This window comes from Enoplosus armatus, chromosome 5 (assembly GCF_043641665.1).
Source record: "Enoplosus armatus isolate fEnoArm2 chromosome 5, fEnoArm2.hap1, whole genome shotgun sequence".
Lineage (NCBI taxonomy): Eukaryota > Metazoa > Chordata > Actinopteri > Centrarchiformes > Enoplosidae > Enoplosus > Enoplosus armatus.
In genome coordinates this window covers 4,870,608-4,977,442 of record NC_092184.1, presented here as the reverse complement: position 1 = coordinate 4,977,442, position 106,835 = coordinate 4,870,608, and the positions used below count along the sequence as shown (strand labels likewise).

At 41.5% G+C, this 106,835-nt stretch overlaps 6 protein-coding genes and 3 non-coding genes across 14 annotated transcripts in view; 4 read left to right on the top strand and 5 right to left on the bottom strand.

Moving 5' to 3' along the window:
• Positions 1-2,614: 2,614 nt before the first annotated feature.
• LOC139285686 (calpain-9) lies at positions 2,615-23,126 on the bottom strand. Its single transcript, XM_070906304.1, has 20 exons — positions 22,831-23,126; positions 18,525-18,594; positions 16,809-16,927; positions 16,348-16,481; positions 15,444-15,615; positions 15,203-15,274; positions 14,918-15,009; positions 13,369-13,443; positions 12,743-12,903; positions 11,200-11,357; positions 10,566-10,774; positions 10,228-10,273; positions 9,004-9,078; positions 8,607-8,667; positions 7,504-7,568; positions 6,369-6,437; positions 5,819-5,897; positions 4,807-4,923; positions 3,698-3,756; positions 2,615-3,581 (listed from the first exon to the last, which is right to left on the bottom strand). Exons 1-20 carry the CDS (start codon positions 23,077-23,079, stop codon positions 3,555-3,557), a joined length of 2,109 nt encoding a protein of 702 aa, XP_070762405.1. The 5' UTR covers positions 23,080-23,126; the 3' UTR covers positions 2,615-3,554.
• Positions 6,754-6,826, top strand: trnak-uuu (transfer RNA lysine (anticodon UUU)). Its single transcript has one exon. It is a non-coding gene; the product is annotated as a tRNA-Lys (tRNA).
• trnak-uuu (transfer RNA lysine (anticodon UUU)) lies at positions 7,099-7,171 on the bottom strand. Its single transcript has one exon. It is a non-coding gene; the product is annotated as a tRNA-Lys (tRNA).
• Positions 9,796-9,868, bottom strand: trnak-uuu (transfer RNA lysine (anticodon UUU)). The gene has a single exon. It is a non-coding gene; the product is annotated as a tRNA-Lys (tRNA).
• Positions 23,127-24,665: 1,539 nt separating the features above from the next.
• On the bottom strand, positions 24,666-29,048 carry eif3k (eukaryotic translation initiation factor 3, subunit K). 3 transcript variants are annotated; one of them, XM_070905640.1, is made up of 8 exons: positions 28,893-29,048; positions 27,804-27,902; positions 27,188-27,308; positions 26,522-26,599; positions 26,023-26,089; positions 25,792-25,869; positions 25,325-25,450; positions 24,666-24,806 (listed from the first exon to the last, which is right to left on the bottom strand). In XM_070905640.1, the coding sequence occupies exons 1-8, from the start codon at positions 28,952-28,954 to the stop codon at positions 24,775-24,777; spliced, it is 663 nt and encodes a 220-aa protein (XP_070761741.1). In that variant the 5' UTR covers positions 28,955-29,048; the 3' UTR covers positions 24,666-24,774. The 3 variants fall into 3 exon arrangements, with proteins under 3 accessions (XP_070761741.1, XP_070761742.1, XP_070761743.1); XM_070905641.1 differs by having other exon boundaries at positions 26,522-26,596; XM_070905642.1 differs by lacking the exon at positions 25,792-25,869 and having other exon boundaries at positions 26,522-26,596.
• A 4,463-nt stretch (positions 29,049-33,511) lies between these two features.
• LOC139285830 (mitogen-activated protein kinase kinase kinase kinase 5-like) lies at positions 33,512-62,756 on the top strand. The gene is made up of 32 exons (XM_070906495.1): positions 33,512-33,656; positions 45,582-45,639; positions 47,343-47,433; positions 47,593-47,657; positions 48,696-48,751; positions 48,988-49,035; positions 49,622-49,664; positions 50,214-50,286; positions 50,738-50,869; positions 51,121-51,183; positions 51,598-51,679; positions 52,439-52,555; positions 52,795-52,876; positions 53,343-53,395; positions 54,311-54,357; positions 54,451-54,495; positions 54,727-54,747; positions 54,847-54,892; positions 55,527-55,680; positions 56,246-56,346; positions 56,603-56,644; positions 57,389-57,467; positions 57,558-57,634; positions 57,936-57,996; positions 58,644-58,746; positions 58,842-58,900; positions 59,242-59,345; positions 59,912-60,089; positions 60,241-60,309; positions 61,074-61,166; positions 61,257-61,383; positions 62,085-62,756. Exons 1-32 carry the CDS (start codon positions 33,549-33,551, stop codon positions 62,179-62,181), a joined length of 2,574 nt encoding a protein of 857 aa, XP_070762596.1. The 5' UTR covers positions 33,512-33,548; the 3' UTR covers positions 62,182-62,756.
• A 1,155-nt stretch (positions 62,757-63,911) lies between these two features.
• Positions 63,912-72,364, top strand: LOC139285176 (WD repeat-containing protein 20). 3 transcript variants are annotated; one of them, XM_070905667.1, is made up of 6 exons: positions 63,912-64,044; positions 64,171-64,316; positions 69,579-69,761; positions 70,456-71,446; positions 71,492-71,865; positions 72,317-72,364. In XM_070905667.1, the coding sequence occupies exons 1-6, from the start codon at positions 63,921-63,923 to the stop codon at positions 72,362-72,364; spliced, it is 1,866 nt and encodes a 621-aa protein (XP_070761768.1). In that variant the 5' UTR covers positions 63,912-63,920. The 3 variants fall into 3 exon arrangements, with proteins under 3 accessions (XP_070761768.1, XP_070761767.1, XP_070761766.1); XM_070905666.1 differs by having other exon boundaries at positions 70,456-71,865; XM_070905665.1 differs by having other exon boundaries at positions 63,921-64,316; positions 70,456-71,865.
• Positions 72,365-81,486: 9,122 nt separating this feature from the next.
• Positions 81,487-97,975, top strand: hif1al (hypoxia inducible factor 1 subunit alpha, like). The gene is made up of 15 exons (XM_070905978.1): positions 81,487-81,558; positions 87,326-87,516; positions 88,031-88,209; positions 89,246-89,330; positions 89,680-89,795; positions 90,508-90,710; positions 90,813-90,919; positions 91,312-91,459; positions 91,719-91,990; positions 92,405-92,568; positions 92,691-92,783; positions 93,847-94,004; positions 94,671-94,773; positions 95,488-95,611; positions 96,461-97,975. Exons 1-15 carry the CDS (start codon positions 81,524-81,526, stop codon positions 96,526-96,528), a joined length of 2,046 nt encoding a protein of 681 aa, XP_070762079.1. The 5' UTR covers positions 81,487-81,523; the 3' UTR covers positions 96,529-97,975.
• Positions 97,976-100,731: 2,756 nt separating this feature from the next.
• Positions 100,732-106,835, bottom strand: part of LOC139285555 (sushi domain-containing protein 6) — an 11,959-nt gene continuing 5,855 nt past the window's right edge. For both annotated transcript variants that reach the window (XM_070906134.1, XM_070906135.1), the window contains exons 3-5: positions 105,001-105,204; positions 102,848-102,992; positions 100,732-102,394 (exon numbers count right to left, since the gene is read on the bottom strand). In XM_070906134.1, coding sequence (XP_070762235.1) covers positions 102,058-102,394; positions 102,848-102,992; positions 105,001-105,204 — 686 coding nt within the window. In that variant the 3' untranslated portion in view covers positions 100,732-102,057. The remainder of the gene's footprint in view (positions 102,395-102,847; positions 102,993-105,000; positions 105,205-106,835) is intronic.

Sequence of the window (106,835 nt, the reverse complement as noted above, 5' to 3'; positions counted from 1 at the left end):
AGTATTATTATTATTAAATAAATCAGGTTAAACTCTATAAAAACACGGAATCCTAAAGGATCATACCAGTGTGTTTTGAAGTTTTAGCTCCTTACTGTAACTGCAAATCATTGTTGTTGAGATTCCCCTGAGCAGAACATCCGACTCCGAGCAGTCAACACTGAGAAGCTTCCAGGTGGGATTTCTGTGTGACAGTGCAGCAAGGTGATGCTGAGCTATCCAGCTAATACAGGCCCATGTTTCAGCAAAGAACTGCATCAAATTAAGGAAGTAGGATAATATTATGTGTATTAAACCGTTTTGTCGCCATATTTGTTAGTGAGTTAGGTGGACAGCTCGTGGCTCTGAGGGTCGCGACCTCTCTGAGCATCACTAGATTATGTGGGGCCAGGAGCTGCTTAATCGGATGAGAAACTTAATTTATATTTAATGTCCTTGATCATCACTTTTTAAAACATTTTCCTTATATCAGTCCAGTGTCTCGGTCTCCTCCGATAATGAAACGACCTGGAAAGGGAAAATCAATCTTCAGTAGTAGATTCATGCCCAGCCTGTGACCATCAATGGGGTCATGATCCAAACCGTTTGAGAACCACTGACCCAGAGGACCGACACTCGTAAAACAGAAAAGCCTGAGCTGCGGTCTCATCCATCACATCTGCCGGGAGGAGGCGAAGGCTGGTTTGCAGGGTGACTGTCCCGCCTGCAGGAGCCACCTACAGAAGTAGGTCATGCTCAGGCTGTCCTGGTCGATTAGCGTCACCGCGACCCGCTGTATAGACTGTAGAAGGACCAGGCTTCAGCTTTGATGCTGTCATGTGATGCCATATAGTGCAGCTCTGCTACTAACAGCTCTGTGATTGGTCACAGCAGCCCTGAGTCTGGGCTCATTAGTAGGAATGAGCCACTTATGAATGTTTTTATTTTTTTCAAAGAAGGACTGAACAAAGAGAAGTTGAGCCCCAAATGTGGCTGGTGATGTTTACACAGTGGGTGTTGATGTGAACACTGAGGCACAAAAACTCAGTCACTGTGTGTGAGCAACATATTCTCACTGTTTATACATATCCTACAAACACATCGATGTAATCTTACAGAAAGTGACAACAATATGTATGTTGGTGGTTCACCCAAATTACACAAAACATATTATCTCATTTACTAAGACAGACAGACAGATAGACAGATAGATAGATAGATAGACACAGACAGACAGACAGATAGATAGATAGACACAGACAGACAGACAGAAAGATAGATAGATAGACAGACAGACAGGTAGACAGACAGACAGACAGATAGATAGACAGACAGACAGACAGACAGACAGATAGATAGATAGATAGACAGACAGACAGACAGACAGACAGATAGATAGATAGATAGATAGATAGATAGATAGATAGATAGATAGATAGACAGACAGACAGACAGGTAGATAGATAGATAGATAGATAGACGGACGGACGGACGGACGGACAGACAGACAGACAGACAGATAGACACAGACAGACAGACAGACAGATAGATAGATAGATAGATAGATAGACAGATAGATAGATAGTTTTGGTTTTATTTGCCTGGCTTTTGAAGATTTCATTTAAACTCTACTGAAGAAATAGTCCCTATGAAAACAGACTACAGTGAGTTCTGTCGATCATCTAGCAGATATTTCAGAGACAGATATCTCAATCAAAACAAAAACTAGCTGCACAGACAAATACCAGTTGAGGTAAGTGAGAAAATGCCTTTTGGAGTTTTGCGCTGACTGCCACAAGTGCTACTTGTGTGAGTTAGAGTCCTTATAGGTTTTAGAAAATCAGTAAGGTTTGAATGTTACGATGAGTTATGGTGAACGAGACAGAGACAGGAACTGTGTGTTAGGGTGTGGCTGATGTATGACTATCACATGACATCCTAAAAGTCAACCAACACAACAGTAGCACAAGATCTGAACACACACAAACACACACACACTCTGGTATGTGTGTCTCTGACTGTTCTCACTGTAATGAATGATGCTGGAAGACGGATATTTACACATACCAGACATCAGCCAAAAAAACAGAGGGTCATTTCTCAATAGATCCCTGTGGTTGGGGTCATTGCAGAGACGACCGATATAACCGGGCTAGGAGATGAATAATCAGTATGAATTTTCCATCATGGCATGGCCAGAAGGAAGAGGCCACATGATGTGGAATCTAGTGAAACAAAACAGACTGCAGGGAGATCTCTCTTTATTTTCAGCCAAATATATATATCATTTTTTTTAACTTTGAGAATCTGTATTGAGTTGTGTAAGTTTGACTTGTACCAAAGAGGCCATGACAGAACACATGATTTAAAGTAGCTCAGATTCAGATGATTGCATACTTCACATCAAATTTAATCAACTTTTAAGCAAATGAACGTGGGAGAACACCGGATTTGACCTTTACATTTCCTGTGGGGGCCGTTCTCATTCCTAAAATACTTTAATCTTAACAGAAATGAAATGAATACATACTGTATCACATTGTTACATTCTTTATATAACAACGCCAAATGAAGAAGCACCTCCACCTGAGAATATTGGTGCAGCTAGCCTTGAAACAAACTGGACTCCACAGTCTTTCTGACTCTTTCTATACTCTTTATTCACGCAGCAGTACGAAGCCCGACATTACGGCAAACACAAGAAATGAGGTGAAAACCACTTTTTTATTATCACGTACAAGGCGTCCATCCTGTAGGATAAATGGATCATTTAGTGATCAGATTATCACTTTATTGGAATACCAGCATGTTGCCAAGAATTATTTTGCAATAAAGAAGAAATGCACAATGGAGGAAAATAAAATGATTAGTCGACTAAATGATACATCAACTACAATATATGTGTGTGTGTGTATGCATATTATAATGTATTTAAAATAAACATTTAAAATGCCTAAATAACAAAAATCAAACAAAGAAATTAAGTGGTATACAATGCACAGTTAGATGTATTTCCTTTTATGTATGCATTTACTAAGTTTATTGTATTTCACTTGATTTGTTTTTATTTCCGCATTTCAAATCTTCTTCTTTGTGTATTTTAGTGTTGAACATAGTTAAAGGTAGTATTTTCATATCAGATAGGAGGCAGGGGGCCAATATCCATCATTTGGGCGGAGAAATGACAGTTGAGAGGACGATAAGGGCGAAGCAACATCTTAAACGTTTCATTCATTAAATCACTGAGGTGACTTTGAGGCGTCACCGACACAGTGAATCATAAACAGCAGCCCATGCTTCTTTGACCTTCCACACCGGACGTTTCCATGACTGAGGAGATCTCTTAAAGATGTTTCCATTGTTACTGTTTGACTTTATGACACCAACATACAGGAGGAAACATTAACAGCATGGGAAGTGTTGGTACAAAGCCTGTGTTCTGCTTACTTTATGTGTCTATCATTGGACTGCACTGTCCATCCACTTTCATACATCAGAAACATTAAAAGCATGCATGAAAAACAGAAGGAAAAAAGACTTAACGAAGCAAATCCATCTGAATAGACCAGGTCAGGTCAGTTGTACATGGTCATGTGGAGCCACTGGAACCAATCAGAGAACAGAAAACATTGAGTTTAAAACCTGAATATGAATATACTTAGTTCATATTTTGACAGGTTTAATAAAGAACCTGACAGATATACATCTATGTTCCCACCTGTCTGTAGCTGACCGTTACGCTTCCCATCCCCACCATGTCGTACGCTTGAAATTTGTCTGCAAAAGAGGACAAAAACAATGACAAACAATTGAACTGTGATGGCAAATAATTGTTTCTGTTTTGTGCTGCCTGTAGTACCAGGTGGGTAGAGTTTACTGTGCATTCGTTTTAGTAGAACAAACTGGCCGTGATCCCTGCAAGGCAAACATCACAGATCTGGACATGATGTAAGTCAAATCAAGCTATATAATTACATTTTCAAATTTTACCCAACTTTATGGATAAATGAATGGTAGTTTAAATGTAAAAAAGTTACTTTTAAAGACACTGCAGTCATTTGATTATTGTCTAGTTTTAGCCGCTGCATTTCTTTTATCAAGTTGTACTATTTATTTAAATCTTTTAGTTTGAAGATGGTTCCATCATTCTCATGGAGGCACATAAAAACAAACTGAAACACATCCCGCTGTTTGTTTTCACAGTTAAATATGCATCTTGAAGGTTGTGTTTTATTTGAGTGTCATGAGTTCAGCTGAGAAGGAACCGCCTCTGTGTATTTGTTCATTAGCATTTAGTTTCTAATGTCAAGAATCCAAGGGATGGAAGACTTTTCTCTCAAAGCACAAACGAGCACGCAGGCTTTTATCTGGAGTGAAAACATGTGACTCACCAATGTTAGAGATACAAGCTTTTCATTTCACAGTAGCAGACAGAGGTCAGGTGACAAATTAGGATGTAAGCACAAGTAATATGGTCTAGTAAACTATGAGAATAATCAGTTGCATCTTCTTGGACAGATAACTTTGCATTTCTAACTTCCTGCATGAAAACATCCCTCTCCTCTCTGCAGCCTCTCTTCTTATTCTTCCCCTCATACCCCTCATAACCCCCCCCCCCCACAATATTTTTTCTCACGCCTCCTCGCTCATCCTCTGCTTGTCCTCCTCTGTCCCTATTTATGTCCTCCTCTTCTTTTCCCTGTAGCGTTTTGATGTGTTCACATCACGCCATTACTGTAAATACAAACTCCCTCTTGGGGAAACTGTACATGTCGGCCTTGTAGTGGTAATTACCAGCAGGAACCCCCCCCCCCCCCCCACCCTTACGGATCATGCTCTCCAGTTTCATCAGCAGGTACAGGAAGCCGGGGTAACTGATGGTCATGTTCGGCTCTGTGTATCTCAGTCCAACCAGCTGCATTATCAAATCATCCACCATGATGCCTGGAGCAGAGACAGACCAGACAAACAAACCCAGGTCAAAATAAATCCCTTCAACAGGTGAGATGGCAGGGGGGTGACATGGACAGGACATGTTCTCCTGTGAGACACACAACAGTCACTAGACCTCCCGTATGTACAGGTATATACCAGGCTATATGAATAAACAGAGGAAGAAAGAGTTTTATGCACAGTACTGTTCCCTTTCTGATATCTGACTGACTTTGTGGTGTTTTACTAGAGTAGAAGTACAAGTAGCAGTAATGTGCCTGATTAAAATTAAGCAGCTCACTTAAAAAGTATTCCTACTTATTAGAGATTAACCAAATGATGGGAGGGATTTTTACGACTTCAAAAGGTTGAGAGGACAAAGTTCACACATTCATAAACGATTTTAGAGTAAAATACTAGTTTGCTACCCTACTTTAGTACAAACCTACTGACTTCATGCATGTGAGACAAAAGGGTTGAGCCACCACCAAACTGATTGACGGGTCTTTTAATGCAACTAAATCGGAGTTATTAATGTTCTCTGATGCTGTAAAAAAAATAGTTTACATCAGACCTATATCTTCAAATATGATGACTTGAGAAAGAAAAAATGATGATTCTTGATCTAATTCAAACACTTTAATTATACATGTGACTATGTCTATAATTGAATGTAGTCAGAGTAAATATAACAAGTTACTTCCACCTTCGTGAAAGAACTACAGGATGTTAAAAAGAAGAGGAAGAGGTAAAGGGAGGTGTTTTGGCTCCCCCTGTTGGCCAGATGAGAATCAGACTCCTAAAAAGGCTGCACTGGTGTTACACATGAACTGCGAGAAGCTGAGAAATGTTCTAAGTGTAGATGAACCTCCTATTTATTTATGTCGCTGTGTGTCCTCAGTCCTACCTGCTGCCTTCAGAGCCGGAGCAACCTCCTGATACTCGAGACTCTGAGTTTTGTTCTTGTCAAACACCAGGAAGATGTCCTGAGGAGAGATTCAACACAACGTACTGAGCCCATGACAAACCGCATACACACCGACATGATGTCTGTCTCACAGGAGCAGCTCAGTCCTGCAGAATCTTGTGGTGCATTCGTGGTCGGAGCTCTGTGAGAACTTCAAACTCAGCTGAGACAGTTCATCGTTTAAAGCTACTTGACATTTTATGGACAGATTGTTATTTCTGTATTGCAAATATTGCCCAATTGTGACAATCATCTGAGCAACATAAGATAAAATGATAAAAATGGCAAATCATTTCTTTCGGATTGTCTCTGAAATAAAATAGTTGATCATTTTACAAAGCTTAAAGACAAAGACAAGCAGTGTATTCAGGGGGAAAGATCTCCAGCCAATACGTCTATTTAGATTTTTGCATGCAGCTTCCACTTCAACCCTTGTGTTGCCAGTCATGTGTTGTTCTTGTTGATGCTACTGTTGTGTCGGTGGCCTCACCGTCCACCTCCTGATCTTGTCCCACAGACTCTGGAACTCCGGCCAGTTTAGCTGAGCGATGCCTTGAGTCTGAGGAAAACACTGAGGTTAAGGAAATTAACCAGACAAATCCAAAAGGTGTTTCTGATGTTTAGCCTTCCCACATTTTCAATTGACATCTGTCGGCGCTCTTATGCAGAACAACAGTGGTCACCAACATGTTTTTATCACGGAGGCAAGTGTAGTTCTTATTGGAGAGAAGACCAGTATGTGAACCATCCAGCGGTTATTAAATGCAGTGCAAGACTGTACATTTCAATATGGAGGGAAACTGGGACAAAGCCTAAAGATGTGTACATGAGATATTTTTAATATTTCTTTAATAGTATTATTAACAGCCTACAGGGCCTGGATAGCTCAGTCGGTAGAGCATCAGACTTTTAATCTGAGGGTCCAGGGTTCAAGTCCCTGTTCAGGCGATAGAAGTTTTAGACAGTCACTGACAACACAAGTAAACAGGAACATAATTGAATAGGTCATTCCTGAGTTTCAGCATTAGTAACAAGACAATGTATGTTGAATATGAACAGCAATTTTACTTTGCCTTCTTTCCACCATTTTGGTTATAACGGTGTTATACTTTGAGGTGGAATGGATACATGACAGATTTACTTCAGTTGAGTGATGGCAGTGACTGAACTTCAGCAGAGGTTTATTATTTAGCAGCTACTATTTGACTTAAAACTTCTCTCGCCTGAACAGGGACTTGAACCCTGGACCCTCAGATTAAAAGTCTGATGCTCTACCGACTGAGCTATCCAGGCCCTGTAGGCTGTTAATAATACTATTAAAGAAATATTAAAAATATCTCATGTACACATCTACCCAGGCTCTATGTTCAACACAACTGTGTACAAAAACAATGTAGAGTATAGTAGAGTGGACTATCACCGTCTTCAAACCTGCAAATACTTACACATCTGCAAATCTGTTTAAGAAGCTACACAACAACTTTAACGTGATCAATAAGATCACACTAACTGGTTGTTTTCGCTTTTTTGTCTGCTAATACTGAAATGTCTTTTTACATTTTTTTTTTTATCTCCAACACTGTGTGGGTGTTTGTTTCAGATATCATATCACTTTTCAAGGATACATCATTGAGGACCACCATGCTCTTGCAGTGCTCCAGAACCAAGTACGTCTCACTCCCGGCCAACACTGAGCACAACAAGTAAAATCATCAGTAAACATTTTAACATGAAACAAGTATTGTAAACATGTTATTAAAGCATGAGGGTGAGACTGTTTTTCTAATTCAGGGTCTTTGTTTGAGTACTGCTTTTTGTAGATCGCATGACAAGGCAGGGGTGGGATCAGCAACTTTGCCAGCCAATCAGTGAATATTGATAGTGTTATGTTAATGAATGTCAAATGCCTATTTCAGTGGAGGAGGGTGTGGCTCCCTTACTGGAAAAAATGCCACCAGTGTGCTTCATAAATACGCAGTAATTTATCATAAAAATACAAATACACACCAATGTTCTCTCATTCTCTTGTTTACAAGGAAGCTATGCTGTACATCCTCCTTCACTCTCAGTCCTACTTCCTCTGAAACACTGAACTATCTGTCACCATCTCCTACCAGTACCAGCTTTACAGCAGGATGTAATACTGACGTCTCAATCCTTTTGATGCCCTCCTTGTTAACAAATGTCTCAGAACATAACAGAGCAGGTTTTCCCCCTTTTATTTTGATTTCCGACAGCAACCTGCTGTAAAAGTAATAATTGTCATCTAATCCCAACCTTAAACCTCATGAACATGTGCCATGAAACATGGGGGAAGTGTGGTAAAAACATAAAAAACCAACAAAATAAATGTTTTACTTGTTTAAAGAGGCAGATTAAAAGACAGATTTAGCCTGAGCTCAGCAGATACGTCAAATCAAATCTCATTTTGGAGCAGCTGTAGATGTCTGCGATTCAACATGATTCCAGACTAATCCCGGCCAAACACATGATACTAAAATCAGAAGAGGCAGAAATGTCAAAAAGATTATTTTGTTTTTTGTATTCAGTCCTGTGATAATCCCTCGCTGCTGCTTTGTGCACAGAAACAACACGAGGGACGACTCGTGAATTGTTCCCCCAAATCACTAAAGGAATGACATTTTGGAAACAATCTTCTGTTGAAAGAAACAAGACTGAACAAGTCTATTAATCTGCCCATGAAAGCAGGCAGAGAGACTTCACTGACCTCCTCCCTGAATGGCCTCAGTCAGCAGGTTGTGGAGGTGCACTGGTTTGCAAAACCCCTTCTGATGACACAAACAGGAAACACAATACAAAAGGGTCAGTGTAACACACACTTCATCTCTACACACACAAGCACAGATCCTTACACGTTGTGGATTAAACCAGTGACTGCACGTACATTTTAGCATTTGTATTTGTAGCAGCAGAAGGGTGGAGTCACACCAGAACGGAGAAGTCCCAACAAGCTCAGAGAAAACATTTAAAAGCAATTGTTGTGGTTGTCTAATTGGCATGGGAACGCTGTTGCAAACATCCATGTGGCACCTTAAAGCCGCTTAAAGGTCAAACCTATTTACAGATGTTGGTCTGGACGCACAGCAGCTGTGTGTACATCTCACCTTGTTGCAGTGCTTCTTGAACAGATGTTTGGTGGATTTAGGTGAAGGAAGAGCAGCCTGGTGAGGAAAAGAGGGCTGCGGGAAGAAAATACAGAGCCTGAATCCAGAAACAATCACAAACAAATGACTACTGTACAACTTTTAGCCATATAATACGCTTTGCAGTTTTTTTGGAAGAGGAAGGACTGTACTGTTAGACCAGTTAGTAGAGATGAACTGTAGCAACATAGTGAGGCACACCACCATCTGACAGCGTGGTGGAAACTTACATACTTAACTACTACTTACTACATAGACTTAGGACCGTATGAGGAAACTGGGGCGGCAAAGGAAACCCATAAAGGAGCAGCGTCACCAGCCCACAGTATGTATACACTATAATATACATAATATAAAGACATTATTTTCTAGGGTTTAAATCCCTATTCGGGCCAGAGAAGTTTTAAAATGCTTTAAGCAGATAACAGGAAAATCTTACAAGAGCTAAAACTTGAGATGAATTACATACCATGATTACAGTCGCCTTATAGAACAGTAGAAGTAAACAACAAGAAAGTGTTGCAATATGGACATCAATAAAATGGCAACTCTTTATTATTTTATCTTTTAAGATGACATGACGTTTTCTTCTCCTTATATGTATAATCATGTACTACTTACTTACATGGGGAAGTCAGACACAAACACTACAGTTAAGCCACTGACTTCCGGTAATGTGAATGTAGATCACACAGTTCAGAGGTCAGTAACTGAACGTTTGCCACCTGCAATGAAACCTTTTAAAACTTCTAACGCCTGAACAGGGACTTGAACCCTGGACCCTCAGATTAAAAGTCTGATGCTCTACCGACTGAGCTATCCAGGCTCTTTCTGGCTGTAATATCACTCTCTTTATCTGCAAATACCTACACATCTACAAATCTGCAACAGCAAATCACATGGTTTTTAATATGCAAAAGAGAAGTAAAAGTGTTTTGGATTTCAGGGACCAAACTTCTGTGTCTACATGTTTTGTTACAGTTGCTGTGTGCTTCAAGAAATGTAAAACCTACCTCTCCCAGTCAGGGACTTGAATCCTGAATCCTCACATTCGATGTCTGATGCTCTACTGACTGACATGTCCAGGCATCACTGAGAGCCTCTCACATGGTCTCAGAATCAGAATCAGAAATACTTTATTGATCCCCGGGGGGAAATTATACAGTGATTTAACTTGTCTCCTACCTCTGTTGATGAAGACATGTCTTGTGCCGCTGGTTTTTGAGCTGGGCTGGAAAAAAGGCATGAAAACATGTTAGAATCGTCATATTTATAATCATTTATAAAGGCACAGTTCTATCAACATGGTGGACATTTCTATGGTTCTTTTGGGACACTGATGAGTACACTAAATAATGAACCTTGGTTGTTTTGAACTTCTGCCTCCCAAACCTGCAGCGTTAAATATAATGCAAGTCCCTTTCTCTCGTTCCTTTACAGTCAGCTCTCCTGACCTGCAACTGAACGTTGGACCTTTCTTGTTCGAGCTCCAGTGGCACCAAAACAACAAAATCTAAACTCACATGGCAGCATTCCCCTGCTCTGTCAGCAGCCGCAGGAGGAACGCTCCCTGCTGATTGGGCTCAGCGGTCGAAGGGATGATGATGTAATGACCTGGTGGAAGGGAGCCGCGAAGAACAACTTCCCTGCGCGAGGAGTAATGGGGGCTGCAGAGGACCGGGCGGAGCGTACTCAAATCCTCAGAAGTCAGGTATGTATTCTTGGGATGGGCCTGGAGAGATAGCACACACCATCACAAGTCAAAAAGTTGGGAAACCACTGGTTTAACATTGTTTGCAGGTTGTGTAATGGTAATGCAAGTTCCTGTTTTGATTTCTCTTGTTCATTAACACAGCATCTAACCTCAAACTTCATTCTTATTTATTCATGTAAAATCTTGACCAGAAAAGTGACTTGTAACTAGGAGTAAAAAGTTCAATATTCCCCAGTGAAATGTGGAGTGGAACACGTGGGAATACTGAAGCCACGGCTGCTTCTGTGATTGTTGAATCTTGTTTGTTTTAGTCTACCTCACTAGGTGAGTCATTTGATTAATCGTTATCATTTAATTAATTAATAACTGACATCACTGTGTCTCACTGTGTGTGTGTGTGTGTGTGTGTGTGTGTGTGTGTGTGTGTGTGTGTGTGTGTGTACCGGGTATATATGCAGGGCGATGGACAGGTCAATGCCCCTGCGTCTCTGGTGTTTCTGCATCAGAGCCAAAACGAAGGAGCAGATGTCCTGAGAGTTAGCTGCACCGCTGTCCACCTTCGACAGGACGAGGTAGAACTGAGGGTTCTGCCAGAACCGACCTGGAAACACACACACACACACACACAGCCACTATCAGCACTACACTGTTCTTTGTACTGCATTCCTGCGCCTTCAACCCTAAACTGAAGAGTGTACATGAAGGACAACTGGTCAACCAAACACTTCACATAACTTTAACTTTACACGCTGATTTCAAATGTATACAACATGCATATAGGTTTTAATATGTTATGAAGACCTCAGCTTCTGCAAAGACCCAACAGTTTGGTAGCAGGCTTTTTCTTTAAATCATATTTTCAGTGTGAAAGTGCTCTCGTGTAGAAGACCATCTGCTAACATCTTGCATGTGCAGATACAAACGTGTATTCACACTAACACGTACGCACTCTGAAATCAATGTCATAGTATATTTATGTTGCTAATAGAACTCACATTTTAATGTGGTGCGGGTAGGACAGGAAATGGGTTAATTCTAACTTTTAAACTTAGGAGAAAACCTCCTGGCACATCTTTTTTCATGTTTAAACTGAACTGACAACAGTTTCCAGTTTCTTTGTGGTGTCATCTGCAACCAAAGCATCAACTTCATCATCTATAATTTTCTGTTTGGATCTTGAATTATATTCAGTTCTGTAGAGTATGTGTCGTGTTGTCAAAGTGTTTCTTTGCCAGGTGATTTGCCAAAATTGCTGTAAGTGGGGTTGTGTTGCTCCTTATGGTGGTATGTTGTGACTCTGGTTAAATCAGACCACACCTACACAGACAGACAGACAGACAGACAGACAGTGTATGGTGCCACAGTCTGTACTGTGGTACAGTTATTAAAGACTGTACAAATAAATGCGTCTCTTCTTGATGTGAGTTGACAACTAAACCTACGGATCACGAACATTGTACAAACAGTTCTAGACCTCAGCCGGCATGGTGATTATGACAAGCTGTTATTGCAAACAAATGGCCAGGGGTGTGGTCTGTTTGAACACAGTTACAACAAAACACTGACCACTGTCATGTATTTGACTACAACTACAGTGGCGTCATGGTCATTCACACTGCTGTTCTCTCTATTTCGAACAGAAATACTGTTTATTATTGCTGATCCACTCCACTTTGCTGTAATTTCTTTCATTAAGCAGCTGTTAATTAAACTTCCTTCAGTGAACCTTCCTGCAGATGTTTCACAGCAAAAGTCCTACAGGGAAAGGGCTTTTAATGTGAAACAGATGTTGAGCGTGGATCAACAGGAAACAGCAGCCTCAACGCTGCAAATGGGAGCAGATCGGAAAAAAATATGGTAATATGGTGATAATAACATGCTTTTCTCTTCAGTTTGAGTAAATAACGGTGGCAGGTACAAACACACAGCATGCACAGAACAATAAACACACAGACATTTTTCATCATGTATCATCATGTGTCTCACCCCCTTTGGGAGAGCCTCCTGCTGTGACGTACGGCACCCAGTTCCCATGATGCAGTATGCAGCACCACGGCAGTACGCTGGAGCCTGATTCGCTGAGAGTGTCAGACAGGTGACAAACCTCCATCATCTCAAAGTTCTGTCGGAAGTCTGACACCGACATCCTGATGGAGAGAGAAGCTGGTAAGTCTGCCCAAACATGTGGTTTGACCTTTCCAAACACAAACACTCCATAATTCAATCAGATGTCCCACTTGTAAGACTAGTTTTCACTTTCAAAACTATTAACATATATTTTTTTAAATTATTGTCTCCACAAAAATGTAATTCTCATTTTCACAGATTAAAGTAAATGACATGTTAACAGAGTCAGTGGCGAGCAGTGTTGCAGCAGCTGTGTATATGTAGCCACACTGACATCTTTTTTCTTTCTTTGACTAATGAAAAAAAAAGCATGTGTGCGTGAGAAAAAGTAATGTCAAAGATAAGCAGACTTGTTTGCCTTGTGGTTCCTGTTTTGGTTGAGACTCACATGTCAGAGTGTTTTGTTTCATGTTTGCAGAAGGCGCCCGTTAAGAGTCAGACTCAGCAGTGACGCTCAGATGCACGACGACACTAAAGACACTCACCAGAACTCCCCGTCCTCCCGTCTGACTCTGTCCAGTCTCCTCTGCTCCTCGACGCTCACTGTGTTCCACTCTGGACTGGACAGGGGCAGAGAGACACAGTGACAGAAACAGAGACAGAAACAGAGAGAGAGACAGAGAGACACAGTGACAGAAACAGGGAGAGAGACAGAGAGACACAGAGACAGAAACAGAGAGAGAGACAGAGAGACACAGTGACAGAAACAGGGAGAGAGACAGAGAGAGAGACAGAGAGACACAGTGACAGAAACAGGGAGAGAGACAGAGAGAGAGACAGAGAGACACAGAGACAGAAACAGAGACAGAAACAGAGAGAGAGACAGAGAGACACAGTGACAGAAACAGAGACAGAAACAGAGAGAGAGACACAGTGACAGAAACAGGGAGAGAGACAGAGAGAGAGACACAGAGACAGAAACAGAGACAGAAACAGAGAGAGAGACAGAGAGACACAGAGACAGAAACAGAGACAGAAACAGAGAGAGAGACAGAGAGACACAGAGACAGAAACAGGGAGAGAGACAGAGAGAGAGACAGAGAGACACAGAGACAGAAACAGAGACAGAAACAGAGAGAGAGACAGAGAGACACAGAGACAGAAACAGGGAGAGAGACAGAGAGAGAGACAGAGAGACACAGAGACAGAAACAGAGACAGAAACAGAGAGAGAGACAGACGGAGGCAGAAACAGAGAGAGAGACAGAGACAGAGACAGAAACAGGGAGAGAGACAGAGAGACACAAAGAGAGAAACACAGAGAGAGGGGAGACTTTTATATTTATGCCCAAAATAAATGTGTAAAATATTTCTTTTTTGTTTTTTAACCTCCTAAGACCCAAGCTCTATCTTAATTTCTCTTTGCTATTTGGGCTTATTGGGACCTGATAAGTATAAAAACTAAGCATCATCTGTTGACATGATGTGGTTCCGCATATGGGGACAATTTTGAATTTCCATATAAGCAGAATTAAGTATTATGGTATAACCCAAAATGTGATGTCCACGCATGTGGATGCCAGGTCTTAGGAGGTTAAATATATGTTTTGCCCTTATGAGACAGTGACAGCTTGGAGAGAGACAGGAAATGTCGGAGAGAGAGGGGACAACATGCAGCAAAGGACCCAGACCAGAATCAAACCTGGGCTGCTGCAAGAAGGCCTCAGCCTAATGTGGTACGCGCTCTACCCGGTGAGCTGCTGGGGCGTGTTAGTTAGAGTTAGTTAATATTTTCTTGATTACATTATAAAATACTGTCTGTAAATACAGATAAATGGAGCTATGATATCACTCAGTTATTGTTGTAGAAAGCTGACAGGTGAATACCGCCATCAACATTGTTTTTGCGTTTGTTGCCACATGTATTCTTTTCCAACTCACGATAGAACCCGTTAATATTTTAAATATGACTCTAAATTTGAGAAACAGTGACAAAGACAGGCAGACAGAAACCCACACACAAAGGACAACTTCTATCTTACAGGTAGACTTCAGGTTATCTTCATTCAACAGGCTCGTGTAGGCGTGTACCAACCCTTTCAAGTCACTCCAGGGCCCCTCCCACTCGGTGTTACCCCAGGGGTTCAGGATTCGCACCAAATCCTCTGTGCCGTGTGTCGTCTTCACCTGGCAGAGGAGGAGAGAGAACAGGCCGTGATGAGTCTACCTTTCTGCTATAAGCTCTACAAACCCTCCATTTAAACTTCAGCCTCATTGATGTTAGTATTTGTAGCCTGAGCAGCTCTCTTTTATTACAGCTTCACATTTCCGTCCAAACATGTCCGAAGCATGCGGCTAAATTTTGTATAGGGACATTTACCTTCTCTACTGCAGTCAGAGAGTAGGCATGTCTGAACATGATCCCCAGCTCATTCCTTTTCTCCAAAGCACCCTGGAGGGGAAAAACACATCCACCCACAGTCAGGACAGAAGATTATTACACAAGTGACTCATCACATACAAGTAAACCTTGCCTCTGTGTTTCCCAGCAGGTCCATGGATTTAAACTAGACCTAACGAGTCCATTTCTCCACCTTTCGTGCCTCCGCTAACCCCCGTACCTGGGAGTTGGCACAGTTGATGAGTGCTCCTTTAGCTAGCAGGTGTCTGAGGAACGCTGGCAGGTTTCTGGGCAGTGAGGCGATCTTCAAAACCTCAGCCACCCCGCCCGTCATATCAACCATGGCCTCATGAGGGAAGCCCATGTCCAGAGCTCTGTAGCCACCTTTCAGCCTGGGACAGAAGGAGACGCAAACATCAGAAAGAGTCCAGGTGGTAAATAAAAAGGTCAACAGGTAAAGAGGTCTAATTTTAGGGAGACACGAATCGGTTCCAGCATTAAGGATGTAAATATGTTTGGATTTTGTCCAAATAACGTCCTTTGTCAGGTTAAAGAGGTTTTTCATGCAAAACGTCTGGGACAACACTTCATCAGGTATGTGAGTTTCCATGTCGGTTATCAGTGGTTCAGGTCATTTCTGGTTAAACAGTAGATACATTATTTCAGTGCAAACTGGAAATAAAGCAACAATAACATTTTTAAAAGCTACTAAATACAGACTTTTTGCAAATGAACATAACTTATGAAACAAAATGAAAAAGAAGACTAAATCTGTGTCCGATAGGCTGCAATGTTTATTCTGAGGGCGTGTCATAGACTCGTTACAATAAAAAGGATGATTATGAGAATAAATGCTCTGCACTCTGTCCATTAGATTTTGATGTTTCTTGTGTACTAGTTAATATTTTTGGCCTGATAACCTGGTTGAAGATGAAATGTCAAAGGGTTCACAAAAAACATTACAAGCACTCTTCTGCCCATTTATGTTTATTTCAGTCATGAAAATGATGTCTTCAAGGTGCTCATGGGAATAAGTGACCAAATGAGATAATGAACTCTGCTTCTCACACACACACACACACACACACACACACACGCACTCAGACGCACTGACATGGACTCACTTGGCGTAGGCCTTCTCCAGCAGGGAGCTCCAGAACTCATATCTGTTTGGGGAGCTGAGGTAGATCAGATTGTTGTCCTGAGTCGGCAACAAGTCGTCTATCCTCACCTCCTCCCACTGACCGTACTGCCAAAACTACAGCAAGAGAGAGAGAGGGAGGTGTAGGCCTTTTATCTTATATCCTTGACAGTTTCATATATTTTCCTAAATCTGCCGCCATGCAGAAATTGTCTAGATGACAGCTACATTTTTGTATTCAACACCAACACAAAGAAAGAAAGAGACAAGACAGATGTGAAACTTTCTTTTTGTCTTTGTCCTTGATTACTTTAAACCCTGTGTCTGTATAGGTTTAGGAATAAATCTAATAATTCCGAAGCCTATTCACTCTACAACTGCAGTTACATATCAACTTCTTGAGACTTAGAATTCAACCTTGTCAGGCCGCATTCAGGTATTTACCCTGAAGGTGAAGCAGCCGTTGTACCCCTCTTGGAAGCTCTGTCCTAGAGGCATGACCTTCTTGAGCAGGGAGCGATGCACGGAGAGAGACGCAATAGCCGAAAGTAGCCAGCAGTCGTCTAAGGACAGCAGGTTTAAGAAGTAGGTCAGGTTAGACTTAGACTTAGACTTTATTAATCCCACAGTGGGGAAATTTACAAGTCACAGCAGCAAAGACAGAAAGGTGCAGAAACACACAGCACACAAGCACTGTGTCAATAAGAATTAGAAGGTTTTTTTTTTAAAGAAAAACAATATACAAATAATAATATATACATGGAAAAAATAAAGTATGTGCAAATTGTGCAGATTTATGTGCAGTTTGCTGCTAAAGGAGCTGCTCAGGGCCCCCACAGTCTCGTGCAGGGGGTGAGAGGTGTGGTCCATGATGGATGTCAGCCTGGCAAACATCCTTATAAGGAAGGTGCATCCTTTAAAGTCTGCATTTCAACGCAGAATGTCATGAACTGTTAAAATGCCCTGTTTCCATTTTAAAGGCTCCAAATGAATCCTCTTTGGCCCTCAGTTTCCCATAATCCATTGTGCACTGGCTAGTTGATTCATGGCGCATGCAGTCAGAAAATATCACATGACCACATTGTATTAAACAGGTATTCATGTTATTATAAACCACTGGTAGATACATCACATGACAATGGGAGCAGAAACTTCCCTGTTTGTTCTCAAACACCGTGTGTTTGTTCTCTGCGATGCCATCGGACCATTGTGTTTGTGGAGAAGGAGCAGGCTCAACCTGGTCTTATGGTTCTCATAACATTTGTGGGTTGCTTCCTACAAAGTATCAGGCCCCTGACTTTGGATACAACTACTGTACAAAATAAAGTTATTCCTAATAGAACTGCTCTAAGGTGAGACCACGGCTGGACAAAGACAGCTGGATATGGTGCAGCCTGCTGCCACATTACCCCAGTGGCCAACCAAGGTACTGCAACAGAAAGATCTGCTATCCAGTTCTGATAATACATCTAATGTTGGGGCAGTTCGGTAAACCTGACAGTCTGTTATTTGTGTCGCATATCAGGGTGAATACCAGTCAGTAGCAGATGTCGCCCTTCATCAGCAGCAGGTGCATCAGGTTTTATTGCGGATCCGTCACAGATGGATTGCTTTGAAAACTCACATCCACAACTCTCTCACAGACAAATGCTGCTACTTGATTGCCTCACCCTAATATGATGCTACTTTGTAACAGTGTTAAAATACTGTATGTAATTAAGTTACTTTAGATTTAAAGTTCTGTAATGTGTTGTAAGGTTTAGTCTAACTCCTGTAAACATCACCAGTAGACAGAAACAATAAAAAGGTATATGAAATGTAATCGGAAGCCAGACTGTCTCTCCATGCAGCAGCCTGAGACTCCAGGTGAGTCCAGGTGAAAGCTCTGATGTACTGGAGGGTAAACTCACCTGAGTTTACCTGGTGATTCTATTTGCAATGTCTACAATGTTTACAATGTTTATCCACCTTTTAAGCTTACCTATCTGACAAGAAATACCAGTGTAGTTATAATTATTAGTTCAGCATTTCAGTTCAAAAAAGCTACAGTTAAAAACAGAAATAACAACTATCTTGTGGGGAAAGTGTCTCTTGTGTTTTGTGGACTCCTCATGTCTGACAATACTGTGTTGTGTAACACTACAGGAGCTGCCTACTTACTGAGTTTTCCCTGGCGGACGTCCAGTCGCGTAGCTCCATCTACTACGAACTGAGGTGACGGACAGAGTTCCTAGAAACAGTAGGGAGTTTGATGATTGATTGAACAGAAGGAGGAAACAAGAGGCAAGAGAGAGAAGAAATGAGAGATGACGACAAACAAAACAGGATTCAGCGTGTTAGCACCATGCCAAAGGGAGTGGCAGCTAATTATCAGATGTCAGCTATCAGAGCAATGTGCATACATTTTGCATAATATCTGTTCTGTGGAAGTAGAACTCAGAACAACAGCGCTGTCTTACAGGAAGACTGATGTTAGTTTCAGTGTCGCCAGGCATACAATAATTAGCATTTTTGTACAATTAATAATTCTAAAAACGTCTAAATATCTCAAGTTAGTAGAAACAACTTTCATGAAATAAGGATTTACTGCAGGGCTGTTGTATAAGACTGCATTAGCCTTAGTTTGGTGGACTTACAGTAATAAACCTGCAACTTACAGTGTATTTTATACATATCCTGCAGCAGTAAACCTTTTGACATGAACTGCTCATACATGCAGCTCAGGGCTGTAAGAACAAAGTCATTGTTTATCTCCTGGCTTAAAGTTTTATAGGCTCTTTGAATTTTTCCGGATTTCTGAAACATTTGTTTTTCTTGTCCTGTTTTATTCACTTGGGTGACAAACTAATTATAAATAAAGCTTCCTAAAACAACGTTTAGTATGAGAGAAGTAGCAAAAGTCAGAATCCTAGTTGTGAAAGTAAAGACTACATACATCTGATGCACCACAGCAGGTACTTTGATGCATGATTCCTCTGAAATGTATTGACTGACGTTAAAAAGGTGTTTACATTGTGAGATTAGATAACTGTAGGGGAGACGTGCAACCGACAAGTTGAAGTTCATTCAGTCACCTTTTGTGGGATTTTACTTTGTTGAGGCAAGAAACAGAAGCGACAAAAATAAACCAGATACTATTTCATTATCAACCCAGTGAACTATATAAGGGACATTGAGGAGGGCGCTGTGCGTATACAGTGTGTATGTATGTGTCTGTTTGTATATTGGTTTGTGAGTGACAGTGCACAGTACCAGTTTAATAGGATTGGTGCGTACGCTTGGAAGTTCACTTTATGTTAGATAAGCAGATGGAGTTGTGCCCAAATCGTGCCCCTCTAAAATGTGATTTCTCCTCTAGCACACTAGCGTGTCCTTGTTTCGACCTCAGTGTGTGTCGATAACATGTCAACACAGGAGAAGATTTTTGAAGTCTCAGGTTTTGACTTCCATACCTTGATTCTGTTTCTGTACATGCAGAAATCACTGTCAGTCGATAAAACCAAAGCCGCGCCCAGGTGTCTGGCAGGTATCACTAATCAAACACCAATCAGAATGTGAAGATTAAGATTAAAGGGAGACCTGCCAGCTGTGGATGGGACAGATCAGGAAGTTCTTCTCATATTATTTACCCAACTTGTTTGCTGATGCAGCAGTCTTCAGTTGTAGCTGATGGTATGAAGTAGCACCTGACTTTGATTAGAAATTAATAAACATAAGGAAATGTGAAAAACTGTATTAACTAGCATCAGTTTCTCCCTTAACAACCTGCTAAGATGGCTAAAATAATCTGAAAGGATAATGTTTGCTGAGACTGCACTCTCTCTGTAGCTTTAATCACCACCTGCTGGTGCTGTGGTGAGAAAATACCACAAAGGTAATGGCTGACCAGGTTTAAGAAAACAATTTAAAAGACTACATTTCTCTTTTAACCCACAGCACTGACACCTTTGGCTGACTTTTGGAGTCTTGTGACACCAAACAGATTTCCACACTATAGAGATATTTGGCTTTGGTTCAGCAGCAGCAGAAGAAGAAGCTGACTGTGTTGTATGTGAGACATTTACGCTTGGATTGCAATCTCTATTAAGAAATCAAAATCACTGAGGAGAAATTCCCCGAGGCAATCTCTTCCTATCAGTTCAATATGACAACATTTCCAAGTAATCAGGTCCGACACCGCGGAGAGTGAAATGTGTCTCAGTTGTGTGCATTTGTGCTTTATTTTTCATTATTCTATGGAAATAACTTTTGAGGTTTTGTTCTGGGTGAAGTGAAACAAGTGAGAGGTAAAAGGACATCACTCTAACAGTTTTGTCGAGACTGTGTGCCAGTGTTGAGGCATACTGTTACATTACATTATACTGTCATGTGAAGCGTTCACAGCAAATAGAAAAACATACTCATTGAACTTTATACATTATGCTACGAAGTCGGGAAAATACTGTTAAAACATGTTACTACTATTAACAGTTCAGTGATGTAAAGGTAATGCGACAATGCTAAAAAACTGCCTTCTACATTTCACCAACTAGTTGTGTAGCAATGACTTTCATTCTGCCGCCACTACAGAGACAAGCTGCTTTCACTTCATGTAGAGATGCCTTCGTTTGATATGTTACATATTTACTCAACAGTGGTCCTGTGCAAATACACCAGCAGGGTTTATCTTATCCCTCCTGCCCTGCCCTAATGTGTTAGAAGAGAAGAGAAGCTATTGTATATTAATAGACGACGGTGGGCCGACATCTATGACAAAGCGTCCCTCTTTTTCTTTCCCTCCCGTTGCCCTGCAGGCCATTGTTTGCGTTCATTATATCTCCATGGGCTCTTTCTGAAACACACCCATCTGTAATTGTTCCTTTGTCATGTTTTGAAAAATAGCTGTCCAGAGGCCAAAAAGCGATGCAGTCACTGCTGCCCAGTTGAGATACTTTGGTACAAAACAACAGGTTCACATCTGGCACACGGCTACAACTGGTAATTACACATGTTATGTCATGTCTGACTCACAACAAATGTGATGCACTGATAGTAAATCTCATTTTATGAAGCTGTTAAAGTCAGTTTTCAGTATCAACATCTTTATCTAAAACCTCTAACACACTGTATTTAAAGCATACTATCAAATGTACTGCTAGATCCCAAACAAAGGAGTAAAGTGTGTCTTTTTTTGAATCTCTGAGGGATTGACTACAGTCTTAGTGTTATATTGCTATAAAGACTTAATAATGAGCCTAATGTTTCTTGGAAGTGATCACTTGTCAGGGTGCTCTGGTGGCCTAGGTGTTTAAGGCACTGACCATGAAGTGCAGCGTCTCTCTGTTTGCCGCCGGCCGAGGACCCCACCTCTCTCTCCCCTCCATTCCTGTCAGCTTTCTACTGAGTGATCACTTGTGTGAAATTACTATAATTTACCTCAGTGTTTTTCAGTAAGTTCATACTGTAAATGTGACTGTATTACTCAGTAATGAGTGTATTAGTAATTTATGAGAATGTTTTCATGCCCTGTAGCAACTTAAACCATGATATGCTCTATTAGTTTGTTTCAGTGCCTTATGGTGCGCATATCATACTCTTCTCAGAATATTCTATAAGCAAGCTTCCACTTGACGATGAATATCACAAATAAAAATCTGGTTTATTTACAGAAATAAAGCTTTACTTTAAACTTTCACTTCTGTCATTCCCTTGAAGTCCCTATCTCACTAACATTTTTAATACTAATGTCCTAATGCATCTTCTTCTTCATCACCTACTGTTTTACCCCACTGCATTTATCTGACAGCTGTAGTTACTTAGCAGATATAGATTCGCGTGCAAAACATGTGATAAGCTTGTGAGTTATGTATTACTATAAACTAAACTGTCCAACAGCAATGATGAAAGAAGTTCTGAAATCTATTAGTAAAAGTAGCAATACCACTCTGTACAAATACTCTATATTCTACAAGTTTACAAGTAAGTCCTGCATTCAAATTTCTACTGAAGTAGAAGTACAACAGTATGATCTATTATTATCATTAGAATGTCATATATATGTTGGGTACTTCAATCTTTAATATATGTTTTATTTGTACAATTGTTTTCTACTAACAATAGCTGTCAAACAAATGTAGTGGAGTAAAAAGCATATTAAGTATAAAGTAGCATGATGTGGAAATATTCAAGTGAAGTACAAGTGGCTCATAAGTGTCTTCCCACGACTGTCCAACAGAGAATGAAGTAGTTCAGGTGAAGTCCACCTGGACCAGGTCCAACTCTCAAATGCTGCTCACACTTTAACGCATCGACACGTTTCTCAGTTGATGCATGCAAACATGTAACGTTGGGCCCAGATACACTAATGTACTAATGTACTAATGTACACTGCTGCTCGTACTTTCTTACTCTGAAAACTTGTCTTAACGTTGCAGTGTCGCTACTTTCAACCCACCGCAGCAAAGAAGACTCTCCATCTTTTCTTTACCTTTGGTCGTTTCCACTTGACCCCCGCCTGCATCTCGAGCTCTCCCAGCGGGAAGTGGTAGTCCACGAACAGCCCGTCCCGGCCCACCGTGTTCACGTCCCCGCTCTCCGGAGGCATGTCCCCGGTCAGGAGGTCCGCCAGCCAGCGGCGGGACTGAGAGCCAAGCAGCTCGTCGGAGCAGACCGAGTCCACATCATCCTCCAGCGGAGGCAGGGAGCCTTCAGACGACAGACTCAACGACTTTATCATGGCGCGTCCTGCACTGAACCTTCAGCACCGTCTGCACGGAGCCTCGGAGCCGTCTGTCTGACTGGCTGTCTGTCTGACTGGAGCAGAGGACGATTAGACTGAAGTCCCGCCCTTTGGGAAAGGCACACAGACAGATGCTCACCTGAGCGGGAGGTGTGGTTCTCAGTTAACCCCTGCAGGGTCTTCCCTGCCGGCGGGCACTTCCACAGGATTTGTATAGTTCACCGACTTCTCGTGTTATGCGAAGTTATGCCAAGAAAGAACCCAAGACAGAGTCAAGTCAAGTAATAATTTACCCAAGTAAACGTCAAAGGTTTCGTTATCGTTTCAGGTCACGACCAGGCTTTCCTTTCCCAGACATCCACCACAGGTTACCGCATCTGTCTGTGTTGAGGCCCTACCGTCATTGAAAGGATCAATAGCTAGCTAGGCTATCCCATTTCTGAGGATTAAAGGAGTTGAAGTTCGACACTGTGAGAAATGCTTTTCAACCAGCAGCCACCAGTTGCCAGGAAGCTACTGGTCGCAGCCCAAACTGAAGACAGTTATGTCCTTTATGGGCTGGTTTTTGAACGGGTTAAACAAATGAGACTGAATGTGTTGATCTGGGAACTTTGAAGGTGTTGGCAGGTTGACATTGTAACCGTTGGAGCCAGGGTAGCTATTTCCCCGTTTCCAGCCTTTATGCTAAGCTAAGCTAAGCTAAGGTCTATTGGTAGTAGCTTAATATTTAACACATTTTGACAGATATGAGAGTGCTATCATGTTTTCATTAAACTCTCCACAAAGCGAGTGTCAAGCTAAAGGGCTGGGAAGTGCCATTCATTGTTAACTGTATGTAAATAAAACTACAAGCAGTTAGTCCGTTTGATTTCTCCCAGAATGATCTGAGATACATCAGTGGGTTTATTAGCCATTACCAGTCAAACATAACGGATATTAAGCAGATATTACCTAGACAGTTTAACAGGTCGTGTGGTGTGTGATCATATCATCTGTGCAGTGTTTCAATCTAATAAAGAAGCCTGTGGTGAATTCCATCATCATGAATGTTTGAAAGTTTTTTGACACCGTCAGAGGTCTTGGTTCAGATCTATGGTCATTTCTGAGGCAATAATCAGTGGTGTTGTTGGGATTTGACCACACAGACTCTTAAATGAGGAGATTTCTTGTCAGTGTATGTGTAAAGAAACTGAAACCATCCTGACACAGTCTCCCTTCTCATTCACAGCATCGAAATGAATTTCATCAGGATTTTGTTGGAGGACTCCCAATCCTGCAGAGCATGTGAAACATGGGAAATCACCCGTCCCATCATCTTTTCAACCATCAGGCACTGGACATGCAGGAAAACACTAAACAAAAGCCACCACACGACACCTAACATGACTAAGCGGTGACTTTCAGCCTGGCTGCCAAGTTTTTATTTTGCTTAATAACAGTGTACAGACAACACCCTGATACCACGGGGGTGAACGAGGAAGACTTCTGGGAAGAACTTTTCCACTGCAAGCAGTTAACATTTTCTGACAAAACTTCCTGGAAAAGAGGCACCGGATGAGAAGCATGAAGAACCAAACGCAGACTGTAAATGATAAATTGCCTTTATTGAGAAAAGAGGGATTATGAAAACAAATGGCCTGGTTGAATCCGTCATGACTGATGGGTGTGTAAGTGTGTGTGTGTGTGTTTGCATCACTGGGAGGTTGCCATGATGCTGGATACACCTGTGAAAAGAAAAACAGGAAGAGAGAAAATAGTAAGAACATCAAGCTTTAACTTCACTTCCAGTCACTTGTCAACAGAGAAACCAATAATAACCTTAACATGTGAAATATGAGAGATTCACTCTTCTGTATGAGACTGACTGGATTAAATCCAGGGGAGTGGTATGAGCTCTTAAATCCACTTAAGCTACAAAGACGAGACATGGATTTTGGTATGTCGCTGATGCTTATGTAACTTGATATTAAGCTATCGATATATTTTTTTCAATTAATCAAATAGGCTATAAAATGACAAAGGATATAAGAAAACGCCCATCACAAGTTCTGAGAGCCCAAAGTGACATCTTTGAAAATCTAGATCCAGAGAAAACTATACTGAAATTAAGAAAACTAGGCTTCAAGTATTCCTGAAGACAAGTTCAATCACCCGTTTGACACATACTGTAGTTTTCGTCACCAAATATGATTTAATTCCTAGTGTATTTCCTCATTTGTTTATCAGTTGGAGCGGCACTCACTCTCAAAATCGATCTTCTCCACAATGTTCTTGGGCTTGACGCTCTCCTCCTGGTTGAAGATAAAGATTTGTCCTTCCTCGTTCTCCGTCCAGCCGTACTTATTCATCCAGACCTTCACCTGTGTGTCTGGACAAACAGAGGGAGACAACAGGCTTAAAGATGGACGGTTCAGTTAGGTGCATCACTGCAATAGAGTCCTTTTGTTGGTTTTATTATTAAAATAAAATAGAAATATTTATTTATGAAGCTTTATAGTTAATCAGGTCATCTTTTTCTAAAAGGGGGAATCTGTTGTCTAAGAATGGAGTTTCTATCACTGTTGAGTTATTGTGTTTTCAAGAGTGAATCACACAGTGATGGGACATGGAGGTATTTTATCGTCTAAAGAATGGTTTTGAGAAGTATTAAAGAGTTGCGTCATTGAGCTCTACAGGTCGGTTTTACTAGACTCGGGTCAAAGTTCTTACCCAGCGGGTCTCCCAGCATCTCAGCCAGTAACCGGTGCTCGATGGTCTGGTAGGTGATGCCCACTACATGGCAGATGACTGAAGAGGAAGAGGAATTAAACACACAACGGTCAAGTCTTGATTATATTTATACACAGTCTTATTCATTTAATTTTCATCTTTTCAGTTTGGGTGTGGTTGTTCCCAGTTACAGTTAATGTCCAATGTGGGGAGTCAGCGGATGACACTCACACTTGCGAACGGAGTCCTCGAAACCAGTAATGCCGTCGATGAGCTCTCTGTTCTCCTCAAGACTCGTCTGGCAGGAGGACAAGGAAGAGGACATGATTAAAAGACACCTAGTGAGCAAACACTTTCGCAAGTTTGGAAAAAAAAAGAAAAGAGAAGCAACAGAGCAACAAAAGGACAGAGATGTCGCAATAAGGAGATCAGGAATGTACTGAGCCGGTCAACAGGAAAGGCAATTAATGATGGATTAGTCATCAATATAAGTGGGGATCCACAGAATCAGAATAAGAAATACTTTATTGATCCCCGGGGGGGAAATGATACACTTGAAGTCACAACACCAAGTTTCCCCTTAAGATTCATTCAGATTTACCAGATATCTCAGAGAAACAATCAAGCCTTCTTGAGCACGCTCTTCCTGAGCATTCTTCCTTTTTGTCTATTAAATGTGTGCAGCCAGTGTGTGTGTGTGTGTGTGTGTGTGTGTGTGTGTGTGGCATACCCAGAAGCTCTGGAAGTGGCACGTCTCCAGCAGGTTCCCCAGGTAGAGGATCTGTCTGATGGGGCGCTCCTCTTGCTGCGACACTGTAGTCAAGGAAAGGCCCCCTTATCCAAAGACAGAGCCCCTTCCACCACCACCCCCACCCCCACCCCCCTAAGCCTGAATCTATTTACACACTCTCCTACACGGTGACATTGGTAACAAAGTTACACTTATATACGTTATATCACATGTACTACATATATAATTTCACCAAAAACCTGTCATGACTAAATATAGATACACTTATATACTTGACTCACTGTGGTTACACACTGAAAGCACATAATAAAGACATTTCTATTGTATGTGAACACTTTCTACATTCCTAATAATGTCTCCTAGCAAAGACGAGTCTCACTGTGAATAAATAAAGCTGCACTAAATAAATAAGTACATAAATAAAACACTGGGCATCTTTTCCTGGAGCATGACAGAAAGATCAATCTCTACCAAACACCACCCAAGTTTACCAAGAATGTTAACAGCAGTACAAAACAGTGTGACTTTAAAACCCAACCTTATTGGTGTGTTGTACAGCACACACGGCCAGTGAGACAGTAAAGCTTCCACATATTAGTGAACCAGTCAGACGATGTTAGATAGACAACAGCACCAAAAGGATACGTGAGTTTGGTCGATCATGCACTTGCAGAGAGTGAAGTCGGTGTGTGGCAGGTTGGTCAGAGCCTTCAGCAGAATCTGTGAGGTCACTTGAGTCTGGAAGTAGGCGGGGTTGAACTGGTACCTGCAGAGATAGAGATTCAATGATCAGAGCGGCTTTGTGCTGAACATCACTTGACACACCCTGTGGGGCCATTTCTGTTACTGGTCTGAGGTGGAACATTTGTATCAAAATTGTTAAATGTTCCTATAACTTCGGTTTTTCTATAATTCTAGCTTTTGTCAACAAGAATACAAACCGTACTAGAAACCTACAGAAAAAACTAACAGCAACAGAAAACAGTGGGAAAGCTTGACAATACAGCTAAACACAACCCTTTATTCTTAGTGCCACTAAAACACACTCAAACAAGGTAAAACAACCTACAAAATATTCACTCATTGACAAAAGCACAGAAAATATTTCCCCAGCATGTTGGCTCCTTTGACAGTTAACACAGAGAGACTCCAGATTATTCTCAAAGTGACGAAACAACCTTTCCTGTGTCAGCTAACATTATTCGCCTGCATCTGAATGGTGGCTGGGGTCAGGCTCCCACACACTGATGGTGTAACTTACAGCTTCAGGATAGCCAGATTGGCCTCCAGGTCGTAGGCGTTTTCTTTAGCTTGTGTCTCCACATAGCGCTCCAACGTTGCAAGGTTTTCGGGGTTGTATCTGGGAGGAGACACAAGATAATTTTCTATGAATCAAGCGTAGACAGCTTCAGTGTGTCTGTGACTGTAAAATGTATAAAAATAGTTAAGATTATATATGCGTGAATTATGTCATCTTGATCACTCTAATTAGAGGCACACAACATAACGTAAAGCTGCGTTATCATCAACATTAACACTAGATACAATAATCTGTCTGCATCTTTAAAATATGTCTGCTAGAATTGTCGATCAGTTTGTGAGACAAAGTGCTCAAAGAGACTTTTCCCTAAAGTAATAACTATATTACTATATACCCATTTTATTAAAGGCAGGGTCTCTGGAAAGGTCCCCCAGGTGAGCCTCAACATTGTGACAACAGCTGCAGGCTTGGTGTCATTAATCCTGAGCAGGCAACATCTGTCAACATCTGTGGTATTGAGCTATGTGAAGAGGAAACTGACCCTGAACTAGCTTTCATATTTGAGTTGGTCACTAAAAGAAAACAATATCATATTGTGCAAAAGAAATGTAGCAGCAGTCCCGAGTAACACGTTTTCTTTTATGTCTGTGATAACCAGAATTAGCTTGTTTGAGCTAATGTCAGCTTCAAACACCAGCTTTCAACACAACATTTAACTCTGAATTAATTAATAATCGTCTATTTAGAAGACCATGAGTTTTTAATATGGAATCAATAATATTATGGCAAAAATGCAATAAAATTCTCCTTTTGAAGTTCACTCGAGCAGACCTAGCTTAGCTGACGTTAGCTGCTCCTCCAGATTTCATTTTCTTTGCCAAATTGATTTTCTTCATCAAGTGTTCACACTGACATCAGATGGACCAAAAACAACGCCTATACTTGATGAATCGTGCAGTAAACCTCTGTGAATGGGCTTACAGCCACTGACTTAACTCAGCAAATGTTAGCTTACAACATTAGCAAACAGGCTAAGCTATCGTTAGCTTGCTCGCCAGGTTATCAATTCGTTAAGAGCATCATTCATACCTATCGATTCCTCGCAGGAGTTTACCCACGTTCGCCCTCATCTGCTCGAAAGACGACGACATTTGGTCCAAACTTTTACAGCAAACTTTAAGGTGAAAACCGAATTAAATCCACACGTGGGCCGCAGAGTGGAAAGAACTCCAGGGCGGAGGGAGAAAAGGGTCGGAACGGAAAGGACGAGGCACAGGCGGAACGGAAAGTATACGGACCCACACAATTGAGGGACCGCACAAAATAGTGCTGAGGTTCGCTAACACTAATGCTAGTTCGGTTACTCTCGTCGGTCACGTCGTAGCGGTTGACTTTAGTCTATTTTATAATCAACAGGACCATTTATTGACCATTTCTTTTACTACTTCCTTTTCGATTGCTACAGTTTTGTTATTGTATTTTGAAAGGATGTACCGGAAGTCACCGTATGTTATCATGTCTATGTTAATGCTGATTATACTATTTTAACGTGTTGCAGTTCCATAGTGAGACCACTGGGGCGGTAAACACTCATGATTCCAAATACTTTCTAAATGCCCCCAGTGGCCACAGTGAGGAACTGCAAGCCATTAAATGGTGACCTAATCATCAAAGCATGATATAGCAGACTACCACTTCCGGAAAATAATTCCGTAATAAAAGGACAAAACTGGAATCATGAATGTTTAGTGGGAATAGCATAGATATTAATACTGATTATCTGTATAAATGTTTCTTTTTGTTTTCTTAATGATAAAAAAATAATGTTCACTTCCGATTGTGTCATTTTGGTCCCTGTATTTATCAAGTGTTCACAGGAAATAATTATATTCTATCAAATCTGCATAATAAATCAAAATATATAATGTCTTAACATGATTCTGAATAACCAGATAATATCTAACTGACAGTTTGTTGTATTAAATCATTGTTTAAATCGCACTTCCACTTTTCCTGATAAATTAGATAAATTAGTTTTGAGCAACTGAGTTAAGTTCGGTTAGTTATGTTGTAAATAAACTGAAATATCTCCCTTCAGAGGAGTTATTATTAATGTCAGTGCACTTTTTGAAGGCTATTAAAGCCAACAGTCTCAAGCTGGTGGAGAAGTCATTGATTTAAGAACTGACAGCCTACACAGTGCATTAATAACACCTGGGAAGACTTTCGACTGCCTGGATCAGTGCTGGGACATCAAGCGACCATCATGATGGAGGCAATGTGTGAGACACCGCAAACCACAACAGATGATCTTGGTAAGTTTTCAAAATGATCCTCCCCCTCTGTGCACTGGCCTGTATAACCACAGAAATAAAATCTATCACCTTTTATTTTGTGCTTTGAGCGGTCTGACTTTTGCCCACAGTCAAAGTAATGTCATGACAGCAAACTTCTCTTTCCACTTACCTCCATCCAGGGGGGTCAGAGGGCAGGACCAGATACAGAGGGACCCTGCTGGAACCTGTGAGGGTCCAGTGTCTTGCTCAAGAGCACTTCAGAAGAAAGCTACTTGCTGACACAGGTGGGTGAAACAAAGCCATACACATGAAGGACGGCTGCCTGAAATCCCGACCGTGGACGCAATAAAAATAGTTAAGTGAGTGCAACTGAAACTATGATTATAAACGTAGGACAGCGTAATTCAACGTAACATGATGTAACATGACATTGAGCAACAAAGCATCCTGTGTAGAGCTGAAACAGTTAATATGATTAATCAGTTGGTTTATTGGCAACAAATTAATCGGCAACTATTTTGATAAACGATGAATCATTCAAGCCATTTTTTTTAAGCAGAAGTGACAAGAAATTCACTGGTTCCGGTTTCTCAGAGGTGAATATTTGCTGCTTTTCTTCATCCATTATAATATTCAATTAAATATCTTTGGGTTTTGGACTGTTGATTGGACAAAACAAGCTATTTGCAGACGTCAGCTCCAGCTTTGGGGAAATTTTGATTGTGGTGTTTTTCCACTATTTTCAGACATTTTCGGAATCAAAAAATGAATCAGTAAATCAAGTAAATAATTGGCAGATAAACTGACAATGAAAATAATTGATGGCATGACATAATATAACATGGGTGCTATCCCAGCATGCATTGGGGGCAGGAGCCAGTGTACATGGATATATTAAGAAAAAATGGATAAAGCATTTCAAGATGGCGCCCTGTACATTTTTTATGAAAGTTTCTCACTGGGCGAAAATGTTTTTTTTAGGCTTTTGCATTTTTGGGTCGCAGAGCATGCTCAGTACCATGTATGTTAGAAACCTCCTCATCTTCCAGCTGACATCCTGTTGGCTCCCCACACGCATAAATGATATTTATATTTATAATTTCCAATTTACAGCCACCCTCTCTGTAAAGAGGAAGAGTGTTTTGGGCGTCTCTCTCTGCAGTACAGCGCGTGGCCACAACATCCCCTCACAGGCCTGCACTGTTCCTGGAAGCTCAGTCACCATCTGTCACAGTTTGAGTTGCTCACATTCACACCTAAAGACAATCTGGAGATTCCCGTTCACCTGAGCTGCATGTCAGTGATGTGGGACACAAGCAAACTCCACACGACTGCTTCATACTTCACCCATTCAGCTGTTAAGGGAGTTTGAAGATGGTTTGTGCCCATCCTGCTCCCATGGCTGAGTGGAGGTTCAGGCAGTTATTTGTGGTTGACTGGCCTGTTGTGTGTCTGTCATATGTGGGTGTTTGTGAACCATGAGGCAGAAATGAGACTGTTGGCAGGGTTAGGGTTGGCCTTCAGACAGAGCAGAGGGAAGAGGGAGTGATGAAGGTCAAAAGGTGAAAATGAAGGTGTCATTGTGAGATTTTGTCTTTCTTTTGATTTGTTCTCTTACGTAACCCTTTAATGACAACACATTCAGCTGCTTTATTGTCCTTTGTCTCTTCATAGTGTCAAAGAGGCTGTTTTTAGATCAGTGGGTTGATGGAGTAGAGTACTATACGAGCGTTTGCCTCTGTTTTTGTGTCATAAGATGAGATGAGACTTCGAACATCCTGCAGCAGCAAGTTGCTGCAAAAGTAAAAGAAAAAAAAAACAACCAAAGAAAAAAATACAGGAAGCCATTGAGAAAATATAATCAATGAAGGGAAACTAAAATTGATGTGATATGACCAAAGTTTTTTTGCTTCAACATATTTTTAGCCATACTCACAGCATGTTCGTCTGTCAGTCTGTCGGTCGGTCCACCACTTTGCTCTAAAATATCTCAACAATTGTTTGATGGATTGCCATTAAATGTAATACGGATATACTTGGTCCTCAGGGGATGAATCCCACTTTGTCTCTAGCGTCACCGTGAGGTTCACATTTATGGTTGATGTCTTGACTATTGGATGGATTGCCATTAGATTTGGTTCATACATTCATGTTCTCCTCACGATGAATTGTAATAACTTTGGTGATCCTCTCACTTTTGTTCTATAGCGCCATCATCAGGTAAACATGGTAATGTGTCCAATACTTTGGTTTATGATGGAATAAATAAATTCCCATCAGCCTCAGCTGTACGTGTGTTTAGAGCTAATTAACATATGTTAGCATGCTAATATGCTAAACTAAGATGGTGAACAAGATTAACATTACACCTGTTTAAGGGGTTAGGGTTTTTCTTTGAACATCTGGCCAGAGACAACACAAATAATTATGAAATGTAAGATGCTAGAGATAACTAAGAATGCATTCAGGCCTTTCACATGTCTTACGCCTGTAAGCAAAAATGATTTAAATACAATAAATAAGAAATAAGAAATCAATTTCTGACCAGATCCACAGCTATTGAAGTGATTTTAACTTAACAGTGTATAATGGGTGCCCCTTATTTATCTGCGGGGAAATGCTTCTGAACAGGAAGCTGACAGGGAGTTCCAAGCACGAGTGCAGAGCTGCAACACACACCCACACACGCACACAAACACACACATTTCAGCAAGCATGAAGTTGATACTGAAACTTACACTGAAACCCCCAAACAGCACAACTGCCATTAATCAGCTACAAGTCACACATATGTAGACAACCATACGTTCCCAAAGCATGTGCTCATGTGTACGCGCACACACACACATACACACACACACACACACACACACACACACACAGATCTTTGTATTGCTGTCGTGAGGTTTTTAACCTTTAATCCTAATCTTAATTTAACCCCCCTTTTTGCTCTTTAAAAAGTGACAAACCGGCACTTTTCTCTAAGATCTTTAAATAGTTTTTAAAAAGCACAGAAACACAAGAACACACACACACACACACACACACAGATCTGTAACAGACTGACATAAAAGAAAGCGCTGTAACCTCTCTCTGCCTGTCTCACATGCACACACACCCAACAGGAAACAGAATTGGATTATGCAAATGAGCTGAAAAAAAGTGAAGAGAGGAAGGTGTGAGGGTGTGAGGGAGTGAGGGAGGGAGGGAGGGAGGGAGGGAGGGACAGAAGTAGGGAGGATCGATAGCAGAAACAGAAACAGGAAGGTGTGTGTGTGTGTCAGAGACACAAAGAGACGCAGAGTGTTGTTTCTCAGCCGCTCACTTCTTCTGACGCTTCATCAGCTTTGCTGCCTGTGGATGTAGATGCCACTGAGTGTGTGTGTGTGTGAGAGAGAGTGTGTGTGTGACATGTCTGAGGACGAATAATAAGAACATAAACACCAAAATGGATTTCCAACACCGGACAGCTCTGGATATCTCCACCAGGAACCCTCAGGATGATTTTGAGATCCTGTTGAGAGTCGGAGGAGGAACCTACGGAGAAGTTTACAAGGTCAGAGCCTTTTAGACTCAGTCTGCTGTTGTACTGCTGCTGATCTCTGATCAGTTTCACTTTATATCAGAAAGTGATTTCAGTTTGAAAGAAAGGGGCTTCTTGAAACAGTTCCAGAGAAGAGACTGTGTTTTCTTTTAAAAATCAAATACTAATTTAAATACTAAATTAATTTAAAGTAAATTCAATAGTATGACAGTGATTTCTTCTTCTGCCGACTTTACAAGTTGCTGTTATCTGCGTCCCCTCAGTGTGATAAACACTGTACCGTTAGACATTCATTCTGAACATATGGTGCTGTGCTCACTGGGAAAAAATGTAGGAAATGTGATTGATTTTAGTTTCGTTGGTTGATTTCAATCACAACTTGAGTGAGCCCTGCTGGAGGAAGTGGTTTTACAAGTGTTCGCGTCAATAGCTGATAGCTTTTTTGAGAATTTTACTCCACCTGAAACTACTTCTCTCCTCTTCAAGTGTTGATATCTTATCGTCAGTTGTTCAGATGGGATCTAGCTTGACCCTGATTGGGACTGGACCCTTTGATTCCTCCTCCCGGCCCTCTGTATGTGACTCTAGTTGTATTCTAGTTAATGTTTCCTCTTTTATGTTCATCACATTTTTGTTTGTCAAAGTCTCTCTTGAAAAATAGATCTTCAATTGTAATAGACTTTGAGCTGCTGTGTCTGGATGAGAACTGGCTTCATAACAGTCAGTGAGGTCTGAGGTTGAAACAACACATCATATATCACACAGGCATCAGTCAGTTACACTGTGGCCTGATGTTTAGTTACACAACGATATGATCACTTCTCTGATTCTTAATACAGCAAAACCTTGATCGATTGATTCAACAGAAATATTTGATTTAATACTGGTTTCATGATGTAATGAGTTCCTCATTGCTGATGAAGTGTTAAAATGTTAAAAAAGTTAATATTATATATGACCCACACACTTTCACATGACAGGACCCATTCTCATCTGTGTATAGTGCTCTGTATTGAAGGTAGACTGGGGCCTCTGTCTGTCCATAGTTAGATGATACTGCAGATTAAATGGTCAGTTCACCCGAATTACAAAGGAACATATTGTCATTACTATTAGCGTTATCTGCACCTCTAATCATTTTGGTTTTATCTGCTGAGGTTTTGAGGTATCCACCTCAGAAACTTCTGCCGCCACGCCGCCACGACGGAAGTGAATGGAATTTTGTTTTTAGTGTTCGAAGAGTACAAAAAATATTTGAAACTCCAATACAACTTAACTTTCCAGATACATTTTCTCTGTTCACAGACCTCACTGACAACAGTGTTCATTTTCGTTTTCACAGTTTGCAGCAGAAGATCAATTCAAGAACAACGTATCAAAGGGCAGACTGGTGGGCTCTCAAAGAGCTGATCCCAAATAAGCTTTTATAAACCTGTGTATCACCGGAAATCTGATGTTTCAGATTTAAATCACATTCTCGGGTAGATTTCTACAATACACTTCTTTTGTAGTTTCTTTTGTCTCGTTACTCCACACTCAGTATGTAGATTGTCTGCAAAAAAGAAAATAGCGGTGCCTCCCCTAACTGCACTGCCAAAAAAAACAACAGCTAAACCCGTATTTTACAAATGCGTCGCAGCACCCGCTGCACAGAAAAACGTGTTGAACAGAAATTCAGCTTATGTCATACCGTCAGCAAGGTGTTGATTATAACAGGGCTTCTCAGCCTTTTCTGGCCCATGACCCGTCGTCATGGGAATTTGTTTACGGTACACTTTTGGGGTCTATATTCAAGAGCATAAAGGGAGCTGCATTTGGATTATATTCCGATTGATGATATGTTTTAAACATATTTAATGTTTTGCCAGTTTATCAAACAACTCCACGTGGCTGAGAAACTGTAGAGAAGTCTCCACACACACAAATCTAATCTGGTGTATTATCAGTTAAAGTGTGGAGGGTCAGATGTAAAAAATGAATTGTATCGCTCTTCTACATTTGCCTTTATGTTAATTAAGGACAGTAAACTGAATGTGTAGGTGAACAGTATTCTCAGGATTCTCTGGTACTTTCCTCAGAGTCAGTCGCGCCTGAAACATGATGTGTGGAAAAGTGAAGTAATCATCAGTTTCCCTCCTTTCTACTGGCTGTTTTATTGAAGGTGGATGATTAGACTCTGCTTTCCTCTGCTGACCAGCAGAGATGCGTTCACACAACAGAAGTAAAGTCACAAAAAACAAAACATCTAATGTTAAGACTCACTTATGGGAATCGAAATCTGGGCATTAGTGGTGCAGGATAGAACCGACCTGCCAGCACTGTTTTCATCAAGTGACGTGTTTATTTGACGCTTTCAGTTAACCAAGAGAGCCATCGTCTCCCTGCACCTGCTGCTGAGAAGTGTGTTCGTCTCTAACTTCACTGGCAACATGTAGCGCCAACACAAGCAGTTGACTGTGACACACTGTCGAGGTCAGGGTGGATGGACGGACTCACTTCTCATCTCACACCTTTTCACCTTTCCTCAACCGTAACCAAGCGACAGAAACATGAATATCTTAACCATGCTTTAGGAGTGGATGTAGTAGGAGAAACATAAATAACATCAACACGTCATAATACATACATTTAATCATTGTATTCTGTGTTGTACTGTGTTAAACTAACCAACAGGGATTTAACGCAGCCTCTGTCCACCATATTGGAGGTCTTTACTTCTTTACTAACAGCGGCTGAGAACAGTTGTAAATCACGCTAAGACACGGCTGTTATCGGCACACGGCTTTTAGTCTCACTGGATAACAGGTGGCTCAGGTGTCTGGTTGGTATTTATCAATGATAATATGGTAATGAAAATTGATTTATTCTCTAGACAGTTATTTTGCTTCAGTGCTTGAAATCTGCTGGGATTAACCTGCAGGTATATAAATCTGCTGGGATTAACCTGCAGGTATATAAATCTGCTGGGATTTCAATAACTATCTGGTATAGATTTATAATATTTGATTAAATGTATAACATCAGAGACATACAGCAAGTAAGACTCTTCTCTGGAAGAAACCAGCAGCTGTAGGTCAATATTTTTCTCCTCCGCTGTCCGTCCGTTGATCTCACCATGTGTGGCCTCAACAATTCAACATGGACTGAGCTTGACTTAAAAAAAAATAAGCATGAAAAGTGTTATACTAGCTTTGGGCTTCAGTGGCAGTTTGCAGCACACCGCTGGACTTTTGGACAACTTTTTGGGAATATGAGGCTTTACAGAGTCATCTAATATGCTTATCTCTCCTGTGCTCAAACTGTTCTGCAATGAAATACAGTGAACGGTAAATGTAACTGATGCAAAGCAGGTTAGCTGTAGAGTGGGCACACTTCCTCTAAACAGGTCACCAGAACCGGCTGTTCTGTTTTACAGACACAGAGAGAGATTTGCATAGTTGTCCTTCCTTCACATATGGACACACACACACACACACACACACACACACAAATATGATCAAACCCACACATGCACATGTACGTGCACTCAAGTACATGCTTTTGGCTCCGCGTTGCTACACTCACACTACAGCGGAGGTCAGCCTTGCTAATGCAGCACTTTTGCACTATCAGTAGCGGTGAGAAAGTGGGCCATATATTTGTGTGGGTGTGGGTGTGTGTGTGTGTGTGATAGCCACGATAGAGATTACCTAATTTATACCAAAATGTCTGTTTATAATGGTGCAGCAGGAGGCAGTTTTTAGTCTTTGTAGTTGTAGCAGGAGGGAGGGTCAGAGGAATCAAAATAAACGTACAAAAGCAAACGCCTCCCTCAGAAGGATCAGTAGGAGGAGTGAACACCAACATCAAGACTGTCGGAGAAGGATGTGGCGACTGCACTGGATGAGTCACACTGTGTAGTACAACTGGTTGCATTCTTGTTTTCCTCTGTGTGTCGGTGGATTCTGGTGGCCATCACTGCTCATGATAACTACTCAGGTTTATTTCTGAAAAATGCAAACTGTGCCAAGTTCTGCTTTTCCCAGAAAAGAGCTACTACATTTAGAGTCCAGACCAACAAATGACAAAACGTTCACAAATGAAATATTCATGAATCACTACTGTGTCACATCAACCGGCAACACAGAGTAGCAAATTTAGAGCCGCAATGGATGTTGAAGGCTCAGACAACTCTTTCGCAAGTTTCAAAAAGGTTTGGATTAAAAAAGCAATCGAGAAAATGTACATGAGAAAAGAGAAACAGATGCCATTGGACATATCAAGTAGTTCACGGTTACATTTTTATTTGACGTGTGGAACAAGAGTCAGAGCAGGCACGGTGGCATGCACCCGAACAACATTTCTGCCTGTTGAGGCATCTCACTTCAATCTTCCTTTCTTTAACCGTCCGCCATTGTGCTGGAAATGGTAGCTGGTTTAACGTGTTGGACAACAACACACAGCAGGATGTGCAGTCACCAACAGCTACACATCAAACTAACGTTTTCTGTGTCAAATCAAGTCGAATTCAGTATAAACAGGTTCATCACATCCAGCCAAGCTATTAACAATATGAGCGCACTTACAAAGAGGAGAAGCATTTCTTCTTCCAGAATAAGCCATGTGAATATAAATGAATGCTCTAAATGATAAAATCATCAAGAACACAAATGGAAATAAAACCGTGCGACTTGTGACTGGACAGTACGTCAACACATCACTGATGACAAGTAACACCTGTGTGATCCTCTCACTGTCATGTAGCAGCCACTCCAGCAGCTCTGCGAAGCTGTAATTAGACACAGCGGCGCTTTGAGCTACTGCTGACGCTAGCATAGCAACATGCTCACACATGGTAGGTATACTGTTTACCATGATCACCATCTTCGTTTGGTGTGTTGGTATGCTAATGTACGTGCACGTTGTCAGAGTTCAGTTGAAACAGTGTTTTCAGCGCATCTTCCAGCAGCTGAACTTCCAAAAGTATTTAAAAAAAGGGGGGCTGCAGCACACTGTTTCATTTGCAACCTTAAATAGTGCAAACAGAATTATTGCTGTAGTTATTGCAATTTATTCTGAGGGGAACAGGATTGTCTGAACCAAATTGTTGAGACATTTTACTCAAAACCACAAATGTCAGCCTTGTTGTGGTGCTAGAGGAAGTCAGTAGGATTCATTCTCGGGACCATAAATGTCTAACCCTAACCCTAACCCAAAATTGAATGGAAATCCATCCTATAGTTATTGAGATATTTCAGTCTGGGTCAAAGTCCCTAAAGTGACTTCTCCAAAGATACAGTATTTCTCTAATGGCTCATCAGGAGTTCTTTGTGTTTCTCTGAATGTGTCTTAGCTGATAAACAAACTGCCTTATGTAGTTTCAGAAACAAACACGAAAGCCTCCGTTTATCGTTTAAAAATGTACTTTCTGAGGGTAAATGGACTAACTGTCATATAATTGTATTTATTGCCCTCCACATGCTCTTCAGTCCCTATTCCACCAGTTGCTTTATGTTTTTATTGGTTTGGATAATACAATGAGAGTCAAAGGGTTTGGGCAAACAGGAGCCACCTGAAAGTCACGTTGTTTTATTGTCTCACCTGTCACCGAACATATTCACATTCTCACAGAATCCATGTGTCCTTGCAACATATTCTTTAAGATAAAAAAAAAAATCCATTAAATGTCAAATGTGTAGCGGAAGATGAATCTGACTTCCCCTTATGCACTGCACTCCACTCTCACTTAATATCAACACAACACTCAGCAGATATGATTTGGTGTGCTGGTTTTTACATTAGGAGGTCACTTCCTCTGTGTTTTGATCACAGTCAAGCCATTTTCTGACATCTTGGATCTTTTTGTCAGTTGCACCCTTTTTTTTTTTTCTTACTCTTTTTAAATTTGTTTTGCTCACTAGTTGTTCCACCATCCCATCTACAGGTGTTAAATATAATATGATATATTCTATTAATGTCTGATGTTTCCTTCACAGCCGTTCACATGGTTGAAGAAATCTTCTCTGGATTAAATATGTGTAACAGTTCTTTGGAGCAGCACTCTCCTTATCAGATGTGGCTTGTGCTACTAAGCTGCAGTTGGTGTTGCTTTTCAACATGGTGCAACTCTAGTTTCAGACCTGTAGCCTCACAGAAGCTGTGGGCTGCACCTGGTGTGTGTGCAACCTCAGACGCAAAATGAAGAAGTGAGATAAATGAGCAGCGGACATACTGCAGAGTCGAGTTAACTGTGTCAAGTTTCTGCTCAAATGGTGTATGTGTGTGTGTGCACATTTGTGTTTTACAATGAAATGTGCTTGAATGTTGGATGGCCTTGATTATTATTAACTCAAAAAAAGAGGAAGAGAGATTATTTATAATGCCGAGAACATCAAACAAATTGCACATTGCAGCCACCAGCCCATAACTGACATTTGTGTGTGTGTGTGTGTGTGTGTGTGTGTGTGTGTGTTAATGTGAGAGAGTGTGCTTTAGTACTTTGTGAGATCAAATGTCTTGAAGGAATAATCCAATGTTTTGGGGATTTTGCTTATTTGCTAAATCCTCATATCATCTTTAACACATCGCAAGAATCAGAGGACTCATGTCCAGTCATGAAACGTTTCTTATGTTAGAATACTGTGATGGTCTTTTCTGAGGTGTCCCTCAGGAAGCTGCAGCTCATTCAGATCGCAGCTGCTAACAAACAAAGACGAAGAAAAGCGCATCGCACAGAGCCACAGGTCTCTGCACTGACATCCAGTGGCTCATAGAATACAAATTAAACTACTGCTGCTTGTCTAGAAATCTTTCAGTGGATAAGGACCAAAATACATCATCTACCGTATAAATATGAACCCTCTCGACTTCTCAGGTCATCGCAGTCTGCCAGCTGTTCCCAAAGTCCAAACTGAGCACAGAGAAGCAGCATTTAGTCATTATGTACTACGGAGCTGGAACAAACATCCATATATGACTTTCTCCCACTTCAACTACCTTTAAATCCACCTTAAAAACTATATGGTTCTCTTTTGAATGAACGCTTAGCACTTCATCATGATCGTCCTTTACCTCTTTGGACCTTATCATGGTTTCTATCCTTGTTTCAATGTTGTCTATTGTGTTTCCTATTTGTTTGCATTATGCAAATAATGAATGAATTGCCTTTGTGAGTGAAATGTGCTATACTTGCCTTGCCTAGCTCAGCAGGCAGATTGTCAACAGGGTTGGTCAGCGAGCTGGTCACTAATACACCCAGGACTCAGCTGAGTTTTTGATTAGCAATACAACGTTTAGCAACGTCACTATGGGGACTTTTAAATAGCTCAAAGCTAACTGCTAACTGCTCATTGAACCACAATGTGTACTTTTTTATTTCTACACGTTAAATAGTCACATTCAACTGGTCTTTGAGCTGAACTAGGCCAAACGTGCCATGGAGGTACCTCTGTATCAGACAGATGAAAGTGATCTATTCTCTCATCTCTAACTATCAGTGCGACAACAATGAAGAATTTGTAAAATATATTCCTTTATCAACAACTATCCACCACTTTCTCCCTGTGACCTTTTGCACCAACAGGTCAAATCTCAGTCGTTTGTTGTTCAAGGAAGCGGTGACCGTCTGCTTTCTGGTTTCTCCCGAGGTGGACTGTGCTGGTGTCACTGGCTTCAGCAACAAGCATCGTTACACGGTTTATTATCTTATGTGTGCTTTGTGTCGTCATAGAGGTCAATGACAGGAAAGACCCCTCCTCGCTGGTGATCAGAAGAAACTAGTAAACACTTCAAGATGGAAATGTTGCTGTGGAAGGTCCACGGCTTCCGCTGTGACGTCCAACTCGGGTTTGTGTGTGTGTGTGTTTGATTAACTGATCACTTGATGGGCGTCTTTCCTCTCATTGACCTCTGTGATGTCAAACACACAGACACATAGACAGAGTGGAGTTTTCCGTTGTCATTGTTGTTTTCATTCTCTTTCAGCCACTAAATGCTTTTGTGTGTCACTACTGTGCTCCACATGTGAGAACAGACACAGTATGACTACAGAAGATATTTAGCTGCTATGAAAGTCTTGTATGCCTCAGTCTTAACTGGAAATGCTGTGTAAGAACATCCAACATGTAACCTGCTCTCTAACAGTAAACGTGACTAAACATTTCACAGAAGACATCAGGCTGTTATTGGAGTCCTGTGTAGCTAACACCCTCTACTGATCTTCAAGCAGTGCCTGAAATGGGCCGATACTCACCGGTACTGAGTGCTGGCACTTCTGATTTTTGTCCACATGAGTACCCATACTTCTTGTTGCGTACTTCCACCTCCTGGTCAGTCTAGGTACGCAAACACTCACGCAACCCTACTCTGCCTCTGATTGGCTAGTGTTTGTTGCCTTGGTCGGTTAGGTTTAGGCATGAGGAGTGAGATGTAACTGCGTCTCTGTGTAAACACATGGCTAGCTTAACGCTGAGAAAACAGTGCAGAAAAATGTTTCCAACCGTTTTAAAATGGATTGAAAACAAAAAACAGAGGACCAGGAAGAAGCTTTAGCAGTTGACGAGGGTTCCTATAGATGTAATACAGGTCTTATATGGCATTCATCTGCTTTTATCCATTTTTGAATGTCAAAAGAAAGTATGACAACAAAGCACTGAAGGCCTGTATGTTTTCAGGCCTGAGCCAATGCATGCTTTTCCTTTTGTCCCTCTTTGTTCTGTCATGCTATGTATATACCATTACTGCAAAGGCTATATACCATAAAGGCAAATGTTGATTTATCAGAAGATAAAGGAAGAAATTTAAGTAAGTTTTCAGTTATACTCAATTCATGTGGATTTGACACACTGTACTTCAAGGTGACATTTGATGTGACTGCATCATGCGGCCTTGCGCATACATTATGGACTTGCCTTTGGTATTCCTTCTCATTTTTCAATTTAATCTGTAGGCCAACAGATACCATATTTTCAATTGGTTTTATTCTAGCATATATGCAATATTATATTTGTGTACAAACTGGAAATGTATGTCGTATATAATGAAATGCATAAAAAAATACATTTGAAGTGGGATGTATTACCAAGATATGCGTATAAATATAAATATATCCAAGACATGCGATGATCATGTCATGCAACGGCTGAAATAGGGTACTGGCACCTTTTTTGGTCCAATTCAGGCAAGTGAAGTGAGCACAAAGTGAGTAAATGAAATCACTCTGCAATGTACTAAGCCCAGAGCAAACGAGCACACAGCCTCTCAGCTGCTTTTATTTGTGTTTTGAGGCAGCTCATGCAGTATGTAGACTGTCACTCACGCAGACAGCTGCTTCAAGCTCTGACTAGCCAAGCACACGCAAAGAACCATGAAGAACACAAGTGACTGGTTAAGAACATGCAGCATCTAGCAGTTAAAAGGCCAGATGTTTTTCTCAGGTGTTGTTGGAGATGAGACCAGAGTTAGGCCAGTGAAAACTGGACTGTTCATCAGCTGATCAGAAAGTGCTGGAATGGTTAGTACCTACTTGCTAAAAGTTAAAAGTCTGGTCAAAAATGCCTTAATGCAGCTTTAAATTTGGGCAGGTAAAGCAACATTGGTCAGGTTCAAGGTTAAAGGGTCTCCCCTGTCCTGACTATTCTGGTTCATCTACACACCTCACTGTTCTCACTGAAAGTAGTTCCCATGTTCTCAGTGAGGTCAGTGTGTGAACCTGAATAAACACGGTTTCTGTAGAAACACATTGCTGTTGAGTTTTTAACTTTGATTTGTCAAAGCTGCGAGCACAACAAACCAAATTCGTTTCACCTCCAGTGTATTGAGAGCAGAGGAAGTATCAAAGATAGAAGCCTTTGTGGTGTTGGTCATGAATGATGAAAGTGCCAGCTGGCAATAAATATGTGCTTCATGAATGTAAACCAGTTGTTTATCCTCCATCACGACCACAACACCCTGACTTTCCACCCAAAGGCACACAGTAGAACACAGACCACATATAAAATATCTTCCATTATACTTTATCATTTGCTGGTGGTTTTTAATTTTCTGACAAAATGACAGCAGTGCTTTGACAGCGGAGGTGGCCTTTGCATTTGTCATTTAATAAGCATCTTAACACGTCTCCGCCCTTTTGACTGATGGTGTCACGCTTGTTTCATAAACTTTTACGTCGACTAGCTTGTTTTGTTGTAAAAGTTAAGTGATGACAGGGAAATATGGGTGTGACAGACGAGATACGTTACAGTTTGTCCATTGACAGTAGTCTTAATACTTAATACGATGTTGGGTTTTCAACTCTGCTGTCACTACGGCTGAAGGTTCTTTGCACTTTTGGACAAAACAAATATCGTTATGTCATGTTTTTGAAAATCCCTCCCTGAAGCTGTGGAGTTTCCGTTGTCACTGTACACTACCTGTCCTGCTCTCACTGACCGACTACACTTATGACTGTATTCTGTTTCAGCAGCGGCAGCATGTGAATGGGTATTTCCTTTAAGCGGAGTGGGTGAGCCTCCAGTTCTGTCATGTCTAAACTGCAGTCTGGTGAATGTGTGAAATCATCTTCTCCCTCACGCTGGAGACTTTGTATGCAATGAAAAGAGGAGTTCGTTCTTCACCCATCTACCTGCTTAACGCTGTTTGTTTGTTTAGTTTTGTTTCCATATTTGTTGCTCGGTGCTGTGGCGTTTCCTTACTGACCACCTGTCAATCACCCAGTGTGGGCGGGCACTGAGACATCTGATTCTCTGTTGATGAAATTTGAGTTTCTGTAGTTAGTGCTATTGTCTTTCTTTGTGGAGCCATTGTGCTTCTCACTGTTCAAGCTAACTCTGTATAAATATGGCTCTTCTCATGTTTATCACAAAATCACGCAATCTCTGGTTGAGAGTAATAAACATTTTTAATGTGGACATTAAATTGAAATGTTCATATTTCAAAGGTGAGTGAAGTAACGCCTGTCTCTTCATGATCCGGCCAGACACAATTAATGTGGATCACAATGTAACCTGCCTGACACTGTAATCCAGTGGATCTCTGAGATCTGAGAGACGAACCACCTCCAGGCGGTTGTGAGATCATTTAGGGCGACTGTAAGACTATTCATGGTATACAAGTTTATTATTGTCCTCATCTCTCATCGTGCTGTTGTGTCTTTTGCTCATACTGTAGCCTATAATTCAAGTCTCTATAGGCCCCCTCGATCATAATAACTAACAATAATTCTGCATCATTAAGCCAAGCACTTTTTTTGTTTCGCTGTAACCTACTGTCAATAAGGAGATTAAACTGTTAGACTCTTTCTTTGATCCATTATCTCTGTGGTCTTTTAAATCATAATATATTATTATTCAGTATATCATTTCAACAGTAGCATATTTATCTTTCTCTCGGCACGACAGCCAACAACAGAGTGGAGTTCACAATAGTGCTTCACTGTGACCTCAGTGGTTGGATGAACTCTGTGTGTGGGTTTTTTTTTACTTTATTTAATTGCATTGCAGGACAGTTTGGGTGCGATCCTGTTTTCTTCCACCTTCTGCTCAGCTACTTACATGGTCGTCTTGCTGCAACAGAAAATCAACTTGAATTCATGTAGAAAATATTTATGTGTACAGGAAGTTGGTTTCTCTTTATAAATAGTGTGGATAAGCAAAGAGAAGTGAGGCCACTCTGGTATCACACTTTTAAAGGTCACCGTGTGTGTGTGTGTGTGTGTGTGTGTGTGTGTGCGTGCATGCGTGCATGAATACATTCTGTAAATGTGTGTCCGTGTGTATTTTGGTGTCTTAAATGCCACAGAGTGGTGTGGTGGACTGTTTGTTGCACTCCACTGATCTGGAGGCACACAACAAAACACAACTCAGACACACATTTACAATGTACCGTCATCAAATGACTGACAGTGTAACAAATGATACATGAAATCAAATCAAATCTGTATATGTGTTTTTGTGTGTTCAGGCACGTAACAAGCAGAATGGAGAGCTGGCAGCCATCAAGGTCATCAAGATGGAACCAGGTGAGACTTTTATCTGGGTGTTCATCCTGTCATGGGCTTTTGTTTCCGGGAAATAACAGAACTCATCTGAATCTTTTAGTCACGTGTTATGACATTTCTGCAATGTAAGAGACATCAGAATCAGAATCAGAATCAGAAACTATTTATTGCCAAGTAACCTACATGACAAGGAATTTGTCGTGGTCTGATGGTGTTACATTTTGTTTTTTTAACATATGACATATAATCTGACAGACAACAAGCATGTAAAAATATAACGGTAAAAGATAAAAGAATAAGATGAGATAAATAACAAACAGTGCAGTGACCAAAAAACCATAAACCATAAAACGATAAGACAAAGGCAGGGCCTGAGGCTGGGGAGGGCATTGAAAAACAGGCCTTTAGATTTTGTGCCTGTGCCTCTGGACAAAGGTGATGAGCAGGTTTCGAGCCTGCAGTCCCACCAAGTCTTCAGACTTGTTTTAATGCAATACAATTACTAGCTCCCTTACTCATTATGATTCCATTATGGGAACTTTTAACAAAACATTACACTGCAGCTAAAAGGCAGAGCCAGGCACACACATACTGACACATCATCAAAGCTATAAACCACTCCACCAACAGCCAACCACTGTTTGTGTATCTGACCTCCTTATTTTATTCTGTTCATCTATTTTAAATGGGAGCTATTATGCTCATTTCAAGCTCTATATCTTTAATCTGGGACACCACTAGAGTAACTTTGCATGATTCACAGATCAAACAAGTCCTAATTCATCTTATTCTGGCCCTTCATGCCCCCCTCAGTTCAGGGCAGAACTTTATTTCAAATTCTAGTGGATGTGTTATTCAGCCAGCACTTTTGAAGAACAATAAAGTTACTTTAGGGAAAAATAACTTGATGTTAAGAGGATGAAGCATTACAGACATACAAGAGTGTGACATTTAGGCTTGGCCTCGTTCCCGCCACTATGCCATCACACTATCCACTCCACCTTTGTTTGGATACTTTAATGGAGAGTATCTCAAATAAGAAAAGGGAGATTATACATGTACAATTAAACCTTTTTTTGTACTCAGATATGCACACATCAGTTTAAAAAAGAGCTCAGCGTCTATCCTATAGAATGTGCTCCTTGTTTCAGGAATGTTTATATGCATTTGCAGGGAGACGGAGCACATCATAAAGCAGTATTTATGGTGACAGATGTAATGGTGGAGGACATCCCACAATTTATCTGTTTATTAATACCCTTCCCTTTAATATGGAGAGCCCAGGGTAAGAGGAAGGTTTCAGTTTGATGATGGATTGGGATGACATTTGAGAAGATTTACATCTTCCTGCTATTTGGAGCCACCAAAGGTCCAAAGTTGCCAAGTGCAGCTTTTAAAGTTTAATTAATGATTTCTCAATCTGAATTTATTTTACTTTGGGAGACAATTGGAATGTTTCTTGCCTTTAAGGGGTGGAAAAATTATGGAATGAAAATGGATGAAATCAGCTCCTAACTGGTCAGTAGTTATTATAAACAGAACTTACATGGCAGCTGGTGCTCTACCTGTATACATTACATTACATTCATTTAGCAGACACCTTTGTCCAAACCTCCCAAATAAACAGCTAAAAGCATTTCATCATGTTAGCTGACTACACCTGTGTTCATATGTAATGTGATGATAATAATAAATGTATCCTCTCTCTCTGTCTGGCTCCACAGAGGATGATTTTTCTATCATCCAGCAGGAAATCGTCATAGTAAAGAGCTGCAAACATCCCAACATAGTGGCATATTATGGCAGCTACATACGGTAAGCTGTGTTTCCTCTCTCTCTCTCTCTCTCTCTCTCTCTCTCTCTCTCTCTCTCTGTCTCTTACTCTCTCTCTCTCTCTCTGTCTCTCTCTCTCTCTCTCTCTCTCTCTCTCTTAGATACAGTAGTTAACTCAGAGATTTCCTCTTCTGTCTGCAGAGCCAATAAACTGTGGATCTGTATGGAGTTCTGTGGAGGAGGCTCCCTCCAGGATGTCTACCATGGTGAGTCAGTGTATGTGTGTGTGTGTGTGTGTGTGTGTGTGTGTGTGTGTGGCTAATATTTGAAGAACCTACCATGAGGAAACTGCCTTCACGAGTTCATAGCTTTTATTCATCTGATGCCAAACTTTCCATTCGTTTCGTTTTTTGATCTACAAAACAAATCCAAAACATGTAGAACACCCTCAACTGCAAAAGAAAAACAACTCGGTAAAAAGAATCAAAACCAAAACAACATGTAACTGAGAAGATATGAAATGTATCACAAAGCCAGCATCCTGGAAGGCTCAGAGCCGTGCCTTACTAGCACTCAATGAAGGGGGAATTACATATAAGTTATACAACCTGAGAAATTGACCATAATACATCTGCATTGTTGATCAAAACCAGTGAGCCAGTGATTATTTAGCATTATGCTGAGATTTAAGGCTTTCAAAAAAACCCTCTTACACCTGCCAGCTGGTCAGGAGACATCTCAGCACCGAGGACCACAAAGCCTCATTCTAAACCTATAACCAAAAGGCCTACATGGTTTCACTGTTAGTAACAGTATTTGGTGTCTTCTAATATATCCTCTGTCTTAAATGTTAGCAGTTAGCATCAAACATTTTAGTCACTGTAGAGACAGGGGACACTGCGACTCTGGTACACACAGTTTTACAAGGGATCCAAAGAGAATCAACAGTGCAGAGGACACTTACAGACTGTACAGGTGCCATCATGTTTGTTTTCAGACAGCAGTTCAGATCATTTGGTTCAACTGGACCTCTTCACCCAGGTTGTAAAAACCTGCTGTTGTCCTGTAATCCTCCTTTTTAAATGTTTTGTGCAAACAAGTCTGGAGTCTGGATTTGTGGCAGCTACACCAGTTCAAACAACATCCTGTCAAACACTCAGTACACATGACACCACCATGTTACTGTTTTAACGAACCTCGATCGCTTGATTTGCCTTTTTCCAGTCATGCACTTTACTGTATAGGCTGTGAATGCTGCTTCTCCATTGAATTAATTAGTAATTAAGTGGAATTGTGTTGCACAGTGACTGGTCCTCTGTCGGAGACACAGATCGCCTACATCTGCAGGGAGATGCTACAGGTAAAGTCACACTGATCACTTACGAATTATTAACTGAGGTTTTACTTTTACTAACCCGAAACTCTCTACTGTTGATGGTGATGTTCAAGGAACCCACCTCTTCTCTGGTTTCTCTTCATGGTTGAAGTGGGTTTAGTAGGTGAAATAAATAGTGAAGTGAAAGTTTTGATTTTGTTGACAAACTCAGCTGTCAGTTGTATGATATTCAGTGTGTGTGTGTGTGTGTGTGTGACCAGGGCCTGGACTACCTGCATGCACAGAAGAAGATCCACAGAGACATCAAGGTGAACATGTAACAGTGACGCGGCACTTTTGTTCTACATTTTTGTTTACTCGTATCTTGCATTTATTTGCACATGAGATGAAACTGTTGGAAGAACTGGGTCACTGCAGCAGCACAGAGAGATGTAAACAGGAATAACACCGTGCTGCAGATTAGGCTTCCACTTGTGTGTGTTCTTAAAATATAACAGTATTATAATCTGTATATTCTTCACTGAACCAGCTGCTAGACAGTATTTAGTTCTGCTGTCAAGTATCTTTTCATTTTCATGAAGAAAATCTGAAGAAATTCAAAGCTGTTTCATTTTATAACTTTATGATGAAATATTTTTTGATTGAAATCCAGGATTAAAGACATGATATTAATTGAAGCTTGCAGATGATTAAGAGAAGATACTAAACTCACTACAACAACAAAGGATTAAATAAAGCTCATCAAATTAACTTTTGAGCAGAGAGTTAACAGATTTCCATCGTGCGTGGGTTCAGCTAAAGGTCACTGAGTGGGTAAAGGAGAGTCTCTGTATGATGAGACGTTTCTGTGGTTGTGTCTGTGTTGATGTTTCCCTCCCCCTCTTTTGCCTCCAGGGTGCCAACATCCTCCTCAACGATCAGGGAGAGGTCAAGCTGGGTAAGTGGATGTTTGCACTGTCTGCTCTGCGCTGAACCGGTGAGGTTAAGATGAGTCACTCAGAGTGATGGCTCAATTAAAACATCTCTGCTGCCTCGTTCGTCCGTTATTTAAGGACTGAATGGGAAGAGCTGAGAATTTATTTTGGTGGTGGTCTGAATCCAACACTTAATATTCAGCTGCAAAACATCAATCCATTCATTGTCATTTTCCTTTTGATATGAGTTTCCCATGAATACACCATGTTGGCTGACATTTGAATCCAGTTATTCTTGAGAACACTGAAAGATCTCTTTGGATATTCCCTCATACACTGAAAACACAACCATTTAAAATGTTTTATAGCATTTCAGAAACTCTGAAATAAATAGTAGAAATGTGAAGTGCACATTTAATTTGTATTTAAGGCCTTGAGTTTTAAAAAAGAGTCACTCAAGTCTCAAGAAACCTGTCATCAGCAACATAAGAAAGCTATGTCCTTGTTAGTTATGGAAAGTGTATTTTTTATTGTGGTTATTATTTATATTTTTTGTTTCTTCTGACGTGTAGCTGACTTTGGGATCTCAGCTCAGATCACAGCCACTCTGGCCCGGCGGATGTCCTTTATTGGGACGCCATATTGGTAAGGTCAACCCTGAACATTTAGGCTGCAGGTGGCGGTGGGGAGAGTAAACTCATGAACTAAATAATAATACATGATGCAACATTATATATACTGTTTACTGAATGATGGCATGACTTGTCAAGCAGCAGAGTGCTATGTATGATATTCAACATATTCAGCATGATGGTAGTTAGTTTTATAGCTGAAACCAACCCGGAGGATTTAGAATAGTTTCTGTAGTCCGCAACACAAATCTTCTTTCAGCTCTTGCTGTTTTCACTGGGCAATAGTTTGATGTGAAACCAGAGAAACTGTGATTTTTTTCAACCCGACCAATGAGATTGTTTCTCTCTGGAGCAGCTCTGCCTCTGACAAAAAGTTGTAGAACAACTATAGAGCTGCTCTGCTTGGTACTGCTCAGGATCTGTGATGTTAAAATCAGTTGTTGCTGTTCCCCTCCTGTCCTCAGGATGGCACCAGAGGTGGCAGCAGTGGAGATTAAAGGTGGCTACAATGAACTGTGTGACATCTGGTCTGTGGGCATCACAGCCATAGAGCTGGCAGAGCTACAGCCGCCAATGTTTGACGTCCACCCACTGCGGTAAATACACACTGACAGACACGACCTCACATCCCTGAGTATGTGTACAGCTCTGTACACACACACACACACACACACGCACACAAACACACATATATGAGTAAAGAATCATCTACAATGAGCCAAGAAGGTAATCAATACGGACCTCGCTGTGAACAGTTTTCAGGTCTGATGAAACCCGTTAATAAAAGGCAGTAATGATGTTCATCATCATATTTTGAATTGTGGTCTCCTGTGTTTTTTTCCTGCAGTGTCCTGTTTCTCATGTCCAAGAGTGGCTACCAGCCTCCTAAACTGAAGGACAAGTCTAAATGGTAAATAAAAACCTGCAACACTATTATCCATCATATTGAATCATTTAATCATGGCAGCAAACGGTTCCCACAATATCAATCAAGCTGTTATGAACAAGTGCTACTTTCTGATGTTGCATTTATCTTTCCAGCCTGGAACAGGTGTTTTCTTAGTGCATGTTTACACACATGAAATATTTAAATCTGAAAAAGAGAGAAGAAAAAACAGCCCTGCAGGTCGGATAAAGAAACCTCCAACTGTGATGTAAACTAGTTGTATTGATGCTGAAGTAATTCCTACTGGAGTGTTAATATAAGCAGATAAAAACGATCGAAATACAATCATCCATCATATGTGTTCAGACTGTATGTATTTATCAACAACTGCATGTAGATTATTTTTGCTCTTTTCTTACTAATGTTACCTGTCTGCAGGTCCTCCATGTTTTATAACTTTGTGAAAGCCATGTTGGTGAGGAACCCGAAGAAGAGACCCAGCGCCTCCAAGATGCTCGCAGTCAGTACCGCTCACAGATACTCCAGCTCAGGGTTCATGTGCTTGACCTGTCACGAGGGACAGTTTGAGAGAGATATTACGCCTCTACAGATATTTTTACGATAGCAATTTATCAAATGGCAAAACTCCTCTCGGCTTCACAGAGCTTTATAACAAGTTTCAAGTCATTGTTTATCTGTCCGGCCCACAGCTTCACTGTTCTGGCCTTCTCTCACAGCGTTGTTTTCGGCTGCAGCAGGCAGAACGACCTCACCGTACACTACCTCCTTAACAGCAAACGGCAGATAGACACAGTTAGAGACTCGCTGGTGAACACAGTGGAGCATTTAGCAGCTAAAGAGCCAGATATTTCCCTCAGGAGATGGTGGAGGACAAAAAGACAAACTGGATGAATACTTAAATCCATCAAGTGGTCAGAAACAGGACTCCAGGTGAACGATTAGCATCTGCTGGATGTGTAAAATCAACATATGAACATATGAAGGAGATGATGCAATATGTTTTGTGTTTTTTATTGTGTTCTTAATGTGTTTCTGCTGCCTCCAAGTGGCCAATAAGTCAGTTATTTCAGGTTTAAGAAAGTTGACCACAGCTCAGTCTGACTGTCATCCAGTCTCAGTCAGGTTAGAGTCTTTCCTCAGTCTTGGCCTCCTGTGTGCTTCCGGTCTTCATCATCTACTCACTGTGTCTGTTAATCTGTACTGATTGTCTCTTCCTTTGCTTCCCGTGTCTCCCCTCCATCTGGTCCCCTCTCTGCAGCACATGTTTTTGACGCAGCAGTGCCTGAATCAGGAGCTGACCCTGGACCTGCTGGAGAAGTATCGACACCCTGAGAAGCTGAAGACCTGCCTGGTGACAGAGGACGATGAGATGGAGGTTTTAACCCGATTCCTATTAACACTTTATTTGATGAAACTTACATGTTGTCTCTCTCTTCATTATAGATCATTTAAATTGTATTATTTCAATTTTTTCTCGAAGCTTTTGGTGTAAAGCTTTGGTTTAATTTAATTGAAATTAAACTTGTAACACCTGGTGGTCAGGATGTCTCCCCTCTCCTACCTGGGATTAAAGACTCTGATAGTTTTAATCATATGTTTTCTTGTTGATCTAAGGTGGCGGTGCCTGGATCTTTAAAGAGGATCCAGTCTATCAACAAACACAACCGGGCAGAGAGGACAAGCTCTGACATAAGCTGTAAGAAAACGCACTCTCTTTCACTTTAACTATCATGAACCTTATTGGATTAAATATGTCAGATTTTTGGCATTTGCTTAAATACATGTATGTTTCATAATGTGTACAGTACATAAGGGTCAGGGTAATTTATTTATGCACATGCATACAGCATATACAGTACATAAGATGTTTACAGCAACACAAACTCCTAATAGTAAAAGAGAGAGGATGATGTTCCCCTTCACCTGTGCTCACTGGCCTTAATGAATCCTTTTCTTGGCCATTACTTCTCTTCACGGCACTTCATCTCCATTTAAACTGCCAGTATTACCGAAGATGTTTGAATATTCCAGCGGTCGCATCATTTCACTCGTCCTGCATTTATTTCATCCCTGTTTCTCTGTATTTATGGGACGATAATAACGCTGGTGAAATAACATGAAAAGTGTCCGTGTGTTAAATCTGTTTACTTGTGGTTGCTCAGTGGAACAGATCTACACTCGGAGGCCTGTGAAGAAAGAATCACCGGACGCAACGGTAAGCAACTGACACATTTAATGTCAGTAGTAGGACTTCTTAGACACACATACAAACATACACTGTATACACAGTGCATCTATTTATACTGAATTTTGCATATACACACATAGGTACATACAGTACATACATGCATGATATGTACTTTACATACTTACAAATAACTTATTTTTATGTATCTATGTACATACAGATGCACACAAAATACACATATAGTACAAACATACATGTATATATTTGTACTGTATGTTCAGTATGCATGTATGAACACAGTACATACTGAACATACTTTCATAAATACATAGTTACATGCATACAGTACATACATAGAGCACATGCACATGTACACATTGTAAAATACATACATGGATAAAAACTTGTACTGTACGTGTATATGTATTAGTATGTACATATGTATATATGGAGTATATTCATATACATACATTACATAAATACTGCACATACACATAGTACACTCAGTAAAGTATGTAGAGGACACAGCTAGCGTCCAGCTTCCCTGTTAGTATTGCAAAGTAAATATTTTTATTTTCACAATATGTCAAACGTCAACATTGCTGATTTGGGACAAACACACAGTAGTAAACCAAATATCCTCATGTGTTACGTCCTTTAAATGTCAACAAGAACTACAGGGCTCATCAGAGACTTTGCTTTCGGGGCTTCTCATTAGTTTTCAGTGGGGGATTTAATTAGGATCTTTCCAAGCATCAGCACACAGTCTATATTTACGATTTATCATAAGAGGAGCAATAATATGAATTCCACTCAACAAGTGGAGGAGTGTGGATGGGAATTTGTGTCTTTTCTAGTTTCTCCCTCTTAACTTGTTTTCACACATCTGTAAGTCTGTACTCATTGAGTACAATTATTGGTAATTTCATGTGTTCTTTACAGTTAAGGCCTTCACTGAGATCAACCGGCAGCAGCAAGAGTCCAGTGAGGTAACACAACGCTCAGTCACAGACATGGACTTCCATTAACACCCGCAATATCTGAGTCAAATATTGAACCTCTCTTTTCTCTTTCTATCTCAGGGATCAGGACACGGACTCAGACGATGACTATGATGATGTGGATATGTAAGAAATATAAGATTACATAATATACATAATATAAAGATTAATTCCAAAACATGTTATGAGTTAATACTTTACAAACACAGATGATGGTATGAAACATTTTTAATAGCATGTTTGACTTTATTGCCAGCAGTCATTTCCTCAGGTTTTTCTCTTCATATACAGTCGATCATGTGCAGGAATGTCTATGGGTTGCATTGACACTTTCTCTCTGTCTTTTGTCCACTTCAGCCCTACAATGCAAGCCACCAGGTTAGCTGAGCAAACACAAACTCACGTCTGTATTAATGTGTATTTGCATCATTAACACACCAGACTGAAGCAACTCTCTCTCTCTCTCTCTGCCAACAGCCTCATAATGCCAGCAGATGAAACTCCTCCTCCTCTTCCTCCAAAGGTGATTATTGAGTGGACAGGGAACAAATAACATGGTTTTATATGTGTGTTTGTTACAGTCACAGAGCCAAAGCCTTCTCAGAACTGTTTTTATGTCCTATTTACATAAAAGAAAACATTGATTAAAACAGTTATTACCTGTTAATATAATGATAATCACATTGTAATGGCTTTCATCACGTTCATGTACAGACTAGAATTTGAAATGTAAGGTGTTAACAATTATTGCTTAAATTTGTTATTCATATTGTTTTAGTATTGAATATTCATTAGCAATGCTACTTTACTATTAATTAGTAGCTTATTGTGTTAACTAGAAAGCATTACTCAGTTAATAATTTGCATATTTTATCACATTACTTTTCACAACTAAACCACTGTTTGATGAAAATTGTGTGAGGATAGAAGAAGTCCTGCATGACTGATTGATTGCATGTACTAATACATCTGCAGAGGAAGTCAAAACAACAGTTGCACAGTGTGGGTCACACATCACACGTCAGCTCGTGAGCCCTGGAACACATCAAACCTCTTCCTCCTTTTAAATTGTTGTTGGCAGTTTAAGCTATTTAAAATGTAAATGCAGAAGACATTCAGAAACACTGTTTCATGTCGGTGTGTTTCCGTGTGTGCAGCCCAAAGCCAGGACCAGCTCAGAGGAAAGCATGGCGGGGGAAGATGAACGGGCAAGGAAACCCTGCACCCTGTATGCCCCCACTCCTCTCCTCAGGACCTCCAGTGGAACGCATGTCCGACCTACGCCCCAACCACGATCTTCACGACACTCAGGTCAGCTGCCTCACCTTTTATATTGTAAATGTGTTAAATGCTAATATACACAATATAGCAGTGAACTTGAATGTGTCTTTGCTTTTATGCCGTATTTACAATGTTTTCGCAATAACAGCAAACCTTAAAGTATAGTTGATTATAAATATTTGTTGAGTTTGATCCTCTACCAGCACTGAGCATGAGCATCTCTGTTTTATATCCTTTCAGTTCAAACATGGCGCTCTAATAATGTTCAAACGCCTTTAGTCTGATACATGGTTTGAACCAAATGTTGTACACATGCTGTATCCTCCACATGGACTGAACTGACTAAATGTTCCAAAGGCAGTCAGGATGGCATCTTTGTGTATTTAAACCAGTATTCAACAATGCGTTTTGTTTCATGTGAAATGTTTCAGGGCTTAGTTTGTCCAGTTTCATCCACAGAACTTGCAGAAACAAAAGGCCTATAATCAGTTTAAAATCGTTTTTTAGCAGCTGCGAAAATACATGTGCCTTTTCATATGAGTGCAGTGCGAATTATATCACACAGTTTCTTATTGTGTGTGTGTGTGTGATGCAGACCCTGCGTCCTTCCCCATCCGGTTGAATAACAACTCGGCAGACCTCCTTCCGCCTGAGCTCCCCCCTAAAGGCATACGCAGACGGCAACTCCCATCAAAGGTGAAAAATGAGATTTAATTTTCCTTTTTTTGTACTTGTAACACTGTTTCTAAGAGTACCTGTACACAACCTGCTATTATAAGAAGACACAGAATGGTGAACAGAACAGAAATGGCAACAGGAATGATATGTTCAGTTTATGGTTAATATTTACAGAAGCTAATATTCAGCTGTAGATAGGAGGAGCGTGTTTCCATTTCCTTTTCGATTATCCACATCTTCTCTCCTTCACAATGCGTCCTGACCTGGTTCCCAGGACCCCGCGGAGTGTGCCAGTCCCGTCATGAAGAAACCTCCTGTGAGTTTCTGCGAAGTTCTCCTCCCTTCATATCAACTCTGCTGCTGAGTGTCTGAGATGTGTTGTGGTGTTTGATGTTCCACGTGTGTGTGCAGTGTCTAAACCCAAGAAAAACTATCAACGATTTAAATTCAGCAGGAGGTTCCATATTTATTATAATATCTTGAGTTTAACATTATGAGGTTGGATCTTGCATTTCTGAGCCCCAACAGACAAAACTATTGTGTAATTTCACTCCTTTTAAATATTAAAACCCAAATGTTTCTTATTATGATACCTCTTTCAGTGATTTTTAGTTTAAATGTTGCTTTCTTACTTTTTCTCAACTACATTTGGTGAATAATAAATGATATAAGATGAGGAATAGAAGAATAAAAATGAGAAAGTTCACATTCACAACTACTAATACAGTTGCACAAATGATCACATCCATTTACTCTGTCTATAAATATAGAAATATTGTGTATTTGTATACATGAAGTGTAGTTTGGGTGTTTGGGAGTCTGCAGTGTCTATGTTTACATGTCATTTCCTTCTCTAAATGTCACAAGCCTGTGGCCTTAAAACTGATAATAACCTCAGTTTTAAGTTATAAGTTCACCTCATTGACCTTTACCATTTAAACAGGAGGCATCATTCTGGTATGAGACTTCATGTAGTGGCTTGAAATGATGTCACTTACAGTATATAAACTACTGTAGAGAGGACAGAATGACTAATTTGAATAATCCCCTCTCTCTCCAGGTCTACTTTAAAAAGATCTTCCATGGCTGCCCTCTTAAGATAAACTGCTCCACGACCTGGGAAAACCCAGCTACCAAAGGTTGCATCACCAAGTAAAGCACACAGTAAATGCTCTGCTTTCTCTCATCTTATTAAACTGACCAGCGGGTTTTTCCTGTCTCTCCCTCAGACCAGCATCTGATCCTGGGGGCAGAGGAAGGAATCTACACCCTGAACCTCAACGCCTCAGAGGCCACGATGGAGCTGGTAGGACCTTAATCTAATTACAACAGTGCCGATCAGTGTTTTACAAACTTTTAGTTGGAAACAACAGGTGGGTTTACTGAGGCAAAAGGGGTCTGGTTTAGCTACTGGTATCGTTGTTTTGGCAACATTTTGTTCCTATGGTTACTGTGATGTAAATGCCAGAGCAAAACATTTAAGATGAATCCGACAGACTAAGAATAAATCACCCTGTTGCTTCAAAAGTGATTTAAGTGGTTTTGAAAGAGACACTGGAGCAATAAAGAGGCAGTGAATGAATGGACGTCTTCTCTTTCTCTTTCAGTTGTATCCGGGGAAGTGTACCTGGGTCTACACCATCAATAGCATCCTCATGTCTGTATCAGGTAAAATAAAAGTGTTATGAGAACTAGAACTATGCCCTGTCAGCTTCCTGAAAAAAGATAAGACACTTAGAAGTCTCACTGGGATTTTTAGTGTAAAGGACATATTGAGGAGCACAGGGACATGTTTTAATTAACAGCTCAAATGATTTCTGATTCTCTTTCTGCTGTAACTTCTAACAACCTCCATGTGTTGGCTTTTATTCAACTTTCACGATCTATCAACAGATTGTAATTTTAGCAACACAAACATTTCTAGGTGGCAGAAATATTGTACTTTGTTGAGTTAAACATCAATGGTTGGAGTCAGAATGTTTTCGCAGAAGTTAGCGAAGAGGAAACTGCTAAAAACCTGGATAGAAAATATAACTATTCTTCAATTGGTCATATTAGTCTTCCTTTGTCCATCATAATATTCAAGATGTTTGACAGTCAGCAGGCAAGTGACCTAATCTACATACAAGTGATGCTCAAACTGGGTGGGTCAGTGGTTAGCATGTTTGCATGTTCTCTGCACATTCGCATGGATGTAGTAGCAGGTCAGGTGGTTTGGAGTCTCTAAACTGGCCGTAGTTATGAATGTGAGTGTTTGATCTGTCTGTGGTTAAATAAGATGAACTTTCAAACTGCGTCGGATTCTGTTTTCACAGGCAAATCATCGCAGCTACACTCCCATTCACTGAAGGAGTTGTATGAACAGGCTCGGAAAGACCAGAGGATGGTTGCCTTGCCAACTCACAGACTGTTACCAAGGTAACACTGGACTCTCTCTGCATGTGAACATTTTGTCTCAAAGCACCACATCTCCTCGTGCCAATTAAAAACTATATTATCTATTTTGTCTTCAGGAAATGTGCAGTGACGTGTAAAATACCTGATACCAAAGGCTGCAAGACCTGCTCTGTTGGTGAGGCAAAATGCAACAAAAGAAATCATGTTTGATAGTTTATATGTCTGTGCCGAGACAGTTATTATACATATTAAATTTGGCCATTAATTCCCTGCACTGCAATAGTGTGCGTGTGTGTGTGTTCAGCTGTAGTTGGATAGTTGGTGTGGTTTCTACATTCCTACACCTCTCTGCTTCTCTTTAAATGACTTTTGGCTCTGTTTGAGACCAAATTAGCTGCATGCTAGTGGTTAGTAGAGGATTAAACTACATTAGGCAGATTCCTGTACAGTAGAGACTTTTACAGTGCTGATTGGTTCAGAGAAATAACCAGACTTGTATTGTCTGGTCTCCTGTAGCAGATAACGCGCAGCGAGGCTGTGTGTTCCTGTGCTGCGCTCTGGAGTCCAGCGTAGTGCTGCTGCAGTGGTACGAGCCCATGCACAAGTTCATGCTCATCAAGGTACGTGTATAAAACTTTGGATTATTCAGTAGTATTACTATATTTCAGTCATTTTCTCCTCCTGTAAAGTTCACACGTTTGCTGCATCTCGCATAGAAGGTCTTATATTAAAAGAGCGAGAAAAAAGGAACAGTATAACATACAGTGATGAAGGAAAATTATATATTTTATTCATTATGAAAATACAACAAAAAATGTGCAGGTTGAGATGATGCAGTGTGATGCCATGGGCTTTTCTTCTTTCACTTGTCTGTCTTTCAGTTTTTACCATTTTATTGGTAACAACACTGACTGCAGCTAATAAAATGACTGCTGCCAGGGAAATGAAGCATTTTATGGTCACTATTACATTTACGAGTTAGCTTAAGACCTTTGACCATAAAATGGTTATAGTTTTGAGAATAGACTCATTGGTGCCCTCGTTCACACATGCTGTGGCTAAAAGGTTGCAGGTTTAAGTGCCCTTGAACAAAACACTTCTCTGCTTTGTTTGCTGCCCTGTGTAAAGCTAAATATAAAAGGAGATCAAACTCTTGACTTACACCTTTCCTCTTTCATGCTTGCAGCACTTTGACTTCCCCCTGCCCAACCCTGTGCGGGTGTTTGAGATGGTGGTGGTGCCCCAGCAGGAGTACCCGCTGGTGTGTATCGGTGCCTCTCGGGGGTCCAGCCCCAACCTGCCAGTCACTGTAGAATACATCAACCTCAACTCCAACACATCCTGGTTCACCAACTCTGGCCTGGGTGGGTTGATACTGCATTATTGAGATGTTACAATAGAAAGATCTGCAAACACAACACCATCATCTGAATTCCCAGTAAACTTTCTGCATTTTACGTTTGACGTTTTTGCTGTTGTTGATGGCGGTGTTGTGGTGTCTGTGTGTTCCTACAGAGAAACCTTGCCCACATGTAGTTCAAGTAAACCAGTTGGACAGTAGCTCACTGCTCATCCTCGTAGAAAGTAAGTAATACAACAGTATACATTATACAGAGACGCAAATAACAACACAAATATCTCTACATTATTGATGAATTCCAATACACAACATTACCAAATATGGCCTCAGAGTTCAATCAACACCACTTTGTCACACTGAACATTGTCAGCTTCACAAAGAGACCCTTTGTTTCATGGACAATGTGTTGGGTTGCTTTAGATTGTAGCAGTGTTTATATTATGTGTCCACATATTGGACATAACACCCGCCCTGTTATGGCACAGTATAACATGGTATTATGGTACTGTATCTATTATGGTATTACTGGAAATTACTCCAATTTTTGCAGCAGCTTCTTGTGCATGTACAAATAATCCTAAAGGAATTGCAGTTTTGTACATTAATGGGATTTTGATAACGGAAAATACCAAAAAGTGTAATTTTGTTTGGTGTTTGTTGTGCTATCGACAATTAGGTAACAAGGTAAGAGGGTAATTTTCCTTCCACATTGTCAAGGGTTTGAGGGTTTTGTTTGATGTCAAGAAAGCATCCCTAATGGTACTACAAGAAGTCAGATAAAGGCTGTGCAGCTATGGATCCCACCACAGTCATGGGCAGAAGCAGTGTGGTTGAGAAATGATGTATGTTCAGAGGTTGTTAAGTTCAGGTGTTGATGATGGGATATATAATGGCGTGTAAACTCTACATTATGTTTTGTCCATGTTCTGGCTGCTTCCACACTGATGTAGCTGGTGGTTTTCTAACACTGAGCCTCTCTCCTCCACAGAGTCAGTACATATAGTTGGTCTGGAGGGGGAGTTGAAGAGCAACAGGCATCTGCCACATGAGACCACCTTCTCTCATGACGTTGAGTCTATAGGTGAGAACATCTAGTGACAAATCAGTGACCGTTAATATTGTAGATCGTTAGAGCTCAGCATTGACTCTGTCTGTCCATCTGTCTGTCCAGTGTATTTTGAGGACACGCTGTTAGCAGTATGGCGTCACGGCTGGCAAAGGAGAAGACAAGGTTTCACAGAGGTGCTGGAGGAAACCACCGACCCCAGGAAGATCTACAAACTGGTGCAGTCAGACAGGTAGAACACATCTTTAATGTCTGGTTGCTGAGATTTTCTGTTGATAAAAAAGTTTCTGTGGCTGGCGCCCTTTTGTTTGTTTGACATGGTGGTTTTTATTGCTACTGCCAACTAATCAGCTCAGCTTCTGTTTATTACAAACAATTGGGGAATAAAAACTGTGTGGCAGAGAGAATTCTTCCCAAGAAAGACTCGAGTCCAACAAGAGTGAGTCTTCAGCTGGCAGCTCTGAGGCTGTACTTAGGCACAGCGGTGCTTCGAGCTACATGCTAACATGCTCACAATGACAATGTTAACATGCTAATGTTAAGTATGAATAATGTTTACCGTATTCACAATCATAGTTTAGTGCGTTAGCATGCTAACAATTGCAAATTAGGACTAAACCCAGTATAGTTTTGCGGGTATTTGGTCATAAACCAAAGTATTGGACAAATTAGAATTTTGACCAGATGAAATCATACGATCACCAAAGTTTTTATAATTCAACCTGAGGGGAACATGAATGTGTGTACCAAATTTCATGGACATCCATTATATAGCTGTTGAGATATTTCAGTCTGGACCAAAGAGGTTAAAACGACCGTTTTAACACGTAGGAACTGTCTGACATGATAAAGAGTTGTAGTCTGCTTTTCAAGCTAGATGTAAGAAAAATTTGTGTTTTGTGGATGTTCACCTCCCTGACCTTCTCACTGCAGGATGGTCGTCTTGGAGACGCGTCTGATCGAGGACCAGACGGGGCTGTCCAACCTGTATGTCCTGGAAATTGCTGAGAACTACGTCATTCTGCCCTGACTCTCCTGCCCGCTGGCATAGGGCATGATGGGAAACTCCCAACTCCACTTCTATATGAATGCCTCTTCCCAGGACTTTCATCTGTCATCATTAAGTTTGAGGGGCATGGATGCGTCACAGCCACAGTGTTTTAATTTCTAATGGGAGGAGAGGAGATATGTCAGAAGGAAATGGTGGCAGGATGTTGCAGATTCATACTGACCTAAGATGATTGATGTGTTGTAGCCTTTATCCCTCAATCTGGGGGAGTCTGCTCTTATTTATGCTAATTTCATCTTGGTTTGTGAGACCCAGAACAATCCAGACGACTGAGAAAATAAATAGTGAAGGAAGGTCCTCCTCTGACACTAAAGAGGACTATCTACTTTCTTCTGCCTCAGTATTCACTGATCACAGCAGCAGTCGCCTGCAGGGTCTGAAACATATGGCTTCCCGAAGATGCCACATATAAACATAAAGGACTGGAGCATAGCAGCGCAAGCTCATGTTTTATAACCTGAGTTTGTATGTCAGTGTTGGATTGAAGATACACACTTCTTACTGCTGTTACACTGTAATAAAGTGAATTAACACAAGATGTGGTGAACTGTATTGATCTTGGAGGGGAAAGGCGGCAAATCAGTTAGTTACTGAAAGGTGAAAGTTAATTAAGTGAATCCCTGTTAGTGTGTATAGGTGGTGTGAGTAGGTGTGTGTGTGTGTGTGTGTGTGTCTTAATGTGTGCATGTGTTGCTATAAAGGAGATGATGTATAATATTTTACTCAAAGCCCTACAGCAGTGAATTATTTTCTACCTAACTGATCCATAGAGATTACTACCGGCACAGATTGTATTAGATCTGCAAAAGAATATGTCATGCAGATGTTGAGCTGCTGAATGTAAAACAAAGCATTTCATAATAAATGAACCCAGTTCAACCCTCTGAAGACAAATATAGCGGCATGATGGTGTTGGGAAACAACAACTTTGAATTTATAGCAAACACATACAGTCAATAACATTTGCATCTGTTTTCAAGCCACTGCAGATTGCGCATTCCAAATCCTTAATTTGAATTAATTTATTCATGAAAGTAATTTTCTGTTTAATATTCAACATTTCAGAATGAGCATGGCAGTGTCAGATTTCAAAAGAAGCCGTCTCTCTGGTGGCACTAATTTCTCTCCATAAAAAGGCCCCTGAGGTCTTCTGTGTTGCTTTTCAAATAAAGTGGAACTTTACGTCCGGAAGGCAAACATTGTTTTTTCACGAGGGCGGGACTAGTAGCACCCTTCATTCTACGCCACCTCGTTAGGGTGGACCTGTCGGGTGTCACTGGGAGGTTAAATGAGGGGCAAATGAAGCAAGCCGTCCAGAGCCGGATGCCCTCTCTTTACCCCCCGACACATTAGAGGCAGTGCGCAGTGCCAGGCCGGGCAAGTAGCAGCAGCCGACGCATCATCCCACGTACTTTACGCACGCTGGATGAAGGGAGGCAGAGACCCGGTCGAGGATGATGCTTACACCGGCTCAGAAGGGCATTCGCTCGGGCTTTATTTATCAGGTAGCAGCGGTATGGTCGCCGGTAGTGGTGTAAAATGCTCTGGAGCAGACCGGGTGTGCTGGTCGGCCTAGCTGAGCTCGGCTGCTGCTGCTCGCCTTCGCCTCTCTCATTTCTATTCTAGTACTTTTTTTTATTGTAGTTTTATTATTTCCAGGTCAAAATCTCAGTTTCCTGTGCGGCTTGTTTGTACTAAAAATGGCCGGAGATGGCGGCGCTCTGAAGGATATCAATGAGATTAAATCCCAGTTCCGGACCAGAGAGGGCTTCTACAAGCTGCTCACCCTCTCGGACTCGCAGCAGCGGGGCGGGCTGCCGCGGGGTCCGTCCGCCGGAGCCACGCTGGGCCCAGGGGCTGGACCCGGTCCGATACCCGGCGGAGGGGTCGGGCTGCTGCAGGGGCCCGGGGCTGCCGCTGCCGCCGCCTCCTCCTCGTCCAATGCCGCAGCCAACTCCTCTCCGGCGGGCTTCCTGCCGCCGGTCCGGGTCTCTATGGTCAAGCTGCAGCCCGAGGACCCGAGCGAGGAGTCGGAGCGCGTGTGCTTCAACATCGGCAGGGAGCTGTATTTCTACACCTACACCAACATCAAGAAGGTGAGCCTGCTCTTGCCTCCGCTCTTGGCCGGAATGACAGATTGGATAGCCAGGCTTAGCCTAGCATGCTAGCCTGCTCCGTTAGCTCGTATTTCGTCATCTTTTTTTTTTTTAAACGGAGCCTCTCCGGCGGCTAGTGCTACATGCACACTTTACATTTCTATTTGTTATGCAATGCAAAATGGAGTGGCTGATAATTTGGCTGAACGGAGAGTGAATGGTGCACCGTGCAGGCGGATGTCGGACGGAGTCAGCGGACGCTACAGGAGGGCGACAGCGTTACTACACCAGCAGGAAACAGCCAGGAAGCCTGTGACAGCACCATTCACTGCGTCCTCGCTTGGAACCGTGTGAACCGAAGCTGCTTCCTCTGTTACTGTGTTTTGAATTTTAATTTGCTCGCTTGAGGTTGCTGCAAACGTACTCATGTGGAAGAGGGGCATTGCCAGGGGAATCCGTTCCCAGCAGATGGTTTCCAAAGACAAGAAACTGTTGATTTTAAAACTGAAACCCCTTTCTAGCTCTCACACTGCATCGCTCGGGCTCTGCTGTCCGCCTTGTCCCCTCATGGAGGAGATGATGTACTGATATTAAGAGTCGGAATTCAGCGTGAAAATCAGATAACAGCACGACTGCAAAAACATATATTTATTACATGACAGAAATCTGACATTGTGTCTGCATTTGTCCTCCAGCTTCTCCTCACTGAGCTTGTTTTTAGCATTGCTAGCATTCACCAAGGACTTTCTAGACAGCTGATTTTGCTCTGCACCACTTGCCTCTTAATGAGGAATGCTAATAACCCATTTAGGAGGAACTGGAGGACAAACGTAAAAAAGCTTCTCCTCTTCTAACCTGGCACAGATCAATGTGGGAACTGACTACATTATGAATCGTCAGGGCTTCTCTTTCACTGCACACCGTCAGTCACACCTTTTTAACAGTCATCATTTCATCATCATCATCTTTTCCGGGTCATAATGGATGCAACATGTAAGTTCATTTGCCCGTAAGTTGTGTCTTCATGACGGATGCAGATATGTGTGGATGGCTCATTTGGTTTATGCAGTTCTCACTGACTCACATGGTTTCTGCAGGAAATCACGTCACAATCAAGTGACAGTAAGACGTACAACAGACTGAAGGTACATGTCACCATCAATATGCTGTACGTTCAGCATTTAGTCAATATGTGTGTGTATATAAGCAACATAACATGTAGTAAATTATACTCCACATTCTCAAAACAAATGTCAAGGAACCTCAAGAGGTCTTCCCAGCTGCCAACACAGTGAGCGATTTAACTGTGAAATCAGAGGTAAAGTTCATCCTCCGGCACATTTACATATAATCAGAGGGGACGCACAGATAAGATTCTTCCTGCCTTGATACTGACTCTGATATCGAAACTATGTGCCAGTGCCAAGTCCTGATCCCATGCCTGGCTGGCATGTAGTGATATATGAGGCATGATTATGTATCAGGGATTTCTGTGGCCGACCGGGTGACACCGAACTAAAAAATGACATTGGCAAAGAAACTGTATTTAATGTGGATTGATCTCGTCTGGTCAATACCCAATCTGCTTAAGCAGGTCAGCATTGGTGCCGATACCGATGTGCTGCATCTCTAATATCAAACAAATAAATTACTTTTTTAGTGTTGCTACTTTTCGTAAACTTCCCAGTGAACATTTATTTATTGATTTGCAGGTCAAAAGGGAAAAGATGCCTTCTGCAGTCGTGAATTTCAGCTGAATTAGTTTGAAAATATTTTTAGACATCTACGATACATATAACTGTTTCTTCACACAAAATGTCCCTGAAGAAGTCATTGATGACTCCAAACCACACATTTATTTAAAGGATTAAATCAATCTTAAAACAACACTCTTAATGCCCATATGTACATAAAAACAGTTGTAGCTTGCTGGAATCATTCCTCCTGTTCACACTGGCCCTTCAGAGACCTCTTCCTCATGTGCCTCCAGTGGAAGAGATGATAAAGAATCCACGGCATAAATGTATTCCAGGTTTATCGTAAGCTAATGAAATTGCCTCTTTTTGTTGACATAAACAGTGTTTCTGTGCTGAGCTGTGGCAGGCCACGGCTAGTAACATAACGAGGGAATTTTATACTAAAGAGAGTGTAACTTTGAAAGATACAGACTGCTGAAACATACAGTGGGGTCCAAAAGTCTGAGACCACATTGAAAATCTCAAATATTTTCAGATTCAGAAACATTTGAAAACACAAGAAGTTATGACATGTAAAATGCTTACTAAGTCGCATTATGATTGTGGGAAACATGGCCTCCAAACGAAGTGAAAGTGTCAGAAGTCAAATTGTTATTCTGAGTAAAGGGGGGGGGGCTTTCTCAGTGTCAAGTCACGGCTAGACTAAAAGGTTTCTAAGGGGGCAGTGCATTGAACTCAAGCGCTTTGCAGAAACAGGATCAGTTGTATCCAAAGCACGATCAGGCAGACCAAAAGTGACCACACCATCAGAAGATCAATACATCAAGCTTAGTTCTCTGAGAGATAAAAAAGTAACAGAATTTGCTAAATAAAGAATGCAAGACTCCAATCAGCTAAAATACTGTCAAACGCAGGCTGTCTTGTCATGGTCTCAGAGGACGAGCAGCAGTTTCTAACTGGGGGGGGGGTAAGAAATACCTGCATTTTACTGTGGATGAGTGGAAAAAGTCCTATTTACTGATGAATGCAAGTTTGAGATTTATGGCAGGAACAGAAGGCTGTATGTAAGGAGACGAACAGGAGAGAGAATGACACTGCAGTATATCAAACCAAGAGTGAAACGTGGTGGTGGGAATATTCGAGTCTGGGGGTGTTTTGCCTACTCTGAAGTTGGACACCTGCACCGAATCGACCGCACCCTGACCAAGTATCACTCCATTCTTCAGAGACAGGCTTTACCCTCTGGTTTACATCTTTGTGGACTTCAAAGCTTTGCAAGAGCTACTTTAAGACCAAAGACCAATGGACTTTCCTTCAAAGTCACCTGACCTCAACCCCATTGAACCATTTATGGGGGCACTCGAAGGCTCAGAAAGCCAAATCCTGCTGGGATAACATGGGCCATCAGGTATTAAACAGACTTGTGGAGTCCATGCTAGCTGGAGTGCATGCTGTCATTAAAGCAAAAGGGGGACATACCAAATACTAAGATTTTTTAAGATTTAACTTTTCACTCAAATTGTTAAGCTGATGTTATCATTTGTAATTCGAAACAAATGCAAAATAGAAGTATCTTGACTAGTGGTCTCAGACTTTTGGACTCCACTGTATGTGTGTGTGTGTGTGTGTGTGTGTGTGTGTGTGCTTGACAGGAAGGACTACAGTATAATTCAGAATGACTTCAGCAAACCTTCAGAGATCAGTTGTGACCTTTCGGTGTTCTGTCTGTGCGACCAATCACACGTGAAAGAGTGTTGCCAGTCTAGAGGTACTCCTGCAGCCATGTCGCCTTCTGGTCTTTTGGGGCCACTGTTGGTGAAAAGAAACCTCAGCGTCTCTGAATCTTGTTTGACAGATTTCTCCCTGTATGATTGTTTGTCTGCGCACATGGCTGCTCTAGAAAGAAACCCTTGCTTCTTCATTCCGACACCTAAAACCAGAACCTGATGTTTACCGTTGGTCTTTTGATTAGATGAAAAATGTTTTTCTATCAAGCTCTGCTGTAGCTGCCGTGGAAATCTCTCAATGTGACTTCTTGTCACAGACACTTGATGATCATTTGTCAAAATAAGAAAAAACATACACTATATTGCCAAAAGTATTGGCTCACCTGCCTTGACTCGCATATGAACTTAAGTGACATCCCATTCTTAATCCATAGGGTTTAATATGACGTCGGTCCACCCTTTGCAGCTATAACAGCTTCAACTCTTCTGGGAAGGCTTTCCACAAGGTTTAGGAGTGTGTTTATGGGAATTTTTGACCATTCTTCCAGAAGCGCATTTGTGAGGTCACACACTGATGTTGGACGAGAAGCCTGGCTCTCAGTCTCTGCTCTAATTCATCCCAAAGGTGTTCTATCGGGTTGAGGTCAGGACTCTGTGCAGGCCAGTCAAGTTCATCCACACCAAACTCTCTCATCCATGTCTTTATGGACCTTGCTTTGTGCACTGGTGCACAGTCATGTTGGAACAGGAAGGGGCCATCCCCAAACTGTTCCCACAAAGTTGGGAGCATGGAATTGTCCAGAATCTCTTGGTATGCTGAAGCATTCAGAGTTCCTTTCACTGGAACTAAGGGGCCAAGCCCAGCTCCTGAAAAACAACTCCACACCATAATCCCCCCTCCACCACACTTTACACTTGGCACAATGCAGTCAGACAAGTACCGTTCTCCTGGCAACCGCCAAACCCAGACTCGTCCATCAGATCGCCAGATGGTGAAGCGCGATTCGTCACTCCATAGAACGCGTCTCCACTGCTCTAGAGTCCAGTGGCGGCGTGCTTTACACCACTGCATCCGACGCTTTGCATTGCACTTGGTGATGTATGGCTTGGATGCAGCTGCTCGGCCATGGAAACCCATTCCATGAAGCTCTCTACGCACTGTTCTTGAGCTAATCTGAAGGCCACATGAAGTTTGGAGGTCTGTAGCGATTGACTCTGCAGAAAGTTGGCGACCTCTGCGCACTATGCGCCTCAGCATCCGCTGACCCCGCTCCGTCATTTTACGTGGCCTACCACTTCGTGGTTGAGTTGCTGTCGTTCCCAATCGCTTCCACTTCCTTATAATACCACTGACAGTTGACTGTAGAATATTTAGGAGCGAGGAGATTTCACGACTGGACTTGTTGCACAGGTGGCATCCTATCACAGTACCACGCTGGAATTCACTGAGCTCCTGAGAGCGACCCATTCTTTCACAAATGTTTGTAGAAACAGTCTGCATGCCTTGGTGCATGATTTTATACACCTGTGGCCATGGAAGTGATTGGAACACCTGATTTCAATTATTTGGATGGGTGAGTGAATACTTTTGGCAATATAGTGTATCACCAAGTTATAAATGGGCCTAGAAATGTAAGATATATTGTCAGCAGATGTTTTTAACTGTGGTAAATTGTTTTAGTGTGGATGCTTGCTTTGAAATTAACCCTGCGGGACAAATGAAACCCCTCTAAGGACCTCTGAGCGTCCCTGAAATTCAGTTTGCAACCCTTCACTCTTCTTGGCTGTTGTCTTGCTCGTGCATCATAGTTATCTCTCTCCAATCTGTCTGTCTGCAGGCTGTAGACCTCAGTAAGCCCATAGACAAGAGAATCTACAAGGGGACTCAGCCGACGTGTCATGACTTCAACCAGTACTCCGCCACGGCAGAGAGTGTAGCTCTCATCGTGGGCTTCTCAGCCGGACAGGTCCAGTATCTCGACCCCATCAAGAAGGAAACCAGTAAACTCTTCAATGAGGAGGTATTATTATATTTGTCTGTGTGTGTTGGGGAAAGTGATTTTGGAAAAATAATTTGTCATTCTTCTATAAATTCTTTCGCCCTAGTTTGGATGCTGTGACGTAGCCTAGATATTCAGACACCGCTTTCAGCGTTGTCCCTCTAACATGCCTTGTTGTTTTCACATTCTTTTATTGAACTGCCTCTTTCTGTTTAATGGGATTCTCTTTAATGGGGTTCCCAATTAAGTTTAGGAGATTGGGGTTGTATGCGCGCACTTCCGCATGCAGACTTTGTGTTTGCGTGTCTCCTGAATCTGTTCACCTCCCTGGGATTTACTCCTCTAAATCTTTTTCTTTCCTCGTCTTCCACCCCCTGGTTTTGTGGTCTCTGTTGGTTTCTACAGACCTTCTCTCTTTTCCCATGTTTCCTTTCTGCGTGTGATTCTCTCAAGAGTCACAGCAATCTTTATTTTTTTTTTTACGATGGCACATTTAGGTAATGAGGTGACTTTTACACAGTGTCCACATAAAGGCACAATAAAATCTAGAATCAAATTATCTGTAATATCTTTATTTTTACTCACCCATTCTTTCCATCTCCTCTTCTTTCCTATTTTTCTCAAAATCTCTCCCCCTCTCCTTCTCTCCTCCCTTTCCTTCTCCTTCCCTGTTCTTCCTCACCTTTCCTCCGTCCACCTCCTTCCTGTTTTCCAGAGGTTGATAGACAAATCCAAGGTGACGTGTCTAAAATGGCTTCCCAAGTCGGAGAACCTGTTTCTGGCGTCCCATGCCAGTGGCCACCTCTACCTCTACAACGTGGACCACCCATGTGGCACCACGGCCCCACAGTACTCTCTCCTGCGGCAGGGCGAAGGCTTTGCTGTGTACGCCTGCAAAACCAAGACGCCACGCAACCCGTTGTTACGATGGGCCGTCGGTGAGGGAGGCCTCAACGAGTTTGCTTTCTCCCCGGATGGCGTGCATGTGGCGTGTGTGGGCCAGGACGGCTGCCTGCGTGTCTTCCACTTCGACTCGATGGAGCTACAGGGGGTGATGAAGAGCTACTTTGGCGGACTGCTGTGTGTGTCGTGGAGCCCCGATGGGAAATATCTCGCCACAGGCGGAGAGGATGACCTGGTTACCGTCTGGTCATTTGCAGAAAGCCGTGTGGTTGCAAGAGGTCACGGCCACAAGTCCTGGGTCAATGTGGTGGCGTTCGACCCCTTCACGACTTCCCTTGAAGATGAGGAGCCTATGGAGCTTAGCGGCAGCGAGGAGGACCTCCACCAGGGGGCACCAAATAACTCCATGCACTTTGGCCGGGTCCGAACAAGCAGCACGTTGTCGCGTCTTTCTCGGCACAGCTCTAAAGGTGGCGGTTCGGCGTCGGTCACGTACCGGTTTGGCTCGGTGGGGCAGGACACTCAGTTCTGTCTGTGGGACTTGACAGATGATGTGTTATACCCACGTCTGCCGCTGTCTCGCGCCTTTACTAACACTTTTGGACCCTCGCTGTCCAACTCTGGCAGCGGCGTGGTCAACAGCACCTCAGGTGGGGGAGGAAGTGGAGGGGTTGAGGGGCACCATCACCCGCCTAACACTAACACTGGCACCTCCAACCCACCAACGCTCCCCTTACCACTTCCTCGCTCCCTGTCTCGCTCTAATTCTTTGCCCCACCCCGCCGTGGCAAATGCCTCCAAGGGCCAGGGCACCTCGGAGGGCGGCGGGGGAGGTGGAGGAGGGGGAGGGAGCAGCAGCGGAGGAAACACCACCCCGTTCAGCATCGGCCGCTTTGCCACGCTGTCACTCCAGGAGCGCAAGTCGGACAAGTCCGGTTGCAGCGGCGGGGTGGAGAAGGAGCACAAGAGGTACCACAGCCTGGGCAACATCAGCAAAAGCAACGATAAGATCAACGTGGCGCCGAGGAGCAACCGGCTGGACGCTGCCAAGGTCCTGGGCACCACGCTGTGCCCACGCATGCATGAGGTGCCGCTGCTGGAGCCACTGGTGTGCAAGAAGATTGCACATGAGAGGCTGACCGTCCTGGTGTTCATGGACGACTGCATCATCACAGCCTGCCAAGAGGGTCTCATCTGCACCTGGGCACGGCCGGGGAAGGCGGTATGTCTTCAGTAAACTCTTTCATTAGGAAAAACATCGGATTATGAATATATATGAATATTTTTACGTTGCAGAATTCTCCTTTTAAGTGAAGTCTCATATTTAGTTCCTTAAGTGAATCATTTCTCCCATGAAAGTCAGTCCTACTTGCTGTTAGTTGTTAGTAAAATATTACTGTTTTGTCAGTAAAACTATGAGTTTTGGCAGGTTCATAAGTTCAGTAATATTCTGGAAGCACGTTGTTTTCCCTCGCAGGTCAGTAATCCGCCCGTGGATGTTTCAGGCTGCACCTCTTCTAAAGCTAAAGAAATGACTCAGCAGTTGGAGATGATTTCACCTCTCTTCTTCGGAGCTTTTTATCTTCCTGCGCTCAGAAGTGTTGTGTATAGATTTTCTTGGTCCGATTGTCCCTAGTGTCTAACTTTCCTTCATGTTTTTTCTCTCTGTTCAGAACTTGACAGCACAGAACGGGAACTCTCCGAGCGGCACAGTGGTATAGCTGGAGGAGAAGCTTTGCACTCATCCCTCCCTCCGTCTCCTCCCTCGTTCTTTGTTGTCTTCTCACCCCCTCCACAGATCCTCAGAAATGTCAAAGTAGGGGCCAACAACCAGAGACAGAACCCTAACCTACCACTGCAGTATTATACCCTCAGTATAACCCTCCGTACTTGCCATGGCCCAAACCCTGTCCCCTACTGATTTTTACTCTCACGGCGGCCACTTTGTTGGGAAACACTTCCTGAATCTTTGGCACATGCAGTATGAGTCTAACATCACTTCAACAGATTTATGAAGTCTGCTGATAGACTTGCAATCTTGGAAACGGCTACAAATGCTTGAATATAGCAAAGCTAGCTAACATATCAGTTAGTTAGCCTTTAACTCTGCTTAGATTATGTTCTGGTAGCTGGCTACAGTGGAACATATACACGACATGTATGTGGACACCCCTTCGATCTGGGGCTGTTTGTCATTGTTTGGAACTGAAGGGCCTCACCCAGTGAAGTGTATTTTAGACAACAGCATGCTTCCATGAACTGAAACTTCTGCAAGCCAGGTTATCACCCAACATCAGTGTCCATCCTCATTAATGCTCTTGTGGCTGAATGGGAGCAAATCCTCGCAGCCAGGTTCCAACATGTGGTGGAAAGCCTTTCCAGAGGAGAGAAGTACGGTCTGTAACATGCTCAATATTTAAATATATTTAAATATATTTCAAACGTGGACCTTGATTCTGCCTATCTGCCGTACAAATCAACAGTAGTAGCTATTATTAGTGTTTTGTCATTCTTCTTGTGAGCAAAATTGAGATACACATTAAATGGTGTCCTCATATAACAGGCCGAGGCACCCTTCAGCTCTACCTTGTCCACTATAAACTGTCGTTTTCCAAATGAAATTTTAGGTTGTTTGTTGGCAGTCATCTGCTAGCTAAGTGTGTCTATAGTCAGTTTGACCATAGGTAGGCTAGTTTCACCAGGCAGAGTTGAATGATTTTACATTACACCTACCAAAAACCAGAAACAAGTATTTTGACCATTTAAAGGGAAGCACTTGTTGCTTTGCTTTTGTAGTAAGAAATCTAAAATGCTAAATGTCTGATGTTACTTTGTTGGTCAGCAGTAGGACTTCAGAGTCTTCAGGGAGAGTTTCCCACCTCGTGCCACTGTGGGAATAAAGTTTATTCCCAGTGCTTCTGCCCTCTACCTTCAGCACACCCCTCCGTGTTTCAGAAAGACTGAATCCAACAAACGGAGATGGTTTTTCCTCCCCATCTGCGACCCTGAAGCAGCAAGGAGTGGACAGCAGGCCAGGCTCAGTCTTCATTCGTCCTTCAGATCCTCCTTCACCCGATCCCTCCCATTTCCCCTTTGTGCAAAAGACACTGCAAAAGCCACGGCCATTGTATTTAAGTTATTTATTTTACCACAAGACTGTGTAGTAATTTATAATGTAAATACTGAAAATACTCTATAAATAAGAAAAAAAGGACAAACGTGTATGGAAATAACGACTTGACGGCAAGGAAGCGAAGAAAACAGGAAGAAGAATATTAATATATGAAGATCCTTCTATTGTACATAGCAACCGCAGTTAAAAATTGAATGTCTGCTGTTTTAGGGAACTTGAAGATGTCAATGTGTTTTTATTTCGTGTGATAGAGTGTCTCCAGTTTGTCCCTGAAAGCCAGTTGGGTTTAATCTGTCGACAGCGGCGGAAGCATTTCGGGTCCAGTGTGACTTTTCAGAGAGACCGACCCCGAGTCGAGCACAGAGAGTGATCTGCTGGCTGTACATGTCAGCTGACTGTCCGAAGGTCCGAATAATATGAATTCTGCTGAACATCGTGCTTGGACAAACATGAATAACTTGCTCACGAACAAACACACACTAACTGCACATTCCGAACGTAAAACGGCCCACACACACACACATACACACACACACACACACACACACACACACATACACAATCCCCTTATGGTGTAGCATCATATATACTGTGTCTTGGACTCCATTCCTGTTGCACCTGAATTGCCTCTTGCAAGAATTTGCACATACAATAAATCCACAGTCCATCCTGAGCTGCCATGAGTGACACAAGGGGTGTTATTGTCTTGTTTGATCCAACCTTTGTGCAGAAACAGCTCCTATAACGCCGCCATTCACTAGATATATTTCCTACAGAGGATTTAATAGGTGTACATCTTCAAAGGAAACGGCTCTATGTCGAGATTTGGATTCATTCCCTTTTGCGATTTTGATTCTGCTTATCGATTCTGGTGCTTTGTTCAGATCCCTGTCATACTGTTTGAGTCAGAAAAGAAATCTAAATACGTTGCAAGCAAAAAAGAAAAAACACCTGTATTTTTAGCAGATTTGGGCTTCCTGCCATAAATCTACCAAAAGGTTGTGGTTATTTTTGGTTATAAGGTAAAATAAACGAAATGTTCTCCCTCTTGCCATGCACAAGTTTTACATTTGTTTTTAGTGAGTTGGACGTGCAAAGATGAGCTGATTGTGAGGCATTATAAATTTGACGGGGGACATTCTTATACCATGCTGCATGAAATGCTTTACCATATCACATATTACGGACTTCCTATCCTGATGATCATTGTGTTTAATTGTAACTGTGTTCATGTCAGCTGATTTCTGTTTGGGAGGGCTTGTTATTTTGCTCTTGACACCAAAGCTGCAGAAGCAGTTCGTTAGGAGCAGTTCATGTTTTTCTTGTCTGTGCCAATTTAAGAGTTGTTAGCTAGTGGAGCTAGCAATGTGGCACTGTCTGTCTGTCTGTCTGTCTGTCTGGACGGATTGACGTGACATTCCTGGTTACCAGAGGTTGAATTCTACTGACTTTAAATCTAGCACCATCGTCAGGTGTAACTTATAATTTGTCCAATACTTTGCTTTATGACACAAAACTCGTAGCATTTCCGCAGCTGTTCAGTACTAAATAGCAAATGTTAGCACGCTAACACACTGCCACGCTGCGACTAAGGTGGTGAACAGGGTGAACATTAGCATGTTAGCGTTGTCATTGTGAGTATACTGTAAGTGCAGCCTCACAGAGCTGCAGACTGCTCCTCTTGTCTTCTGTCTGTCTGCTGATGACAGCTTGTCCAGCTGCAGTGACCTCATCCACGCTTCTCTCCATTTTCATGGAAATGTTTCTGTCACTACTTTCTGGCTGTATTCAGAATCGCCCACTACATACTACCGACAAACGCAGTATGCAGCATGAACGACACACTACACAGTGCTTTTCATAGTAGTATCCACTACTACTACTACCAGACCTTTAAAGGAGGCCTTGTAGATCTAATATGAGTGAAGATTCAGTAACTGGGTTGCTTATTTCTCGCCTGAAATGTGTTCAGAAACAGATTTAGGTGGACTGCTAAAGTGGAATGCGTAATGTTAATGGAAATCCACCGCCAGCGCTTTGCATTGTGGGACACAGTATGTGAGGTAGACTGGTGTGATGCATGCTGGAGAATTTTTCCGAGTGTTTTTGACATACTGCATATTCTGCTTCTGTTTGCATACCCTAACCCTACATTTTGGCCAAATCAGTACGTACTGCTGGTATCGTAGGCAGTTTCGAATACAGCCTTTGACTGTGGTGCAGGAAGACGATCTCCCCTTTCTAAATCCCACCTACAAAGCTCTGATTGGCTCGGTCGTTATTCCAAACAGGGAAACGGGCCTGTACTACGAAGCAGGATTTGGGTTTAGCGAGGTAACTTTACGGTTAGCCCTGGGTTTTCAGGGTTACGAGGGTGGTTCACGTCTTACCGGTGTACATCGTCATGGTAACTTATGCTGCAAACCGGAGCAGGCGCCGCTTACTGACCAATCAGTTCTCTTGGAAAACTGCATCACCAATCATAGAAGATGCCGTGGAGCTCGGGGCGCAGATCGTGAGAATCCTAATCATCAGAATCAGAAATACTTTATTGATCCCCGAGTGTTTCTTTATATGAGAAATATAGATTCAGCATTTCATTGTGCTTTTGTACACCGATATCTTCCTCCAGCAGAGACTGAAGCACTAAAGCCTTGTACTTGTTGTAGGTTAATATGAAAATAAGCCTACTCACCACTTTGAATTATGTTTTTATATTTATTTTTTATTTGCTGAAACACTGAGGTTGCAGCTGACAGAATAAGGCTAAACTTGTCAAACACGTCATAAGAATACATCTAAGCAACACATTCATTTAATAGAATACATACATGATGTGATATTATAAGCCGTATGCATTCACACAGTCTGTGATTTAGATAAGGAAAAGATATCCTGGGTATGTTGAACTCGCTTCGTAATACAGGCCTCAGATCTATTTGAATCACTGAGTGTAAATAAATATTCTGGAACCAGGCTGCAGAAATGAGTTTCATGCTGTGATCCCTGTATCTGTACTGACTTCCATGACACACTGCTGACTCCTGTCCGCCATGTTGTAGACATCATACATATGCGATGGTCGGTGCAAATGTGGTTTTCAGAGATCGATAAGCCGAATTGAAACAGCACATTTGATAACGAATAATCAGTTGTTATGAATTTGGAACTGGTTTGAGTTCAGAACCAGTTCTCGATACTCAACTCTACGCCTCGCTGGTAATCCACACACCTGCGCGCCCAACAATGTCCGTCCACTTCTAAACCATCAGCCAGAGAGAAGGGCTGGCGAGGTGTTTCTGAACAGGATCTGTCTGTTTTGTTTTTTTGTTTTCCTTTCAACAGGCCTCTTATTTTGGGCCGTAACAAACTACTGACTCCTGTATGTATGATAGCTCAATGCCAATTGAAAGCTCTCAGTGCAGCAAGCGGGCAATATTTTTATCAGCCTTTGTTGGGTTTTTTTTCTTTTTCTTCTTTGTGAGTTATAGAGTTACTTGTCTGACAATACATCCTATAAATAGCACAGAAACTTCCAGGACTGCAGGAGCCAAGGTTATGCTCTTGGAGCAGCAGACAAACCTCTGAGCCGGCGTGAGGGTATTATGGACAGTGTTGTTGACAGTGTTGTGGTGTTGTTATTGGCTACATGAATGCTTCATCAAGATGTTTGAGATGAGAGGAAAAACTAGATCTGCTCTCTTCTGATGTTAAAGGAAGAATCCAACCTGATATGAAAATGATCTAAACCGAAGATCAACCTTCTGAAAACTTTGAGATTCTCCAAGCAGGTTGTGCAGCTTAGTCCAAGTATTTTATAGTCACACGTTATGGTGCAGCTATCTGATGTTGTGCACTCTTTAACATTAAAATACATTCTGACTAAATACAGGGGTGAATGCACCCTGATTTAAGGCCTCAGGCCACATCTGCAGGTGGTTGTCTGTGTGAATGCAAATGTGTTCCTGACTGCATTAAAGTATACAGTATTAAAGTATGCAGTATTAAAGTATACAATACAGTATATTAGTATTCATACAGAATGCAAAACCTTCTCATGAGTTATCTTCTCTTTGCCTCTATCTCATTGTCATGTTTTTTCTGATGGATTAATGTGCAGCGATCATAGTCCTCTTCCTCAGCTCTTACTGTTTAGTAGTGTGCTCAGTTCAAATGAAACGTGAGTGTGGAAGCGAAATCAAATCACAAGTGAACATTATATGATATATTTGAGACGTGTGCTAATGTAGACGTCCAGACACAATCAGGATGCTGCATTTGAGTGGATTAAACCAGATCTGAACGTGGAGCTGGACTGCAGCGCAGCATTGTCTGTGAGGAAGGTCTGAGGTGAATATGCTGAATTGTGCTGCACAAGCTGTTTGAAGGAATCTGAGGGGACATTTTAGGCTTCTTTCTAAGATGTACACATTTGGATGTCTTCTGTAGTGTCAGAGGAGGTGATAAACAATGTGCCAACTAGCTGAGAAGACAAATACTTTGTTCAGTATATTTTAACATGTATTATTTACTAAATCTGCGAGTCCTGTACAAATAGTCTCGGGCACCAGAAAAAAGAAAAGAGGTGAAAAGAAAGAAAATGACAATCCTGCTCCTGAACTGAGGGTCTGAAATAGAAGCAGATGTGAAGGGATCGGTCAGTGTAATTCTCTTTCTTTGTATGTTGCACTGAATCAAACTCTTCAGAAAGAAACAGGAATCTCTGTTTTCCCACATACTGAAATTTATTTTGGTTAGAGTACATCATCACCTCGAAACTGCCACTCTGCCACTCACGTCACTATTTGACTTTTTTTTTTAATCCTTAAATATTATTGTCTTACTTAACTGATTATCTGAGAGAATCCTTCTTCATTAAATACCATCCTGCAGTCCAAGAATTCGTTTTCAAAACAAAAAAGTCTCACTTGAATGCTAACTGTTTCAAACAAATAGAAGAGTCAGTGAGTTTAAAGTGCTGTCAGTTTGTCATCCAAGGATGTACATTATGTTCTGCACCTGATTTTGTTTGAATTGTGTGCTTCACTCTGTGAAAGAAGCGCTCATTTCGCTTCATTTCAGAGCAAAGATGCATTTCTGCTGTGATGTTTCACTGTTGAGGCAGAGCCAACTGAGAGAGGCGAAGGCAAAGAAAAGATTAGATACCAGATAAATGGAGGGTGACAGTATTCATTTGGCTGTGGAAGCATTAGGACTAAGTCTATTCACGACTAATAAGCACTGCGCTGGAAGAAGCTGTGATCACACGACCAGCTGGAGCTCCCTGGAGTAAATTCAACAACTCACCTCTCACGTCTACAAATTGTCCGAGCAGAAAGTACAAAAACAAACTGACAAAGTTTAAAAGTTAAGTTAGGATGCCACAGTACCCCGAAAACTTAAAGCTCAAACCCGTTTTCCTCTCAACGCCTGCACAGAAACCAACTTTCAGCACCAAGGGAACAAATATCATTTCATTCATGTTTTCATCGAAGCAGGACGAGTAAGGACACTTTGTTTTTTCTTACAAGATTTTTTCTTATTTTTCTGCCTGTGCGTGTATGTGTAAAATATGCATTCTCTATTATCACCATACAGTTACCACATGTGCACACTTACACACACACACACACACAGCATCACACATGCTTTCACACACTTTATGCCTGTTCTGGTGGAAGTTATAACGGCAGAAAGACGTCACTGTATCCAGTTTGTATATGGAGATCTGTTATTAAAACGTTAAACCTGAAACAATCCTGTGTGTGTGTGTGTGTGTGTGTGTGTGTGAGATGGAGCACTGAGCTGCTGGTGGACTGATATGTTTGGTTTATATTAGTCTTATTGATTCATTTATGTCACAATAACATCAAACTAGTAGAATTTCAGTTAATATCCAATGTTGGTATGATGAAGGTTTACATTTTAAAAGTTCATGTTTACATCACCATTTCACTTATTTACAACTGTTCAATAATTGTTATGAGTTAATGCTTCGTAATACAGAGGAAGTCATGTATTGTAGTGATAAAATCATTTTATGAAGCGAGAGTTTTGGTCTAAATACTGTTTCAGAGGCTTCTGCAGGGAGATTTATCAGCATAGAAATGATCAATTAAAATGTTATTGAACATTGGCACGAAATCTGAAGTCTAACTAAACTTCACAAATGTATATGCTGATCTTTAAAGAGGCACATTAAAGAGCCAATATGGTGATTTTACGTTGTAGCCCTCTTCCTACTGTACTGATCCATAGGTTTCCTTTATTTTCCATTCATTCAGTATAGATGAATAGGAAATAAATGAGCAGACTCTTGAAACATGCTCGAGTTTTGTGATCAAACATCGAGTTTATCAAAGTTGTGTTCCCGTTCTGCTGTCTGCTGATAAGTTCCCCGACCAGACATGAATGTAAAACCAATGGATCCCAGGAAGAGTAGAAAAAGAACATTAAATCAAATCGATGACTGCATTTCGTCAGCAAAAATGCAAGTGCTATGTGACTTGTAGATGAGGAGCTAAAACCTTTAAACACACTTTGTTCTGGATGAGAGAGGACGAAGTCCAACAAGCTGTCACCTTACATCTTTGTTCTTCAGCATAAACATCTGCCTCCCTCTCTGGTGGTCGGTAGAGGACGCTGCAGACAAACGCAGTCCGTTTCCCTACTTCTCTGCACCTGTGGAGGAAGAAAATAACCCTCTCAGCCGAGAAAACACGAAGCTTGTCGAGCTGACACGGGGCGTGGCGTCCGAACGGCTCCGTCGGTTCGTCCGCGCTGGGAGCGTCAGCTGCGTCAAGTCAGAGGCAGTGACAGCCAGTAAGAGCGGAAACTCAAATATATATATGACAATAAAAGCTCAGTCAGGAAAAATGGATTTTGTGATCTGTTGGCCTACTTTCACCATGACTGAGGATTACTGAAGTTTCACCTAATGCAATAAACGTTACAGCCAGTTCATATGTCCATCATTAGCGACAACAAATGATAACAATAATACACTTAATGCAGAAAATGCAGCTGGGTTACAACTGAAAACCAAAAGAAAAGAGTGACAATTTAAAATGTAAAACTGTAAATGCACCCAAAAAGAGACAAAGCTAAAATAATTCGTTTTAAACACGTGCTTAAAAACCTCAATCGATGTGTCAGATCCAGAGGCAAAACGATGGCACAGGTTTGGTCCAGAACTGCAAAAAGCTGCTCTCTCAACTTTATCAGTTTGGTGACCTCGCGTGAGTCCCAGTGTAGCTTTGTACAACTCCAGCCTCAATAACTGGACACACCTGTGTGAGTGTACAGGTGTTTCAACAGCCATCAGTACCAACGCATGTACATGTGGATCATAGTAACTATAGCTGTTAAACAAATTCAGTGGCGTAAAATGTACAATAGTTCCTTCTAAATTGTATAACAACTATAAATTAACATAAAACATAAATACTAATACAAGTCTCAAAACTGTACTTAATTACAGAACTTGAGTAAATGTACTTAGTTACTTTCCACCACGGCCAAATAGCAAGTCTAAGAATACATCTATGGACATAAAGGATCTAAAACAAAATGTGTCCGAGTACAAACTGGAAGCTCAGTAAGACCTTTATTTTGAAGAGACTGAACGGAAGCAGCGTTTCCTCACAGCTGCTACCTTGACTCAGCTGCTGGTTTGTATCTCCAGTCTCGTCGAGCCAGAATAAACAATAATAAACAGCAGAGTCGCAGCTCTGAGTTCAGTTTGAACATGGAGGAGAAAGAGGAGCCCGTCGCGGTCAAACGGTAGGACTGATTTATGAGAATACACTTGTAATGACTTCTTGTTCCGAGTCGTATTGTTTGTTCACTGTAACTTTCCGACACGAATCACACAGTGAGCCATTAAATAACCCCAGAGTGCGATCGAAATGTCCCAGCTCGGAGGTATTTACTGTCTTCTCGTGTCTGATCGTTTACATTAGACATGATGTCCTATAAACAGGGGCTGGGCTTTGTTTGTGCTTCTCAATAGAGTTCATAGTGAAGTAAACATCCTTTCTGGTATCAGATGCGATATTACTACAATATCCCCCATTATTTATATATATGATTTAGCTGTGACGTGTGTATACACAGGGCACTGTGTTGTTACTGTAGCCACTCAGAGGTCCACAGCAGCCTTTGTTCAGGCCTCAGGCTGCTTCATTAGTGCCACCACAGATTGTGGTTTTCTCTTCATGGATTCACTGTGACTCATATTTCATATTTTACATGTTTTGTTTGTTTTTATTATGTCCAGCAGCCACAGACACATTGAAATAGCTGCAGGTGTGAGTTCACGTTCATGTATAGACTGGCCTCTTGTGACTTTGTGTATCAAGACTTCTTCCAAAATAGCTTATAATTAAAGAAGGAATCCTGAAGCGCTTGAAAAATGTATTACCACCTCCAGACATAAATGAGATTATTAGTTTTGTATTTGCTCTCTGAGGACTTTCTCAAAGCTAAAAGATGCAGCAGTGTGGTTTTCATAAGGATTAAGTAAGGAATGCAGTACTATTTAAGGTTAATACTTTCTAGTACCACATTAAAATACAGCACGTAATACATGTCTTCTGTGAACACCGTTATCATCCATTCATTTGGCACAGAACCATTCTTTTGACTCACAGTTACAGTGTGAAGTTTGAAAATAGGAACTGGTAACATGCAGGTGACTTTGACAGATTAACCTGTCAGCCGCCATAACCACCGGTGTTTAATACAAACACTGAAGCTGGATATAGCTGTCCAGACGGAGACATCATGAGGGAGGAAGGCCTGCACGGTGACCGGAGAGGACCCCCAGTGAGGTCATGGGGAGAGTTTGTAACGCTGCATAAAAGCACAGTGCAGTCTGATGCGTACTGTTGTTTTAGTTGATCAATTAGTTGATTCATCAATTTAGTCGTTCAATATAAAATGAATCAAGTATTTTGATCATTGATTAATCCTTAAGGTAAAATTTCAAGTACGGCTGCAACTAACGACCAATTAAACTGGTTGTTTTCACCATTAATCGTTTAGTCTACAAAATGTCAAAGAATTGTGAAAAATGTTCATCACAATTTCCCAGAGCCCAACATGGCGCCTTCAAATTGTTTCTTTTGTCCTACAAACAGTCCAGAACCTAAAGACTCTTCATTTACATTTAAGAAGCTGGAACCAGCAAGTGTTTCTTTCAGTCGACGAATCGTTGCAGCTTTATATTCAAGCATTAATGCTATAAAACTGCAGATTCTAACTTCTCAGATGTGACTATTTTCAGCTTTATTTGTCCTGTGTACTGTGATAGTAAACTGTATATCAACAAAACAAGGGATTTGAAGACGTCTTCTTGGGCTTTAGGAAACTGTGATGGACATTTTACACTATTTTGTGACGTTTCATAACGTAAACGATGAATGGATTAATTGAGAAAATAACTGGCCCGATTACTGGACAACGAAAACAATCAATAGCTGCAGTCCCACTTTCTTAAATAAAGTCTAAATAAAGTTGAAATCTGAAGTCAAAAGCTCAAAAAAAAACTGTTTAAAAGTTAGTTCAAAAGCTCCGACTTTCTGCTGCCACCTTCATTTGGAATTAATCAATTATTAAAATAGTTGCTGATTATTATTATTTTTCAGTCAACACTACTTTTTACTTAAAATGCTTTGCCTGTGAGACGTGTAAATGACATGCGCAAGTCTCCAGAATCTCAGTGTACATCTCATATGAAGTAATGATCTTAATGCAGAGGACGCTGAGCGGGTGAGCGGGGGAGTGATTCTGGACACGGCTCTGACTGAGGGACACATTTTAATGTCCCTTGAAGCCGTCAGTACTTCAGATGTGTTTTTAACTTTAAAACAATTATTGCTTGAAGCTTTCTTATATTTTTGCGACAATTTTAATGACACAAATTGGCTGTTGGCAAATTCAGATATCATTGTCGTCCAAAAGCCAGTGTGAGTGTAAGAAAACATGTAAAAAAACACGTGTGTGTTCGAGGTCAACACTCTGAGCTCACTGAAAAGAAAACCCTCCCCATTTCAACACACTTTGTTCAGGTGAACAGTGTCCTCCAACACAAACAAGACCCAGTTTCATTTGTTACTCAGAGTTTAATACGCATGTCGTGTGTGTGTGTGTGTGTGTGTGTTTGGGTCTTTGCTCTAGACTTCCTTAAACTGTCCTTCTCTCTTGTAGCTTTCCTTCCTTCCTCATCTGCTGTATGTCTCTCTGACTGTGTTTGTCTCGGTCTCTCTGTCTCTGACTCTGGTTGAGGACAGCAGAGGACATTGTGTTCTCTGTAAATGAGGCCGACCTGCTGGTTATGCTTTACCTTGCGGTTCACACACACCTACTGAACAGATTAGTGTGTGTGTGTGTGTGTATATGTGTTAAAGAAGCTGAAGGCGCACACACACACACACACACACACACACACACACACACACACACACTGACATTGAGCAATAAGAGATGGTGGCCAAGTGCAGTTCTGCTCACTGACCGAGAACACTGTGTTCTCTAAAGCTCCTCCCTGCTGGCAGACTTCTCCTGGCTGTGTCAGGTTGCACGTGTTGGACATGATATTATTACAAGCAGCGTTATTAACAGTAGTAGTGTAGTACTATTAACAGCAGCAGCGGCAGCTGTGGTGGTATGTTGTGTCTGTTGAACAGATTGCCAAGCCATCTGAGACGAACTTGTGATTTTGTTGTTGTTAAATCGTGTTCACTTTTAGTTTTATTTTAGTTTAGTTTTCCAGTCACATTTGATGTTTGTAGGCTTGTAATTTGTAACATAGCAACACAAGTGCTGCATTAAGGCTGCAACTTTCATTACCCATTAACCTGCCGACCAATTATTTGGTCTCTAAAACAATTAGACAATTTCCGATGTTCAGTCGGCCTCCTGTGAACGGACCTGTTCAGGACACCAGGAAGTCGCTTATTATCTCAGCTTGACGGTTGATGTGTGTGTTTCTGGGTGACATGGGTTTGTGTTTTTGTTTATGTGGGTCTGTCTGCATGCCGGCATTCCTCCTGGCGTGAAAGTATGTGTGTGTATAATGGTGGTCGTATCTGTGTGTGTGTGTGTGTGTGTGTGTGTGTTCAGCTGCACTTCACCTCAGATGCATCGCGACAATCCTCAAATATAGAAATACATTTGACTTGAGATATTGAGGCACGTTGGGGATCATCACCTGAAAGATAAATCTCCATCTTTGACGTTTAACACTTAACACTTATTGACTGCTAGGTGTTTCCAGTAAAGACTCTTCAAGCTATTGCGGTGAAAGCTACTCACAGTGTTCCTGGTCCTGGTGTTCTTTGTACAGTGAGCGTGATTTATAAAGTGTCATTTTCTCTACTTCTCCAATGATATGGCTATGAACACGAAGACTTGGCAGATAAAGTGTTGTTCCTTCCAGTGAGGAATGTCTCGGCTGCACTGAGGAGGTCGCTGTGACACTCACATACACACAGATTGTACAAGTGTGTGTGTGTACGTGCGCATGTTCAAAGCTTTGTATAAAAGACATAGTGTGGATGAGTATGGTGTAATAGATTGCTCCCCTCTGTGTTTGTTCTGGAAACTTCAGCTGCCTCTTTGTGAGTGAAGCTCAGTCATCAGAGATTTACTGTGCTTCACAAACTTTATTAATCCCACTTCAAATATTCCTGCAGAGATTATCAGCTTTAGCTGTTAACGCTACCTGTCATGCAGAGCATACAGTAAAGGGGTGTGTCACAGTCTTTGCCAGTTGGCAGGAACATTGTGTCCCACTGTGAGAATACTGAAGGATAGAGTTCACACACTGTGGAAACACCACTGAATGGTGTTTTATTTCACCACATTTAACTCCTAACAGGTTTCTGTGTGCTTTCTGCTTGAAAACAAGTCAACTCTAAAGTGGAGTGAGCAGACAGGAAACATGCAAGCTCAGCATATCAGCTCCACAGTCGAGACATCTGCTTCATTTTGAACTGACATGTTCAGAACACAAGGAAGTCGCTTATTATCTCAGCTTCATTTTGTCAATTTCTGAAAGCTTGTCTCAGCAGGCTTCACACCCTGTGCAACATGCAACACCCTCACCTACCTTCAGACCCGCAGGGACAAAGAAAAACCAGCTTCCAGGACAAACAGCCGTGTAATAAATGTTGTATATACAGAAGTGGCAGCAATATAACTTTGATATGGAGAAACGACAATTACAATATTCAGTCAATTAAGATGTAATACTCAGAGAGTTTCAAACAAAGTGTAGAAGGGTTTGGAGTGAAGATTGTGGATCTGTTCACTGAGCCTGAAACTTGAGACCGAACAGCAATCTGCTAGATTTGTTTCCACCTTGTATTCACAGCTCTGCAGAGCAGTGCTAGTCTGTGAAGTTCAGCCCAACAGATGCTGGATTGTTGAGGCTGATACAGATTCATTATATCGTCTGATAATCCTTTAATTATTTAACATAAACACTGAACGTAAACAAGATTAGATTTGTTGCTTTAATCTGGACAGTTTACAGTGTAAACACCAAATCGTCACTTGAAGAGAGGGAGGGAGGATCTGGGCCGTCTCCCAGTAGCTGAAATAAATAACATTCTGTTCTCTTCATTTTTGGACATTTTCCCATATTTTTGCTATCAGTTCTGTTCCCACTTTGAAAAATAACTTCCAGGAATGTTTATTGAGCTGAACTATAAAGAGACAGAGGTCTTTCTGTCTCACCCCCCTTTAAAAACACCAGAGATGAATTTACAGCTGCTGTGGAGTCGAGGAGATCCCAGAGGGACATTAGAGGGTCCCAAGGCTCCAGAGATGAGACTTTAAGACTCCAGTTACAGATTCCAGACTTTAAATGAGACTTTGAAAGGGCAATAGTTAAGGTTTTTGTTGTTTTAAACAAACACATAATCATAGTACAAAGTATCTGTGATGTGTGTAGTGTATTATTTATTTGGGTTCAAGCAACTGATCCTGAATGCCTCCTTAAAGTGTTTCATAAATCCAGAAGACTGAAAGATGTTACTCTTGACTTGTTGCTATTGCACCAAAAGTTGATGTTTATAATTTAATCATTTCTTTTTTTGCTGGAGTAAAATCATTTGCTTCATGTTTTCTCTGTTGTTTGGTAGTCGATGTGACTTTTTGAGGAGAAGAAACGTATTAAAATTCTTAAAAACAGCATTTTGTTTGTTGTTGGAGGTTGACAGAAGTCAGAGATTCATAATGCAGCTTTAATGACGCTGTAGAGGAAAACTGAGAGATTGAATCAGCAGCAAAACTTTATGGTTTAAGATTGCAAGGTTCAATTTCCTTTCAGCATAAGTTAGTAATATGCGTGTAACTGATTACTGGACTGGAAGAACTGAAGTGTAGTTCTGTGTCAAGTCAAATTGAATAATGAAAAGAGAAAGTGAGTGTCTGAACTGTGTTTTAGAGCTCTGAGAAAAACGCTGAGATAATGTGAAGTGAGGCGTGTGACATCATCTTTGCTTTTATCTTCCTCCTCCTCCTCCTCCTCCTCCTCCTGCAGGACCAGTTCGGAACAGAGGAAGCTGCGTTCTCGTGATGCGGCCAGATGTAGGCGGAGTCAGGAGACAGAGGTGTTTTATGAGCTCGCCCAAACTCTGCCGCTCCCCCGCCGAGTCTCCACCCACCTGGACAAATCCGCCATCATGAGAGTCGCCCTCAGCTTCCTGCGGACGCGCCGCCTCCTCCGACCCGGTAAGAAACTCATCTTCAGACCATGACAGTGAAATCCATCCAGCGTCGCAGGCTTTGCACATTCAGTGTCGGGTTATTTTTGTTCTGCTGATGTGAGCGGGCTCAGTGCTGTTTTGTGAGTAATTAACTCATCAATAATAAAAGGGACAATGCTGAATTTATATCACTCCGTCCACAAACATGAAAAAAGCATCAGGATTTGCACGTGTCAATTCATACCTGAAAGTTGATTCGCTGGAGGACAAAAAAAGGGGTTTATTTTATGCAACTGTTGATGCAAGTTTTTATACTTTGGGTGAGTTCAGGACAAGGTCTGAAAATATGGCAGCAACATGTCCAGTCGCTGGAAAATGAACTAACCGGTACTTCATGTAAATTGTCGCCCACAAAGATGCAGAGTTCCAATTAGGCAGCTATTAGAAATCCAACAGGCAATTAAAGACACTGAAATAGACATAAGTTTTAAATAATGCTCTTCTGTCTGCTGAAATAATCACCTGGTCGTTTTTTATAGCGGGTGAGAATCAGAAAGAGGAGGAGCCTGAAGAGGAAGAGGAGGAGGAGGAGAAGGAGGAAGATCCAATGGACACTTTCTATCCTCAGGCGCTGGCTGGTTTCATCATGGTGATGACGGAGGAGGGAGACATGATCTACCTGACAGAAAACGTCTGCAGACACATCGGCATCACACAGGTACATCACAGCAGCAAAGACAAGATTAATAATAAACTTCACACGCACAGATCATATAGTCTTTAATCTGTTCACACATTTAGTCTTCAAAGCTGTTCTCTTCATTTCAAACCTGCTGGCTTCAGTTCCACATTCATGTGTCGGGCTCAGTTGCTTCTCTGTGTGATGGTCTTGTGATCAGTCAGCATCAACATTTCTGTTTCCACCAGTGTTTTTCCACCTTATCAGCCAGTAGTAGTTTGCTTGTAACACTGTAGCAGATGTAAATGTGAGGAATCACCACTTAACAACAAAAAGAAGAAGTTGAATTTCAGCCTCTTTAGGTTAATTCAACTTCAGAACACTTGTTTTACAGGACAAGATAATTTTTATTCTGTGTTGAAGATATATTGTTTCTCATTCCTAAACCTGTCTTTGGCTCTGGCTCTTGGAGTCGGTGTTTTTACTGTAAGCCTCTGGGACAGTACGTGACCTATTCTGAGTAACTCGAGCAGGATGGAGATCAGAGAGAGACGCCATCCCTTAAATCTATTCTTAGCTCTGTTTGAGATCCAGTTTGTCATTGAAACACATGTAGGTTATGATGACTGCATGCAGGCGTGAACTGTGCTGCCCTGCTGTGTACTGTAGAGCTGTAATGATTTAATCCAGCAGAGACCGCTTCAGTGTCAATTCCCTCAGCAAAGATTCAACGCGTCCTGCCGATGATTTCATTTGATTTCATGCGTTTTGTTTAATTTAACAGAACTACAATAAATAGTTAAACAAAAGTGATTCAGTGAAGATAAATGAATACAGATAAACCTTTAACCACGGCACCTGTCCAAAAATACACGTTTGTACATGAAATACATGCACAAAATACAAAGTAGTATGGTGAATAGTATTTCAGATGAAAGAAACATCTTAATGTGATGTCACTCAATTTTGATTGATCTGAACTTTTAAAATGGATACAGCCGGCTTTCCAACCTCAAACTGACGCACCCGTTTTTGTTTGTTAGTAACAGCTGTTGTTGTTTGTTGTTGTCTACAGCTGGAGCTGCTGGGTCAGAGTATTTATGACTTTGTTCATCCTTGTGATCAGGAGGAGCTCCGAGACCTGCTGACTTCATGTCCAGGTCAGACGCACTGTTTGTTATTACAACAAAAATCCTTAAAAACTGAGACGATGTTCAAGATTTCCTCTCAAACCCAAAGAGGCGTTGTACCATAAAGCTTGGACGTGTGTTCATTTTGATCAGATTTTGGTCTCGTGAGAAGAAGATTAGATGCTTTTCAGTTTCTCTGTCTGTCCTCTATCTCCAGTATTTAAAGCCCTGTGCTGCTGTTTGAGATTATTATGAATGTCAATAAGCAGTCACTGAAGGCTGTCATTTCAACACAGAATGTCTTGGATTGGAAATAAACAACTTTAAGTTGATAAACTTCTGTGAGCTAGCCGCGTTAGCTTTGTCATGTTGCTTTCAGGTTTGAGTAAGAAGCCGTTGTCAGAACAGCAGAGTGAGAGGAGCTTCTTCCTGCGAATTAAGAGCACTCTGACCAACAGGGGGCGCACCGTCAACATCAAGTCTGCTGCCTGGAAGGTTCAGTACTACCAAAGACACACACACACACAAACTTATCTCAGTGCTGAAGTGTGGATGGTTCTGTACAGCCAAGAACAGCTGCTCTGAGGACACACACACACACACACACACACACACACACACACACACACACACACACACACACCCAAAGAGCTATAAGTGGGTAAGACCATCTCTGGCAGTCGGCCCTGATCTCTTCACACTGCTCAGTCTACATGTTCACTTACAGTTCTTATATCACTAAACTGATGAAGACTTGACATACTTGGCAACTTGTCTCAACTCTCTAACACCTTGACATGGCAGGCTTTGCAGAGCCACACAGTTTGGATATTATTAACTATTAGACCTCTGCACTGAATGGATTTGATGTCAGATATATAAAAAAAAACACTGCTAACAGCTTTTTAAGGGAAATTTTCGAGTGCTGTTTTAATGTTCAGCATGCACTATGACTTGCGACTTGCCTTGAGTGACGAGAAAGATTCTTTGATCAGATACTTTCTGAGTACATTGTATTATATATTATCATTATATTAGAATATAGAAGTTCTTGCTGCAGCATTTAATGTGTTTAGGTTTAGAAAAACATGTTTTGTTCTCAGTAAATTATCAAAAAAAAAGCATTCTGTTGGAACTGGAACTGAAGTGGTATCTAAAACAATACTCTGCCCTCCATCTTAACTTAATCTTCTTCCTGTTTCTGCAGGTTCTCCACTGTACAGGTCGCATGCGTCCGTTTGGCGGCAGCGGCGGCGGCGGCGGCAGCTCCACGTCGCCTCCTGCAGCCAGAGTGATGACTGTGCTGTGTGAGCCCATCCCTCACCCGTCCAGCGTGGAGTTCCCTCTGGACACCCGCACCTTCCTCACTCGCCACAGCATGGACCTGCGCTTCACACACTGCGAGGGCAGGTGGGACAAACACGGAGAGAGAGGAATAAAAAATCTTTGAGCCTTTTTTTTGTTTGTGATTTTAATTCTTCTGTTGTTTGTCTTCCATCTTTCTGTTTCCAGGGTGACAGAGTTGGTGGGATACAAACCCGACGATCTGATTGGCCGCTCGGCCTACGAGTTTCATCATGCGCTCGACTCTCATCACATCAACAAGAGCCTGTACACATGTGAGTTTTAATATGTGTGTATGTTTATGTACTGGAGCAGGAAAGAGACATGTACATCACATCATCAGTGGTATAAACAAAGCTGTGTTGTTTCACTCATTTTAACTTTAGTTGAATATATTTGTTCATAAAAACTACCCGAAAACAGTTTAAATTATTTCTATAAACATGTAAAAAACACAACATTTATCACTAATAGAACATTTTTAGGAACTGCTGTAAGAAAATGAGCATATTTGAGCTTTTTCACCATATCTGCATGGCTGAGGTCAGTCAATGTGTTTTGTAGATGTTTTAAGCCCACAAAGGAATGTATAACATCTGTATTTGAAGATTTTGTCTTCTGTCCCTTTTCCCCCATCTGTCCCCATCTCTTGGTCCACTCTGTGTAGTGCTGTCCAAAGGTCAGGTTAGCACCAGCCACTACCGCTTCCTGGCGAACAGCAGCGGCTTCGTCTGGGCGGAGACACAGGCGACCGTCCTCTACAACAGCAAGACGTCGCAGCCCGAGGCCATCGTCTGCCTCAACTTCATACTCAGGTAATTTAAACAGCAGCCAGCTCGCATCACATAACTGGACAGAGCTAGTATTTTCACAACAAGAAGACGTAGAACAGGATGTGGTGTAGAGTTAACATAATGGACGTGAGTGGTAAATATAAACAAACTACAAACTCCTTAGAAACCAAAAGATCACCAAAATGCCAACGTTTTCTTCTGTTTTCTCTTCTTCTCACTCTGTCTTCTTCTTTTTCACCTTCTACGTCGTCGTCGTCATCGTCGTCTTCTTCTTCTGCAGTGCCGTGGAGCAGCCAGATGTTGTTTTCTCCATTGAGCAGATCCCTTGTGGCCAGGCTGAACCCCACTCACCAGCGCTCGCAGCAGAGGATTATGGGACTTCTGACACTTCTGACCCTGTCAGTGAGCGTCTCGCCAGCTCCTGTCAGACTGAGGACGCAGGTTCGAGTCCCAGCAGCGCAGCAGAGCTCTTCTTCAAACTGAAGGAGCAGCCAGAGGAGCTCGTCCAGCTGGCTCCTGAGGCCAGAGACGCCATCGTGCCTCTGACAGGAGGTGAGACACAAAGAGTTAGTTATTAGTTTACCTCATTGCCCAAGATGTAAACTAGCTATGGTTTCTCTTTATTCATTCAGTTCAGTTCAATCAGTAGCATGCTGTCTGGAGTTTTACTTTCTTCTGCTTTTAAGGCAAAACAACACTAAGTTTTAATGTTTACCATGTTCACCATCTTAGGGTTAGGCATGTTAGCATGCTAACATTTGCTAATTAGCACGAAGTGCAGCTGAGGTCAGTTTTACAGTTTTAGTCATAAACTCAAGTTAAATTAAGACGGTCATGTGTCCCAGATATGTGTCTTAAGTTAGAGTTTAAGGGGTTTTGCCATATAATGTAAAGTGTTTAGATTTAAATTCAATCTTCAAAGAGTTGAATTATTCAGTTTTCTGAACTCTTCTTTTTCTGGCTCAGATTTTGTTGAGCTGTCGTTCGCCAGTCCGTCCAGTCCAAACTCCGTGCCGGACCACCCTCAGGATCTGTGCAGTCCACAGCTGCGACAGCTGCTTTCACCCATCTTCAACCCCATCACTCCACCCTCATCATCATCACCAACCTCCTCACTTGATTCTGACCTGGTAAATATGAGCCTTAAATCTTCTTTCAACGTTGAAAGTATTCGTTTCTCTGTGTGATTTAACTGTTTCCTCTCTCTCTCTCTTTGTATTTTCTGTGTTGTGATGTCTGTCGACCTCCTCAGAGCTGTGAGGAGAACGTGATGGACACCAGCGAGGTGGAGAAGTTCTTTGCCATTTGGTCAGAAGATGGTCAGAAGACAAGAGAAAGACAGGAGGTAAGAGCAGAAAACATAAAAGTAATAATAATAAGCTTTATTTCTCCAAAACCTCTCAAAAGTTACAAAGTGTTTTACACAGAAGGATTAAACGTGTCAGGAGGCAAAAAAAATGACAATATTATAAGATGTAAACAATAATAAAACAAACGTGTACCTACAACAAGCCTCAGATCTTCAGACAGGGAGTTCCAGAGCTGAGAGGTCCTGACCGCAAAAGCCCCGTCACCTTTAGTTCTGAACCAGGACTTAGGAACAGTCAGCAGAGCCCTGCCTGAGGATCTGAGGCTCTGGCTCACGAGGGAGCAGTAATTCAGCAATATAGCTGGGAGCTAAACCAGTGTTTCAAAGGTAATCAGACCAATCGAAAAATCTATTTTAAAACTGACTGGTAAACAAGTGGAGAGGCTGAAACAGGCCCATATGATCTTGTTTGTACCAGCGACAGTCTCCTCTTAGAAGACCATGTTTTTGTCTGTTTGCATGTCAATTCAATAAAAAAAAATCTGTACCACAAATCCCACAGGGAAAATCAAATAAGAATACAGCTTGCAGCACAAACATGCTGTATAACTGTTATAAAATTACTTTTGACAGCATTTTCTGACCTGCAGTTGTCACAGTTGGGACATAAATCTGGAGGAAAATTGGTTTCATCTGATCTCCTCCTGGTAGAATATCTGACTATTTGGTGAAAAGTGGTGAAAGCAAAAATGAAGATGTCATTCCAAAGAGCAGACAACATAAGACAGAAATGACCTTAAACTATCAACTACCCATCAGATCCAACCTGCTCAAATCTGATGACTATAAACACTAAAAACCAGTTGTCAACTAAATGTTGATGGTGGAACCTTAAAATGTATATAAGAAATGGAAAACTCATAAAAATGTCCACACAAACAGAGGGATCACTTTTGGTCATTTCAAACCAAATGAAACTCATCCTTGTTACATTTTTCACACATAAAGTGTTGACGTGGACATCTTGTCCGTCTGTGTAGCCATGACATCATACCTGTTTTCCTCTCTTGACTTCAGTTTCCTGTCTGTTTTCTCTCAGGACATGGAGGGGATGGATCTGGACATGTTGGCTCCTTACATCTCTATGGACGATGACTTCCAGCTGACCGTCCTCAGTGTTTTGCCAGTGGAAGCAGGCAAACCTTCGTCCTCATCGTCTGAAGCTGTGACACATGCAGTCAGAGTGAGCAGGAAACGGTAGGACAGGCCAGTTCCCGGTGGATGAATTATATTTGTCTATGTAGCCTTTGATAATTAAATAAAGGATGTTCACACAGCATAACTGGAGCTGCAGAAATCTAAACATGTTTGATGGTTCTTTTAGTTAGTATTTCACTCCAAAATGAGATGATCAGTATAGTAAGCATACCTTTTATTATATGATTATTATTAGCTTTTAACATATCACACATTGAACACTAATGCTATAATAATTTGTGAAATACTGACTGATTCACAAGCTTTGTTTCGTGAGTTGAGACTTTATCTAGTGGATAATAAATGTTCATCACACTCCAGAAACAAACATCATTTTACACTTTACATCTAGTGGGACACAAAATGTACAATTTGTCCAGAGGGTGGCGCAACAGGAAAGGCCATGTTGTTAGCTAAAGCAAATGGGTTTATCCTCTGTACGGTGGCCACTTCAGGACAAACTAGGACCCATCAGCTCACTTCTGCATGGAAGGCTAGTGGATGTCCTCAGCTGTACTTTGGGCTGAATGCCAACACCAGCTACTTATTCACTTCTTTACCTGCTTGAATGTAGTGTTGGCAAAGTAGGTTGTACACAGTTTACAATGCAAGTCACAAGATTCTGCATGTAAAAAACAAAACTGTCTCTGTCCGTCTCTCTTTAAGGACTCATAACCCAGATGAGTCCCAGCTGAGGATTCAGGACAAGAGACAGAAACAAGATGCTTCCTCAATAGAAGAGGAACTTCTTCTCAGCCACAGATTACTGGTGAGTGGAAGAGGAAGGTAGGAGGAAGAGGAGGAAAATGTGTTTATCCAGCACCTTTAAGAAGTTTACAAAGTGCTTTAGAGAATGAAAGGTATGTATGTATTTGATAATAATAAAGAACATTTACCTGAAACAAGTGAAACTTCCAGAAGAAGGTTCAGCAGGACAATCATTTGACTTGATTATTAATAAGTCTGAACTCTTGGCAGAGTAGAGAGGAGAACACAGTCGTGACTGTCACATGAAACAAAAGCGTCCGTCAGTGTGCTTTGATTCACTTCAGTTTGGTTGATTTGAAACAGTTAAATCCCCAAATCTGATGAGTTACATACTATCAGATCATTACACGGACGCCTTCATCCAAAACATCTCACAGCACTCTAATTATTTTCACAGGAAGCACCGAACATAACATCAGCGGTTATTAGTGAAACAATGAGTGTATTTATCTCGACACTGAAGCCCTGATCACTGTGAAACTGTTAAATCAATATTTAAATTATATTTACATGGTTTGAAATATTTCAGTTTCTCTAATCACTCAATTTACACCGAATGTATCATTATAATTAACTTTAAAAAATAGAGCTTAGGGAATGATTTCAACCCAATTAATGAAAATTGTTCAAGACAGTTTTATCAAACTAAGCTTTGACTTGTCAAGGTGTGTCATCTCCTCACTCCCTCTGATCATTGTTTAAACTCCGTGTCCAGGGCTGTCTGGAGGAAACCGACCAATCAGATTCGGTCCTGGACCTGGGGCCAGGGATGCAGAGTCGGCTGCTCACAGACAGAGACCCTCTGTTAGGAGGCATACAGGGACTCTGTAGTACGGCAGGTGAGATAACACACTCGCAGTTACAGAGAAACTGATTCAACAGTTTCAGCCTCAGGCTTTTGAAATCAGTGTGAGTCTCAACTTCAAATGATGAAATCATAAATCTGGATCAGCGCTTGAGGTTCGACAGTAATGTTTTTGGCTCCCAGAGGAGTTCAAAACGAAAAGCTTGTTCAACACACGCTTGTTTGTGGTGACATGACACTTTTTGGTGGCCATGTTGGAGGTCTACAGCTCTGTATTTGTTTTAAATGGAACATCTCTCCTGCCTCAACAGATTCAGTTGATTCTCTTCTGAACTGTGTTTTTAATCTCCGATCCGCCTGACTGATTTATTTATTCTTAAAAGTTAAGACACAAAATATTCCAGGATCAGTTATAGTTAATCTTTTTCTTCATATATGGTTCACATTGGTCATTATGTATCAAAGCACCAGTGCAGAGCATTGTGTGCACATGTTCTCCAGTCACCTAATGTAGTTTTCATGTCCAATATTTAAAAGTTGTTGTTTACTGATTTCTTAAATGTGTTTTTTCTGATTTTTAAAAAAGATTGCTATATATTTTTTATATCCATCTAAAACCTCATTTACGTGTGATATTAACATGTGATGTATCTGTAGCATCAGATTATGGAGCCATTGTATTTACATTTGGTATTATAAAGCTTTCTCATTATCTCAATTCTGCCTGCCTTTTATAATATGCAAATTTCTGTATCCAGATGTTAAAATTAGGTGTAAATGAGGCCTTGAAGTGATATTCCACCCAAAATTGTCCCTCTGTATGAGAGCAAGGAGGTTGTCATCACACTTCCAAAGTTTCAAACTGCGTGTCTCTATCTTCCAGCTCTGATGAGGGACATGTTCATACCTCTCCCACCTGACCTGTCGCCGCCTCTCTCGCCTTTGACTTGACATAGTTGGCTTGACATCTGCGCTTAAAGCCAGAAGGCCGACACCGGATCTGTCTTCAAACACAGCAACCTGAGCGCACACAAATATAAACTCACACACGCTGCTTAACCCTAAGGTGAGGTGACCACGATGCTTGTAGCTGAAGCAGGACTGTCACTCATGTTGGGTTGTTGGGCAGGTGGGAGGTGCTGACAGCACTGCAGTTCGCTTTCTTTAACCCATCACTGCAAAGTCACTTGTTTTCTTTCTACATTTACTCTTTATCACTGATTTAATGTGAGAAACCATCATTGTGGTCAGTCTGTTTCATGGAAACAGCAGGTGGTGCTAAGATTTTTAAAATCCTACTTCGATTAAACATTGAAACAAACCTTGAAATGTATTTCTCTAAGAAGCTCATTTCAATTTATCGCAGCTTTCAAGTTTATCACATTTGATCTGTTTCAGTGCTTCTATCATCATTTAAATGTGCGCAGGAACTCCCTTAATGCTCTGCTTTGACTTTGAGCCAACATCTGTCGAATATGAAGTTTTCTGCTGTTATACTTTTCTTTTGAGTTCAAACAAAATCTATCTCACTGCCATGTTGTGTTCTTCCAGATGACAAACAAATGTGCAAATATCAGTGGCATCGTTTATTTCAGTGGCAAACTTTTACGTCTTTTTATACACTTTGTAATAGTGCATTTACCAGGAAGATGAATTCTGAACTGTTATTACTGTGTTATCAAAAACCAACAATCAACAATGGTGTTTGTTTTAATCTTCCTGAGGCGCCACGTGGGTGGAGTTACCTTATCCAACACTCCCATAAAGCTAATGTCAGGTGATCAATCACAGGAAAGTTTAGTAACCATCACCATGACTGTGAAGTGTTTCCTCTGTGGTGAACTCATTCAGGCAGTGGACTCAAACAAATCATAAATCATGCAGATTTTCTGCAGTTTGATTTGTCCTTTTATCATAATTGTAAATATATAATCAGATTAATTTGCAGCACTGAAGCTGTTACCATTAATGAGACAAACCGTAGAGTCAGCTTGTTTATATACTCATTAGACATGTAATTCAGCACAAGTATTCATGTTTTGTCATTAGTTATACATGTACGAGCTGAAAGTAGACTTGTAGTTTTCAGTTGCAGTGTTTGATGATATATTGTGATGCTTTTGCACCGTCTGAGATGGGGAGGAGACTTCTGTTATTTCCTACATATAAACCCTAAAACGGCCCACCCTGTTAAATATCTGTCCTAATTACAGTTTTTATTTCAGACATTTCCTCACTTTCCTCTTCCAAAGTTCTATGTGCCTTTTATTATCCAAGAAAAGCCATTTCATTGAAGTCTGCGCTAACAGTCCCCAAAATTAGAAACTGTTATGCTTTCTTTTGCTTTTACCCTTTATCCTGTATGCATTCTTAAGCTAAATAAAGCTGTTGAAGCGAATGTGAAGCTGCTGTGTGATCTGTGTTCAGAGGTGAAACATTGACCTCACTCAGGGAGGCACGGCTCCGGCTGTAAGCTGTAGGTGATTATCAGTAAATGTTTATCTTCCCAGGAACAGGAGCGTCTATCCACGGCAACGCAGGTCTGATCGCCTCATCACAGTCCAAACAGATAAATCACATATTTGCGGTCAATGTGCACAGGCTTTTAGCTTGAAAGTGATATTCTAACTAAAACACAAAACCGTATTATGTCATTAAACAAAGTGTTGACTGTGAACTGCTGTTTTTATTTATATAACTGTTCGAAGTTTAAAGGGATCAATTTATCCAATATTTCACATAAGCAAAAATTAGAAAATCCCAAAAATTAAAATAGATTTGCATAATAACAGAACATAGTTTTTTTTTCTTCTTTCCTACACCATTAATCATATCACGACCCCTCAGATCTATCTTGTTACCATTTGGAGGGACTCGACCCCTAGGTTGGGAACCACTGGACTGTCTCTATCCTTCCAGCTCTCTATCTACACCTGGTTAAACTAACCAGGTGTAGATAGAGAGCTGGAAGGCTCTGGAATCACACTGCTTCCACACACTGATATCACGCACTGGAGTCACTCACTGGTTCCGCACACTGGCGGATATTCTCGTATTCCAGCTGTGAGATTCTTCCCTCGGCCTCACTGGTTCTGGAGCCTAGTTTAGCAACGTCTGAATTCAGTGAGTCGAAATTATTATCTCCCACTTTCTGTATTTTCTGTTGCAGGTCTTGATTCATGTTGCGAATTTCATTCAGTATCTCAGAGTTATATTATATTTTCCTAAAATGTTGTGAAGTTGAAAGTGAAAATAAATAATTAAGTACAGTACTTGAATAAATGTACTTAATTATGTCCCACCCCTGGTATTGGGAAACACTGGTTTGTCTTTATCAATGACTTGTCCACATCCATCCATTCATCTGACTGTAACCACAGCTGACTGTTTACAGTAAACGGGACCAACTCTTCTCCTTTTCATGTCCTGACAGACTCATCCAACCGACTTCTTCTTTTGGTCAAACTGGACAAACTCCTCCAACATGCCCAGAGATCAGACTAAAGCAGGAAGTCTGATTTTTAACCCTTAATCACCACCATCACGTGCCACCGCTGCACTGCAACAAACACCAGTTTCATACAGCAGTCAGTCCTTGTAATGATTCTTACAGGAATGATTCATAACGAGTATTTGAATCACTATCCTGTTTCCATGGAAAGAATCCTCACAGGAAGTGATGTGTTTCATGTTTATGGACAGTTTGGAATAAACACAAAAAGGCAAAAAGAAACATGAGGCCACACTTATTATCTGTAAGAATAAACTGTAGTAGTAGAAACAATAAAGCAATTAGCACCGATCAACAAAACTTATTTTGATTATTTTAAAATCTATACATCTTAAAATGTCCATGTGTTATCATCCTGTGTCAGAAATCTAAGAAAGTGATGATTTTCATCAAATTTTAACACTCAATGTTCTTTGCACAATATGAAAACTAAAGAGGTACTTGCTGGTGTTTAAAAACGTAAATGTATGTCTGGTTTCATTATGCAGTAAAGATTCCTACAGAATCTGGTCAGTGCAACATGCAAAAGGTTGCAGGTTTTTATCTTTTAAACTTCCGTCTTCACTCATCCATGGTGAGGTGAACACGTTTTCACAAATTCAGAAAGTCACTGTTGTTATTGAGCTCTGATAGTGTTTACATTAATTTCTCTTCCTGTTGACACAAGAAAACAATTATCAACGTTATTGCCCAATGTTGTTGTTGTGGTGTGGACTGACCTGCAGCAGGTCAACTCTGCATCAACTCGGTAAGTCAAGCCGGGAAACATGGACACGTCTTCTGGCAGCAGAGCAGCAAATGTTACAACCAAAGAGCAAACTATGATATTAGACAAATACGAAGAAGTTAACCACATCATCCAGGCTAAAAGCAACACAGCTGCAGCTGCCAAATGCAGGAAGGACCGCTGGCAAAAAATCACATTGTGTGAATGCATGCGGCTTAAAATATCACTGCCCCGTCATTAGGGCGTGAGGAGATCTGACTATAATTACATTGTGTATTCTATTCATCTGTTGTTTAGATGTATTCTTATGATGTGTATGACAATTTTAGTCTTGTTCTATCAGCTGCAGCCCCAGTGTTTCAAAGGGACTTGAGAGCAAATTAAAGTGAGTAGGCTTACATTCATATCTTATAGGTATAACAAGTACAAGGCTTTAGTACAGTCAGTCTCTGTCGGAGGATGATATCGGTGTACAAAAGCACAACGAAATGCACACGTAAGTCATTCCCTCTGACCAGAATCTATATCTCTCATAAAAAAAAACACTCTGCCCCCCTAAGAGACCCTCTCACGATCCACACTGAGCTCCACGGGATCTTCTATGATTAGTGATGCCATTTTCCAAGAGAATTGATTGGTCAGTAGACGGTGCTTTTATATGAGTTGATCTGTTATCTTGAGCATTAACCTGCTCCGGAGCAGGTTAGGTTTGCAGCATAAGTTACCATGGTGATGTACCACGGTAAAATGTGAACCACCGTCGTAACCCTGCAAACCCAGGGTTAACCGTGAGGTTACCTCGCTAACCTCAAATCCTGCTCTGCAGTACAGGCCTCAGGTGTGTCCTGTATGTGCTGCAATACTGACAAACCCAGATGACGCAAATTAACTTCAAGTCACAAACAAGGCCAAGATGTCAAAAAAAGAAACATCTCAACATTTATTCAGCATATAATTCTGTGCTATAATACAATATACAAATAATCTTTCTGTAAGTATTACAATCCATATAATAGTTAGATTTGTTCCCACAAAATATAACATAATATACATTCAAGGTCTGTGAAGGCGTCAGTTGCTCTGAAGAGGTCACAGAGAGGAAATCAATGTTTGATCACTGATGAGTTTCACGTTATTTGGGGGATTTGGTCCCACATCTGTGTTATTTAGAGGATTATTTTAATAAAAGCACCAAGGTGTCACCAACGCCACCTGGGCAAATAAATGTAAAATCCTTTCTTGTTACTGTACATGTATATTAATCAAAATATTATTTGTTTTTACTTCACTCACCACTGAATGAACACAGGTCAAACACTTTTAAAGACTGTTTGGTTTCCAAGCATTTTCAAGTCTCTAAATATCTGCTGTACACAAAATTAACATCTTTTTTAAATTAACATCACAACAAGCTGTTGGTCCAAATTGAGTTTCACAAAGTCACCATCTATTACCCAAGTATCTGTGCACCACGCTGGCTCCAAGTCCACAACATGTGCACCACAATCCAATATGACTCAAAGAGAAAGGCTGTACAACAGTCTCAGATAGAAATGGAATAGAGTCAGTTGCCGAGGAAACACACAGGTTTCTGCAACAGCACACCGGCAACTTCACGAAGGAAGCCTCGATTAGCCCCGTCACTGACAGGAAGGATAGACGACGTCTCCAGAACAACACTGAAAACACACACATACACACACTTTTATATGACTGCTGTCCAGTGAAAACCTCATCATTCCAGTTTGGGTGATACTTTCTCAAGATTTTTATATTTAAACTGAAGAATTACATTCTCATAAACAATGACATGCATTGTTTTGTTCCTGAAGAGAAAACATTCTGGATACAAGGTTTTCACCAGACATAAACCCTCTTCTGCCACATACATTCATACAACACACTATGCAATCAACATTTCATTTATAGATGCACTTTAGCCCTCTTCGGTCAGGTCTTTGTGACCTAACACCTGGCCAATCAGAGTTTATCAGCTTTGTCTAAAATACCGTGTGATAGGACAGAGTGTCCTGATCCTGGTGAGCTGCAGCCAACCAGGAAAAGTGCAGGCAGCACAGGAGTCTGCTGTCAGTCCGTCTTTTTGTTTCTTTTCAGCCGTCATTTGGCTTTTATCATCTGCAGAGTAAACACTGCACTGCAGCAATTAGCTGTCAATCAAAACCGTGCCTTCATTGCTAAACAACTGCACCCTGTGTCACATATGAACCCCACAGTCTGTCAATCAAGTGTCCTTGTCATCTGAAAGTGCAACGCGTAGATGCCGGACGTCCCCGTCACTCATCCTGTCTCTGGGATGTGATGACTGGACCTCCTCGTAAGGGGGAGGGGGGTTTTCGGGGCTATGGCTGGACAGGAGGGGACGGTGACTGCCGTCCGATTGGTTGTTGAGAGTCTGGTGACAGCTGGGAGCCTCCTGAGCCAACAGAAGCTGGGTGGGTCCGGGAGCTGAGCAGGCGGGGAGGCGCTGCCCCCAGCTGCCGTACACCGCCTCCTCGTAGGAGGGGAGAGACACAGGAAGTCCGTCCGCCATCAAGTCCAGCTGGTCTGACGAGCGACGACTGCTGGGACAGAGAGAGAGAGAGAGAGTTGCTTCATGTGGAATAAGCAGGTGTTGTTGTACAGGTGTTGTTGCCTGTTGTGGTTCAGTTTCACTTGTTTTCCTACAAAACTGTTCCATCAGTGGTCCCCAACCATTTCTGTCTGATGAACCTCCTCATCGACACCACCTGTCAGGTCCCAAATGTGTTCATTTATTTGATACTATTATCATATAAAAAGGTAGACATGGTTACAATTTATTTTATACAACATTGTGCTTCTGGATATTTTATATTGCATTTGTTCTGGAGCGGCTCATCATCATCATCATCATCATCAGTGTGCTACAGTAACTAGTTTTCATAAACTCTCCATCGCAGCACGTCGGTGGAGTTTAGAATCCTTTTGTGGAACACAAATATGTGGATGTAGCCCTGGTTTGGAATCACTGCAGTAACTAATCTTCTTCTTACCTGTGTGATTGACAGGGGTAGAGGCGGGACTTGACAACCAGGCATGCAGTGGTGGTGAGCAGAAAGATGGACACGCCTACTGCTGTTGTGGCCATGCTGGGCATCGAGTCGTTCACTTTGTCGCCAGAGTTCACGTTAGGACCCTCTGAGGGGGAGAAAGACAAATGTTGAGAGTAGAAACACAACTACAGACACCAAAAACTACACAACGATGGGCTGTTTCTGGAGGAAGTGACCTGAGAAAGTGTAAGCTGAATTTTTTTGGCTTTTGGACTTTTGGCCGGACAAAACAAGCGATTTGAAGATGTCCATTTGGGAGCTAAAAACTTGTGATGAACCTTTTCCCACGATGTTTTTAATATATTAAATGATTAATCGAGAAATAAACATTGAAACTAATCATTAATTGCAAAAAGATCTCATCTGGCCAATTATCCAACAGCAAATGTAGCTTGTGTTACATTTTAAAATGCTGATTTGGTGGTTATATAATTGCAAAAGGTAGATACAACTTTAAGACAATGAGCTGAAGCTATGCAAGAAGATTACACACTTACAATTAATATGGAAAAAAACAGGTATTCTGGCTAGACGGGCTTAACAGAAAAGGATTATCAAATACAAGATCTATGAGAGGAAGCGTTTCATCTCGTGATGTGGTTTCTCTGTTCCCCTGACTAAATGGCAATAGCTTTCCATGAGGCTCTGACAGCGTCAACACTGAGGAAATGTTTAATGGTTATTATGGTGGCTTCACCCACTTCCTCGTTCTGAGCTCTGACTTCCTGTCGCAGCGTGTTTGAGTGAATGGCGACAGAGGAAGTCGGAACTGGTCTGAGGAAAGTAAAGCTTCAAGTTCCCCAGCAGAGAGTCTGAGCATGTCTGCATGTTGCTGTTAAGTAGGTCAAAAGATAAACGCGCTGCTGCTGCTGCTGCTGCTGCTGCTGCTGCTGCTGCTGCTGCTGCTGGGTTTGTATCAGAGGGACCAGCCCAAGATTCTTCCTGATCTTACTGATTAAAGATGACATGTAGAATCAGATCGGACTGGAAAGACTTTCATGACTTTGTGAGAAGAGACAAAAATCGATCGCAAACAAAATACAAAAACATTTTGTGCTGCACTAAAAACTCCCAGAGGCCTTTGAGGAGTCTCACACAGCCGGATCACATCTCATGTCTGGAATAGGCTATAACACATATTTTAGGAATAGCTAAACCCACTGAGAATCAAACCCCATAACCCAACCATAGCAACTACACGCCGTCTGCTTCCTGAACACTCATAACAAGAAGGAACTGTCATAAAGTGACTAATCAGCCCTTAAACGTGGGTCTGGGTCAAAGCTGTGATGAGTCATGAATAAATTAGAAACTGAGCTAATCACGGAGGAATGCTGTGTGACGCCCGGGGCTGCTGGGAAATGTCAAGAGATGTATACAGTCGTCCAAGAACATCTGCTTACTAATAAAGGCAATCACATGTCACATGACTTGACTCCAAACTCAGGACCCGGAGAGAGCAGACAGTTAAACATGAGAGGCCCCAGAGGGAATCGAACTACTAACCCGGCTGTTTGTGCGCGATCTACTGAGCTCCACAGAATTGAAATGTTCTCCCTGCTACGACTGACAGCATGGTGGATGTTGTATAAAACACGCTGAATCTGATTTCCTTTAAGGTTTGGAGGAAGAGACCCAAAACCCCGTCTCAGCGAGACATGTTATGAAAGGATCAAGGTGAACTCTGAGCTCACTGTCCTCAATAATTGTCCTTTTGTTATAAATCCAAAAAACACAATAAATAACAACTTTACATTTGACTTGTAAATAACAACTCAGATGTAAAGGTTTTCCTCCCACCCAGACAGATGCTGAGCCAATCGCATATCTTAACTTTATTTATCAAGGCTCATGTTTGCTGAGGCCTCATCAGAACGAAGAGACTCCCGGTACAGTGTTGTTGTTGCCAAAAATGACTTATTTTGTCCGACCAACCAAAGTAAAAAAGCAGCAAATTCTCACATTTGAGAAGGTGAAACAAGAAAATGTTTAATCTATTGATAGACTCATCCGTTAATGGACAAACCTTTTGAACCTCAAAGGATACGTAGAAAACATTAGAATCCAGAGAATTCAGTCTTCATGACTCTTACCTTTGATAGGGATGCAGGCAGGTATTGGAGGCTGCCACCTCCCGTGGCGGCACCTGGAGACACGGACCTTGCTGTTGATGTGGTACCCGGGCTCACAGAAGAAATGGATGGAGCTCTTCTGGGGGAAACCTCGACATGGGGACGGATCACAGCGGAAGCCTCCATGTTCTGGCACCAGAGGGTGAGTGCAGTTGCTCAGTCTGCCTGCAGAGACACAAAACACAGAGAGATAAGGTTATATTATTGTGTTGCCTTCATGGAATTCAAGATTATTAGTAGCCTCTACGTCACAAAATTGCTACTGGTTAATGTTTATATTTCTCAGAATTAAAACCCTCCTCTTTCTTACCCCTCCTCCATCTCTGCAGTACTACTCCACGTGTATTTGTTGTTTTTTTTGGCTTTATAGAGGAGGACAAACATTCTGGAGGTGATCTCACAAGCTGCCATCAACTCTGAGAGATTTCTCTCAGTTTGCATTGTAAGAACAGTGATTTCTCCTCATTTTGTGCAGTAGAGGCATGCGGAGGCTGCCAGTCTCTTCAGCTACTGTCCAGTTGTTTGTGGTAATTGTATGGTTATCCTATCATTGATGTGGTAATAATTCATAGATTTTAAAACATCACAAACAGCACATGTCAGAGATATTTTAGGAAAAGAAAAATCGGACATCCATCAGCAGTAGATGAAGTGGTCATTTACTGAGCAGCTTCTGACTGTGAATCTTGTTGCTGCTGTCTGTGCCTCTGTTTGTTTGTTTTGTTGACGTTGTTTCAGCACTCTGAGAAGACACGATGTCGAGGTGAAAGGATGATGGAGGAGACACCCGCTGGGAATAACACTGGCACAGTGTGAAAGGACAACAAGGTGATATTGTTACTGTAAGCAAATGCTGACATGGTTCTATAGAGGGTCGGGATTTGGTTTAGGTACCTATTTCTACACGTGTGCTGCACAACGTGTACTCACTCGGTAAAAAGCACTCAGAAACAACCACCTTTGTCTTACCCAATGGGCAGCTTTGCCAGAGGAGCCAACGCTGTTACCCACTTCCTCTATTTCTTCCCCCTCCATCTTAAAAGTCTGCGTCTGCAGAATTGTGATTTCCACTGCACCCGCAAGCTCCTTAACCCCAAACATCAACATGTGAAGAGTAGGTCAAGTGTGAGGCTGAGAGTGGAAAATCACTAGAATATCTGCAGATCTACAGTGAGAAAAGTTAGAGGCTTTCAACTAAATGTTTTTCTCACTCTGAAAGCAAGTTTAATTTGAACCGTTATGTCAGAAACAGGAAGGAGACCAAGTCACAGCCAACTTTGTCCCAAAAGACTTTGAGGCGGAGTGAGCGCGATGAGCTGCACAGAAAGCGGCTGCTTCCTGCAACATGCTGCCTATAGTTCATTTAGTGTTTCACAATCAGTCATCATAAAAGTGTGATAAAACTGTGCGCTTCAATCCAAACCACTGGTGAACACTGTGTCATATTTACAGCTAAACCGTAATTCTGGGTAATGACGTTTTTTAAGGTTGTTTCAGTGTCTCACTGCTGTGGTACATCTCAATAAAATGATTAGAAACAGTCATCGTTTTCAAAGGATTCCCTGTTTTTTCAGTTTCACACCGTTGAATTATTACTAACGAGGAGAGCCGTCAGCTTAAAGTCACCATTAAATCCAAAAGGTTTGTGGTTGCTGCAACCAAATATTTCATAATATGTGTATATAAAAGGAGCATTAAGTCTTTTCTCCTTTGATAGATCAACACAACAAAACTTAATTTACAAAATGCAACAAACTGAATAAAGGATGCAATATGAAAAATATCTTCCATATCTT

Coding starts and splice junctions, on each gene's coding strand:
- LOC139285686 (XM_070906304.1), bottom strand. CDS start 23,079: ATGATAAAGTCGTTGAGTCTGTCGTCTGAAGGCTCCCTGCCTCCGCTG. Junction 16,482..16,808: donor ACGGCTGCTTCACCTTCAGG/GTAAATACCTGA, acceptor CTCTTGCTGTAG/TTTTGGCAGTACGGTCAGTG. Junction 3,757..4,806: donor GAAACTGGAGAGCATGATCC/GTAAGGGTGGGG, acceptor CCTCTTTTGCAG/ACAAATTTCAAGCGTACGAC.
- eif3k (XM_070905640.1), bottom strand. CDS start 28,954: ATGTCGTCGTCTTTCGAGCAGATGAGGGCGAACGTGGGTAAACTCCTG. Junction 26,600..27,187: donor GCATGATCGACCAAACTCAC/GTATCCTTTTGG, acceptor ACTACAGTGTCG/CAGCAAGAGGAGCGCCCCAT. Junction 25,451..25,791: donor GATGCTGGGAGACCCGCTGG/GTAAGAACTTTG, acceptor CTGTTTGTCCAG/ACACACAGGTGAAGGTCTGG.
- LOC139285830 (XM_070906495.1), top strand. CDS start 33,549: ATGGATTTCCAACACCGGACAGCTCTGGATATCTCCACCAGGAACCCT. Junction 47,434..47,592: donor TATTATGGCAGCTACATACG/GTAAGCTGTGTT, acceptor TTCTGTCTGCAG/AGCCAATAAACTGTGGATCT. Junction 57,635..57,935: donor CAGAGGCCACGATGGAGCTG/GTAGGACCTTAA, acceptor TTTCTCTTTCAG/TTGTATCCGGGGAAGTGTAC.
- LOC139285176 (XM_070905665.1), top strand. CDS start 63,921: ATGGCCGGAGATGGCGGCGCTCTGAAGGATATCAATGAGATTAAATCC. Junction 64,317..69,578: donor CCTACACCAACATCAAGAAG/GTGAGCCTGCTC, acceptor GTCTGTCTGCAG/GCTGTAGACCTCAGTAAGCC. Junction 71,866..72,316: donor GGGCACGGCCGGGGAAGGCG/GTATGTCTTCAG, acceptor CTCTCTGTTCAG/AACTTGACAGCACAGAACGG.
- hif1al (XM_070905978.1), top strand. CDS start 81,524: ATGGAGGAGAAAGAGGAGCCCGTCGCGGTCAAACG. Junction 81,559..87,325: donor GAGCCCGTCGCGGTCAAACG/GTAGGACTGATT, acceptor CTCCTCCTGCAG/GACCAGTTCGGAACAGAGGA. Junction 92,569..92,690: donor CCTCACTTGATTCTGACCTG/GTAAATATGAGC, acceptor CGACCTCCTCAG/AGCTGTGAGGAGAACGTGAT.